The sequence below is a fragment of the Drosophila takahashii genome, chromosome X (assembly GCF_030179915.1).
Source record: "Drosophila takahashii strain IR98-3 E-12201 chromosome X, DtakHiC1v2, whole genome shotgun sequence".
NCBI lineage: Eukaryota > Metazoa > Arthropoda > Insecta > Diptera > Drosophilidae > Drosophila > Drosophila takahashii.
This window is the reverse complement of record NC_091683.1, coordinates 16,447,210-16,590,122: the sequence shown is the minus strand read 5'-3', so window position 1 is coordinate 16,590,122 and position 142,913 is coordinate 16,447,210. Positions and strand designations below refer to the sequence as shown.

Sequence of the window (142,913 nt, the reverse complement as noted above, 5' to 3'; positions counted from 1 at the left end):
ATTTTTATTCGTATTTTATTTTATGTTTTTAATTTGATGGTTTTGTGCTAATGGACTTTTTATTACTTATATCATTTAATTATCCCTTAATATTCATATTCATAAGAATAAGTGAATTAAATTTTTAAGAAATCGGAAATTAAAAGGAAAAAAGTATATCTATCTTTATTTTTATTAAATTATCTTCTCTCTTATTATTTCAGAATTTTGAATTATATTTAAAAATAAACAGACGACTATGTTATATAGCTACCATCGAAGGATAGAAAAATTAATGTCAAAATAATAAGAAATTGAACAAGTATATGCTTCGGCTTGCCAAAGCTAGCTTCCTTTAAAACAAAGTGCATTTAACTAAACGTCCAAAAATTCCCTTTCAGAGTCGCCTTTCGATTGCATTTTTCTGCGAGTGCAAAAGAGGAGTCCACGATGTCTTGGGTTGGCTGCATTTGTTGGAATAATTGTTGCCATTATTTGCTCAAGGAATGACACACACAACCAAGCGCAGATGCAGATGCAGGAGCAGCTGCTCCGATTACCCACAGATAAGATATCATAAAGCACCGATCCTCACCCCCTTTGAAGCCCCTCCCCCTTTGCCTCATTTTGGCCAGAATTTGCACTGATTATCTCAGAGGCGCACTTGAGCGCAATTTGCAAAGCAAACAAAGGCCAAAAGGAGTCAGAATCTCTTGGATAAAGTTCTTCTTTTTGTTTTTGTTTTTAGTTTTATTTTTATTCATTTTCTGCTGCATGCTGCCACAAATGAAATGCAATCAAAATGCCGCCGCATCTCCACTACCTCCCTCTCTTTCACTTTATCTTCTTCCGTCTCTCTCGCCCGGTGATCAGTGCTTTTGTTTTGCGGCTGCTCTTTAATTTATTTACACTGGCCAAAATGCCACACCCCATTAACATTAGCTGCGAACGTAAGTGCATCTGTGCACCCTGGAAATTGGGTTTCCAAATGGCGGGTATATTGGTTGATGCTTATAAATTTAAATAATGTCCATAAAAAGGTACTATACGCAAATCGTTTATAATTACCTATTTTCAAGTAAGTAAAATATTTACTTGCATTATGTTTAATTATTTATTAAGTATTTCTTTTTAGCAAAGCTCTATATATTTTATAGTTTATATAGATAGTTGGGAAATTTAATTAAAAGGATATCAAACCTGTCCATTTGCCTCATCCAAAGTGCAGCTGTTGCAGGCCCGCATTAGGGCAAAAGCCTTTATTAAATTTATGTTTGATCAACTTGCGGCGTAAAATCATTTTGTGAGATTTTTTTGGTGTTTTATATTCTTTTTTTTTTTTGCTTTTTGTTTGCCTTGTGTTTGTTATTTTCTGGCCAAATGGCATGAAAGCGAAAATTTGATTGCAGTCTTGAAAACAGATTGCGGGCACTAAAAGGCAGCTGGCCGAGATTGTGGGCATCCCGAGGGGTATTGGGTGTGGGGGTCTTCAGATTTCAGATTTCCGATGGGGAGCTTACAGTCTTCTATAGGCCATATAGACGACACTCCAACTAACGGTGCCGCGAAGCCAAAGCCAAACTATAAAATCATTTAAAATGCATAAAAACTAATTTCGCTGATTAATTGCCATCTTGTGTGCTGATGCTGCTGTCGCTCGTGGCTTTTGATGGAACTGGTGTGGTGTGGCATGATCGTTCATCCCCCCATCCAAAGTCATTGATTTTATTTCTCCTATTTAATATCCTCAGACTAGTGGCAGTCCATAAATTGCCCGGCCATCTTGGCTCTGCGGCTATGTTCAATATTTTATGAGCTTTGTAACAAAGCAGTTTTGGGGTTGGGCTGGGGAAATTGCTTTTAATAGTTAATCGGGCTCAGAATGAACTTTTGATTTGCCTTTAGCTTCCGTCGAAAACAATTCAAAATGCTTAATACTTGTGCATATTTTATTTTTATTTTCCATATATTTATTTTTGAAATTATTGGAATTATATTGTTTCATGTTTTTTCTATTAAAATTCTTAAAGCACAATTAATTATTTAAATTTGTTGTTGTATCATTTCGTCCCGCTCTGAATTTTCGTGAATATTTTCATAGAGCATCCCAAGCACCCTAATAAATTGTTACAGCTTTTTGCGCTATCTGAGGTTGCGGTATCATCGGCTTCTCCAGATCTGGTTGCCTCATATGTAATGCAAATCGAGTTGATTGAAAATTAATGTAAACACGTATGGGACACTCCACTTTGTTGTCGCTACTGGCGCAAACGTTTGATTTTCCATTAAAAAATATATATACCAAAGATGGGGGGCGGGAAGGGGAATTTTTCCAGTAGTCAACTTGATTTTTAAATATCAAACTTTGTCAAACGGCGATGAGACAAATACGCTTTTAAATACTTTCGATGTCTTGAATGTGTTGATAACACCTCCCGAAAATGTCGGCGCTTTGTCCATCCATATTAACCTATCATGAGAAACAAAGAAAAGCTACCAACTAACTAACGGCTATTCTTTTGTTCGCCTGTATTAATTTCCCATTTTCATTTTTCTCTTGCCCTAATGAGTTTGAAACGTTTTTGTATTTTTTGGGGAGCGGGACGTCTCGGGACAAGCGAAACGCGTTTAGATACTCGATTAATGGAATAAATTAATACTTATAAATACAGCTTCGATTAGGTTGGTGGAACCTTAAAGTTGTGGTAAAATAAATGGATATTATTGCAAATTTAAAGTATAGCTTTAAAAAGCTGTACAAATAAATGAAATCGATCTTTTAATGAAAAATATAAAATGTAACAAAATGTTAAGAAAAGGATTAAAATGGTACCTTTTTTGGGTTTCCAATTTCTAAGCAGACCATTTTAACATCCAAAGTATGAGTAAAGTTGAATGTATTATCTCGATTTGCATTAGCATAATACTATTTATCCCCCCTTTTTCTCTAGCATTTTAGTGTAATTAAAGTATCATTCACACCGTGTGTTCGCACAATCTAACGGTGTTTTGCTAAAATAATAATAACGAATAAAGTAAAAACAAACCAACCAAAAAAGGAAAAACCAAACAAAGAACAACAATAACAACAAAAAAAAAAGTTGTCGTTCTTCGTTTCCGCTGAGTTCGTCCAACTGGAGGAAAAAGAAACGATGGCTCCCCTTCAATGAGTCAACACTAGCCGAAAAAAAAAACAGAAAAACAACTTTAACCCTTTTCCGCTACTAGTTCTTCCCCTACAACACTGCGTTTTCAACTACTTCCACATCTCTACTTTGTCCAGAAGCACAAGACTATGTTATTTAAAGAGTCTTTAATGGATATTTTGTAAATCTACAAATTCGTATCCTCAAGCTAATATATCCAACAATTCAATTGTTTTTATGGTTTAAAGGTATTGATAGTTGATTGTAATGTAAGTTTTTGATATGATAAAAGCATGCTGTAATTATTATAACAATTATATTATTCTTTTTGATAATTTTTTTTTTTTTTTTTTTTTTTTACAGAATTTTGTATTTTAAATAATACTGTAAACTTTATATAAATTATATCTGAGCTCTTTTGTCTCTTTCTCCTTGCATCACTGTGTCTCTGCTCATTCGCTCCGTCGACCTGTCCACGGTTGACAATTCTTTTAGTCTTTGACCTTTCGGGGGCATAATAGTGTGCCCCCGTCCCTTTCTAACCCCGGCCAGCCCTCTCTTTTGCTCTTGCTGAGTTGAGTGCCTGGGACAATTAACATGAACTTTTAGCTTTGCTTAATTACTCGACGTTGACGTTGTCGTTGTTCTAAAAGTGACGCAAAAAAGGAGGAAAAAAATATACATAACCAAAGAGCCGAAAAAAATGCCAACAAAAAAAAACCTGAGGTTAATTACATTTTGAAGAGCACAACAAAAACAAATTGAAATGTTGCCTGGCCTTTTTTGTTAATGGCACAGACATAAGACGGCGAAAAAACAACAATGCAAGAAGTAAGAAATCAGTGTGACAATTATGTAAATGGAGGCACTTGGAGCTGTGTGAACTTCTTTTAGTGTTTGTATGGTTTTTTTCTTTGGGTTGCTAAAAGCTTTGGTTAGGTGAATTTGTTGTTGTTGCTGAAGGTCACACGAAAACACGTCGATGGAGAAGTTACCGTTAAGTGTTTCGGGTCGAATGCATCAAGTTTGTGTCGTAAGTCATTCGTTCGCCAGCAAGGCGATTAGCAATGGCTAACAAAAAACAGGGATTATTATTATTTATTTATAAAAAAAATTCAGAAAATATATACAAAGTTTTGGCACTATTAAATACATACTACATTTTTTTTTTAATATTTAATTGTATTTGATACATTTGTATTTAAAATTATCCTTTAGGCATGTACATTAATTTGGTTGACTGCCTCTTAGAAGCTTTTATTTAAGGCACAGCTCAGCCACTTCCCTCTGCCTTCAATGGCGCATTGAAATGACCCTCACCCAAATAGCAAACCACTCAGCCCTGGGGCACGCAAGCTATAATTATAAAATGTATATTATATAAAGCAAAAACCGAAAGAAATGAAACTTAACTTGAGAAGCAGTTGAGCGTAAGCCCAGATATAATATATTTCACATATATATTTATTAATATGCGGCCTGGGAAGCACGAGAATTTCGCATAAAATTATCCAGCTGCGGAGGGATAAGAAACAAGACGAACGATCCACCGACTTCAAAATAAAGTTAATGCGCTCATTGGAAGATCACACAAAAAGTATAGATATAAAGACCGACTTTGTGGGAATAACAGCAAACGTAGTAAGCTACAAGAACAGAAAGGCGGAAGAACGACGGAAGCAGGCGACAAAAAATGAATAAATATGTGTACACTAAAAGAAAAATTAATCAGCAACTTTACTTCATCAAAATCAACGACTTCTTTTATAAATGCAATACTCTATTAGACGTTAAATGCAAAAATTGGAACAGTCTTTTCCAAAATTCATATAAATTTTTAAATGGGTACGTTTTAATTAAATAACTGTAAAACTGTTTTTATATGGTATACCATATATTTTTCTGACAGGGCTCTAGAGAAAAAATAAAATTAATAAGTTCTATAAAATCGAGTGTTGTGTGAGAATTTTTTTCGAAGTGCATTAGGTAAGCCGCTGACAACAGTAGGTAGTCGCGTAATAAAGAAGAACAAACAAGCAGCTCAGGAATTATGAACTCCATCGACTTGGGCGGCCGGCCAATTTAGAAGCAATAAAAAACCTCTCGATCGAACTTCCGAACTTTCGACAAGTTGTGATCGTCTTTTTTGTCATATTTTTTCATTGACCAAAAACTACAAATTATGTGCATGCCAAGGAGGCTTAGAGTCCCATCTTTATCGAGGCAACAAATCAGCAACTAAACGATCGAACCGGATAAGAAAGAGATCGCATCGGGGAACCCACACACCTGAAAGTTCTCGTCGGATGCGTAGGATAAAAATCGAAATGGTTGGCGATGGAAATGCTTTTTTGTCAACGTTTTGTTGTCTTGGCATGAATGAAGGATTTTCGGAACCAGACCCGAGAACATTATTGGTCTTAAACAGATCAGCATAATTTGTTGTCGATCTGTTGTTTGTGCTTAGACGTGGGGGCAACTTCCTGTGGGCAGTGAAAAAATGTTAGACTTTTAAGAGGGTTCTGTAAGAGCTGGATTTCCCAGAGGTTCAATGAAAATCGATAACGACTTTTAATGTTTAGCTCCTCATATCATAGAATTTTCAAAGAGATAAGTAGTAAATATAATATATTAAATAAAAACAAGAAAGGTTTTTAGCTTTTATGGTTTTTAACTTAACTGTTATGTTGTTCATATACATTACAAGTAAATCACCAACAAATCAGGCTTGGATCTGTGGCCAATTCGAGCCCCAAAATGCATTGCAAACTAAATCGGCACCACCCAAAGGCCATAAAGCGATTCAACAGGAAAATAGTTCACATAATTCCATTTTATGGATCAAGAAACCAGACGTGCGGAGAGATCGTGTCTGGGGATTTCAGCAAAGGATGTTTAGCATTGGTAAATGTGCGTTTATAAATTTAAAAACCTATAATAAAGTCATTTGCTGTGGTCTTGGCCACTTGGCCAGCAGCATTGCGCTCGAAAAGTTGGCCAGGGGAGTGAGTCTCGGTCTTTTGGCCAAGATCGTTACGCATGCGTCGAAGGAGGGAGAAGGAAGCCAACGAAAAGTCCCCTGCAAACAGAACAGACAGCAAAGTGAGCAAAACAGACACGGACACAAAAACAGAAAACAGTCGACAGGCGACAAGTGCCTGGCAACAACAAATGGCCGAGGAAAATAGTACCAGAGGAAAAATCTGGCCAAAAGCTGGGAAACAAGTCGACTAGTTTGGTGTTCTTTCAAGTGAGAAGTTAATTTTTTAGAAAAATGTTATACAAATTATTAAAATGGTAAGATACTTTAATGTTAATATCCGAAGACGAAGCAAAAATGATCAAAATAAATATTAAACGTTAAATTTATTCATCTTATAAATAAAATTTATTACAAATAAATTAGTCAACGTAAAGAAGAATGGTACAAGTTATTATAAAACTTTAGAATTCTACTTGTACCAAAATGTGATGTTCAGGAGTGTAAATAGATTTAAGTTTGTATTAAAAAAATGTCCATTTTCTTAAGATATTGTTAGATATCTATGAAAATTCTCTGCTGTGTTTTAGGTATTTAATTTTTTTGATTTCCATAGGATAACTTTTAGAACTTCTACTTTTTGGGGCATCTCAATTGTCGGCTTTATCCATCTCCACTCCTTGAAATCTCTGGCTTACACTCCCTGCAGATATAGACAACGACTGCAACAACATGTCACACTGATTATTGTGTTCAATTTTAATTTGTGCAACATTTTGTGTTGTTTGCAGCACGATGCCATTGCCATTGCCAATGCGATGTGGCTGTTGTGTTGCACTCGTTTCATTTGATGGCCCCGAATGTTTTGTGCCCGCAGCTGACGATTGCCGGAGGAAATCGGATCGGCGGGGACCAGATCGGAGCTGAATCTATAGCCATGGCTTGGGGTTTTCGAGCGGGGCCGATGCAATCTGGGACCTGGCTGCTCCGCTCCTCCAGCCAGTTATCAACTTTCTTTTAACCGTTCGAACAATGTCAAGAACTTTGCCACTTGTTTTTTTTTTGTCTGTGTCTTTGTTTGCCTTTTGTTGTTTACCCGCTCAATTGCCGATTCGCAATTGATTATTTCAAGGTTTTAATCCCATGCGACACCCACCGATAAACCGGGTAAATCGAATCGATCAAAACGAATCGAAATGCAAATGACAAAAGACCCGTGTACTTAGACATTGTTTTCTGGTGTTTCTGCTTTTTGTTTGGTCTTGCCACGTTTTTTTTCCATTTGATTTCATTTGATCAGCCTTTGTTGCCCGGCTGCCGTTGATATATTTTCTCACAATTAAGCGGACAAACGAGCGCGCAGGCGAACCAGCCATCAGTAATCAGCATCAGTGAACAGTGGGACAAGTGGCCAATGGACAGTGGGAAGTAAAGAAAAATAAAATAAAAAATAAAATAAAAAATAAAATAATACAGACGTTGAGATGTACTTATTTATTTAGGTTTTTTTATTCACCAATAATGTGATGGAAAATAATTCCTGAACTGTAAAAACTATATTTCGATTTAATGGAACCAAACAATTAATTTTAAATATTATAAGAAATAACATATTTATACCTATAGTATCTTTATAGATCAAAGTTATATATATTTAAATCATTTTTTATAATAATCCCATTTTTGAGGGCACAATTATCCACTGAGTGTGCCGGGAAATTGTTGTACACACGGGCGTATCAAATATATACCGCATATGGCGCCTTAGATCGCCCATTGTTGGTGTTTTTAGTGCTTTTATTGCTGGTTGCGGTGCAGCTGCTGCCCAAGAAACTTGGAGAGCCACCAAAATGGCAATCGGCAGTCAAGTCAAGTCAAGTCGAGCCCCAAGTCAAGTTGGATCAAATTCGCGGTGAGGGGGGCAAAACGAGAAGAAAGACCAAAGTGATTTTTAATTGTCAGCCTCAAGTGCTGTTCGAATGTGTGAACTTAATAAATCTTCGTGGATACGAGTATTTCGCTTTGATTTCTCTTAATACACAGCGAAAAATACTTGTTTTAATACGATATTCGGTTTAGAGAAATGTTTTAAAGAAATAGTGGTGCTGTTTAAGATTCGTTGATAAATGGAAAATTGAAATATTAAACCATTGACCTGTTTTATTGTTTGATTTTTGACGATATAATTTTTTAAAATTAAAATTTATTTTTTCACGTGTAGCAATTGACAATTGCTGGAGTTATTTTCTTAATGCCTTAATTGAAACGCGACAACAAAACCGAATAATGATTATGCATATCAATTATGCTCACCGCGATGTGGGGGCGTTACTTGGATGATGGATGGCGGACTGTTGTGCGATGGTGGATCAGTGGATCGCCCTTGGCTATCAATCGGTTTAACAGGTGCTCGAGCTCCACTCAACTCCCGCTGAGATCTCAATTCAATTCAACTTGCGGCCCGATTGAAATGGTTCCTTCTCGTCCGGATTGGATTGCAAGTGGTTTTTAGTTTCGGACAACAGTTGATTGACGGACTGGCAATTAGCCGTGATAAGTTTATACATTGAGAGCGGTTTTAAAGGCGGAAGATCAAAACTAATTGCAAAGCAAAGTTTCCAGTTTTAAATAGTTGTTAATCCGCAGGCACTAAAATAATAATTTCAAGCTTTAATCTTTGCTTTCTCGACCTAAGGTTAAGCTAAGGTTAGGTTTTAAGCAGAGGTAATATATCTTTTTCTCTGATGCTAAGACTTCTACACCCAATACCAGATGCTCAATTCAGCTCAAAAATCTCCACTAGAGAACCACTAAATCTTTTCCAGAATTACCCGATACCAGTTAAAAATTTAATCGCGATTTATTCAATTGCTGTCTGCGGTAATTCCACTCCACATTCTGGCGACAAAGTTGCCGCTAAAAATGCGCAAACTTGGCAAATTATAATTTGTGCAGCGAACAGTTGGCCGTTAGCATCAGTTGGCCAATTGGAGCAGCAACGGGCCAACGAGCATATAAACAATGGTTAATTGTGGCAGACTATGGACTAGGGTTGTTAAAAAATCGATAGTGGACACCATCGATGTTTTTGGCTATCGATGGTGGTCACTATCGATACTATCGATAGTATCAACAATTAAAGAAAATAAAAAATAAATTGTTAAAATAAAGGGAAATTATGAAAAACAAATTATGGAAAATGTGTGGTTGACTCATATAAATTAGGGGGAAAGAAACGGTCTAACTTTTACAGCTATTAAAGCGAAACAAAATTCGATGTTGAGCCTTAACAAATAAAATACCGTCGTGTTCTTAAGTATGTACTTTAAAATACTTTTTTTCCTTAAAATATACCAAAAGTTGCATGTAAAATTCAATTATTTTTTTGGAGCGATAGTATTGATTGTGGGTTCAAACCATCGATGTTTCCTAAATATTAAAACCATCGATAGTATCGATAGTGCTATCGATTTTTTTAACAACCCTACTATGGACATAAGCTGCTGAATTATTGGGCAGTGGCCGAGCTTATCGATCGCCGCCTCTGCCCGTCAGTCGATATCAAGCCAATATGTTCGGGAATTTACTGCGTGCAAATGGAGTTTCTGTTTGAGTTGCAGCTTGAGTTTTCAACTCTACTGGTTCGTTCTCAACCTTCTTTATTTTTTCGGCTTCTTTTTTTCCGTTTTTTCGAAAATTTCGTCGGAGGTTCTGGCTGCTTGATTTCTTCAACTTTGTGCGTCTGGCTAATAGAATCATTTGGCAAAGTTGCCAGCCCGGTTGTGCAGCATTTTGACTAATTAACTGCAAAGTTTTATTGCAGCTAGCGAAGAGAAGATAGAAATGCTGCAGATGGAAGTTGCTCGGTTCGCCTGTGCATGTTGCACAGCAAAAAAATCATTTTTAACTGCAATCTAATATATATACAGTCGAGTTCTAAAATATATACTTCAAAATAAATGTTTTAAATCTATTAAAAATTACGTGTAAAATGAAAGTATTTTTCTGAGCGATGGGATACATATTGGTCTCAAATCCATGTTTTCTACATTTTAAAACCTATAGATTTTTTTTACCAATCCTAATAATTAAAAATGGTAACGATTTCTTTTTAATACATATATATATAAAGGTAGCTATATATTTATAATATATTTAAAATATTCTCCATAAATACTATTAATATTGCTACCATTTTCATTTCATCATCTTTCTGAGACTGCGAAAATCAACTTATGGAAATTTAATTGGATGAAATTCTTGTTTAGTGGCTGCATTTTTTCCGCGTGCTTTTGCTTCTGGCCCGGCTAGCATTTCCTGTCCATAATGTGGAGGCTCCTCTCGATGGGTTTTTCTCGCTTTTCACTCCCCGGAAAACTTTCTGAGCGGGGCGACGACAATCATAATCGGCATTGACAAACGCACATTGCGTATACGTAGGTATTCCTATCGAGTGTAGCGCGCATATGCATTTCTACGGGTATTTTCAACTGGTATTACATGGTCTTTCGGGACGAAGGTGGACTGGGCGACTGGGGAGATGGCTTTCAAAACATTCCCAAAGGTGTCAAGATTATGTGCATAAATAATGAGATTTTCAGACAGCAGCGAGTGGGCTAATTAATTGATTTGGCCAAAGGTTAACGCTGGACAAATACGACTAGGAAATAGGTGAATGCCTCTTGGGATTTACTCAGAACTTCAAATGTGGGTAAGTTACATATTCTGTTTGCTCATTAATTTCTTTCCAATATGTTATCCTCTTTAATTAAAGCCAAAAGATGAAGTGTCTTCGGTTCCTGTTTCCAGTTTGCAGTTTGCACTTTGCAGATTTCAGATCCACTTTTGGTGCTACTTTGAATTTACGTGTTCGTGTCCGTAATGGAAAATGGCAATTTTTCAGCTACTTCAAGGAGTTGCGAATGAGCTGGAATGAAATGTTTATCAATTAGCGTGCAAAAATGGTAAATATTTGGATCGATTAGTGGAGCTCCAGTTTGTTCGATCGTTTTGATCGTTACAAAGTAGCAATCAAACTAGTTCTGAAATCTTGGACAGAACAGTTCCTGCTTTAGAATTTCGTTTGGCTAAGGAAGCTCAGCTTTCTCACGAGTGTTCTCATTTTTTTTTTAATTTGGCTTGTTTCATGAACAATTTGAATTTTGACTTTATCTGGCAATAAAGGTATTTTTAATAAATTGCTGAAATTTCCTGTTGAATTTTCAAAAGTTCAACCGTTTCAGGAATAATTTGATCATTTCTTTTGTTAATTTGTTTACTATTTTTTTTCGATAATAATTTTATGGTATTATTTTTTTTGCCAAGTGCCCCATTTTTATACCATCTTTTATAATGCCAAATTTTTTCCAGTTGTCAATTTTGTAGTGCAAATTTTGACATAAAATTGATAGCACGAACATGAACAAGCGACAACGAAAATCAGCAGCATCCCGAGCAACAATAAGCTCAACAACAATTGCAATTGTCAGCGGCACGTTATCAGGCAGGGGAAAATCGGAAAAGCGGGGGGAAAGCTCTCGGGAGGAATGGTGAAAAATAGGGGGAAATACGGGGAGACTCCGCGACGATAAAGCCAAAGTGTTTACGAGCTGTTTAGTGTTTGATGATCGTCGGTTCGCGGAACGGCGTAAGAATGGAGAGTCCGGGAAGAAAAAATAAAGCTCTGTCCTGTCTTTCCGCCTTTCCCGCACCCCCCCCCCCCCCCCCTTTTCATTCTGCCCCCCCTATTTTTTCTCGATCTGGAAAAACTTGTAACCTTGCAGCCTTGTCATTGTCATCATGCAGACAGCAAAAGAGCTGGGAGCTGGAACTCTGGCCACTGCCAAAGCCAAGATCCCAAGCCAGAGGTTTGCTGGCAGGCGGATCGTGCAAATCTTGTTAGCATTTTTCAGCCATTTCCTTTTTACATACAAACCCCCCAGAAGAGTGGGGGCAAAATATATATAAGCTTAGAGGAGCAACAACAACAAATACAAGCCAGAACGTTAAATATTTAATATTTCGACTCGATGGATACCTTTTGTTAATTTTGTATTAGGTAATATTTTAAAATATATATATAAGTAAAATATTTTAATTATTTTACAAATACAACATAGTATGTTGAATATTTAATATTTCGACTCGATGGAAACCCTTTGTTCATTTTGAGTATAGATAGTGTAGATATATATCAAAAAATATATATATAAAATATTTTACTTCTTATCTTTAAACATCATTTAAATTAAAAAGTTTGTTGAAGTGTAAATTTATATTCAAGTACTTCCCAAAATAATTATATTTTCTATTGTTGATATACCCATGCTATTTTGGCCTTTGCGAGGTAGAAAAAATATGTTTAAAAGAAAAACAAAAAATTATGTTCGATATCAATTTCGCGTGGACACATGCCAAGAGACACGCAACGCCACCAAACACGCGGACCACATTTTTCCAAAACCCCTTTTTCCCCTTTCTCCGATCGGTGGTAATTGAAAATCCCCAAAGAGAGAGAGACCAAAAAAACCCGATGCTGTTTGCCTCTACTGCCCTCCATTGGAAAATGGAGATGCGATGCAGGATGGAGGATGGGGATTTGGGGATGGGTAGGAAGTAATTACGTCTGGCAGCGGATGGAATAGTTTGACGCACCGAAAAAAATACTACTAAAATTGCATAATATTTTTATTATCAATTGATTTCTGCTAAAATATATTTTATACTGTTTTTATAAGGGGTGCTAAATTTAAAGTAGGCTTTAAATCTGAGTACTAATTATAATTTAAAATAATATTTTAATTTCCTATAAATAAAAATATTAATTTCAAATAAAATAACTAAATATCTATGTAATTTAACTATAATTTAGGAAATAATTCTCTGTGCATGAAATGGGCGATTTAAGATCTTGAAAGTCGAGCAGGCAGCAGGAATTAGAATTAGCCCCCCGTCCGTGGGTAAATACATGCAAGATTTGTGCGTGTTATAGGCTGGAAAACAGTTCTACTCGCCCCCTTCCGAAGGAATAACAAGAATCGAAGTAGAAAACAAGAGAGAACGCTATAGTCGGTTTGTTGTCCCGACTATCTAATACCCGTCACTCAGCTAAAGGGAGTGCGAACGCTGTGTCGGGTTGGTGTCCCGACTAATAATCGTAACTCAGCTAAAGGGAGTGCGAGGGAGATAGATATATCATTTTTGATTGCGTATAACTTTTTAATGAATTGTCCGATTTGAAAAATGTCTTCTACATTTCGATAGGTATAAATATACACAACCAAATTGCATTTATACTTCTCGGAAATCTTTAAAGATGTGGGCGCAGGACCCATTTTAAAATCGTTAGTGGGCGATTGTGGGCGTTAGAGGGGGCGTGGCGCTCGGCTAAAATAAACTTGCGCTGCGTAGGAAGCCAAAGAATATGTGTGGGAAATCTCAACCTTCTAGCTTTTGTAGTTTCCGAGATCTCAGCGTTCATACAGACGGACAGACAGACAGACAGACAGACAGACAGACAGACAGACAGACAGACGGACAGACGGACATGGCTAGATCGACTCGGCTAGTGACCCTGATCAAGAATATATATACTTTATGGGGTCGGAAACGCATCCTTCTAGCTGTTACATACTTTTGCACGAATCTAGTATACCCTTTTACTCTACGAGTAACGGGTATAATTAAGCGCAAAGCTCAGCCCATCGTGGCTTTTATTTAGTTTTTAGCTGGCCCGAGGGTGTGGGCGTGGCGGATTGGATCGGTTGGGAAGTTCGAGTGCGAGTGGGCTGGACTCCGGCGATTGGCTGGCTTATATCTGTCCAGTCCAACAGTTGTTGCCTTCTTGTAAATGACCGTTTAATGGAATTGTCATAAAATTCGATTACTAAAACCGATGCGTAGTCTTTATTTTGCGGCCACGGAGTAGCAAAATGATTTGCTGTGTGGGCCGTTTGGGTTGGCTTTATCCAATCGCCGGCAGTTTGATGGCTTTGGATCACCTGGAGCAGGGAAAAAGAGATTTGCCATTAATAGATTTAGTGCATTTTTTTATGATCAGGGTGTTTAGTCTGCTTTTTATTTGCTTTTGCAATGGATATTTTTAAATGCATTTTATTTCCGGTTTGTTTTTGAGCTTACTAAATATTTTTGATTACTGTTTCTCGAGGGTTCTTCTTTTTAAGGAATTGTTCTTAAATTGTTCTATGTTTCTTTACCCATTTTACTGGGAATATTCCGTTAAAAGCTCGAGCTAATAATCCTCTCCAACATTTCACCCACTTTTGGGGCATTATGCCCCAGCTCCTCCCACTTCTCTTTACGTATAATCAGGCCTGGACATTATGACCAAAACGATTTTACATAATTCCAGCATGGCAATAAGTCTGCAAATGTGGACCACTGGGGCCACGCCCCTTTTAGAGAATGCAGGCGGCAACAAAGGAATAATCAAGAGCGTTCTAATTTCGCAAACACAAGGCTGGACGGTTGGCTGCAGGAAAAAATATACAAAACATACATATGAGGCGTTGTAAGCAGCTCGCCTAATAAAGTGCTCAAAAAAAAACAAGAAGAAAACTAAAGCGATGGGATGAGTACGAATTTGATGATGTCCAGGTTGAGCGTGCGTGCAGCACATGCATAAAACATCATTCCATAATGCCATGGATCTCGAGACCCAGACTTCAGAGTCCAGAACCCAGAATCCACAATACGGACGCCAGAATCGAGAATCAACCGATCCAAGATGAGAGTGCGGCAAGCCGGGCATTTTTGCTTTTATCTCGGGCTCTGATATCTGTGGCTAATGCATAAAATCTTATAATTTGCGCACGTGTTAATCAGACATTATGATGCACACACAACACACGGCGCTCAGCACAGCTGCAAGACTCAAACTGTTTGAAACTGTGGCTAGTCACACGGCGAGAAATCGGGAAAGGGCTAGGAATAATAAAGATAAAAAACGAAATTTAACTAGCATTTAATAAATACTTACCAAGTCATTTTATTATAATAAATTTAATCCATATAATGGATTTGAAAAACATGCTTGTAAGCTGTATAAATATATTTTTATCAGGTACCGAAATAACTGTTATTGTAAATTTTTGTTACAAAAAAAATCATGCACTTATAAGGGTTCTAAACAAATTTTTAAATGCTCTAAAACTTTATTTATAACAAAATAATGCAAAAATGTCTAATGACTTGAAAATTTATTTTCCGGTAGTTTGCTTTGTTTTTATCCATTGCATCTGCTTTTCTCAGTGCATGCCCAGCTTAGAAGAAAACCCGCGGGGCAAGGCGTCTGCTGGCCATGACCAAGTCGGCAAACTAACAATTTTAGGCTAATGATGTGCTCATATTTAAGTTAGTTGAAACGCTTTTAGTGCAAGGCATAACTCAAGTTGAGACGGGGAATCTGGGAGTCTCTGTCTCTTCAGCCAGGTGCCACTCCACGGAGACAGAGGCAGAGATTTGAAGAACAGGAGAGGTGGAGAAAAGGGGAACCATTGGAGACACAGAGACTGGGAGAATCCGGACCGCATGCTGTTGCATTTAATGATTGCACGCCTTGACTTTGGCAATAAAACAAATTTGTGGCCATAATTTTCGAAATTCAAATAACAAATGCTGAGGCAGCCGCTGCTGGATTTGGTTTGCTTTCGGCCAGAATGGCCGTCTTGGCCAAGACGCTTCTCTACCAACTTGTTTGCATTGAAAATTTATTGTTACGCAGCCACGAGCGGAACTTCTGGGGAAGTGGCGGGCTGCGAAGGGGCGAAGGGGTCTCGATCGCGGCTTCGAATGCTTGTCCAACGATTTATGGCATTGCTGCAATTGTTGCCAACTGTAAATGCTGCGGCAAACAAGTCAATTGAATTTATTTCGTTTATAAATTGCCAACAGCAGCTGGCCGCGGGGCGGGGCCACTCTCAAGTGTCAATTGGCCAGCGGGAAGGCAGGAGTTCTCCCAATCCAATCCGAATCCGAATCCGAATCCGAACCCCATGCGAATCCCAATGCCATCCCAACCAAGAGACTACCGATTGGAGACAAATCACTGCCCGATTTGACAACGCTGCAACGTTCACTCGAGATAAACAGCGATACTCTAGAGATGTGATCCTTCTGCCGGCATTATGCAAGAATAATAATCGCATCTGGGGAATCCATAAAGAGAGCTACGATTATTTGTGAATGCACTTTTGTCGATAGCAATTTAGTACATTGGCACGCGACTCTACTACATTCCATATAAAGCGCTTGTCTGCTTTGTCAACAGTTGTAAATATTTATTAAAATAATTTAAAATATTTAAATATTTTCAAATATATTTTTATAAGCTTAAACAGGTTATTATTCCCTTTTTAAAATATAAGAAATATAATTTATTCGCTCGAAATGTAAGTTACAATTTCGAATTTATCCTTATCCCTTTCACTTTTGTAACTTTAGAAGCTGTAGTGCCAGAAATTTACCATGCGCATATCGATTTGATACCGCCTGGTTTTTTTTTTTGTGTGCAAACGCCACAATTTAAAATTTATTCGCATTAATAGCACCGCACGCACTCGATTAAATCATCAGCTATTCTTTGCCAAAATGGAATAATTGCTTCATCACGGTTTGCCAAAGTTTCGTGTCACCGCAATCACGCTGCCATCGCCGGGAAGGCGGAAAAGCCAAAGATTGCCGGTGAATTCTATGCGCGGCATTTGAATGGTCGATGGGGTTGTGGCTCGGAAACTCGGACCGAAACTCGCAGGATGGCGATGATGTTGCCAGTGTGCTGCAGCTGCACTTCTGTGATTTACAATTTTTTCCGTTTGCCTATTTTCTTTCCCGCCAGCCAACTGTCTCTTTGGCCATTTGCTTTTCTATCTTATTTTTTCTGCTTTTCTGTTTATCTGTTGTTTTTTTTTTGGTAGAAGCAGCAAATTTGCATACGATCTACGGACTTCCTTTCACAACAAACGACCAACTCTTGGGCTAATATAAAGAGTTGAAAAATCTTTAAATACTTTCGAAATGCGAGCAGAGCCCAACGAAAATATCAATATAAATACAAAGTGATTTATTGGCAGAGAGGAAAGAAGAAGACGCAGAAGGAGGAGACGGAGATGAAGAAATGGCCGTTTCCTTGCTGGCCAAACAAAAGACTTAGGCAACGAACTTGCTTTCACAAGTTCGAAGCTAGCGCCTCTTAACAAATTATTGATTTATTGCCCTCAACACAGAAAACGCGCCAGCACACACATATGCAACGGCGTTTGACAAAGAATGGTAGATCATAAAATATATCTTTTTATATCGAGTTATAAATATAAGTATATTACCCGAGCTCGATTGATGGCTCAGTAAAATATTTTTAAGTGCCTCACAATTAGTCAGGTCTATTTGTCATAAAGTATGAAAACATCCCAAAGCCATAAGAAATCTCTCGTTTGTTTGTTTTTGCTTTGAACGAAAGAGTTAATAAAATTCTCAACACAACCTCGAATGATATGGGGTCGATTTTCGACACTAATCGCACAATGGGCCATAAAAAGTTACAGCTTTTGATTGGTTAGTCAAATTATTTTTATATTCGTCTGTGGTAGGTTGTCTCCTGCTTAACTTGTTGTTTATTTCCGAAGTACCTACGCTAACTGTTTTACCAGTATTACAAATGTATTATTAAATAGTTTATAGCAACCAACGGCTGACTCCATCCAAGCAAAGGTGACAAATAAATAATAGATAAAACGAGTCCGTTCGGGGCAGTTGGAGATCGCTCTGAGAATGTGGTGCTAGTTATGTAATGTGAACAGACCTTGCAGCCGGCAGACTGGGAGCTGCGAGCCGAAAGCACACTTTAAGCAGCTTTATGATGTGTTAAAACTGTTGCAACAACAACCGCCGCCATGACAAGCATCGGCAGCAAAAAGATAAAAAAGGATGACGATGACTGGCCAACGTCATCGTCGTCGTCATCGTCATTGTCGTTGTCATTGTCGTCATCGTGGAAATGTCGAACTGACGGACGGACGGTTTTGCTTTGGTTGGGATCAAGTGTTCAAGTTCTCGGCCAGTTGTGCACAGAAAAAAATGTTTATTAATATAAAATAGGTTGACCAAAATCATTTTAATCGATTTTTTGGAAATTAATTGACGAAATAAATATTTAAATTATAAAACTCAAGTGTTAATATACATATCCAATCCAATAATTAGTGCCATTTTTTTCTGTGCATTTTCAAATCAAGATCAGGCCAGAGCTGCAGCTTCTTCACTTTGGTCTTCATCTTTTGCCGATAATTGATCATCATCAGTCGGTTTTAATTGATCGCTTTTGCCCTGCCCCGCCGCGTCTTGCATTACATTGTATTACATTTAGCTGGATCTGCGATCGCTGCATCGATTGTAATCAATCACTTTCGTGGAATTGTGCCTGCTGAATGAAACGAACTATGCTGTATGCTATATGCTATATGCTACAGTCTGCAGCCGCCTTTCCGTCGGTGGCCCAATAATCCGGCCCATAAGTTGCAGCTCCAGTTCTCTTTGGTCTTTAGCACGAAGGCGTTGTCAACGGACTTTGACTTTGGCATTTTCCTTCCAATCATCAGCCACAATTGCGTACGTGAGCTGCACTCCAACTGGCGATCCCCATTCGATTCCATCCGCCATCCGCGATCCAAGATCCCAGTTTCAGTTGCAGGTTGCCTTGCCACATGCTGCGTCAATAAGTCACTCGTTGGCATTTGTGAAATGCATTAGATCAGCGCACATATCGAAAAAAGCGATCGATGAATAACCGATCGTGAGCAGGAGCACGGAGTAGCACAAATTCCTATGCAAATTGTCGTGGGCAGTTTTGTATTCTTTTTATTGATCTTCCCCGAATCGCTGCCAAGGATCTTTCAAGGCCAATATTTAGATTGGTCGAGGGTTTTGATTTCTTAAGAAATGTTCGTATTTATACCCCTTACTCGTAGAGTAAAATGGTATATTGAATTCTAAAGCCCTTAGTTTGAGGTTTTTTTTAGTGGACTTGGTGTAAAATAATTTCCCAACACGGAATGTTATTTTTCATAAAAAAGCATAAAAAACCCATTCAGGAAAAATGCATTATTTCCAACTGAAACATTTTTTAATGCGAATGGTTTGTTTTATCACTACAAATATCTATTTAATATACCCGTCAATAAATAAATAAATAAAAAACCGTTAAAATAAATAAATAAAAACCAAATAAAACTGTGTAAAGTATAAATAATATTAAAAAACTCTATTGCTCGATGAAGCTAAGAGTCTCCATTGGCTATTTTCTTATCTGTGTAATTAGCGGTGGTATTTTCCTGAGAATTTTTGACTTCGATTGGGATTTGGACTCGGATTGGATTCCTCCATTAGAGCGGCTGTCAATTAGAGCGAGATGTCTGCGATGTCAGCCAGATGTTTTGGCCCAAACGGAATGCACTCGATCTTTGGTTGGCCACCTCTCCTTTTCTCCGATTCCCCGAGATGTCTAATTAGCATTCGGTTTAGTGGCCCCCAAGGCCAGCGAATGGCCCCTCCCACTTTTCCGCCGACCGAAAACTGCAGGCCGAAATGAGAAAATAAAAGAAAACATCCCCCAACCTCCCATATGAGCATCGAACCAAATCGAACCGAATCGAACAGGAACCGGAGCAATAAACAAAGACATCAATGGCCCAGGGGCTATAGCTGCCCGATTCTTCAGCGATCGAGCCGAGCTTCTTCTCTGCGTCTTCTGAATTAGATGCAGTCCCATAAATAATAATTCGACGGCAAATGCAAAGTGGAAAAGCAAATACTTGCCATGGCGACAAATGCTCAGCACAACAGTGGGCGAGTGGGAAGGAGGGGAAAGGGGAGTCTACGGCGAAGAAAGAGAGGGGAGTCTGCGGCGAAGAAAGAGAGGGGGCTATGGAGAGCCACTGCTTGGCACACGTTTGCCCAGAGACCCAGAGCAATCAATAATCCAAGGCGTAGAATCGGGGGACGTACGCGGGGATCAAGCTTAGATCGCAATAATTTCGCACTGCGAAGAGATCAGAGAGAAGAACGGCGGCGAGGAAAGGGGAGAAGACTGGGAAGAGAGGTCCTAGGAATGGCGAGAAGAAGGGGCTCAGAACCTGTTCACCCAACGGGCCGCACATTAGGAGGTAGTTGAGAAGTAAGGCAGATTCTTCTCTGTCTTTTTTTTTCTGCTGGTATCCTTTGGGTTCGGAAGCTACAGATTATGCGCAAGAAAGCGGTTTGGACTCTAAGAATATCCTATAAAAGTAACAAGGATAACTGAAATGGTTAGTAAACTAACTGTGATTGATAGAATATTTATTTTATATTCTATGTTCTAAATTTGTCCAAGTGCCTTTTTTATAAAATACATCTCAGCAATCTCCCTCGAATGTCCGATCTGTCTATCTTTGGTAATTTCACACTATTGCGTTGTGCATACACTTAATCATAATTCGATCGATCCATGTGCAAAGTCCGTAATTTGGATAGAAAAAAAACAAAGTTGATGTACCATTAACTTATTGATGCCCATATAATTCCGCAAATGTTTTGTTAGCCAACCCCTCCTTGCCATAATCTCTTATCGTAGCACTCATCAATTCCCTGCTCGGCCCCCAATGAGTATACCCCATTATTGCCCAGTTATTTCGATCTTGCTGATTATAAAAATAGCAAACGAGTCACGGCCAGATCGACAAGCAGCGCCAGTTCAAGGAGACACCACAACAAACACACACTCACTGCGAAGAGAGTCGGGGAAGACAGTCGGGGAAGAACGGAGAATTGACCAATCGAGAATCGAGCAGTAGAACCATGAAGAACGTAGGTATATCGTATCGTATCGTCTTTCAATGCTCTTTCAGTCGCGGATTCCTGTTTGCTATGCCCATCTCTTTTGCACTTGCCTTTTTTCGGCATTAGAAGAGCCTCACATCCTCAGAAAAATCTGCTGCCAAGAAGGAGAAAAATTATTATAATAAAAATAATAGCAAACCGGAATTTCCTGATCCTGTTTGTCTGCCTATCAACCTACCAACCAACCTACCGACCAACAAACTAAACAAACTAAACAAACTACCAACTGTGATTCCTTTTTGCATGTAAAGTTCGCTAGCCGCAGATGTTTTTTTTCTTCCTTTATAGAGTTCGTCCCGCGATTTCCTATGTAAGGCATTCGGTTTGACTCGAGATGGGATTTATCAGGATTACCCTTTGCCATCGTTTCGCTTTCATTTCTTACTGTCCCGAACTTTTGTTGCAGAACTGATCATTTGTAATATTTTACTAAATGTTTTATTCTCCAATTCATCAGTTATAATAAACTTTTTAAACTTACTATTTGTTTGCCATTAAATTATAATTGATTCTCATCTCATTATCACATCGCTATATTTATGATAATGAATATTTTAGAGAACATTAGTTCTACCGCTATTTAATGCGATAGTAACAGCTGTTCATTTTGCATTTTGATTGCTTTTTGCAATATATTTCCAACTAGCTTTGCGCTTTGCAGCCGGCTATCACGGGTAGCATCCCATTTAGCTATTGCATCTGCCACCCGATCAGCCTTGGTGTTAGCTTTAGCTTTGGATTCCGATCCCCCTCCTTATAGAAAACTGGCCAGGAAGAAGTCAGACGGCTTTAAGCCTGGCAGCAATATTTATGAGTGGCTCCACGGCGCTGGCAATTAATACGATTATCGGGCAGATTAATTGGCAATGCGAGTGCAATTAATACCAGGTAGGATCTGCACTTGTCTGGCAGTCGGATAATACGTCTAGAAGACTATATTCTTGATGCCAAAAAACTCCATTGTATGTCATTAACTGAACGTATGACTATTTATCGTCTTGGGTGATTTAAAAAAATAAAGATTTTTATAAAATGATAATACAATCAGAAGGAACAAATTAAATCAGAATATAATCAATAACGAATATAATCATTATTTGCTCAAGGTATACAAAAATATGTAAAATCGTTAACAACAAAATGGTTTGTTGTTTATTTGCCTTACAAAAAGTAATGGCGTGGATAATGTGGATAAACATAATCAACATATGTATATATTTGTATAACTGTTCTTCATAACGAAAACGAAGGCTGGCCAAAAACAAAATAAATATAAAACGCTTGCGAAATAAAGTTAACATATATGAGAAGTAAATTTGTTATTGATTTTTTACCTTTTTTTCCTTGTTTCATTTGTTTGCATCCAGCCGTCAAGTGGAATATGTTGATAAGGCTGGAGAATCCCAATCCGAATTCGAATCGGAAGACTGGAGATCCAGACAGATTTTATGGCCAAAATAAATGACGAACAGCGAAAACGGCAAAAAGGTAAGCGGCAACAAAAGGAACAGGCTAATAAAAAGCCATTAAAGCCAAGTTCAGGCAGGTCATGCGAGTCAGTTGGTTTGTTTTGTTTCGGGGCCTTTTAAGAATTCTCAGATTGCCGATTTTTGGGTGGGACCCCAAAGTCTCTCTCTCTCTCTCTCCCGTTTCCATAAATCAGCGAATTTAGAAAAACGAAACAAAATTGGCAAAAGGGAAAAAATGGAAAAGCAATCCCAACGAAAGACAAATGAGGGAAAATATATTTCAAAAAGAGGGGGAAAGAGTGGGGTGGTGGCCCTTTTGAGGAAGGCCAACCTCCTTTGATTTTTTACCACCTTCCTACCTTCTTGCTTTTCGCTTTGTCCGACGTTCTTCCTTAGCCCCTTCTCATCGTATTTCTCTTCTTGGAAAGCAACTGTATTTGAAAAGGAAAAGGGAGAAACCAGTTTCGGTTTTGTTCTCTTTAGTTGCTAACTTCCATTTTCCTTTTGGGAATTTCGCATTTAGCTTCATACGAATTTGGTGTTGTAAGACAGGAAGAAAATAATGAGATTTGAATTTGGATGGTAAGATTATCTTTTTTTTTATTATTTTCTTTTAATACCTTTTAAATTTTAAGCACAATTTTCGGGGAATTTTTAGAAGTTCCTTTCAGAATATTTTTTTTTGTTCATGATGACATCATGGAATGCAAATTCCAGCAAACACAATGAGCAGATCAACAAAAAAGACAGTCGAAGAACAATGAAGAAACAATGAAACCCGCTGGACAAAAGTCTGGAAAATCGTATCTTTTTTACCATGGTGAAAAATTCCTTAGATCTCCCAAGTCCGAGAATAAAACTCATAATATTTGCATAACAAATTGGGTCAAATGAGCGAGCAACGCACACGTAATGCTAAACAAATCAAAACACAAATATATATATATGTTTTATTCGATATGTACAAAGATATAGATTTATATGCAGATGTGCGACTCCTCCCTCCATGTGTATGCTAATCAAATGAGCGTGTCCATATGGAAATGAATGAACGACGACAAAAACGAACTGTAAAAGTTGTACAATAATCCACTGTCGGTGGGGTCTTTGGGGGGTGCTACCTGGATATATATTTATATTTATTTTTATTTTTATATATACATATATATATATATATGTGCATATAAAGAGAGAGACAATGCACAATTGCCTATTAGCATAATGATGCCATAAAGTGCGATCGATTGGATGGCTTTTGGGCGGTAGTTGCCCAAAAGAATGCGGTGAATGCCAAACGGAATGTGAGCAGGCCAAAAGCAGTGCTTATCAACGGCCCCATAGACACCTCATCAAGGTGTAGTCCCCCTATATATATACGCATAAATATATATATATAATATAAATTCTTTCCTCTACATGCATGTATATGTTTATTCCTCTACGCATCGTTTCGTTTTATGACAATTAACACCGCTCAAGAAGGCAAACAAACAGCGACATCGTCTGGTTGTCTCCGCTTTATGGACAGGTTAGTTGCGGACAAGTTGCGGACAAGTTACGGACAAGGGGGCCTGGGCTTGCGTTTGGGTTTGGGTAATGTGTGTGCAAATATGGCGTAATAAAGCGCAGTGTATGCATCCAAGAAAATACTTCCTAGTAATAGCTAGACGGACATTAGGGTTCTCCTCACTCACGGTACTGTTAAATTGGTTGTATATATATGGTTCTCTGACTTCTTATCCATCCGCAATTATGTTTTATAGGAGTCTGGCATCAGAATGTCTAATTAAGTCGCAGCTGGTATTTCTGGTCATTTTGTTTTAGCACATTTAACTAAAATTATTGGTCTATTGGCAGTCTAAATTTTTATGTTTAAATATTTACATACATTCAAAATAATCTGAATATGTTATTATTTTATTTTAAATTTTTAAAATATATTTTTTGACACTTCTTTATTATCTTTTAAGTAAAAATCAGTAAGAAGGAATAGTTAACATGAAGAGTTCCACTGTTTCAGTGTTCTTTGTCACTGTTATCGATTATCAATTCTTCCACGGTTGCCATTACCCTGTTGTATCTTTCCATCGGCTGTCTGTCAATCAATTTCCCAGCTTCAATCTTCAATCTGTTAACATATCGCAGATATATCTGCGAGATGCTAATGCACCTGTGTGCGTGTCTGTTATCGCTGGCAACAAAGTGGCTGGCAACATGTTGCATGTGCCGGGTGTCATCTATGAGAAAGGAACGATCAGGAATAGAATATGGAGTATAGCGCGTGTCTTGGCCGGCCGGTTGGACTTGACTCAATTCGTCATTTAAATGATAGACCAACCCCCTCCCTATTCCGATCACCCTCCCCCCCTTTGCCACGCCCCTGGGGCAATGGCAGCACTTAGCGCAACATCAACTTAAATTGCAAGAGCTGGAAAAAAAAAGAAGAGAAGAAAAAAAAAACACAACTGGAAGCAGACGAAACCGGAGCTACGATCCACTCCACTACCGGGGAACGTGCCAGGCCAAATTAATTGCTTCGTTAGATCGAAGAGGATGGCTTATGGATGGGAAACCGGGGGGGTCGCTGGTGCCCCAGAAGAACCGCTTTGGCCAATTTTTTAGCTCTCCCACTTCCGCTGCAGCGGAAAAAGGGGGTAACACGAGCCACTGCCACTGCAACTGCCACTGCCCAACAACGATTGACAAATTTCCAAATGCCATTAAGCAGGCGTTGCATGCAACCAGCCACAGACTCCCAACTCCAAACTCCAGGCCCCAAACCCCCGAGACAAAGAGGCGAAAAAGAGGTCCGATGCAGAGGAAGATGGCTAATGGATGACAAAACAGGTGGCCAACAACAGCGGTAGCCACGAATCTGGACTGTTGAGGTTACCAAGGCACTTGGAATAATAACATGTGATTCCGTGTAAAAAACTTGCAGCAAAACAATTTAAATGTGAGCCAAAATGAAATGCCATTTATTTATTTAATATTTAACAAGATATTTTCATAATATTTTTTGAGCAACAAAATAATTTCACTATTTGCCTAATAAAATATTCAATTTCTTTTGATAACATATAACTAACAATTTATTTATTATATATAAAATGTAATATTAAGGACCTACTCTTAACTATTCAGTCTTTCATAAAAATATGTTCCTTAAAAATTCTGTAAACATATAACAAAAAAAATGTTTTTATATATAAAATTAAAAATTAAGGACCTACTCTAAACTATTTAGTCTTTCCTAAAATTATGTTCGTTAAAAATTCTTAAAATCCTATTTAAATTTTGTAAATAGATCCTCTTCGATTTTTCTCACTGTGCACACTGTATTGCTATTGCAAAACGCCCCGCTGGCGTTTGCAATTACCGCGTGGATGCCACCACACAGCCATTAAATCACATTGCTGAAATATTTCATCTGTTTGCAAATTTTCGACAATCAACTTAATCGGAAATGCTCCGTTTTTTATAACTTTATCATCGCCCTGGATTGCGGACTCCGCGGACAGGGTCCAGATTTTGCCACTGCGCGACGTTGATGTTGCAGGCCGCAGGTGGCAGGCCCCATCGCTGTTGCCGGTGATAAGAATCTTGTTGCGGCAATCTCTCCTGGGCATCTATGAATGTCTTTTTCCCGCCCGGATCCCCAGATCCCCGAGAATCGCGCTTTCCATCCATTGCTTTATTTTTGCCCCAACCACCTAGCTCGAGTCCATTTTGAGGCATGTTTGCTGCCATTTGTTGCTTAATTAATGCTGCAGGTGACGCTGCTAACGAGATGGAAGCCACGCCCAAATATAGATATACATATGTAAGCTCATATTCGAGGCAGGGAAATTCAAATAAATCATATTCAGGCAACAACTTCTGAATACGCCGTTAAAATGCGCCAAGAGAAAATAATGGCAGGATATTGAATTTCAACGAAGATGAGATTATCTATGAAATAAAAATATGAACTATTTCTTTTTTAGTGTTTTTCAAAAAGTCACCTTCAGAGAAAGGCTAACCATCAAAATGAGCCAATCCCAAAACAAAAGGGCCAAAAAACGAATGTTTATTGGTGGGGTGGTGGGGAGCCAAAAAAATCCCAGAGTCCAGTCACCTTCACGCACTTTGCATAAGACGAAAGCCGCGAACAAAGGGGGCCTAAAATAGATTGCAAAAAATAGGGAAACAAAAAACTATATCTTGAAATCGGCAAAGAAATGTTAAACCAATTTTCTATGAGATATATCAGGCTCAGAAGACAACAAAGCCGCGGCCCTTTCGGGATGATATAATGCAAAATAAATAATAATGAAAAAACCCACAAAACAAAGCGATATGGACAAAAATAAACAGCAATTGTGGAATCGAAATAGAAAAGGGGCGGTGCAATGCCGATTACGATGGGCTATAATACGACTGGCCGACAGGTTGTTAATCGTATCGAATCGATTTATTTGTTGTATTTTTCTAAATTCCCGACTGGCGATGGGCGATGGTGACAAATGTCAACGAACAGCGAAACGAACCGAACAAAAGGTTCGATCAAGATTTCAAATTGTCTATTGTTGCCACAAATCGCCGGGGTGACAATGGGCCAGAAGTAGCCCCCAAGTAGTAGCCAAAAATCGAACCGAGAAGCTGCTGCTGCTGAGGAAGATGCCTCCGAGGAACGGTACTTTCCAAACCCGTCCCCGTGCCGCCCCCCAAATATTTTTGGGGGCCGTTCTTTTACTCTCGCTCGTGTTCCATTAATAGTCAAAGTTCATGTGTCAGGGCGTCGGAAAACGAAATCGATTGGCGGTCAAAGATCTTCGTCGATCGACAGGGAAACCTGCTCTTAATCTACGAATTTTATTTTTAAAATTTTTAAAATTATTTTAATGGCTTTACTAAAAATAACCAAATATCTGTTATGTATCTAATATCTATTAAATGATTGGATTGATATAGAAATCGAGATGTTTTGAGGTTTTTTTCTAGTTAAATATTCCAAAATATTTATATTATTTATTATTTGATATGAACCGCATAGCGAGGCTAGACTGTAAATTTGTTTATCTCAATATAAGAGCTCTTAGGGCTCTTTGACAAACTTTATTTATGTTTTTCTTCACGCTCGACCGTTAAGTTAACTGCACATTCGCTTTGTTTGGCTTATTGGCCGCTTATTGTTTTAACGCCGTGATCTCTGATCTCCGATCTCTTGGCCCTATGTGACATGATTTGTTTTCCTTCGTCGCCATCAAAGAGAATGTTTTAATTATTTCCGAAGCCAAGGAACCCCGACTTATCAGCTGATTAATGGCCCTTTCAATGCCCTCTCTAAATTTAGACATCCTACCACCAGTCTTCTTCGCCGATTTGCCACGCCCATCGATCTCGATCTGTTCCCGCGGCAAGAAGTGGTAAAGGTGTCGGCGATAACGCCCGAATGAATAACTAATATTCCATTAAATAGCCGACTGCCTAATGGCTGTCACTAAGTAGGCGTGTCCTAATCGCCGAAGAATACCTCTGTGATTGCCGCCGGCAAGAAGATTCGGTGGCACGTGTGGGAAGACTCAAATATGTGCTTCAAAAAAGAATAAAGAATGATGAGAATTATTAAGAATCTAATTTTAAAAAGGTGCAAAATATTTCTATTATATTTTTTATTTACGAGATCGATAAAAAAAACTGGATATTTTAGGGTGGAAAAATGGATTTGAATTTTAGACATTTTTTTCGGTTTTTTAGCTGTAATTTGGACAAATCAAAGACGAGAGCTAAGCGACCGAATGTTTTGAAAAGCTAACAACCTAGGCTAACGATCCCCATCACTTTTTAGAAAATTAAATTTTTCAAAAATTTTAGCATTTTTTTTTAAGGGGTACCATCATAATTTTTTGCTAAAAATGGAAAAAAATTAAAATGTCGAGACTTGAACGCAAATCGATTCAGAATTAAGCTACGAGTTGAACAAGGTATGACATTCCATATTTGGTCTATTATTTCCTTTGTTTCGGCAAAAAAACTGATAATTTAACATCAATTTTGGGAAAATTTAATTTTCACCAATTTTCGCATTTTTGATAAGGGGTATCTGATAATATTAACTTGAATACTATTCAACTTATAATGACAGAATATCAGTTAAATGACTACATTAGTGTTGAAATTAATAAACATGGATTTAATACGCCATTAAAACTAAAAGGAAGTGAGGAGGGTAAATCTAAATATGGTATACAAATAAATTTCGCTCACGGAAAGCATTAGGGAAATCAATGGCTAAATAGAAGTAACGAGCAACAGCCACATTCCGAATCATTGGCCAACTCATTTGAGGGGAATCTCTGGCCAGGTAGCCAATGTCACAATGTTCCCAAAGCCCCCGGAGATGTCCGTCTTTGGTGACTTCTGTTTCTGCTGCCTGATTTGTTCTGAAAAACTCCGTCTATGGGAGAATTTCTCCATCATCTCCACCTGTCGCCCCTCACAGGTGTGCTGCTAAAATAGTTGACTAATTAATTTATAATGCAATTTCACTGCGATCGAAGCATGGAGGATGGTGGAGGAGGGGTCTGGGGCAGCCGGCAGGAGGATGATCGCTACCATTTGCAACATGAAAACCGTTTTAATACACACCACAACTAGCACCACTAGCACCACCAGAACCACCAGCAGCCGCCTAATCATTGTTTATGACGTGGTTAGCCACTGGCGAGCCATTTGGCTGCACAGAAAAATAAGAGGACACTTGTGTGCATTGGGATATTAAATAGCTGCCTTACAATAGGAATATTTACTAAATATTATTTAGAAATATTCGAATATTATTTAGAAATATTCGAATTAAATATTTGCACTAACCTTTTTCACTCTATGGTTCTTTTTCACATTTTTAATACAGTTTATTAATTATAACAAATATTATCCTAATACCCTTAATTCCAAGTTCTGGCAAGGAAGTGCAAACTCAGGAAATTTTTGATAGCCCAGAAGACATGTGTAAAAATTGTTTACCGTGTGGAGGATGAAGTCAGGTCTCAGTGGTCTTTCTCCGCAGAATCTCAGGTTGTGTGGTCCCCCCTTCTCCCCAGCAGCTTCCCCCTTTGCAAGGGAAATTTATGCAAATGGCTGGACAGATCTTTCCAAAGCTTTTGCGCAATTATCCCCGTAAAGCAGAAAAAGCGAGGAGCCGGGGAAAGACCTCACCTGCTGCAGCATTTGGCATTTGATTGAACTCAAGTGTGCCAGATGCGTAATGAGTGGAGAAAGGGCGGGAAAAAAAAGAACGAGGAAGGGGGGGCCAACACGTGACAACTGCGGTGCGGTCAATCGAAACTGAAAATCAATTGGAAATTCCTATGAATACCAGAAGAAAATTTAGAGAAACCAAATCCACGGCAAGTAGAAGAAAAACCACTTGCATGTGGGTGAAACAAATCGTTTTTTTTTTGTGGTACAGTGGGGTGCAGGTGAGGGGAATAAATACCTAATAGCTCATCATTCTAAAAACCATATCCAAAAAAACGGACTATAATTTAAAAATGTAAAATAAAAGATTTTATCTTATTTTTAATTATTATTTTTAAAGGGTGCCCTAAAATCAATAGGTCTCTCTATAAAGTTGCTTAAAATGCAGTATTATTTGGAGCGTCAAACAAATTAAAATAATTTTAAAAAAATATTTATTTTTTAATATTTTTTCCCTGATTTTTTTGCCAATTGTGACCACTGTGCGGACAACGGCATTTGTGCAACAAAACAACTGTTGCTGAAACCTCTGATTCTCCTTAACCCGGGCCAATGCCCAAAATGCAAATCGCCGCGGAGCGATCGAACTGGAGTACTCGATATATCTGATGCCGAGATGTTCTGCATTCTGCATTCAGATCGCCGCGTTGACAATTTGGTCGATGGTCGCGCCAAGGCTTTTCCTTGCAGTCGGGGCAAACCGCTATGCCCGAGACAACAAACGACCGGATGAATGGGGATTAGAATTAGAGAGCCGAGACTTGGAGATTTCGATGTGTATATCGCGGATCGGCAATCGCGAATTAGGTTTTGCAATGTGGATGGAAATTTGGCGACTACGCACGCCAGGCAGCCGCAGGTGACCGCTCTTTGGATCACGAGCTGCAACGTGATGTGGACAAATCGGCAGGGGAGATCACAGATCGAAGTTCTATATGCCCAGCAGGGTGCTAGCAAAGGAAATACTCTATTTTGAACTATTTTAAAAATTAATATTCCTTTATTTGCTCATAACTTTTTAGTGATTGATCCGAATGAAAAAATGTCTTCTACATTTCGATAGGTATTAATAAACACAACAAAACAGCATTTCTATTTTTCAGAAATTTTATACTTATTTACGAAAAATCTACGAAAAAATGTAGACGAATATCTACAGGTATTATGGGAAGTGAAATAAATAAATTAAAAACATGTACGGCTTAAACTATTTTCCTAAGATGTGCAGTTTATTTTCTGTTCAATATTATGGCCATTTCTTTTCCAAGAATCAATCTGTTGGGGCGAAAAGATGAAAACTAATCAACGATATAAAGACATGACAAGATCTTTTCCTCTAAAATGCCTGAGAAGCGGAAGAAGTTAAGGCTAGTATGGAGCTGTAGCTGGAGCATGGGAAGCCGAGCCCAGAAGCCTGCACTCCACCGACCAATGAAAACAAACAATGCGTTAATACAGTTTAATTTGTTTTGCCATAAAATAAATACTCAACAAGGGCCCCGCGGTTCGCAGGAGATGGCCAGGAGCAAGGCCAGCGATAAGGCTTCCAATCAATCCATACATGTATATATATATCCATTGACTTTAGTTCACTTTTTTGTTTTAAGCAATTTTTGTTTAATGCCATTTCCCCTTTGGCTTAACCGATCAATCTTTATGGCAGCTCGCATAAAAATTTACGACTCATCATCAACTCATTGGAGCAGGAGGAGCCGCAGGAGCTGTACGAGCTGGAGGAGAAGTGGCCAGAAATATCCAGAAATGAACCACCGGTGGCCCCGACTCTCGCCGAAGGTATAGTGGATGACGCCGCGTCGGGTGCGGAGGACATCGTCCAGGTGCCGCTTGCTCATCTTGTTCTCCGTGAGGCACTCCTGCATCAGGTCGTCCGGCAGCTGGATGTGAAACGGGAAGCAGTACATGTGGGCCACGTCCAGTTTGATCGTCTCATTGGCACTATCGTCCAGGCAGAAGAACGTGGTCACATCGGCCAGCTGCAGGCGGTCGCAGCTCTGCAGCGCCGAGTCCTTCATCAGCACCATCACATGGTCCAAAGTATTCGGCATATACAGGGCGAACGGCTCGCCGGTCTTCACGAAGGTATCGCGAAACTTGGTGAACGCCATCAGGGGATATGTCCCGCCGCACTTTCGCTCGAAGACATGGTCCGCCTCCAGCAAGTATTTGCATCTCACGGGCACCGTATTCTTGTACTGATCGCAGTCCTTGCAATGGCTGTGCCCGCCGAAGGCCAAGATGCCGCCGAAATAAAGCAGCAATAGCAATAGCCGATATATCTGAATCCCGGCCAGCTCCATCCACAATCCCAAGTTTTACCTGTGTCTCCGTTTCCGATTCAAATCCAAGTCTGTGCGTCAGTGTGTCTCGAAATCGATTCATTTCGAGCTGCGGCAAACGTACAAATAATTATAGACAGCTGGCAGGCCGTTTGCTGAGGTCAGAATGACTCACTTTATGGGTCGTGACTTCTAGACTGGGATTCTAATGCTGTGCCCTGAAAATGAGGGTTCCATAAGTTCCTCAACGTGTTTGGTGTTTAATCAAATTTAATAAACCTTTAAGAAGAGAATATTTTTTTGGAATTTCTGCAGCATTTTAAAATAATATTTTGGTTAATATCACTTATTTCCATGAAGGATTTTGTTTATAAAAACATAAGGGATATAAAAAAATTAAAGGTTGGTACTCAAAAAATAAAATCTAATTTGTAAATTCAAGCATTACATGTCTTACAAACGGAAGACTCTGCTCATAGATCACCTTCATTGGCATTATTCATTCCCCACTGGCGCTGATCTGCTGCCGATTTAATTGATTCAATTACGGGGCGGCATTATTTCAATTAGGCGAAATGAAGAGAGGCGATCGGAGATCGGAGATCGGGGGGTCTTGACATGACACGTTGGAGTCGAGTCGAGTCGAGCTATCATCGATAATTATGATGAGTGCGATCGGATCGATCGGTTCTGATTTGCCTGCATAGCTTTGGGTGATTAATGCAACGGCAGTCTGCAGACTGCCAACTGTTTGGCTTCCTTCAGTCGCCGATTGAGTGATTGACTGATTGACTTTGCCGGAAGAAAACACTCGGCAGATTGTGATTGCATAATCCGTTCGAATGCAGCAGCAATGGTTTTTATTTAATTGATTTTTAGATTAAAAAGATTAAAAAGTTGCTAATTAATTGGATATTAAGGAGTAGAAAAGATGAGAGCTTCATTTTAATAAATGTTAACCTTATTTAATCCCCGATTTCTATTCCCCATTCAAACCATAAATCGAAGATTAAAGGCTTCCACTTCTGAAATATTATATTTTGATCTTAAGTCTTTAATCTTACGATCTCTACCCCCGTCCAGTCCTTGCCTTATAATCGCTAGACAAAGTTGTTGAATTCTTTATCCAAGCTTTTGGTTCTGTTTGCCGGGGGACCTTCTTGTGTAAGATCACCTCTTGATTTATCTGGCAAATCAATTTTATTCTCGCCTCCCAGCCTTCTCCCCCGTTGAGTTTTGTGTGCTCTCCCGAAGAATCCATTTAATTATTTGATTTCTGTCCCTCTGTCGTGGAGAATTGGAGGGCTTTCAATTTAATATTGTATTTAAAACGCTGATTTAACGGCATTATGTCTGCCTGAATCGTTCGGTTCTGTAAATATCTCTGCGCATTTCGATTTGTTTATTTACTTGTGAAGTCTGCTTGTGATGGAAATATGAATTTATTGATTTTGTCATTAATGGGATTTCCTTTCAGCCCAGCAGGTGGCAATTGTCATGCTGCCAGTGTTGTCAACATGCGCTCTTGTGATTTATGGTTTGGTTTGGGTTCTTCTTCTCGCCGGCTCTTTCGATTTCTTATATAGACGCACATATGATCGGAAGTTGGCACACCATTTGCGGCAAGTGCTGTCGTTCTCCATATTAATCGATGGGCAGCGAAGTCTGATACTTCCGTCGCCCCGTCCATTATTTTGGAATTGTGTCACGAAGAATCGGATAATTGGAGAATCCAAAATGTAGAATCGGAAGCAGAAAGAGGCGTTCAATATGCGTACATTGTGCCAGATTTTTCGACTACAGAGTATCAAGGGTTAGGATCAGTAGTAGTAGTATTTATGACTTAAAGTATGACATCTAAATTGGAAATAAATACATCTAAATAAAAATAAATATGACCAATATCTTTCGTATCCTCACGAAAAAAGCTCAAGCTTATCTTAATCCGCCACGAAGATCGTGAAATGATCAGTACAAAAATAAACCAATGACAATAATGATCTCAGCCTTTAATATTTGATGCGGAAAGAACTGGAGTCTGCAAAAATATTTGAAATTATTAAAGTAAAATCCCAAATATAATAAATATAATATGATCATTTTTTAGAGCTAACAAAAAAATGTGTACAATAGTAACATTATTATTAATTAACTAAATTAAAGACGTTTCTGATTCCCAGGGTATTTTAAAAGTCGTGTCGTAAATCCTGTATTTTTGCGCAGTTTTCGCTTTCCGCCTGTCCACACATTTATTTTTTGCAGTTTTCTTCGCTAGTTGTATTCAATTTGGGATTCCATCAGTTTATGCTTTATTGCACTTGATATTGCTCATTGTTTTAGTTTTATTTTTGTGCCCAAATGAGTGTCGGTCGTATAGGATACAGAATATGGGTATATATTTTCATGACGAAGGCGACCTTCCGATCGCCAATGGATTGGAGTTCGTTGGCCACTTGGCTGCCGGCGATTTTCGTGTTAATTTTTTTGTAAGCTTTTTGGATTGTTTCGTTTTTCATTTGGTTGCTTTTTTGTTTGTTGGTTATTTCTTGCGTTGATTGGTGGCTCGGAGAACCGTTAAATTTTTTGCCCCCTGCCTTGACACCTGACACTTGACACATGACACCTGACACAGGCGACGACAGCGCTGCGGCTACACTAGAAAAAAAAACCACTGCCCTGGGCGCCTCGAAATTGGGCATTGGATATTGGGAATGGGGATTCTTGCTTCATTAATCGCTCGCAATTAAGCGCCACTTTATTTCCAACTTCACACTTTGTTGGAGGCTGCCTTTCTTGTGCCTTTTTATTATATACTTTCGCAGCTCCCCCCTTTCTTTATTTTCTTTGGGCTTTGGGTTTTGGGTTTTCGGTTTCGAATGCATTCAATCAGCGCAATTGATTGATGTCTCGATGGCTTGTGTTGTTCGCTTTGGCACGTGTCGAGCTTTTTTTTGTTTTTGTCAGGGTTTCACATTCCAAACTGCTAACGGATATGGAAAACCGATTCAGAGGCATCTCCGAGTTGGCTAAGATTAATTGGCCAAGGCGGCGAAGAAAAGGCCCAGAAAAATTGGTTCAAATGCCATGAATTAAAAATGGGATTAATCAAATGTGAAAAGGGATAACATTAGTCAATGATGTTTGAAAATTATTGAATTATTATTATTATGAATATATTTACATTCCGCCAAAATAAAGTTTATCAACCTTATTCCCTGAAAATTCCTCTCTCTACACCTTCTGATAATTTAATTCCGGGTGAAGTAGCAACAAAAGTAAAACCCACTCAACTAGGAATAATTTAATTGAAAGAATCATTTTCAATTGCCGGAAGACGGATCCGATCTTTCACCACAGCAACCACCTTTGGATGGTGCTATATGAAGCGATATGTGTATAAACGTATAAAGTTGATATATATGTTGGTATATGTTTATATCTGGCCGGGCAAGGCGCACTTTAATCTGGTTCTGCGCACTGAGCGCATTAATTATGCGTTCCAAAGCGATGTCTGGAATATATATACGACTGCCACTGACTCGACGTACAGAGATATGTGCTTTTTTGGTTTGCTGCTCATCTTCTTCGGTATGAAATTCTTGGCACGAGTTGGTTAATTAATTTAATTAATGTTTTACCAAAGAGACGCCGGCGTTGGCGAAGCGTCGACTTTGACGCCGCCCCCTTCACATTTTCCCTCCCCTTTCCACGAATTTTCCACACTACTCTTCGCTGTTGATTCTAACGGTAGCTCGAATATTAAAACCGAAAAAATCAACTTAAATACCACACACACTCAAAACGACAGAGGGGCCAATAAAAAGGCATGCACCGAGAGAAATACATTTGCATATATATATTTTTTTTGACCACAAGTGGTAAAAACGTTAAATAATACGATCAAATAAGTTATTATATTACTACTTAATTTAATTATCATTAAAAAATATTTCTAATTTTAATATCTTGTACTTGTTTTAAAACCTTAGTAATTGTCTTTTCAGGTCTTAGATTTGGTATTTCAGCGTTACCAATTATTACCAAAATTCTTAAGTTATTTATTAATTTGTGTCAGACATTTTTTTTTGTGTGCACAGTGAGCAAAATAGATGGATTAATTCAAGAGATGTAGATATAGACTTCTTTATGACCATTTTCTTTGTTTGTTTCTTTTTCCACGCCACTTTGATGCTCTACAAAAAAAAACAGAATTTTCATCAAAAATTATTTAAATTTCATTTCGTTTTCAATAATTCCAGCTCTTTTCGGTTTTTATTTTCAATTAGAGCCAGGTTTTATATCAACGACGGCCATAAAGTTCCTTATCATTTAGCTGCTGCCGCGTGCATTTCTAATGAAAATTTATGGAACCCACCTCCACCGACTTTTGTGTGTTATGTTCATTTTTGATTTTGGTTATTTGGAGTTTTCCTCGTGATCGTCGATGTCATTTCGAGCTTGTTCAAGTGATTCTTATCGGCAGCTGGGGGAAAGAAAGTTTCATCCGTCACGAGATTCCCACTCGTAAAAATCGCAATTTGTTGTTTCTGAAACCAAAACTGAATAACCATAATATACCATTAAGTTTTCGATGCTTCTGAAATGAGATGGGAAAGTTCTAACGCATGGGGGGAAATTTTAAAGCACAGATAAGAAAAAAAAATGGACATACGAATATATAAACTGAAATACATTTATTTGTTTATTATCCGTGGAAACCCAAGCTAAGTGCGGATGGACAAAAAGTTATGTTGCCTTCCGCCATCAAAAAATTTATTAAAGCTGATATCTATTTTATCTAGCCTCCACCGTATTATTCCTTATCTGTCAAGACAGGGAAATTTCGCTGGTACTCCTTGGCTTTTCGTGGTCCTCCTTCCTCTGATGCTGTTATTGTAGTTGTAAGTTTGGTTGCTTCTGCTCCTGCTTCTTGTTCTTCCTCCTCTTCAGTGGCTGCACTATTATTGATTTATGCGAATGCGGCGACCATCAAAGCAAAATTCCAGGCATGACTGCAACTACAACGGCGACCACAAGTACGATTACAACTTGGCCAGTGACCGTGGGTTGTGCATCTAAAATGTTCAAGTAAAAATACAGAACAGACATTTAATTTTTGAAAAATAATTAAATTCGACATTTTACTAAAGCTTAAACTTATATATGCTATAACAAAATCGATGCTGAATGTAATCATTTATAAATCTACCAATAATATAAGGTGGATGTAAACACAAAATAGAAGAAGATAAAATTAGCTATATATGAAAATTTTGTAACCTTAGGTTAACTTCACTTCACTTACTTATTATTAATAGAGCTACCATCTTGGCCACAACTGTATTTGCACATAGTGGCCTGCGTTCTGCGGCAATTGTAGATTATCAATTTTCTTCGTTTTTGAAATTATAGCATAAAAATGCCTTTTGGGCAAGCACACACACAGTTGTATAGTACAAGGCGAACATGGCGTATACGTAATATACTGATGAGTGGGGACGACGACGACGACTTTCAGCAATGGGATTACTTGAGTTTTCACAACAACAAAAAAAGAAGAAAAGAAGAGGCATTGGCAGTGGATAAAAATTAAGAAGCAGTATTAACGCAAATTCACCGCTACAGAGCATTGACACTGAGCACAACATCATTATCATTATCAGGAATGGAATACTTGGGGGCCTTTCAGGGGGATATTATCTTATATAGACGGATGACTGCCAGCAGTCATCGCACATGAGCCGAGCGACTATTGACAGCCGCAGTTAACAAGAGCTTTGCCAGAATTTATCTTTCAAGCATCATAAATCATACAGCACCAATGAAAATGATCCGAGCGAAGCAAATGGAAAAGCTAAAAAATGTGAGACTATAAAATACCCTAAAGGCGGCCAGATATTAGGTATTATTAGATATTGTATTAGATATTAAACCGATTTGCGCAAATGTTTATATTTATTAAAAAGTATTAAAGGTATTTTTCTTACATGAAATGAAAGCCAATATTGACTAAAACATTTTCAAGTTGCATTAAAGAATACAAATAAGCAAAGTGTTGTTAATCTTAAGATCACTACCCTAGAATAAATTCTTATACCCAACTCAGTATCGGTTAAACAGTTTTGAAGCAGTAAATTTCTAAGGTATTTAGGTTTATTAAAATAAGCAAACGTTTGTCCAATAAACCCATGCCTTTACAGGGCATAAACCCAGCTTAAATTATATAATATTCTTCTAACTAGCTATTACTGCAAGGGCAGAGCACTTGCCATGCTCATTGCTCCCCAACTTACTCGTATATATGTGTGTATATAATATTATATAGGAATAATTACTCCATAGAACGGTGTGCTCTTCATCTTCCTCTTCTTACTCATCATAATCATCATCAGCTGCTTCTTCTTCTTCTTCTTGATCATCTTTTGCGTTTTTTGACTGATTAAGAAAATGAAAATGCAGCCAAGCGTCGGAAAATGTGGCTGATAAAAACAAAAAGCACATACACAACAAAATCTTGTGTGCAGTCAATGAAAAGCAAGTGAATTTATTTAACAGCACCTACATCTTAATAATAATTTACCTTAAAATGCTTCTAAAAAATTAGCCATAAGAAAAATATATAGAATTCATCAAACCATTTCTGTCTCATAGTTTCTAGCAACTTTAGTATCAAATGGCGAATTTTGTCGCCGAACTCGCGGTCACATTTGTCCATTACTCATTCATTGTGTATTGTTTTATTGCCTCATAATTTGATGCAACAAAAGGCGGACAAAGTGAATACCCCACCCCACGAAGGCCCCATCGCATATATAGCATTTGTGTATATATATATACGACTGTCGTCTAATCATAATTCAGGGGCTTATCGCAGTGCTGGGCATCTCCAGTTTCGTTTCGTTTCGTTTCGTTTCGCTGGGATTGGGATTGGTATTGGTATTGGGATGACTATGATCACGAAGATGATGATGATGATGCTCCTGCTGCGGGGAGTCACCTCATCTTCTTCACGGCGTTCAAGATCTTTGGGGCCTTATAGTTGCATTTGTTGCCTGTCGTCGACCGTAAACTTGCGACAAAATGTCGCGTGCTCTAAACTGCAGTTATGTAACTTTACTATGCCTGACAACTTGCTGGCAACTCGCTCATAAAATCTTTAGCTTTATCGCAATAAAGGAGTAATCGCCCCACCCCAGAACGAGTACCTCCTTGGCCCCTCCGAATCCCCCGATTCTTCGCTGTTCGATCGTTAATTCTTGATTGACAAATTATTGGCCAAATTGTTTGCTCTTTGCTCTGCTTCCGCCTTTCGTGAGGCAGTTGTGAGGGAGATACACTATGGAAAAATAACTTTTAAAAATATTATATATTAAGCAAAAGGAGTTCATTAGTTTTCCTATAAAAGTAAGTTTATAAGACTCCTTAAAAATGTAATGCAATAAGGAAATATTAACCTTATGAGACTATAAAATACTTCTACTGAAATAAAAGAAACATTAAGTAATTCATAAATTTTTTCTGACAATTTTAAAAGAAATATAAATTAAACTATATAAACATTAAACTTGTAGAACACTAAAAGTATATTTTTCCTCCACAATAAACGATTTTTGAGTCAAGCTATTTATAAAAAAATGCCCCTGGATTTATTTTAAATGTTGGCTACATTTTCATCAGTGTTTAAAGGAGAGCCGAGGCAATTAAAAACAATTTTCCCCCAGTGAAGTGTGCAGCACACAACAAAATGATTGAAAAGCGACGACACCTGATAATAAACGTTGCCACATGCTAAATTCAAATTCAGGCCAGTGGCGTTGGGCAAGGAGATTGTGGGGGGGGGGGATCGGGGATCGGGCTGCCTGACAGGCTGGCGTGGGTGTTAAATTACAGGGGCCAGGGGCGAACTGCAGCAGCAATCTCCGCCTGACAGACGGGATTCAAATTCAGGTCCCAACTCCACGCTCCAATCTTCAGATGGATGGCTTCGCCTGGCGCGCGTCAATGTCATCCGCATTACGCCCGCGGTTGTTAAAAAAAAAAAGAAACACTAAAAACACCCATGTATCGTATCCTACGTGGAATAAACAACCACTCACGGCGAGGGTTTCTTAGGCTGCGCCATTCGTTTGGTGTAGGCCATTTGTTTAGATTGCTGTTCCATGTTGTTGGCGTCAATGTTCTCCATGTTGCTCAAGTTGATCCTGACCAAACAACAAACCGAATCGTAGAGTTGGCTGGGTCTGGAAATACCCTCTTAATTTCGTATTCAATTTTTTAGTGTACCCTGAATTTCGAAAGGTTATTTCGCAGCAAGGAACTTTGATGAAATATGTATTCTTTTAAAAATCTGAAATGTTTCATCATTAAAGAAGATTTGATTATATTTTATTTTAAAATGGAAATTTTTTAATGTAATATATTGTCTTTTTATATTTCTTTAATACTAACAATAGTTTAAAATAATATGTTGATTTACTCCAACCACTTATAAAGTGTATTTTTCTATTTAATTTAGTTTAATTAAATTCTATTTAATTTTGGTACTTTCTTGTTTAGTTTAACATAACATAACATAAGTATGAACTCATTTTAACACCAGTTGGCAACCAGTTCCCCAAACGATTATACCCCCATCCAGGGTATGCAGAAAAGTTAATAATTGTTATTTGCCGCACTTGTGGGCTGCAGTGGGCGTGGCAGTGGCAGCTATACCCGTTGCCTTGACTTTGACACTCTGCGGTTAATTGCATGGAGGAGCTCTCTTGGCCTTAGATTGCTTCAATTCAATTCCTCTCGTCTCACGTGGCGTATACGTAATGTGGGGAATTTGGTGACTTTGGCCAACTTGTGGCAATCGCATCTCCATAGAGACGATCATTAAGGCCCGTCCACATAATTTGACCAAATGCAGAGCCTCCGAGCCGCACTGAAAAACAAGTCGAACTGAAAACTCGAACTGAAAGACAAAGTCAAAGTCAATAAAAATTCTAGAGTCGGCAAAGATGAGACACTCGGCCAGTCGAGTCGGAGCGATCAGTGGGTAAAAAAGCGCAGCAAATAAATGCAGGCAAACTTCGATCGCAAAAGATCGAAAGAGCGACCAAGAAGCCGGCTAAATTAGTTGTCATGGGAATTTATTGTGCTCAAGTGTGAGACGAAGAGCCGGGGCCCCAAGAATCGGGAATCCGAGAGTCGAGGAGGTTGCTGTGCCGGTGGTAACCCTAATGTGCCCACATGCATCCATCCCAAAGATCATGCGCATGATTAGCTGGCAAAAAGAAAGAAAAGGCAACGAAATAAACCCCAAGCCAAATGAAAAACAAAAACAGAATTGCAGGTCTTTTGGTTCTCAGCGTAGAGATGGTAGGAATTTAACTCAGAGATCAATACTAGTTAAATACAGAAAAAGTATAGGACTGACTTTGTATTTAATGTTCCATTTCTTCCACCCAAAAAAGAACTTGATATAAAACGATGATCAATTTCATATTATGTGGTAAAAATTTTGACTTGATATGCGTCACATCAATTTGAAATGCTCGAAATGTAAACTTCATGTTCTAAGTTCGAATTTGGAATGTGTCTTTCCAAATACCACAAATTTACCATGCGCATATCGATTTGATCCCGGCGTTTTTTTTGTCTGTACCTTATTTTTAATACAAATATTCAATGACTAAATTTCGTTCCAAACTCCCATCCCTAATATCCGTATCCCCGTGTAAAAGTGTCCAAGTGAATGTGTGGCCGACCAAGCGTAAATTGTTTGAGTTGCCAATTTGTATTAAAGTTGAATTATGCAAATAATGCCGAGACTTTGCGATGAACTCGCAACTCCCAGTCAATTTCAGCCGCCGTCTCTTCCGCACGTCTCTTTCCCAGTCTCCCCGTGTGGCGAAGAGTGTCTTCTGCAGCTTCTTCTCCTAACTGTCAACTGTCACACAGACACTTAAAAAAAAGAAAGAAAGAAAAAAAAAATACCCAAGAGTCTGCGAAATTTGTTTAGTGGCAAACATCATTTGTCTCAGGGCATCTCTTTGGCAGCTCCGTCTTAATCTACTGTTGTCGTCGCCAGCGTCGTAATCTATTATTAAAATGCCATTAGAGCGGTGCACCTCTCACCTCCCAAACTCCTCTGCGGATCTTCGAATCTTCGGATCTTCGGCTCCAGGTGGCAGCTGTCGTCCGTCTCCGCGGCCAACGGCAAATGTAATTATTGATGAAAACATATTTCAATACATTTTCCAAATATCTGCCTTCACTGTCTCCAGAGTTTCGAACACTCTTTCCCGGTGGTCATCACGATTTGTCTAGAATTTTAGTAATTGAGCGGTTTTAGAAATTTTTCATTAAATGGCATTTTAAAATTTAAAATTTTAAAATTTTATGAACACGACGTTTGTTTTTTTTCGGAACCCTTTTATAAATTAAAATACTTTTTTTATAAGATTGTATAATCGCTTTCTCTGACTAGTTTATTTAATACTTAAAGTGTGAAATTATATTACATTGTGCGGTTAATTTCAGAGTACTCTAAACTTCGACTATCAAATAAACCCTATTTTTCGTGGGCCTTTCGTAAATGTTGTCAAATTTGGCGCGAGTAAATCGCACGCGTGTCCTCGGGGCGAAAGCCGGCGACTCAGATTGTTGGTTTTTGCGGTGTGGAAATTAATTAGGGGTAAGTTCGAGAGCCGAGACCTTTGCATAATCAAGTGTCAGAAATAGGTAAGAGCTTTGGCTTAGCCCATTAACTGCAATTAAGCCGCCAGTATTGGGGGTCTCTGGGCAATTAACAGTTCATTAGCTAAAGTTTTGGCAAATATTTTAACTTTGTCGCCGATCGGCGTGGAGTTTGGTGCCCCGGGACAAATTTGTGTATTTAAGCGGCAGAAAATCGTTTGAAAAGCTGCCAAAAAATAAAAGAGTGAACTATCGAAAGCCGTTATATAAAATTGAATGCCCCTTGCCCTTTTTCTCCATTTGCAATGCCTCTGGGTTTTCAGAGTGAACTTGTGTGAAAATGACCTCAGGTCAAGTGAGAATTCCAAAAATATTTAATGGGTTTCTGATCCAGTGGAATGTCATTTTGGCATATATTATAATTTTAAATTAAAGTTCAACTCGTTACTACAATTTATCAATCCTATTGCATTTCACTACTCTGCTGTTTTTATATCAGCTTTCCACATATCTGCTTCTAACTGGTGTGATCTTCAATTTATGAGCAACACCATAATTGATTGCTCATCGCTGTTCACTCATTAAAATCACATTAATTTGGCATGAAAATCGGGAACACATCTCGAGACTCACTCCTATGCGATTTTGGATTTCGGATCTCGGACTCTGGCCCCAATAGCCGTTGGTCGACAAAAGAGCCAAGAGACAAAGCTCAAATCGATGGGATCAGTTCGGGAGTCGTTAAAAATATAATAGCAATAGAAACGAAACCATTTCCATTGTCTTAAAAGACTTGCAAAGCGTTTCGAATTAATTTAATAATTTATTTGTTTCTTTCTTTCAAATATGGCAGTGAGATTAGAATATCGAGAGCTGCATACACATAGGAAAAATATGGATACATTTTTTGTGAATTGCTTATTTTATTAATACTAAGAATGCCATGATTGTTCTAAAATATCCTGGACAAATTTTTATTGGGTGTACTCCTTTAAAACATTTTTAAATATTTAAAATATGCGAATTAAATCGCTCTAATTTTTCTGTGTGTTTAGATGGGAATTAATGGGTGGGGGTTCTGGGCCTAACTCTCTTTTTTTTGCCTAATTGGCATGCGTAAGGCGGCCAGTTTGGAGTCGCCACCATCGGAGTTCGATACTGAATCCGAGTCCGAATCCAAATCGGAATCCAAATCCGAGTCCCAGTCGACGCCTGTCAGCCCAGGAATTTTGTGCGCCCAAATTGGCAGCTATTGTTGGTTTTATTTTTATTGTTTTTGCTGTGGCTGCCGAGTGACCCACTTTGGCGCCAAGGCAGAGGCGCTTTTTTCCTTTGCCTTTTGCTTTTGGCTAAAATCCAAAAACAGTCGGAGAACGAGACAGCCGAACAACGTTCAGCAAATTGCAGTTGAATGCAATGCCCCCACCGCCATTTCGGCCAGCTTCTTTTGTTTATTGTTTATTCTGCGGCGGGTTTTTGCCATGTTGCGTTGTTCCATCGATCCTGCGATGCCCAGACTGACAAATTATAATGCATATAATATGCAACTGACAGGGGCGTCGCAAAAGGATAAATAAATAAATCATGGGTTGCATTTTTAGCTCCGAACTTGGGTCCAAAATTAATTTCAAATTAAATTATAGATGGCTGGGAAAATTGAGACAAATTCTAAGGGGCTTTCCTGAAGTTATTGCAAAACCAAAAAAATATGTAAAGACGTTTAATGTTTAAGAAACTTATAAAATAAAAATGTAACAATTAATTGAACATCTAAATAAATCCCCCGCGGAATCGAAATACAAATAAATGGTACATGTCTCTGTACATATGTATATATGTGTATTCCCCGTCCATCTCAATCACCAAAGTCTACCGTTCGCCTGCCCAAAAATGGACACAACTTGTACGTATTAAAATGTTCGGTTTTTGCCTTTTCATTTCTTTTGTGCTGTTAAGCTTTATTTTCTTTTTGATTGCTGTTGTCGCAGAGTTTAACTTATAATTGATTGATTTATTGTTTTATTGTTTGCAAAATAAGTCATCTCGCAGCAAAAGGCAAAAGAATTTAGCGCTGTGGCGCTCCATAAAATCGGCATTAAATAAAGATCAACGCAAAAACCACCCAAAAAAAAGAAACGACGAAGGACAGAATCCCAAGCGAAGCAAAAAATAAAAAACGAGAACTGAAAGCCGACTGACAGGCAAAAATCAGAAGAAACCGAAACCTTGCTTATTAATTGACAAGAAACTCAATCTTTTTTCCCTTTTCAAAGATTGCCCTCTTGGTTTTTTTCAACTTTTTACTTACTAGTAAAAAGTACTGGAAAATTATCCTTTTTTTTAGAGCTCATTTCTTATAGGTAGGTTAAAAAATACATGGCTTCTAATATTTCCAGCATTACTCCTAACTAGATGGTGGCATATTTGTGACCGACAAGTTCCGTTTATAAGCCAATTGGTCGCAGCTTCAGCTGAGGAACAAACCATTTGACACATTTCCCTGCAGTTTTCCCTCGCAGGTGGAAATTTTCCGTTAATTGCTGGCAAACAACATGGATTTGTTCCACCCCATGCTTGTTTTTCCGATTGCGAAGCGGACGAGGGGCTTTAAGTAAGCTAAGTTGAGTGGAGTGGAGTGTCGCCCATGGGATTCGCACATTGGCCAGCGATTTAGCATGGTTCGATCAACAGTTAATGCATTTAGCTATTATATAAATAATTGCACAAAAATGCAAACAATTTTAATCGCCACTCCGCAATAGTTGAAAATCGATTTTGCACTTGGAAATCATGAGATCATGGAATCAAAGGCGAAGTCAGACTCCATGGAGGCCGGAACCGAGCTCATAATCATGCAAATGTGTCGCCAAATGAGATGCGGCGGATGTCGGCAGCTGGAGCGTCGTAATCTCGAAGCTATCCACTTTATTTATCGTATTCAATGCGATCCGATGTCGTCGATCAATGTCAATTTTATGTAATGCAGCGCTAAATGTTTCATTGATGCAGATAAAAAAAATTAATATCAAATAGTTGGTATCTTCGATATTACTAAATATTCTATAATATTAAATATTTTTTTGTGAATTTATTAAAAATTTAGTTAAATGTAATAATGGAAAGAATTTATTATTCATTTATTTTTAAACTAACTCAATTAACAAGAACAAAATTTTGTAATTTTAATATGATTTCAGAACATATTTTCTTAAAATAAATTATACACAATTTAAGTAATACAAAATTTTATTTTTGAATTTCGTAATTTAAGCTCAACTTCAACTTTATATTATTTTCCCGTGCAGATAATTGCTTATTACCCGGCTTTTTAATTTGCAGCTAATTTCAGGCTAATTCCTAGCTAATTTAAGGCCTCCGCCAAGACCTAAAGACCCCCCTCCCTCCAGCATCCAGCATCCTCTTTTATTATGCGGAAACGGAAGTGTGAGATAAAGAGAGACACAAAGTCACAGAGTTGTAAAATCAAATCTGAAAAACATTTGTAATTATCGACCGAGAGATGCAAATAAATGATAAACGCACCCGGTTCTCCCTCTTTTCGCCAATATTAGTTCATACATATTTTTGATGATTTCGGTTTATTATTTTTTCACTCCACCTTGTTGTTCGGCTTGTGTAAACAAGTATTTTAATAACTCAATCAAAATAAATTAGCCAGCGGAGGCAAAAAGAAACCTGCACGGGTAAAGGCGAAAGGGGCGGGGCTAACTGTTGAGCAGTTATGCTGGTAGAAGTTTGTGTTAGTCAGTTAGCTGGTTAGTCGGTCCAAGAAGACTGACTGTCAAACGCATGCCAACAACAGTTTAGTGGCAACAATTAGCCACACTATTTGCCAAAGCGCCACGAAACTTAAGGAGACACTGGAAGACATCTGGAGACGATTTCGGAGGCACTGGTATAAAGAATTCTTCAAGACATGGCACATTCAATTTTCCCGGTCAGCAGTCCAGCAGCTTTCTTGGTTCCCCACTGATCACCACACAAATATTTCAGAGGATTCTTACTAAGTTTCTGGTGAGCCATAAAATGCACTGGATTTAATACTAATTATATTAAACCATACAAACTGTTAGATATTTTAATAAAGTTATAGAACTCCTGTTTCAGATTGATTGTATTGTATTAACCAATTTTATATTTTTTTCAGATCAAGCTATTCATTTTAATATGAATAAAGATTATATTAATCTTATTTTAGATTATTTCTTTAAAAAAAAATTCATTTGGTATTTTATAAGATATGATATGAAACATATCCGCTATTTGTTGATTTCAAATAAGGAAGAATTGAACCTATATCATATCGGTTTTTTTTTTTCTGTGTATTAATATTTGTTTACACCATTATATATTTTTTCTCCGACTGCTGCGACAACATATCTGGGTAAAGTTCTTCTTAATCAAGCGTTAATTTGCCGGCCAACAACAGCAGCATGGAAAATCGAGAGACAAAGTGAATATATCTTGTAAACTGGGTATTGGATGGAACGGATCGGATCGCATTGGATGGGATTAGTTTGAATCGGATTAATTCAGATGCGATTAGATAGCAATCCTTTTATCAGTAGACCAAAGAATCGCACAAGACCCAACCGAATGGGCCTCTCTCTTTGCCCTGGCAGCAAAAAGGTTCAATAACCCAATCAATCGACTGATAGATTCACGTTCTTCAACAAAAAAAAGAAATATAAATAAAAACAGAACCTGATAACAATGAAATCAAATTTTGTATGCAATGACATATATTGTTGTTGCTGGTTCAGCTTCCTATTTGCAAAGCAGATCGACCAAAAACAAAATAAACAAACAGTCCGACCGACGGGCAGAAAGAGATGGATAGACGCCACTTTAAACTAAAGACAAAACTATCGGTAAAATATAATAAAAATTTATGGCAGGCCATTGTTCAATTTTATTGCTATTATTTCGCTGGCTATTTCGCTTTTTTATTCACATCTGTCTTATGTTCTTATGCCAGCGTTTAGACAATAAAAATTTCAGGACTATTGTCTGGCAATCTAAATCAATACACAAAAGACGTGAATTTTTTCGAAATATTTGTCGATATCTCCTAGAACTTGGGGGCTAACATCCAAGTTATTAATTAAAACCGTTAGCAAAATAGCAAAATATTTTCAAGTAAATGGAGGGTGGTGAAAATTGTCCAGGTATTTCAGCTGGAAAAGAGACAATTTCTACCACTCTTCTCAATGAAATTCATTCGTTTCTCGTAATCCGCATAAATCGTCAGGTGTCTTAATGTTCTGTCCCATTAACTTTGCATAATTCCGAAATGCCATCAAATGCTTTAATTTATTTAACATCTTCGGGACACAAGGGAACCCAACATCATCATCATTTTGTGGTTCGCGTTGACAATCTCTTTTTATTTATCACGTTTATTTATTTATTTTGTCTGTGCGTCGCTCATTTTTTGTTTTTTTGCTGCTGCTGCCTAAACGCGAAGCGTGAAGTTTTATCAATTCCGGCAGACACCTGGCTACCTGGTCGCAAAAAAAAAAGATAAATGAATTCAAAATCGATTGGAAATATTGATCAATAGAATGGCAGCAGCGAATCAAAACGAAAGGTTTAGCCAAGGCGATAACAATCGAAGAAAGAACCAATAAACATCATCATTAGCATCGACATCTACCATCCGTTGTCTATCCCTGATCGAGTGTGAATTATATTAGAGGAGTTGTGGCCAAAGAATGTTAACGAGATGGTTCCAGATCGGCTGAAAGAATGGATATAACCTTTGATTATAGATTATCCCAATCATTATGAAAATATAGTTTATATAGTTTAAATTAAAAATTGAAATTTAGCTTAATTACATTTTTCGACAAAGTTTCTCAGGGAACTGCAATCGATAAAGTATTTACGGAAACATAAAAAATATTCCCCAAAAACCGGAAAAGAACAGATAAACTTTTTTAAATTTCCTTTTCCCAAACGACAAGCGACTTTCCGTCATTAACCTTTCACTCTCCGAATATTATAACCCAAAATGATCAGTCATAAATATCAATGAGGCAAAAAGATGTGCACAATGTAAAAGTCGAGCAAAGATCGTGAGAAATCGCTGAGAATTACGAGAGCAAACAGCCCTGTAAATCTCAACATAAAGGTTACATAAATTGCTTGCTTTTCCTCAGAAAGAATATAGTATTTCGATCAACAAAAATTAACATACGCCGAGAAGACTTTGATTAAGTTGTTAGTTTCCCCACAGTATCGCTAGATGACCGAAATCGAAGCAAAGCAATCATCGGTGGACCATCTTCAAGATCCCATCTTCAAGTCCCCAAGTTCCTGGGGAAAGGTGTGAAATATTACAGCTTTTCTTCTTCTCCCTGGGCAGCGGGAAATGTTTTGATTTCGAACAAAACAAACGCCACGGGTGGAAGGTATATGGAAAAAAAGGGGGAAGGCCTTTCAAAAATATTCAAATCATTTTGAAATACGAGTCTGTATTTATTAGCGATTAGTTTTAAGATGGGCCGCGGAGTGGAGATGTGTCGATGTGGAGTCCAACTTTAAGATTATCGAAGTTCTGGAATTTACTGTGAACTTATGCAAATCGCCGCTAACAAATTTTCGAAAGTGTCAAAAAGCAGGCGATGCCCAAGAACTGGCCTTAGAACAGGTGCCTCTGCCAGCCGCCCATTGAAAACTGATATCTTTATCTATCATTCCGGGCCCCTCTTCTGATATTCTTGTTAGCAGAGTTCTTAAATTTATTTAGGCAGTGGAAGGTGTTAGAAAAAAGAGTCACAGAATCGGCGGGTAGGGGATCACAGGTGAGCTTGGCGCACGCTAAAGTTCAACACTCGTGTGGGTCACCTCCAAGTCAATTGAAATGCAAATGCCGCCGACAGTCGACAGCCTTAAGTTGAAATATTTAAATACAAAATGACAAATCGTTGAATTATGAATCGAAATCTCGAGTCGCGGGCCAAGAAGAGACTCCTCGAAATGGAAAACAAATGAAATTAAACATTTTCTTTACATTCAAGGCACACGGAAAACTAAATTGATTAAAATAATAGTTGAACATTAATCTAATAATTTTAAAGATTTGTAATCTTCATATATTTTGTTCCCTTGAATAGTAAGAATCTCCCAATATTTTTGTAGCCTTAAAAACCTGTACAGATTTTATAACAATTTTAATAAATATTTAATATTCCTCAAAAGCAAAATTTTAAATAAACGAATATACCCACCATAATTTTAGGTATCACGTTTGTATCTCATTTGATTTCAATATAGATTTCAAGAGGCCCCCCATTCTCCTTCTTTAATATGAATTAATATGTCTCGAATGCTTTTGGCCCTTGGTTGTTTTTGTTCTATTTAAGAACAATTTATTAAACCAGCCAGCCAGTCAGAATGGAGAAAGGAACGTGAGCATATATCTTATGCTGTGTTTATGAATAAAGATATGGTAAGTTTTAAATGGATGAAATATGAGAGCAGCTGCAAAAGATGAAACTAGCGTTTTGGATTATATTTGGGGCTCAAGAATTAAACATTTAGGCTTACAAAATATGATTTTCTTTACCGAACTTCCAGGTTTGAATGCCAATTTAATTGAGAGCCCAAGTTATAAATTATAAATAGTATATCAGTTAAATCAGTATATGTATCGATAGGCCAAGAAAACTCTCGCGAAAATACTTAAGATCAAGTTTATTTTCTTTGGTAAATAAAAATATCAAAAATAATTTTCCTGTGTGTTGTGGATGGCACGACAACTGCAGCAACTTTTGCCATGAAAGCCAAATGCGAACGAGGCACGTTGCCAGCTGAAATCGGAAAATGGGAAAATCGGGAAATCGGGAGGAGAAGTCAGGGCTTTGGAGTCACTCAGTCAGCAGCCGTGCGGCAAATGAAAATATTTATATACAGCCTCGCACATTGATTCCTCGGCGGTTAACGGTAAGTGCACTCTATGCAAACATCAACGATACCAAGTACGAGTACGAGTATGAGTACTCGCAATATGATGAGCCGTCTGTCTTCCAGACTCTCGAGCTTGCCCCTACTTAAGCTCATCGCCCCTCGTAATCCCCTTTGAAACCCCCATCGTAATCTTAATCCTTATTATTTTCCTGACTCCACACACGTGGCGTATGCGTAATCTGGCGCTAATTTTAATTAGGCCTTAAGGTGAAAGAAGCAAGAGTTGGGGTAAGATTTGGCGGGGAGAGGCAACAAGATGTCTGTTAATTAATTTATTACTACTGCTGCATGTTGTCATGTTTCTGCGTTGTTGCTGCTAAAGTACACCCAAAAAAAAACTTCAACTTGATATTATAGGGTATCAATTTTGACTTGATATGCGGCATATCAATTCGATATGCTTGAAGTCAGAGAATTTCCGAGAGAGAGAAATTGGCAAAATTATATTAATTAATATTAATTTTACCAGTATTGAAATTTAGGTGCTGAAAGATATTGCTCTTTTAGTAGATCAAGTTCGATTTTATAATGATTTGCTTTCTTTATGTTCTGTTATAAAAATCTATTCTTTATTTACTTGTCCATTTATGTTCGAATTTTTAAGAAATAGTACTTATTTATTTCTATATTTCTTTATGGTTAATTTGTGTATTGATCCTAGCCTGCTTGTTTCTGCCGCTTTTCGGCGATCTACCTCCACTTTTTTGATCACCTGTTTGATAACCCATTAAATGCTGGCCATAGAACAACCTTCACCAATCGAGATTCTCAGATGTTGCTGCTGCTGCAGCAGTTGCTGTTGCTGTTGGCAGCCTGTTGCTGATAATCTATCGTCGTCTATCAGCATGCATCATGTTGCAAGTGCAGCAACTGTTTGGGAAAATGTTGCAAATGTTGCAAGTTATAGTTCTCCGTCTGCAGCTGCATCTGCAGCACATGCTGCAGTCTGGCCAAAGCCGAGATTTCCCGGCAATCATTCACTTTTAGCCAAAGCATAATAACAATATTTCAACTAGTCGCAGTCGCCTGGCACGCGATCCATCTTTTCTAGACGGAGGGGATTATTTTTTACTTTTTTCTATTTTATTTTTCTGCCTTATTTTTTGTTTGACTCCAGTTGAGAAGAAGGAGGAGCGGTCAATGGCGCATAGAATTTCGATTTAATCGCGTTCGTTGCTGCTGCTGCCGCTGATGTTGCTGCTGTCCCCGCTGCTGTTGCTGCATCTGATCTGATCTAAGTTGCATTTAATAATCGTCGTCGTCGTAGTCGTCTTCGTCTGTAGCAGCAACAAAACAGGCAAAACAGGCTGCAAGTGCCGCAGATGCTGCATGTTGCTGCTGTGCTCTGGCTCTTATTGCTGCATGTTGCTATTGCTGCTGCTGCTGCTGCTGCCGCTGTCAACGTCAAAGTCAAGGCATTTGTTGCTGTTGCGCCTACATTCATATTTCAGCAATTAAAAATCTAATTGACAAATACTCGAGAGACAACGTGAAGGCAGCCGACTAGACGAGTTCGAGTTCACAGTTGTTGCAGCTGCTCCACATGCAACATTCATTGCACTGTCTCTTTAATAGAGATGTGTGCAAAGTTTCGTGCGTGTTGCGTGTCTCCTTGATACGTTTTCGTTTATAATTTATACACATGTCTATATTAAATGAAGGCTTCCCTCAAAGGAAAGGTGGACAAAATTTGCATTGCAACTCTAGTGCAACATAATAAACAGGGCAAATATTTATTTAAAAATTCTCTTATAACTTCTCAGTATTTTTATGATAGCTTACAAGGAATGATTAATTAATAACAAATTATTTAGAAGATTACCAATTACTTTAAACTCTATGTGTTCACAAAACTCTCCTCACGGAATCACCCCCAATCTTTAGTATATCCAACCATTTATTTTCATGATCTCCAACAAGTTTTAATAACTTTATCCATTTAAAGCAAATCCATGTATGATTTTTCGATTATTTCCCCCCGTAGCATTGGATTATTTGATGATTATGCAGAGTTGTCACTGTACCAAAAGTGGGTGTTCCTGAAAGTACAGTTGAGCCCGGCTTAACGGACGGCTGACTGTCTTGATTGACCATCAAGCGTGCTCTATGCATGATCTTTGAAAGAAAAACCACAAAGTACGCCCAGATGGGGTTAGGGGATGGGGCTGGACTTGTGGGTGGGGTTTTGGATGGGCACGCGACCAAGACGAACGCAGGTCAGCACGTGGCCCACATTTATCAAATGCTTCTTATGGCTTTCTAGACTGCGACTTTAATGCACTTTAATTATGCCGGACCCACAACAAGCTTGTCATTAGCCACCGAGTTAAGAAAGTGGGTCTCTCTCTCTCTCAGCCCGGCAAACCCTTTTACACAGGGGAAAATATATTTTTAATTTCCCTTAAAAAGTATGTTTATAAGATATTTAATCTAAATAATTCTAAATATAAAATATCAAAAATATTTCCAAGTTTAAAAGTAAAATAATTTATATTCTTTTAAGTTTAAAATAATTTACTCTTGAACTCTGTAAACTCATTTCTGCCAGTGCCACCTTTTGTTTCGAGTTCGAGGAAAATCAACCGCTTAATTAAGGAATAAAGCCATGAAAATGCTTTCAACACTTGAACTTCTTGCAGTCAGCAGCTGCTCGGAAATTGCTCGGCCATGTAATGGCTCTCCAAAACAAAAATTACCATAATTTAATTTCAGTCTACGAGAGGGTGCAAGCAATTTTGTTCTACTCACTGAGCTCATTAAGATAATCTTATCTGTCCAGGGAAATGCCAAAAGCAAAAGTGAAAGTGGGCCAAGGATAAAAGAAAAGGAAAACCAGGACCTTGATTCAAATGCCATTTTTAGCAGGGACCAGAGAAAAGTGTCCTATCTGTGAGGTTGAATCTCGTTGTACTACCTGCTGAATGTTTGAGTTCTACCTGAAAGGAGGCGTGAATGGGAAATCAAGGAGAGAAGAGATCCTTTTCGGGACTGCTCCTTTTTTTGTTTTTTTTTTGTTTGGTTCCCTGTTATCGTGAGAAACTCCATTGCTGACAGGATGTTTTCGCTAAGCGAGGAGAGCTCAAATGCAATATTCCTACCATTTCCCCCCAGCCGAAAAAAAAGAAAAAACGCTGATATATCACACACCTGCACATGCGGCTGGTTTTCCGCTTTTCTTTGGGCCATTTGCATATACTTATGAGTAAGTATATCTGCATGCAGTCGAGCCACGGACGCATGTAACCGTGAAAACCCATTTTTCTTGTTCATTGACCAAAAAGCAACAACGAAAAACATTTTGCCAATGAGTTGTGGCCACAAAGTGCGACTCAGACTTGGTCTTTTGGACTTGCTCTTAGACTTTTGGCTCTTTCACTTGGCCACTTGACTCGTACACTAAAAAAAATTTAAAGCAAGCCGATTTTTGAGTTGATTAAAATGTAGATTTAGAATATTTTCTAAATCAAAATATAAGAACTGGAGATTTCTCAACTTAAACATATTCTGAAATATTGCCTTAGACTACTACTTTATATACAATTTTTTTTCATTTTAATTAGAAATTGCTTTAAATATTTTTTTATATTTTTGAGTTCAAAAAAATTTAGAATTTGCCAAATTAAAATATAAGAATTATAGATTTCTCAGCTCAACAATTTTCTAAAATATTACGAAAACATTTCCCCAGATTACCACTAAATTGAATATTTTTTTCCTTTTAATTTGCAAATGCTTTAAATATTCTTTTAAAATCGATGCTGTTTTCTCCTGTTTAAGCCTCCTGGCTCGAAGTCCCTTCTCCTCCGACGCCGCTCACTTGGGTTTGTTTTGTCTGTGATTAACGTTGACTTTGGTCTTTGGTCTACCCATCTACAACCACATCCACATCCAATTCCCTCCACCTCGTCTTGGCCGTCTGTGTAGTCAGTCACGAGTTATGACCAACTTGTTGATATTGCTGCTATTGTCAGTATGGTTGTTGTTACTGGGGGTACGCGTGCTGTCGGCTCAATGACAGACAAGAAAGCAATCCCAGTTCTTTAAGACTTCCATCGGAGTTGGGAATACACTATTTCACGAGCGAATTATGTTAATAAAAAGTGTTACGACAGAAGTTTTTGGGATTTGTATAGAATTCTGTAAAAAAAATGCAAGCACAGAAACATAAACAACTGGTTATATAAAGAATGTTTATACATTTTTGAATAATTTTGATTCGAAATTTAAGAACATAAAATAATATTCATAAAACAATTTTTTCACTCTCTCTTAGCATTACTAAAATTTACAAAGTTACCAGTTAATTGTATCATTACATTATTCAATACTTAATTGTTTTGCCTATTCAGCGAAATAGTTAATCTTTTGTAGTATGACTGCCCATTTAAGTTAGGGTATGGCAAACGGTAATCATAGTTTAGTTGGCAAACAAACAGGTGCCCTAATGTCAATAATGTTGCTGCTGTTGCAGATGTTGCTGTTGTTCATGTTGCTGCTGTTCGTTGTCGTTTGTTGGGCTTAGCTCGGTTCGGTTGTCATATGATGTTGACAAATTGCTTACACATTTTGGCCACATTTCGATTTGGATGGGACTTGTTGAACAAGGTTTTTTTTCAGCATGCGCCATGATCAAATGTTGACAAAATTCATCCGTTTTTAATAGGGTAACCATTTCTAAATTTAAAAATAAATGCTATTGTTTAAGATAGTTTCAATTAAAAAGTAAAGCATCGCTTTTTTATAAGATATATTTCTTTTCTTAAATATAAATTAATTTTAAATATCGATTTTTGTTTTACAAAAATAATAAACAATTTATAAAATATATTTTGTAATAAAATGGTAATTTATAATGTTTTTACAAGATTTATCCTTTTCCTTAAACATATATAAATATTAAATTAATTTTAAACATAGATTTTTATCTTACAAAAGGGTATCAAAGATGTCTATCCATATTGACAATGTTTTCATAGAAAGATTAGTCGTTTAAGCCTGTAGGGATAAAGAGATTGGATATTACTATTAGCGATTTCTTGTTGCCGAGGGGCTCGCAAACTTCTGACTGTCGCTTCTGTTCATTGTTGCTGTTGTTTCCTACATTGTCTGCTTTTCAGCTTCTGTTTCAGCTGATCTTGCTTTTTCCATTTCTTTTCCGATGGTCTTGATCTTTTGGGACAAGAAATCGTGATTTTTGTGTGATCGTGATTTGTTGATTTGTGCGACTGTCATTATTGCGGTTGTCATTCTGTCCAGCTTCTGTTTTATCAAATCATTTTCGTTAATTGCCGGGTCTTTTTCAATGTTTTGTAAATCCCCTTGACCACACAAGAACAAATGAAATGAAGAACAGAACAAAAGCCACTAAAATCGCATTTGGAAAAATTATCCAATGCACACGCCCTCGAAGGAAAATTCTCACAAAACAAATCGGATTAAGCAAATATTTGCAACAATGTTTGAGGGAAATGTGAGCAAAAGTATTGAATTTCATATCAGACATTTGGAAACAGCACCTGTGAGCGTTTCCCACGCGAATGGAAAATGGGAAATGGATGTGGAAAATCGGGCGAGGGTGCGATCGAAATGCGAATCAAATTGTGTTGATCGATATGTGAGAACTGAACTTGAGCATCTTTTTTTTGCATCCGCATTCGAAAGCAGGTAGCACTAGTCAAATGTTCAACCCTCCACTTTTTCTATTTACCTGTGACAGATCTTCAGCCAGAGAACAGATGATGATCAAGGGTGCGCAGAAGGGTTGATGGATCTGAATGTGGATCTGTGGGAATGAATGGATGCTGCTCCCCCTATAAAACCTATCCTATATGGTTTTCTATAATTTTATTCAGCGAGTAACGGACATGGGAATTTCCGACGAAAGGTGGAGCAGGGGCGGGAACTCAGTTTTGGGTTAGAAAATGGCCCAAGTTGTTGGTCTTTTCATGGGTTAACTTCCGCAAAGGGGAATAAACGATGGGATCGCGATCCATGAGAAGCGGAAATCAAAGAATGGTATATCAAAGAAATATGACAATGAAAACAATAAATTGAGATCTGAAAAAGATCTCCACCTGTGCATATTTACAAAATATACAAAGTATTACGTATTACTTATTTTGCAGAGAAATTAATCAAAGAATGGGCTTTCTCCTAATAACGATTCATTAAGCCCTAATATCGTTCGAAGTAAAGAACAAACACAACATAAAATGCGTAGAATTAGGGCCTATTTCCTCTATTCTTATGCAAAATAAAATAGTTGCCAAAATGAAATGCTTAACAGTGAGCGATGATCAGAAGTGGCGTTCTCATTTTAATGGAAACGAAATCGAGTCGAAGGGCCGCCCATAAAAAACTGGGCAAACACGAAATGTTTGCTTTATTCTTGGTTTTGTTTTACCATTTTTAGGGCGACCTTGCTTACCTTTCCTCACCTTCGCTTCGAATCACTCGATTGCAACTCCGGTTGACATTTCCCCGCCGCCGGTCCCCCAATTAGAAACCCATAAAAATCAACGCCCAACAATGGCCGGTGCGTGGATTCGGAATTGCATTCATTAAAAGCCAATAAAACGAAATAAACCCATTGGCTTTCTATAGAAAATCCTAATTGGGCAACAAAACCAAAGGGGGACAATTAAAAAATGAAAAGAAACAAAGCCAGGCGAAATGAAAAGAATAATGAAACGAGTCTCGTCGAAGAAAGGAAAATAAACCAAAATAAATAAATAAATATACGCATATATTTTGGAATTCTTTAATGCAACCGACCGTGGAGCCCATGGACAGTGCGCGACGGCAATGTAAGGCACTAAGGCATGGCTATAAAACTTCTATTCGGGAACTGATCGAAACCCATAAAGTAGATGAATCTGCATTATCAATTTACATTTTTCGTTTTCTTCTGGTTCTTTCAACAAGGAAATACTTTTAGTTCTCGAGCTGCGTTTATTCAAATGGAAATCTGGGGAAAACGGCGGGAAAACCAAGAGGAATAAGCATGAAAAAAAGAATAAATTCCAGCCTATTAAGGTTATTTTAATTAAATTAGTTGAACGGAGCGCAGCACTCGGCTTTTGAGATATCTTTTGCAAAACATAAATCCAAACCAAATTAGGCAAATATAATTTAAATGAAATTTATTTTACTAATTGATAATTAATACAAAAAACTAGACTTGAAATGGAAATTGCGGGAAAAACCAATTTAAACTCTCAACCAAATCGAAACCATTCACTTTAATTTCAATTAAATGAGGTGAACTCAAATGAGATGAGTGCTTAGATGATTTATTTGGCGAAAGAAAAGCCGCAGCTGGGGTAAAATGGCACAGGAAAATGGAAAATGAATGGGCCAGCGTTGAAGGCAATGAATGGAAATTCGCTTCGGACTGTGGCTCAAATGCTGGCTAATTGAGCCTGAGAACAATCCCAAGTGGGCCAACGCTAAACGGTAAACGATGGTTGGGTTGCATTTCGGACTTTGGCAGTGAATATAAGTATATGATAAATCAATTGATGCCGGACCCTCGGGCCTCGGTCTTTTGCATTAGCTTTGCCATTTTTTCTATTTTTCCTTTTTTTTTAGCTTTGAATATCAGGTGTATGCTTAGGTCTAAAACGACTGTCGACTGCGAAATCCTCTAGGATTTGAAATAAATACTATACACTAATTACTAGTTTTAAGTCTTGGTTCGTTTTAGGAGTTTGTTTTAATATAATGCCATATTTTATATTTTTTGATACTTTTTCTTAGGAGAAAATATTATTTCAATTTTTATTATTTTTTAAATTTATATAAAGCAATATCTAGGCATTTGTTCAGACCCTTAGTCCGTTAGAGTATGAGACGAAACGAAACGACTTTTACATGGATCGCACAACGATCTTTCCTCGGCTCTTTCAGTTCGGATCGCAGATCGCCAGATCACAATGATGGGGGGAGGGCCAAAGAGATGCACATATTTAAGCGCAAATACGACAGTTATTATTGTTAGCCAAGCAATTGCGGAGAATGCAATCAATTAATTGACAAACTGCGATGATCAGTGAAGAAGTAAGTGAGATGGGGAGAAAAAGCAGAAAAAAACGAGATGTGGCTAAGCAGCGACGATCAACTTTTTATTGGCTTTGGTTCGAACCACGATCGTTCTTCGATACATGCACAGTGAGAAAAAAATAGACAAAAATATATACATATATTAAAAAAATAAAACATAAAAAAATGTTACATTACTTTAAAGCCAAAATCTAAATATTTCGTTTATTATTTCAGAAAATTACTTTATTGAAAACATATTTTTCTTTTCAAAATTTTTTTGTTGTGCACACTTTAGATAACTTTGTGGGTATCCGTGTTTGTTGGCTTTGTCTCACTTCGACCACGTCGTAATTGAAAAATAAAAGAAAATGCGCGAAAATCCCAAACGCATTAACTAGAAGACCCTCTCTTGGATGTATTTTTTGTATTTCTTGTATTTTTTTACCTGGGAGCGAAGCGTGCGAACAATTTGCTGGCCATTCGATCCGCCTTTTCCTTGGGGCTTCCACAAGGGGCCAAAGACGGGGAATCCCAAAAGGGGTAAGGCGGGACTGAAAGACTTGGGTCTGCGATTTCGCATTTGCATTCGTAATTTGTATGCGTGCAACGGCTGCGGGCACGAAATGAAAAACGTTGCGAGCTTTTGGCGCCTTTCGACTGAGACATGGACATGGACATGGACACATTGCCACCTGAGTCTGGCCAAAAACCCCCAATCCTCCCCTTTTGCCTGATAAAATTTCCTTATTAAATAACGGTCACAATCGATCGGTTGCCAAAATGCGAATTCTCCCATGGCCAACTGAGGGATTGGACAGTAGGTAAAACTTCGACGAAATTACAGAGCCAAAGAATCAAAGGCTGTACCTCATGATTTATTGCAAAAAATTTAAAAAATAAAATTGTCCAGGTTTAAATGCCAATCGATTCGAAATTTAATAACGAGTTCAGAAACGTATGACAATCCATACTTTGAATAAGTATTTGCTTTGTTTTAGCGAAAAAACTGCTTTGGAAATTCGGAATTTCAGTTTTTGACAAAAATTTGCTGTAACTTGGCCAAAAATGGTCGTACACCAAAAATACATACTGTTTTGAACAGATAACAAAATTATCAATAAATCCATAACACTTTCCGTGTGATTTTGGAAAAATAAAATTTTCGACAATTTTTAATTTTTTTATAAGGGGGTACATCGGGGGTAAATTTAATAACGACTTCAGAAAAGTATAACAATCCATATTAGGATCGATATTTCAACCGAAATGTAATTAATGTTACACTAATATTTAGATCCTGTATAAATACTACTTCAAACTTGTTCAAGGAATCGAAATCCTTATCTATATGGTATTTTATTACGTCCATTCGTTGATTGAGCACTTTACAAATGGCAAAGCTTTGAAGTTGCTGCTTAAGTCGGCGGTAGATGGACAACTTCATCATGAGATGTGGGGGGATATTTGCATGGGAAATCTGCGGCAGAAAAGCGAGGAAAATCCAGTAAAAATTGGAGGGTTGAGGCGAGTGAGAGGGGCTGGCAATCAAGCTAGTCAGGGGCATCAAAAGACCGCATCGATCACGAAACCACTTTTTGGTCCAGTGCCAATGGCACTCGTCACTAGTCACTCGTCACCAAAGTGAATTTGCGGCGCCTCTTTTTCCACCGATTTTCACCGACCCCACCGCCCGTCCTCCCCGATTGGATTTTCCACCCGCCCATGTGGACATGTCTGGGTAACAGTAATTTGGTGTCTTACTTGTTCTTGCGCGCCAGCAATCACACCTATGGGAATGTTTCTTACACATGTCCAAGCGACTATCCTATGAACATTAGCAGCCATCTACCGGCGACTGGCAATGATCATGATCATCACCATCGCGGTGGGATTCCAGCATGCACTTTGGACAACATATTAGAGATCCCCATACCCATACCCATACCCATCTGGCCTCTGTCGCATCATTAAAAATTTATCAGTTGATTGGAAAATTATAATTCTTTGCCTTTACGCTTTAGCAGCGCTATGATTTTTACAAGTCCACCTCTCTTTCCCTCTTTTTGCACACACACACAACATTCCCATTCGCGATTGTGCCCGCTGTTATGTAATAACTCCCTGAAACCCCCCGTTTTCATCCGTCTTTGTCTGGTGTTGTTTCTATTTCTTATGGCCACATTTAATAACTGACTAACTGACCAACTGACTGAATGGGTGACTGACTGACTCACGGCGCTACTCTGATGGATGCACTGCACCAATCCGATCCAATCTGATCCTGAACCCCACTGGTTCCCCACTCCCCCAAGCGAACTGAACGTCGGAAAATCGCTTTCTTTGCCTCGCTTTTGATCGGCAGTTTACCCCTCGTCTGGCGTTTTGAAGGGTATATTTGTTCTGTTCGGAAAACCTCACATTTAGATAGTAAAGATGTGAAAAATGTGTATTAAAGGAATAATATTTCCAGGTATTTTTAAAACTCCTGCGTTTTTACTTAATATAATCCCTACAGGATATCACCACGTCGACCAATCAGCAGTGCAGCATTATTTTTTATGCGCTCGCTTCTCCACTTAGTTCCAGATGCGGAAATAAATGCACTTGAATTCCTCGACTTGTTACATAAATCGTAATTTTCTATTGACTTGTTCTATATCTAATGTATATTGCATTATTCGCTACTCGTTTTCTTTCGGTTGTTTTCTGTGTCTGTATATTTTTTTTTTATTATTATTATTTTATGATCACTTATCTTAGTCGGAGTCTTCTGCTGGCGCTGCTGATTTTTGCTACCGAAGCCACGAAGATTTGACCGGGCCAAGTCGAGTCAAGTCAACTTGGGCCAACTCAAGTCGGAATATATGAATGTCTGAATGTATGGATCGTATTCTTCTTACTCGTATTCTCGAGCACTTGAACTTCCTGCATGACCAAGGCCTCCGGGAGATCGGGAGATCGGGAGATCAGAAGATCAGCGGATCATGTGAACTTTTATGGCCATCATCGGTCATCACTCGTCTTGGATGTAATTAGGCATCTTAGCGGTACAGTTCGCGGCTCTCCCAGACTCTTCTTCACACTCCCTTCTAACTCGCTTTTTCACCCATGAAATGCATATAAAATAAAACACATTATTGTATAGATAATGGGAAAAAAGCCCTTATTTTACCTTTGAATATTTCAAGATCTATCGTTTAATATTCCAATCTTAAGTTTATATATTTATGTTACGTTTATGTTTTTGCTATGCCTTCCAGGCTTCACTTGGTATTTGTATAACCTGACCCCATTCTTGGGCTTTCGTATCCTATCGCAGCTCACATGCTTAAACGTTTTCTTAGAGACCTGCGAAATTCCGCATGTGACAATTCAGCATTCAACAGATGCCTCAATAGCGAGATGGCTCCAAATGGAATAGCAAAGTTGGCTAAAAGCCTGTCAATCGCCGATGTTACGTGAAAAACACTGAACATAACTTGCACATATATTTTATATATATAATTATAATGTTTTCATGATTTTAATTTCAGAAATTGTCTTAAAAACTTTAAAATATTCTTCAGAAAAACATTAAATTTTTAGATATATATACATTTTATAGATGAAGTAAAAATATGGGTGCTATGATTTTGTTTTCTGCCTCGAATGGGTTTGGGATGATGTCCTAAGTAGAGGCCCGAATCTCTGGCAAGCAATTAGCAAGGCAAAAAGCCCAGAAGAAAGATCACCGCAAGACCGCAGTTGGGGGCACCAATTGCAATTGGAGAAAGGAGAAGAAAATGGGGAAGAAAGGGGAAGAGTAGCGTAGAGATGCAGAAGAAAGGGGCGAAGAGCAGTGGCAGGGAGCCGAAGACAGACAGAAGCGGGATTTATCAGAGACAGAAGACTTAGCTGGCGAGATGGAGATGGAGAAAAGCAATTCTGCGGCTGACGGTTTTCGCAAGAAAATTACAACTTGCGGGTAAACAAAGTCAACTGCCGGCAATACTGGAGGGCCAACATGGCGGGGGATGCGGGGGAAGAAAGGGGGAGTACTGACTAGAAGAATTGGCGATGAAGCCACACGCCAAAAGCCAGCCCACAAGACTCTTCTCCACCGCCCCCCCTTTTTTTCTTCTCGTCTCTTTTGTTTTTGCTGCTCGTTTTCTGCTGCCGGACTTCATGTGGAGTGGATGTTTGTGGGGATTTCTGGGGATTTCGATGTGGGGCTCTGAATGTGGGTGCGCAATTATGCCGCCAGAGCAACTGGGCAACCATAAATTTTCTTATCAGCGCAAAGTCAAAAAGACAGGAGCGGATCGGAGTTGAGCCAAACGTAGAAACTAAGTATAACTAAGGTTTGAAGTCACCATAAAAATTTAGGGACCGCAACGGTTACATTTCTTAAAATAATAATCAACAATTTAACAGTTATTCTCTGAATTTTATTTATAAAAACAATGAATAAAAAATCATTATCATTAAAAAACGAAAAGGCACTTCTGATCTTCGGATAAATACTTTTCATACACCCTTACATCAGTATTTTTTATAAATATTTCGTTATAATAATAGTGTAATACATGAAAAGTATTGGTCTTTAGTTCAAGACTTCTTTTCCATTTTATTTTATACCGCATTTCTCAAAAGATATTGGGTTAGGATTTTTAATAAATAACTTTTAATAAAAACCGTTCAAAAAGGGTTCTTACAAATAAAAATCAGAGGGTAACTGTTATGTTTTAATTTTTATATAAAATAAAATAAAAGATTTTTAAATATGATTCGTGATTTCTATTTCCTTTTACATAACTTTTTCATTACAGTAGGCGTCCTTGGCAATCAAACTTACTTTATTTATATCTTCTAAGCTTGCACACACATTTTGTACCCCATAAATTCAGCCCCAAGTCCAGAGAGATTTTCGAGAGATCCGCGCAGAGATCGACGGCAGGATGGAGAAGCTAACGCTGATGGATCCGAGTGCGGGGGATCAGCAGGACTATTTGCTCAACGAGGAGCTGGATCTGCTGGGCGAACTGGGCGATTGTCACAAGACCAACTTGGCGGACATTGATGTGATAGCGCGAACGACCACCAGATGTCACTTGACGAGTCCGCGGCTGATTTCGATGGTCAGCCAGAGGACCACGTGGGAGCAACCGACCACCGCCGTGGCCGAGGAGACGGATTCCCAGGAGGAGGAGACGGAGCTGCTGCCCTTTGGACTTCGGGTCGAGGAGGAAGGGCTGACCTCGGACGAGGAGTCGAAAACGCTGAATGCCATTCATGGTCTAGATCAGATACTCAAACGAATCGATATAATGCAGAGCCAGATCCGAAGGCATCAGCAGCTGGAGAAGAGCACCGATCGGACGGAGGAGGAGGAAACGGAGGAGGAGCAGGTCTCCTGTGGTGGACTAACCACGAAGCACTCGGAGATTCGGTGCATTCAGCGGGCCCAGCACCACATTCAGTGTCAGATCACCGAGCTGCTGTGCCGCTACAATGGATTCCGGGACATGTTGCGCACTTTGAGCCAAGAGTGGGCCTGTCTGGAGCAGAAGATCGCCGACATTCGCCGCCACAACCTGGTGCATTTGGACTGGACTCAGGAGTCGGCCAATGATTTGAGCAACTGCCAGCATCGCCATCGATCCCTGGCCGCCGTCAAGCTGACCAAGAAGATGGCCCTGCTCGTGACCAAGACGAACATGTCCAGCGGCTTCCGCTACAGCCGTCGATATCTGCGACAGGCCCTCCTCAGTCGGCACATCAACGACTTTCGCTACGAGGTCGCCGAGCTGAAGCTCCTCAGCGAACAGATCTGCGCCGGAATCGATGGGCGACTCGACGAGATCAAGATGAAGGCCCGCAAAATGGGTGTCCAAATGGGGCCCACGCCGCGCGAATCCCAATTGGTCACCGAGGTGGCCGAGGTCTTTACCGTCGCCAGGAATCCTGGTTCAAAAGTTAAGGGGAAATAATATGAAGAAGTTGCGATAGCTATGATACAATGAGAGGAACGATTAGAAATCAATATACAATTATCAGATTCACCGGGAAAACGGTGACGTATCTTTCTGATACGAGGAAAATTACGATAAATATTATAGGAAATTCATTAAGTATTGATCCGTACAACAAATGAAAAAGCAGTGATTATTCTACCTATTTTGAATCTTTTTTTAACCAAAATTATTAAAAATAAAACAAAAAATGTTAATTTGAAATGCTTGAAATTGTGTTTCTTTTTTATATTCGAACAAAAGGATGTTCCCGTAAAATCAATATGGCCATGTAAATTTCAGGTCATTCGAAACCCATGTCGTTTTTACATGAAATACTCTTTTAGTATTTCTTAAGGCATATTGAGCTGAACTGTACAATTTATGGCAAAAGTTTATGCTCAATAGTGGTAGATAGAAAGACACATTCGAAACTAGCCTACTAAGTTCGAATTGATATGCCGCATATCAAGTCAAAATTGATACCACATAATATCAAATTGATCATCGTTTCATATCAGGTTTCTTTTTGAACTTGACTTTTGACCTCCATCGCAAAGTGCGCTCCTGTGCTGGAACCGACAGAAAGAAAATGTAAAACAGAAAACAGAAGAAAAGAAAACCAAAATGAGCCACCAGCACATGGGTAGTACATCATTTCGGACTTTATCAGCAAAACAGGCAGCCGAGCAGCGCGCGCGTGGGCAGCTCCAGAGTGGAATTCCGATGCCGCCAACGCTTCCCCGGCAGCAACATCAGTCGCAGCAGCAGCAGCAACTGCAGCAACAACAGCAGCAACATGAGCAACTTTAGCAGCAACAACTGCAATTGCAACTTAATTGAGGCTTGTCTATGCAGACTTGGCCAAAAGTAACTGCGGTTGCTCTTTTGCTTTTGTGTGTGTGTTGGCCATCTCATGTCGCCCATTGCGAACTTGATGCCTCGCTGCCCCAGTGCCTTGATGCTCCACAGACGACCAGACAGCAGCAACAGCAACAGCAACAGCAATGGTAACACACACATATAGCACATATTATGCATATATAATAACGTACTGAGGGCGTTGAGGCAGCAACATGCCATCCAGGGGGGCCCAGGGGGAGGTGGAGAGTGGCAAGGGGGGCGATGGGCTGATGGGTTGCAGAATCAGCCAGCGAAGCCATCATCATGGCCACCACCAAAACCGAACGAAAATCAACTGCCTCTAGCGATTGCACAGTGGGCAAATATATTTAATTATTACTCAAAAGTGATACAATTTTGGATACACACAAAGGAATCACGCCGGGACAAATCGATATGCGCATGGTAAATTTCTAGTAATTATACGCATATTGTTTATATACTATGCAATGCTGCTAAAATTGATAATAAATAATATCATTTTTTGAGATGCACTGACTGTATTTAAATTAAGATAGTGGGAGCGAGAAGAACAAATTCTCTCAATTCAAAATAGAGCGAAAAATAGGAAGAAAGAAATACACATTCGAAATTCAAACTGGCCTGCTTAGAACATGTTGTTTACATTTCGATCATATCAAATTGATACGCCGCATTATCATCGTTTCAGATCAATTTTTTTTGGGGTCGTTGGTTAAAAAATTTTAAAATATCTTTCAGACGTATTAGATGCGATTTTAGAAACAATTTCTTCAAAGCAGTGGCGAACATTTCATTTTTCAGGCAGCAAGTTTAAAAGAAGCAATGATAGAATTTTCTCCAGTAAATCAACGTTCCTGCCCACAGTGCCTTGGACAATTTAAGCTCATTCACTTGCCGCTGATTGCTGCTGGCAGTTGTTGCTGCCGATGGTGGCTGCTTCTCCTGGTTTTTGGCTTGTTGTCTAGCAAATTCACAAGTTCAAGACCAAGAGCAAGGCAAAGTTGCAGGGTTTGCTGTTGCCCGCTGCCAGTTGCATGTTGCTGCTGTTGCTGCTGTGCCGGCAATACATGCAACCAAATTGCATGCAATGCACAATGCACTTATCTAAGATGTGGCAAATGCAGTGGGTGATGTCTGAGCTATGAAGCGTGGCAATTGCCAGTGCAATTTGCATTTTGCATTTCGCACCGGGCGTTGTCAAATGGCCATCCTCGGCAAATGGGGAATGGCTTTTTAATGGCCACAATGTGGGTTAAGTCCAGCTCTGGAATAGCTCTAATAGATCGGCTGGCAAAGAACCAAGGAGCCGAAGAACCAAAGAACCGAAGAACCGAGGGTAGACAATAATCCATTGGATTGAACACATCAGCCGTAGTTGGGGAACCGAATAACCAAGGAACCGAGGCCAGAACAACACGAAACAACTTCTCAAAGGCCGCCAGGCTTTGAGGGTGGGCAGCAAAACCTCATTTGCCAGCCAGAACTTTATGGCCCGGCCAAAACTGCCAACTTGCATGTCAATAGAACATCACTCTTTGGTATGGGAACTGAAAAATGATCAAGACGGAATGGCTACAGACCCAAAGTCCATGTTTTTGTGTTGCACTAGCTCTTACATATTATATTCACATGCTTCGAACTTGATTAGCTTTAAATAGGGATAAGTAGAATAAAATCCCACGTGAATTTAATTTAACAAGTGATAAATCGTTTGGCAAGATTATCAAAAGGAAATCGGATTAAAGAACTTTAAGGATGAGAATATTTATAACGACCAATTTGATATTTACCTGTTTCGATTTTCAATTAAAATATTTAAAATATTAAATGTACTTCCTGTAGAGGCTCCACTGTATTTTTTTTTCTACCTAAGGACCCAAGTTGGCAACCTGGAAATTCCCTTTCGATGCGGCTGCATTCCTGGCTGAATTTGATTTTGGCTCTCCTATGATTTATTATGGTTACATCTAATTAAAACGGTTCTGCAGTGCGATGATGGCCAAGGCAGCAAACATGGCCCGACGTAATGAAGCTAAATGTTCCGCACTACGGTCAATTGGTATTGACCATAAGACAAGGCGAAGCGATGAGAAGCCGAGAGATGATGAGACCAAAACTCCGCCACAGACTTTTAGCTAAGGCTTCAGGAAAAGTTGCTACACAGAAAACAAATCATATTTATTTAGCTATTTAGAATATTTCTCTTCTTCTTATAGAACATTACAAAATAAAGAAAGTCCTAATTCGGAATATTAAAGATTAAGAAAGATATTGGAGACCAATTTTACACACCTTTATAATTCATTTCGTTAGAAACCAGCTAAGATTAAAACTAAATATTAGATAACATATTAAAATCTATAGATCTATAAAGTAAAATCTTATAAAATGACCAAAAAAATTCAATTTTTCTCCATGTTCTTTCCTTGGTACGTTTTTGGTTTTTCGCTGCAGCTATTGCTACGATGATGGAGAAGAAGTCAATTAAGCCAAACGCTAAAAGGCCACGAAAGATAAATGACAAATGACGTGTCTTAAACTGTGCTCAGTACCCATCTTTAACCAAAGAGAACACAGATATCCCGGCTGCAGCTCTTTCGTATTCCATCCACTGTGGCCGTGTGTAATTTCCAGCAAAGAAATATCGCACAACAAGTGCAAATGCAATTAGTCGCGAGCTTTATTTGTTTAAACGAATGCCGACTCGCACTGACATACACGATCAGCGTCATCATATAGTGATCATGATGATCTGGCTCTCCCGATCCGATCCGATCCTCGTCTTCCTCTTCCTGGAACTTGTTGCACTCGGATCAAAAGCAAACAGCAGCCAGCAACCAGCAGTTTGCAACTGCAACTCCTCGTCGTCATTGGACCAACATTTAGATGCCTTATAATTGCTCCGATGATTTTCGCTGTATTTGGCCTGCTCAGACCATTAAGATGGTTTAAATGCCCGCCTGTCTGTCTCTGCTGCTCTTGTAATGGTGCTGGGAAATTTCGAAATCCCATCGAAATCGGATCACAATTAAAAGAATATTTTATTTATTTACTAGACGACTTGTTAAGGAGAAAGCTCGTTTGCGGTCAAAACGCATTTGAAATTTGTAATGAAAAACTATACCTTTTTCTCTATGGTTTCCATACGTTCTAGGTATTTATTGATTGGTATTATTCTTTTTAATTAGGCCCCAAAAAAACTGAAGCTGATAACCCAAGCAACTTAAAGAAGATTTTAAAGTGGGATTCTAGATACTAAATAAGTCTACTTTTAGGCTGATCTTTCCACAAACTCTTGCCAAATTAAATTTAAGCAACAAAAATTATGCAGTATGTAGAAGAGTTTTTTAAAAAAATTAAAAATATTTTTTTAATTTAAAAATTGTAATGAAAAAAAAGTAAATACTTCCCAGAATGGCCAACATATTCCAACCTTCTATCAGTAAATTTTTGTACACACCTTTTTCGTTTGTTCATGTTTTCAATATAAATTTATTGATCTTGTGTAGATGCACATTTAAAAAAATAAAATAATTAAATACAATAAAATAAATGCTTATAACTTTAACTGCACAATGTTACAATTGCTATTGCTGCTTTGGCCGGATACAATGGAATCTCGTATTTGTTTCAAGACATGGATGGCCCCAAAGCAAATGGAAGGTTTGCATGCAGTTAGAGCCAACATTTCGCTGACTAATAATGGACTAAAGTCTATCGATAAAACATAACTAAACTATATAATAATAATAAAAATAATACACAATCGTTAAGAGTAATAGTAATATTAATAATAGTAATAGTAAGCATAGTCATAATATCGATCGACGCGCACACTAAATGGAAACAAATGTACAAATCTATACACAACACGACAGAACAAAAGGTAATAGATAATAGGTACAGGAATAGATACAAAATTAGGTAATAGATTATTACACCTGAAGCTTAAGTTTACGCTCTTGTTGGTTTGGTCTAATTTGGCGGCATTACATTAAATAAGCGGGCTAGCTAGCTTAGCTCTATGGCAAACAGGCGGTACGACGTACACGCATAAATGGCACAGGCCAAAACGCGGGGCCTTCATCCCACCATCATCTCCACCAGTCGACAGATGATTTGGCTGGCAGTTGCGGCGGGATGAGGGCCACAAACTCAACTCATTTGACAGCAACTCCGAGTGCCATTTCGTAGACAAATCACATCCAGCACATCACAGGCAGATTTTACGTACAGTATATGTAAAAAAAATAACTATAGGTACTATATATCATGTGTAGATATTCCCGCAGCAAGCATCCTCAGATTCCCGTCTCAGCAATGCCCTCGTCATCTGGAAAAGTGCGAAAATGATTTACAAAAATGCTCAAAAATCGAATCGAATGCAATCGAACATAACACATTAACTAAGACAGGCTAATGGGTTTTGAATTTTTCTCTCTTTTTGATTTTGGTTGAATATCTAATGTGTTGTTCTTAACCCGTAACCGTGTAACCCGTTCATGTGTCAATGTTAGTTACTTTGCCAGTGCGGTTAGAATTTCGTGTTTGTTTTTAGTCGGGGGTAAAAGCGAGTTAAAGCAAGTCATTTGGATATGGAACATAAAATTTGGGTCTGTGTTGTTGTGTTGTTTTGTGGGTACAAACCTAGAAAAAAGTCGACTTTTCTATCAATACCACCAGCCATCCTCATCGGTGACAGCCCCATCCTTGGTCACCGGCCCCTCCTCATCCTCATCCTCTGAGTCACTTTCGGTGTCTGAATGGGATTTTGTGCCGCTGCAGATTTTCCTGCTCTCCTTCTCTTGCTTGGGGTGTTCTTTGGCCTGGAGATCCTTGAGATCCACATGCACATCCTGACTGCTGCTGCTGCAGCTGGCCGATGACAAGGTGGCAGTCGTTTCATTGTTCAACGGCTGCTGGTCATCATCCTCCTCGTCCTCATCCTCTTCATCATTCTCATCCTTGGCCTCCGCCTGCTGCTGCTGCTGCTCCAGATCCTTGTCGGCCATTAAATCCGCATCCAGTTCCTCGGCCCTGGCCAAAGAAGCTCGAATGGGCAAGGTTCCCATTTTCGTTTGCGGCTGGCGCTCTAAGTAAATTTTAGTCACTTTTTTGTGGGTTTTTTTCGGGGTTTTTGATTGGATTTTGGTTTTGGTTTTCGTTTTTTTTTTCAATTTGGTTTTGCAGAAATAGAAGCATATGAAAATGTGTAGGTTAGGCGTTTTTTGTTTGATATACAATTGTGTTTTAATTGTGTGATGGGTGTTTATGTATAATTGTGAAAAGAAAGAAGAAAATAAATTATTCAAAAAATATATGGTTAGTTACAATCTCAATGAAATTAATAGAAAAACCTAGGGGAACCGCAGCCAAAGGAAATCAATATGAACAAACACCAAAATAAAAATTATAGATCAGCCCTCATCCAGGTTGTGTGTTTTTCAAAAAGATTAGTTAATCGGCAAGAGATTGTAATTAAAATAAACTTAATCCGAAAAGTGAGTGAAAAAAAGGGAAAAATCAGAAAGAATAGGTGTGCGGGGGGACAAGGGAGAGTTGGGATGATTCTGACTGGAGCAAAAGTATCCCTTCAACTCACCTTCGTAGCCATCATTGGCATGCAGCTCCAGCGAATCGGCCAGCAGATGCTCCTTGCCCTCGAGCACTGCCAGCAAACACTGATGGATGCACACGTACTGCTGTTCCGTCTGCACCATGAAGACGCGCTCTGCAAATAGGGACAATTAGTAGGGCTCAACAAATAAATAATATAGCACCTTTTCGCATGGCAAACACGATGCCAAAGATGTCCACATAGTCCGACTTGTGAATGTGCTGCAGGATGCGATCCAGGGCTATGAATGTGCCCGATCTGCCCACTCCGGCGCTGCAATGGACGATAATGGGCCGCATATCCGTGCCGATGACATCGCGGAAGGCGCGCACGAAGCGCACCAGCGATTGCGGCGGCTCGGGAACTCCAAAGTCCGGCCATGTGGTGAAGTGGAAGTGCCGCATTATTCGCGACTCGCAGTTCTGAAAAAAAGACGAGTGAATAAAAAAAGAGCTACAAATTTAACAATCTTAATTAACTCACCCTTGAGACCATAAACTCCGATATGCTCCAGTCGTGGAAATGCGTGTCGATAATCAACTGCACCTTAATGTCCCCGTAGAACATGGCCACCCGATCCACGGGCCAGTACTGATCGCACTTCTCGCGACCCTTCTCGAAGCACCGCGTCAGCATAACGATGGCCCGCGAGTTGCTCTCCCAGCACATCCGCCAGAACTCCTCGCGCGTCGAATGCAACGGGCCCTGGGTGACGATGAACTCGCGCGGCGAATTGTGTCCCGGCATATAGTTGGCGTTAATATAATCCGAACCATCGTCATCGTCCACGGGCTGCAGCTTGAAGCGCGAGTGATCGTAGGGCAGGATGTTGGTGAATCGATTCTTCGGCCGATTGCAGGGCAGATTGGCGAAGCTGCAGGCCTGATCGCGGCCCACATGCTTCAGCTCCTCGAACTCCTCGCTGAAACGGAAGTCCGAATCGGCCGACATGAGTCTGTAGTGCTCGGCGAAATCCTTCACATGCACCGGCCGATTGGGCGTGACATAGCCCTCGGGCAGGGCGGCCAGCTCGTCCTGCATGCGGGCCAACTTGGAGGCGCGGCGGATCAGTTGGCAGCGGTGCTGGCAGTAGACCACCAGCAGCACCATGGCCACCAGCAACACAGCCGCCATGGTGGCGGCCACAATCACGGTATCACTGCGTTCGGTGGTTATCGGTGAACTGTAGGCCGTGTCCGTGAACTTATCCTCGTCCGTAAAGGCACGCACCTTGATCCTGTAGGTGGTCCCAGCCCTTAGCGGACCATTGCAATAGCCCGTCTGATGTTTCTCGCAACTGGACGATCCTATCGTAAAGTGCTCCGCCTCCAGCGCGTTCCGCCGACTGCCATTGCTGGTGAAGAAGGGATTATATGGCTCGATGGCCTGGTAGGGCAACCACACGGTATATGCCTGCACATCCTGCCAGCTGGGCATCTCCAGGCCCGACGCATTCTTGCCCACATCCTCGGCTATGATTATCGTGTAGGATCTGACCATGCCGTGGGCATTGGAGAAGTAGCCCTGCCTGAAGCTAATCTCGATGGTGCTGCTCGTTCTGCTGACCTCCAGCGGCGTGACACTGGGTTCCGGAACAGGCGGCGCTAGTATGGGCATTACTTGTATGTGCTCCCTTTCGGCACCAAAGCCCAAGGCAGACTTGGCTTGTATGCGGAATGTGTACTGATTGCCGGGCACTAGGCCACTAATCCTGCCCTGCGTCGCATTCGCCGGGAATTCGAAGCTTGCCACATCCGCTGCATCGTCGGCATTCTGACAGGTGATGCGAAAGTTATCAATGGGTCCGTGCTGTTCGCCCGCCTCCAGAATCCACTCGAAGGTCACCTCGCCGGGCTGCACGTCGCTCGGCTGGAAGTAGTCCACTTTTCCAGGTGGAGCAGCCAACGTTTGATAGCTGGCCGAGATGGGAGCACTGCTGCGCATTAGGGTGCTGCCGGAGACATCGGAATCGGTACTTGGAGTGGAACCAGCTCGCACCACCACGGTGAATGTGTAATTGTGATACGGACGCAGGTTCTGCAGCGAAATCTCCGTCTTCTTGGTCACATTCTGGAGCAGTTGCGGTGCCTCCTCGTCGGCACTAAGGTACTGCAGTTCAAAATCGGTGTATTCCCCAGCTGGAGCCTCCCAATGCAAGGTTATCTCACGAGCAGCCACCTGGAGAGCCCGCAAATCATTGATGGGCAGTGGATGCAGACGATACAGCCGTTGGACCGGCAAACTGGCCACTCCTCCGCTCACCGTCCAAACGGTAACGTTGTACAGCTTGCCGGGCGTCAGGCCCGAGAAGCTCAGCTTGCGTTCCGTATCGTTGGCCAGCTTCTCCTTGTCCTTGATCTTGGGATCGCCCATCGAGAAGCGGTAGATATCGAACCGAGTGCTGTCCGCCGGCGTGGGTGTGTAGCTTAGGGTTATTGTTTCATCCTGACCCTGTTCGTGTCCCGCATTGGCGATAAACACATCGGATTGAATGAGTGGCATGGTGCGAGTGGAGAGATGAGTGGTCCCGGAACGGATGCCATTCGAGCTGGCCTGCACCTCAAAGCGATACTGACGACCCGGCGACAGCTCTTCAATGGGAATCCGAACGCTGGGGGAGCTCACTAAATGGAGTGAAGATAAAATTCGTTTAGATACACAACCAGGCAAGGAATCGGCTAAATACTCACGATCCTCCAGCTGACTGACATTCTTGAATTCCACTCGCTCCGCTTCGTCGGTGGGCCACCACTTGAGTGTGTAGAAGTCCACATGACCATCGGGTCTCGGCCATTCGAGGGTGAGATTGCGCGAGTCCACCAACGGCACCACATTCGAAACCGGCTGCGGCGGCATGGTCACATTCAGCTCCAGGGGATGGGGACTCTCGATGCCGAAGCTCACGGTGTTCACCTGCACCAGGTAGCGTTCGCCGTAGTGCATGTCCTCGATCCGGGCCTCGTTCTCGTGCAGCCCGGAGATCCGCTGCCAGGGAGAGGCGTCCGTGCGATAGCGCACCACGTACTCGCTGAAGTCGCTGCCCTCCGGCGGCTGCCAACGGAGCACCACCAGGTTCGTGTGCACCGTCTGCAGCGTGAGATTCTGCGGCGGTTTGGGAACTGTGAAAAAGAAATGTATAACATTTAGTACATTTCAAAAAATATATAGCCAACGAAGCAATCATTTAGTTACTATTATTTTTCCATTAATTTTAATTTCAAAAAATATATAGCCAACGAAGCAATCATTTAGTTACTATTATTTTTCCATTAATTTTAAGATCGTTGCTAAAAAAAATGTTATTTTATGATATTTTGCGAAAAATGACAAAAAAAATAAAAAGTCCAGGTTTAAATGCTAATCCATTAGAAATGTAATAACGGGTTCAGAAAGGTTTGAGAATCCATACTTTGAATCAGTATTTCCTTTGTTTTAGGGAAAAACTGCTTTGTCTCAGGGAAAGACCCATTTGGTTTTTTTTTTTTTTGAAACTCGAGACTTCAGTTTTTGGAAAAAATTTGCATTTTTTCTGTTGGTTTTTTTTCTGTAACTTGGTCAAAAATGGTCCTACACCAAAAATGTTTACTGTTTTGAACAGATAACAAAATTATAAATACATCCATAACACTTTCCGTGTGATTTTGGAAAAATAAAATTTTCGCCAAATTTAAATTTTTTTGTAAGGGGATACCCCACGATTTTTTGCGAAAAATTAAAAATAAATAAAATGTCAAGGTTTAAATGCCAATCGTTAGGAAATTTAATAACGAGTTCAGAAAGGTATGACAATCCATATTTTAATCAATATTTCCATTATTAAGGTCAAAAAATTAATTATTTTTTGTGAAAAATTGGGATCTGCGCTTTTGGTATAAGTTTGACTCAAGACCAAACGTGGAAAATTAAAAAGCTAGCATTAAGATAAAAACTAAAATATGACAAATGAATAGCACACCACAACCTGTTCAGCCTGTTTACTCATTAGGAGCTTAAGAGCCCCATAAAATAATTGAATTCATATTTAACAGGATTGTGGCATATTTTATCAATCGTTGCCATGCGAAATCACATTCTAGGTATTTGCTTGCTGACGTAAATTCAGCTTGGGGTTTTCAATAGTTATTAAAAGATATTTAATGCACTTACAAACTGCCTGAAAGTAGGAGTGCGGTTCGCTCCGGACGCCGTGGCTAATGGCGTGCACCTTCACCTCGTAACCGGAACCGGGATGCAGGTAGTGGATCGTCAGGCTCGTCTCATTGGTGGCCATTGTGCGCTCCTCGCGCGTTCCATTTCGCTGGTAGTGCACCTCGTAGCGATCCTGGCGAGAGTTCACATCACTGCGCCAGCTGAGCATTAGTCCGTGATCGATGCTCTTGAGTTCCTGGATAAGTGGCGCCGCCGGACGTGTGTATCGCGTGATGTCGCTGGCATTGGAGGCCACTCCTTTGGACAGGGCTTGCACGGCAATTAGGTAACGGCGTCCCGCCAGCAGGGAATCCAGTGTGTATTCCGTGAGATTCGTGGTAATTTGCGATTCACTGGCAACCGGAAAGAGAGCCGGCACTTCACTTGCGTTCGTCTGCTCGTGGTAGCTAAGAAAGTAAACGAAAAGTACCCATTTTAGTATGCATTTAAATTAAATAAAATCAAATAAGTCACCTTATTCGGTAGGCATCCTGTTTCCCCGTTTCCGCCGGCTCCCAGGAAATGTGCAGAGCATTGCTGCGATCGTCGAGGAATCCACCCAGACTGCGAACGGGTCGTGGACGCAACGTAACCTCTCCGCTGGCTGGCCAGGAGTTCACGTTATCCGCTATTGTTTTGACCACCACCTCGTAGCTGCGACCAGGTTCCAAGACATCGGGATAGTCAAAGTGAACCGATTCGCCTTCCGCAGCGCGGGGAACGTTGAATATCCTTCTCGACGTCGAGAGCATCACCTGGTAGGCATCGAATTCGCTATACGTTCGCGGTGGTTCCCATCTCACGCGAAAGGAACTCGATGTTGTGTAGGTCTCGTCGAAGGTGACATTGAGGACACGTTCCGGTACGGTCAGATATCGGGCTGTGGTCGGAACCGATGACGTCTCATCCTCGGAAACCGTTTGCACCGATATATTGTACTCCCTGCCGGGAACGAGACCCTTGAAGGCTGCCTGCGCCGGTCCAGGTGGCTCACCCTCGCGTTCCACGTACAAAACACTCTGGATGGCATCGTCCGGCGTTATGGAGACCCTGTAGTGCGTGTAGATTCCGGCCGGAAAGGGGGGTTGCCACAACACCAGCAGCGTGGTCTCGTTCCGGAACCAAACGATGAACTTGCCCGGAGTGTTGGGTTCTAGGCGCAAAATGAAGATGCAGCGAGCAGAGAGGGATTCGAAGATGCAATGAGAGTTGGATAAATGCAAATCTAAATCTAACAACTAAGGTGAGTCGATTGGGGTTAGTAAATTAATATGCATTAGAATTAAGAACACAAGGTTGATGAGTTAGTTAATTCAATACAGGGTCTAGGGATAAATTAAAATAGTGATTTAAAAACATTTCAAAAACTAGTTTTGTACAATCTAATCTTAAAAAAAAAATTACATATAAAAATAAATAAAAGTAAAATCCAAATATTATAAAATATAATATTTTGTGTATTATTAAAACAAAAACAAGAGAGTACGCTATAGTCGAGTGTCCCGACTATTAGATTTTCAACTAACCAAATTTAGATCAAGAATTAACTCTATTGATCAATTGTAAAATTGGCCATGGCGCCACCTACCGGAAGGCAGTGGTACCACTTGCCATTCAAGGCCTAAATTTATAAATATAAACAAATAACTAGAAAACATAAATTTAGATATAAAGTCATAGCAAAAAAAAAGTTAATAAGGGCATAAAATAAATAGCGAACGATTTTTTTCAGAAATATGTACAGTTTTCAATTATAAATGAATTTTTTACTACTATTATTTACATTATTTTGACTTTCAGGGATAAGAAACGTAAAAGCTTTAACGCAAAGAAAGACACGCCCCACACAGTGGTCCCCAAGTCTTGAACCAATGGCGGAGAATAGTCTACTATTATCATCTATTTACCTAGTCTGATTAATTTTTAATTCGAGTTGGGCGCCACTGCATGAAAGAGCAACCAAATTAGATACTAATCAACTGTCATGTCAACCGTTTATTAACAAAATAACTAATAAAAAAGCAACAATTAGGGAACAGCTTGTGTTTCTAGGTATTTAGTAGAGGTGTGTAAAGAAGGTTACCTTCTGGTTGCTCAGATTTTCACATTCCCGACGACTTGAGAGCATTATATATATATAAAGTGAGAGACACGAGAGACAAATAGAGTTAAAAATGTTAGTCATGGCCCATCACCACCGGATTACGGATTACGGGTTGCAGTTAGCGGATATTCTGATTCTTCCAGATTAGAAGTTGCACCTGCGGTGCGGACCGCGCGTTCCAATCCTCTGTCCCGACTTACTTGTGGTGAAATTGCGACTCGTATAGGCCACCGATTCCTTGCCCTGATAGACGGAGTAGGCCTGAACCTGATAGCTGCCCCCGGGAGTGAGTTCCTTGGCCGACAGCTGCAGCGTTTCGTTGCCATCCAGCGAGTAGCTTCGCTCGAAGGGCAGATCCGTGAGGCCCAGCACCCGGATCCGGAATCCCGAATAGCGACCAGTTCCCGGCGGTCGCCACGTTATGAAGGCACTCTTGCTGGAGCGCAGCTGAACGCTCAGGTTCGCCGGCGGATCGGGAGCTGTTTTTCAGAGGGGTTAAATAAATCAAGTAAATAAATATTCTTTTTATTTTAGGTAGAAAACTCACCTGTCGTTATGTTCACCGTCCAGGTGAGCAGCTCCTGATGCGTGGAATTGGTGTAGTACAACCAAAAGTTGTACTCCGTGCCCGGCAGAGCTCTCGAGAACTTGATGTCCTTGCCAATCTCGCTGGCCGGGATCGTGGTGTTCGGCTCCGGGAAGCCGAAGGGCGGACTGTAGTCTATCCTGTAGAAGGCGTTGTCGTTGCTGCTCGCATTTGGAACATTAATCACCAGATCGGCTGCTTGTGCATGCTAAAAAATTATAAAAAAATATATAAAATTAGGCATTTTTAAATAGTAAACTCCAAAAGTGTTTTACACCTAATTACAACTTCTAACTTAGTTGAACCACTTACAGAAGCTACAATAAAAACATATACCTGCATGTATAAAACAAACAAAAAACCAAGAGTTAAAGGCTTTACAAAAAAAAAGCAAACCCAAACCCAACGAAAACTTCTCAAGCTGTGGTTAATAGCGTCTATAAATAATCTTAAAAACAGTTTAATTAGAACTGAACAAATAAATCAAGTCCTAACCGCAAAAATTACGTAAGCCACGGTTTTTTTCTTCATACAAAGTCCCCGTAAATCTATATAATGCTTAAAAACATCACCAGGTGAATTATTGTAAGTCCGAATCGTATAAGTCACAGAGAGTACGAGAAAGAAATTAGCAATTAACGAAAACAGTTCTAGTCTAAGCTTTACTTTTTGTGATTTAGGGTCAGTACTCTCAAGCTAACAAAGTGTGTACCGTAACTAAGAAAAATTGCTTATAAAAAGTGTCAATATTTTGTCATTAAATCTTAGGCAAAATTTAATAAACATATTTTCATAGCCCATGGGCATTATAATTTTAGTCATCAGTAAAGCAGTATTTATAAAAGTATTTAAATTCTTTATATAAACATCAACAAAATACTAATCTCTTAGTTTTTAACCTAAATTATTGCAGACAGCATATGCTTAAGATCGAACGACTATATCAAATTAAATTAAATAAATAAAATAGGTAAATCGACAATTGTCTGTGTAAATATATATCTATAACTCGAAATATAGTTCTTTTTACGTTTTACTTTTATAATTAAATAAAAGTGTTATTTTTCTTAGTCATTCGCATTAGATTGTTTTAATTCATTTGCGATTTTTATAAGTAAAAACATAGAACTCACCCACCCTTCAATAATACACTTACTATCACATCTAGACAAAAAAAAAGCATTCATGTAAACAGTTCTGCCCGTGAATCCACAAGGGTATATCAATCGGAATTACACTCTAGTGTGGGTAGTCCTCCTTCCTATAGATCCGCAGTGCTTACCTCATAACTGACCTACATTTGTGCAATCATTCTTGCCTGACGATCCCCCATTAATCACAGAGATTACGGTCACAACATACCAAAAATCCAGCGATAAGAGCGTGGATCTCTCGATGATCATGACTGTGTGCAGCGTACATTTTACATTTTGCTGGCGACGAACGAAAGTGACTCACGAGGGTTCCGTTTGGGTGCAAGTGATTGCATCTCGTGCTGTGTGCAGTTATTAAAATGGGAATTATATAAGCCAAACCCACAACAGCACATGGATCACACATGACCGGCCTCGACATCAGTTATCTTTAATGAACGGCCTTTGGAATGACCATCAATATAATGGGCGCACAACAATGGGTTTTTCCACAACCCCGACCTCGTTGTTATTTTAGCAAAAACAGGGAATATCACGTCGGATCTTCGCATTTCTTCACCCTTCCTGTTTGGGTTTCACCTTTGGGTATGCGAAAAGCAAACTCTGGTGTCATTTCTCTATATACAAAATCTGTTTACGATACCCGCAGATAGGCGGCTCTTAGGGAATCGGAGCACTTCGATCGTATTTCCTGTCTGCCTCATCAAGAGTAAATAAAGTCTTTAGAAATGCGAATTGTTACTTGATTGATTTCTGAGGATTTTCAGGAATGTGCAGTTTTGGATTAACGATTGTTAGACGATCCTCTTTCTAGGAATCCAGACACGAATGTTTAATTATTTTTCACTTGGGAATATCGTCTATCAATGATGCATGCCTTGGTATCTAATAAATCGAACAATATTATTCATTTTGCAATTTAAGTGATCCATTCAATACACGTCTTATCTGAAAAAATCTATAGCTATATTATTCCTATCCTGAGCTATAAGTGCGCATTAATTCTTTGGTACCTGATAATTAGCCAAATAAAATGCTATTTCGCAATAAAAAATATAATGCAAAAATTAAATTAGCAGATGCCGATCTATTTGTTTTATTGTTTTTGCTCGCAACTTGTTAATTTCCTATGGTCCGATCGTCGGATGGGAGATATTATAGTATAGTTTATATATATACATAAATGATAATGACGCTAATCACGTTTGGGACGTTATTCGGACATTAGGCAAATGCTGACGTCAGCATAGCAACGGATATAAGATATCAAATTCGGGAGCTACTCGAAAAAAATTTAAATATAACAGAAAGATGGAATTTCCGACCATGTTAGAAATCATATCCGGAAAATTGCAATTGAAAACTGTGAATGGAAAATGGCTGAATGGTAGGAAAAACACAAATTTTCCTACGCTTGAAGCGAATATGCAATTTGAATATGATTTCCTAATTCGATTTAGCAGTTGTTGTTTTTATTGCATGTCACATGCAAACTGACAATGAGTAATAATAAAACTGGCAAATTGCATGCGAAAACGGAAGTTAAAGTGGTTTTTAGGCAAATCAAGCCAAAAACAATCAGCCGCCCATTTTTCACAGTAATTCCCCCCTTTTATCATCGACACCTCTGCTCACGATCACGCCCCCTATCTTTTTTCTCTCCTCGGCTTTTTCAGCTTTTGTCCTTCAATTTGCTAAATGAATATGACCTTTAAGCCTAAATGATCAAACTAATGGTCATAATTAGGATGATGGGCATGATTATGACAGTGATGAGGCGGAAACCAAAGAGTAATCGTTATCATATGAACTGAAACGGTTAAACTAAAGTGGTATTTAAAAAAAAAAGTAAAAAGCTATAAAATTAACAAACAAAACAACTGACAAAAGAATTTTGTTTAATTTACGAGTTTATTTGTTATACAAATTAGCCAACAATAATAATGAATTTTGAATCTTGAAACACACTATAAAATATCGAGAAATATATCGGAAGTTAACAAAAATAGGCTTCAACAATAGGCAGCAATTTAATCGATATGCAATCAACTTAAGTTGCCACAGTTAATAACATGGTTTTAATAAATTGATACCAAACCAACTAAACACTTCCTTCGAACATCGATTAGTCTCTAAGTGGTGCAATCGATTATTTCGATTTATTTGCACACACTATCATTTTTTTAATCGGCAGTTACTTACATTTGGGTTAAGCCATTTTGATTGACAATTTGAGTTGGATTTTGTTTTTATTGTGTTTTTTTCGATTTGCCTTTCACTTTTTTTTGCCAACCCATGGGGGTTTTTTGGGAAAGTTTGGGACTCAAATAAATATCATTTAGGTTGTGTTAGGGATTAAATAATTGGTTTTGGCGAAAAGATCGAGTTAAATATCGATTAGAATAAATTGTAATCATGCTAACTGGAATTTTTCCATTGAACTTTAAATACACAATATAACTATTCGTTAAATCTTCATAATTAGAAAAATAAAGTAAGCTCGATTGTAATAGTTATTCACTAAGTGATTAGAAAATATAGAGTCCGTGCGAAAATATCGCGTATATCAAAACGAAACCGGGCGGTAAAAAAAATAAATAAACGCAACGCAAATTGAATTCGCAAACGTGGAATGCGTGAGATCGAATTTAAGGCTTGTATTTCTTGTGAATGTGTGATTTTATTTATTTTTGCTTATTTTTTTTAAGTATAAAACGCTGTAGGTTGCTTGCTAATTATTTTTACGTGCGTGCAAAAGAGATGGAGAGCTCGAAAAAAATACAAATAAAATACAAATCCAATTCAAAATCAAAAACCAAAACCAGTTAGGTGAGCTAAAAGCTTCTTTTGAATTTTGCTTTAATTTTTGTCGTGCGTAGTTTTTTTTCGCTATAACCATATTTTTGTGTGTTCAATAAACAAATTGTCGTTTTGAGTCTCTCCTCTTCCACCTGCAATTTTAACTGATTTTGTCCAAGCAAATCTTTTTTTTTCGCTAGCTGGTTATTCATTTTTGTTTTTGTTGTTGGCGTTTCTGTTCAGGTCGAGTTGGCCCAGTTTTTTGTGTTGGCCCCGCAATTAATATCAATTAATTAGTGGTTGCTTTGTCAGAACAGAAAGAGAAAGAGAGAGCAAGAATTTGGTACAACGATTAACGAACGAAAATAATTGGAGATCAGCACAAAAATTAGCCAGAAGTCATGAGAGTTGAATATGGCATGTAAACGCAATTCTATAAAAAATGCTTAACAAAATAATATTGTGTCGATAAATGGACATTTAACAACAGCCAACGATACAAATATTTGATGGGTTTAAATAAGTCAGTAAACTCAGCACCAAAAAATATGAAAAAAATGTCATATAAATTAAAGGCTTTTCAAAACCTGAATTTTAACGATATGCCCTGCATTTAAGCTACACAAAAAGTAAATAAATAAAGTCAATTAAATACAAAATCCTTCTTTAATAGCAAAACAAGCAAGAGTTCCGACCCTCCAGTGAATCAATTATACTGTAGGACCCCAAGATTGTGTTATATCTATTCTTAGAACACTTCAGTTGATGGGGTCTATAGTCAAGTGCAAATAGAGATTAATAAGCCATAAATGGATATATACACATATGTACATATATTTATAAGTATTCTCCGATTCTCTGTTTGAGTTGTCACTTTGCATATGGAATTCGCTTCCTGTCTTATTTATTTGCTGATTTATTTTTGTTTGCTGAGAGAAAGCCACAGATTCTTCCAAAGTTCACTGGTCTTTTTTCTTGGACATTCTTTGAAATGTAGGTGGAACATAAAATAATGTGAAATTCTAGCATTCCAATGGGTGTGTGCTCCATTTAACCCAACTCCACCCGCATGCCAATTAGTAGTAAATATCTCTCTTTAACCCCTCGTTGCCCCACTCCAAACTAATTCTTCTGCTTCTTCAGCTGCCATATAAACAATGGTAATACGTACAAAAAAAAAAAGACAAGAGAAAACGGAGAAGAAGGTGCCAACAACCCATAAAGCAGGCAAAACAGGCACTACAAGAAAAATACGTAATAAAAAAGAAGCACCCACAAGAAAGTAGAAGAAACAGAAGCATCTGAAGAATCCGAAAAAAAAAATGAAGAAGCCCAATACAGAAAAAGAAAACAAAACTTCAATTAATTGAGTTAAAGTTAATTTTACATCGATCCTACAAATTATAAACAAAAAGAAAAGAGGGGAGAATCCCCAAATGCAATTGAGTAGTTTTTCGACTTCAATTTGGTTATTTCTAGGGTGGATTGGTTAATTTCTCTCAACACATCTCCAAACACTTGACACAGTTCCAATATTATCCCAAAAAAAACTGGGTGCAGTTCAGGGATCAGCTTAATTGCCGGCACTGTGTTTGATCTCCTCAATTCTAATTGAATTTTCGGATGGCTCTCTTAAAATGACAATAGAAAGAATACGAGTTTTTACATTTATTTGAAAATCAATGATTTTATGATCTATACTATACCCTTAGTATCCAAAGAGCGGAACCAAAAGCTAAGATTATTGTTTACTTGATAACAAAAGTGGGTGATTGATTAAAGTTAAATATGCCCTGCAAGAGAGATTTTTAACGGAAACCAAGTTATATCGAGATTAGCCCGTTTAATGATACCATCGCTGGGTTTTTCGAACCATCCAAAATCACTCACACTTACACTCTGTGGTTACGCTGTCACCGTTCCGCCCCACTCTCTCTTCACCCGGAAAAAAGCTCGGCTGATGTCATCGCCACTCTTCTTCACTGCCATTTTTTATAAGCATTTTTTTGGGACGCTTAGTAATACGAATACTTTCGGCCAAGTTCGGGCGATAAGCCGGCACGTAATGACCCGCGATCCGCAATCGCGCCAATGCCCAGATAAAATGAAAGCCAAAGTCAAGGCGGCAGATACACGTGAGTTATAAAACATATAGCCAAACTGAAACAACATTTTATCCAAGAATTCAGAAAAAAGAAAAGAATTCAGCCTGACTTTGTTGTACACTGCAATAATGGCGATAATAAACTATACATTGTAATATTAAAATTTAAGATTCGAGAACTATATCAATCAACTATATCAACTATTATTAGAAAGCTTATTTTACTGGATGATTTTTTATTAAAAAAAATAGTAATTTAAAACCTTTCTGGTTTAAAAATTTTTATTGTTTTTAAAAAAAACTTTCTGGTTTACAATTACTATTGTTTTTTGAACAAATCAGGATTTCTTTGATATTATGTTTAAAGTACCGAATCACTTGAAATGAATTTTTTCTGAGTGAGGAAGTTCCGATGACAGCGACATCAGAACCAACCTTGAGTTTTACTTGCGTTCGCTTTTTACTCTTTTTTTATTTTTATTTTGTTTTTTTACTTTTTACTTGTTGCTCTGGGGTTTTGTTTTTATAGTCTTTAGCTTGTGCTCAACAATGCGACAACAATGCAAAACGAAACGAAACGAGTTTTGTAAGCGAAACAACAGCGGCTAAAATAACAAAAATCAGTCAATAAAACAAGGAGTAATGGCTGCAATAGGCCCACAAATCACACATAAAAATCACACACACTTGGGGTTATAATTCCCGGATTCAGATTCATCACCTGTCAGAAATTGACTGCCATTAATTTTAAATTGACTCGAGTCCCAAATACAGTACACCATTTAACATATGCCTTAGGTCTATAAAGCTTTTCAGCTTTTAAAGTTTAAGAATTATAATTATAAAGATTTATATACCTACTATAGTATAAATATTAATCATTATTGTTCAAATAACAAGGAAACCAGGCTTAAAACTTGAATCATTTTTGAGCAAAGTCCAAAATTGAATATTTATATAATTCGGATAAGTTTTACTTAAAATCTGGATCTAGTGTGATTTTAGTTTAATTTTAGTGAGCGGTTAAACGGGCTGATATTGAAATAATATAACGCACAGCCGAACCCAACTAGAACCGGCGAAACGGGTTCCTAAAACGCACGCAACAGAGCAAAAACTGAAAAAAAATACATTTTCTGACAATACAATTTGAAAATAGTTAAGGTGCAATTTTGGAAAAACCCCAAACGAGATAGATTAAGTTATAAAATAGCCTGTGTTACAACAACGCAACAAATGTAATTGCATTTTAGAAGATCTAGAAATATAATATAATTTCTTGGCCTCTTTATCAACATTTGTTTAATTATTTACAATAATAATACAAACAATTGATTAGGATATTTTTAATAATGTTATATTAAACGTTGTATTCTAATTGAAGAGATAGAACTAATTATTTTATGCTTTATTTTTGCAAATTGGTATTAAAAAGTTCAATTAAAATCCTGAATATTTTTTCCAAAATGGTAAACTTTTCGGGTTTACCAGTAGGTTTTGTCTTTATCTTTAGGTTGCTTTTTCTCACTCACCTGAGTCAAAAAAATTGTCAAAATCCCAACAACAAGCCACACGTGTTGTTGGTGGTGGTAGTAGTGGCTTTGCTGTTGTTGTTGTAATCGCCGCCGCTTTCGTCCATGTGTTTGCCTTTGTATTTGTTGCTGCTGATGATGTGCCCGTAATTGTTGTTGTTTTCGCGTGGCACAGTCCATTTTTCAAGTACAGTAAAACTCAATGATTGTCGAAGGTTTCGCAGATTTTTGTTTTCTTTTATTTTTTTGTTGGGGAGGGGGGAGGAGGGAGGTGTTTTATGGTTTTTGTTTTATATTTTGTATGGCTATAACATGGTCATTCGTTTGTATTGCACACGCATACATATGCACTCGGTATACATTTATGTAGGTTTTTATTATTACTTAATTAATATTGCACTTGTATTGCACTCTCTGTAAAACGGGAAGTGGGAGATTGGAATGGTGAGTGGAAGAAAGAGATGTGGATGTGGGTACATTGTAGTAGTAAATCTGATTTTCATTTACAAACACCGGCGAATGCAAGGAAAATGTTTTATGGGCAAACAAATTTATAACGGCACTGTTGCTCACAAACACACATACAGTGTGGAAAGAGAAGAAGCAGAAGCGAAAGCTGCAGGTGAAAAGCAACAAAAAGAGAGTAAGAGAGCGCGGCGACACTATCTTTGTTGTAAACGGGAGCAAGGGAGAAGGGAGATAAAAATATGAACCACGCACAAGACAAGTGCGTTGCATACGTACATATGTGTATGTATAAAAGTGTGTGATTTGGAGTGAACAAAAAAAAAACAGTCGCTCGATGCACATATGTACATACACACATTTGTGACTGTAACGGCGCTTTACTACAAGTACAGTGGGCTACCCGTTGATGGGAATTAAATAATTAATTAATTAAATAATTGCGAAAAACCCGCTAGTATTGATATGGCGAGAATGATAATTTAGTTTATGAAATATGTTACAAACTGAAAATCCTATCATCTTTACATTGGTCCACCCCAGCGAGTGCCCACTGTGGCATTAATGTTTGCTGTTGTTATTGCTGCTGCATTACGAAATATCCAGCAATTAACAGACAATTGTTGTTGCCGCCGCCTTTTTGCACTTAGTTTTTGCACTATGCGTTTGTGTGAGTTTGTTGTGCGAAGTAAGGTGAAATAAACAACAATAGCGGGCTGTAAATGGTGATTGCAATAAATGCTAATTGCACGCATATACTTTTACTCCGCCCTTTCTCTCTTTCTCTCCCACACTCACACCGATGCACTGGGCCCACACACAAGCACACAGCAACCTAATGCGGCGGCGCAACGGCGGCAGCGACGTCATCCACCAAAAAAAAATATTCACTTGACTGTTGCTCTTTTTCTCCTGTTGCTTCTTCGCCTTTTCCTTTTCTCGTTTCTGCTGCACACGAATTAAAAACAAACTAGTCACGTTTCATTTTAAATGGAAAACATAAAAAAGAACTTTAACTTCTGGCGCGTCGGCGCACTAGACAAAAAAAAAAGAAAAATCACAGAAGAAAATTCAGCTGGCAGCCAAAAAATTGTGGCCCATGTTTATTCACCGAAAACTTGTTACTGGCATTTGTTAAACAAAACAGGCTGCCAAAAGGAGACAAACATACGAACGGAGCGCCGAAAACGGACACGAAAACAAGACCGAAGCGCACTGCAAAAAAAAAACAACGAATGTGTGATAGCGGTGGCAAAACGTCGATGGGGCCATCAATGTTTCGATAACTCTTGGAATCGATGTTCAACGGCGACTATCGGAGTTTACACATCACCTAAATGTTAGCAGTTAGTTGTTAGGCCCCGTTTCCACTATGGATGCGTCGTTGATTGTTGATATTGAAGCATGTACTGAATTTGATTGAAAACTATGTCGTATTAGTTTGATCTTCCCAATGTTTTTGCTTAACAACACTTTATAACTGCTTCTAGCTCAGTAAGAACAGATAATAATTACTCTTGCCAATATTTAAAAATTTCTGTCCTAAAGAAATTTGAGGGAATGGAGTTCCATTTTAGAGTTCGCATTTTAGAAAGAGTTTTAGTAGGATAATCGAAGTTTTAATTACAGATAAATAGTTAATATTGCACTACTAATAGCCTCTTTCAACAGAATCAATCGGTGTGAAACAGCTGGAATTTTGGACACCCACCCGACATAGCGAAGACACCAACCACAATCGATAACAACACTTCTAAGACAGCTGGATCTATCGATATCGAATTTCAAAAATGGTAGTTAGCGAATACACACTCCTGGAACAGCAAATACACATTCCGATGTCAGCGAATACAACCACCTATCCGTTCGATATCATGTTATCAATTTCTGACATCGCGGTTTTACCATCCCTATCTCGAAAAATCAAAAAGGAAGCGACGAAAGTTTAAGCCGATAAAGTAGAGTTTATAGTGAAAACAAAGGTGACAAATACGAGGAGTGATAAAAGAGCCATCGAGGTAAACGTTAAAAGTGGTTAAAAGTTTTTAAGAACAAAGAAAATTTTAACTGGAGAAAATACAGATGACAACAAGTTAAGGCGGTGAATGTATCTGTGTGTGGCTGAGTTGGTGTGCGTGCTGGTCGGTTTTCGTTTCGCTGTTGACCTTCGCTGATCGAAAATGAGTAAAAACCAAAATCCAAGAAACAAAAGCCGCTTGAACTCTTCCAATGTCAAAAACTCCTGAACTCGAAGAAACTCCATTAATTGTGCGGAAATTCAAAAAGCGTCAAAATAAGTGGCACAATACAAACAAAGGTGTTATTTTTTTTGTACCTTTTGCGCGCGCTTTCTCTGCAAATCTATTACTTAACAACCGTTCTCTCTCGCTCTCTTAAAAAATATAAACTAAATTTTTTGTCTTTTTACTTTCTTTTTCCGGCTTTTTGTTTTTGCTTTTGCTATTACGCCTCATCGGCCAATGCGTGTGTGTGTATACCGTTATGTGCCCGCAACCTGTTTCACATTCTTATGAGAATTCCAATCAGAGTCTTTCACTTTCCGTTGTTTGTAGGCGCAAAATAACAAAAACAAGGTCAGCAGCTGCTTAATACATATGTTTAAATACTATATCTATCTTTCGGAGAGAGAGCCTTAATTTGTTCTGTTTTTACGCTCAATTTCGCACAAGTACAGTTTGTTATTTTGCAAGACCGCCGAAGAAGAAGAAGCAGGCAAAGCAGGCGTCGCTCACACACACACACTCTCTCATTTACATTTGCGGCTTGCAATTTGTTTTGATTGCAGCAACAACAACAGCGAAACGCAAAGCGACCTAGTTTAATTTGGGTTTTTTTGTATGTTGCCTTAATTCGGCACGTAGACCGCTTACGCACACAGTTGTGCATGTGTAAATGTAAAACATGTTGGGGCCATTTTTCGGCCACTTTCGCCGGACGAAAAGGTAGAAGAGGAAGACGAAGAGGAATGCAAGCAAAACAACAACAAGGCGAGCAGAACATTACAGTGTTGTAAAGCAGCGGCCGGGCAGAGTTGTCACCTCGTCTGTTATGTGTGCCTGGTCACGTATTACAGAAATACAAAAAAAATGGAAAGGGGGGTAAAGACATCCACATACAAAAGCGTGTGGGCGCTGCAATAAAACCGCTATAAATAGCCACATTTAATAAGACACAACAGCTGCGCTGCACGTTTTCAGCCTTATCTTTATCAGTCCGCGAGCAAACAAAGAATATCAACAAAAGACGTGTTATAATGTTGCGTTGAATATTTGCATTTCTCGATTTGCATTCTTTTGTTGGTTGTGTTGTCAGGTGGCAACTCTGCCGGCAACAGTCCTGCTAGGTCCAGTGGTGTATGTAAAATTTGTTTTCAAGGGGGTTAAAAATTGTATTTAATATTTAAGTCTTGCACTGATCAATACTCCTACTTAAATATTGTTTTCGTTAAGAAATCGGTATTTTTAACAGGAATCCCCCTTCAGTTCCACCCCTGGTTGTAACGAACGTTTCTTCTGTTTTTTTCACAACCGGAATTTTTCGCTGTTGCTTTTGCTGCGCGCATTCTCACGTACACACACGCACCGAGAGCGCGTGCGAGCGAGACGGCGATGCTCAGCTGCTCGCGTTATCACTGCATTCGCTTTGTACACAATTTCGTACATGCGTCGATTTTCGTCAGTTTCTTCAATTCGCCTTTGTGTTCCTCGCGTGCAGACGCGTTTTCGTTTTTCTCCGCCGCTTTCCTTTAAATTTAAAACAAAAAATAGTGCTTTGGTTTTTGTGAAGAAATACGAGCAAGTGTGTGTTTATTAAAGGTAAATCTTAATGAATTCGTGGCAAAACGGGCTAATAATAGAAAAGTTGGACAATTTAGCCGCATTTTCACCACATCTCCAAAAAAAATGAAGTGAATTGCGAGACCACTACACACATGCATACACAGCCGGTGCATAAAATACACACATACACACAATTAAAAGTGGTTTTTGAGCTGAAAAAATCAGTGTCCCCAAAAAAATAACAACAGCAACGCACCTGGAAGAAGAAGCAGAAACAGCGGCTCTCTTTTTATTCTGCCAGCTTTATTGTTGTTGCGAGTGAGAGGAGCAGTTGTAATACAAATACAAATGCAACGGCAGAGCGCGTATGCGTGCGTATCGTATTTAAGTGCTCCTTTTTCGCGCTTTGTTTATCAAGTCCCCCCAAAGAAAAAACAACAATAAAGTTGCACTCGATATATACATATACAAAAGTATTGCCAGGCAACACAAAAAAAGTTGCGTTTGTACTTGTGAGGCGCGCGCGTGGCTTAGCATAGTGCTATCTCGCTCGCATACCCCCCATTGATCCCCCGGTTTGAGTATTGTTTTTGTTGCTGTTATACGGTTGCTGTATTTAAAACATGTTTGCTAAATTTAATTAACACTGCCCTGGAAATAAACCACTTGCTACGCTCCGCTGATAAGATATTTAAGCATTTCGTTTTGTTGTTTTCCCTGCTGGTTTAAAAGTGGCGAAAATTCAAAATGTCGCGCGGACTGGTTTTTTTCTTCTTCCTTTTTTTTTTGGTTTTGTGGTTTTTTGATAGCAAGTTTTATCAAGTATTCAAAGGCAATTACATTTTGTCAGGCTGTCAAAAAATTTAAATGTCAAACATTTTTAAAAATTAGAATGTCGTTTATCAACACTAGAGACACTCAGTTCCTAACACTATTTTCTATTCCCTTTTTTCAGCACAAATGCAGCCAACTACAGTGAAGCCTGGGCAATGGATGTTGGCAATGCAAGCGCTCAAAACAACGACAGCAAACGGAATGATTACGCACAAATAACACTGGCACAACTTCAGTGAAAACCGCAACCGTAACACACACCAAACACTCGCAAAAGCACTCAAAAAAACCTTTTTAAACAGTTCAAAGAAAAAAAACTCTAAAAAATCCATCATTTAAAGCACAAAAAGCAAAAAACCAGCGACAAAAAATTTAAAGCACAAATAGACACAGTAAAACCTGTGTTATTTCCATCCAAAAACATACGAAAAAGCCATGTTTAATTTCCACAAGCCTCGCGTCTACCGCTCCGCGGATGGATGCTGCATTTGCCGGGCCAAATCGAGTAGCTCCCGTTTCACCGCCTCCCGGAAGTACGAAAAGGAGTCGATGCAGTGCTTCAATCTCCACGAGCCCCGCAACGGCGAGATCTGCAACGCCTGCGTTCTCCTGGTCAAGCGATACAAGCGTCTGCCTGTCGGGAGCAAGCGCCACTGGGGTCATGTGAGTAGCATAGGATAATGCCCAGGATTTAGTTTGTAATAGAAATTAATTTTAAATTTATTCCGCTTTGTATAATTTATGTGAATTTTTTTTAACTATTTATTTGTAACTATCTCCATTCTAAGTTCTGTTGACTCGTAAATTAGATTATTTAAGAAGGATTTTCATGTGTTCTTTGTAATCTAAATGAATTTTAAATTTATTTCGCTTGTTTGTATAATTTTTGTGAATTTTTTGAAACCATTTATTTGTAACTATCTCCATTCAAAATTATTTTGAATTATAAAATGATGATTTTTTTTATGTAATTATATTTTTTTTGTGAATTATTCATTGTGAAAGTGTAAATTTCGTTTGGTTTTGAAATACGACATGTGTTAATCACTCAAAATAAAGTAAATTAAAATAAAAATAAATTAAAGTAAAGTTTAAAAAGCACATATAAACAGGTATTTCCTAAATTTAAAATGTGGAAAATTTGAATTTAATTTTGTTATGAAATAAAAACTAGCATTTAAAAGCGGACCTTCTCCAACTAATCCCTTTTTTCTCTTCACAGGTGGTGGATGCCCGTGCCGGACCCGGAACCAAGTCGCTGGCCAAGCAGAAGAAGCGCGACAACGCCGAGGCGGCGGAGGGCAAGGGCGCCAATGGTAGCGGCAATTCATTTCTGCCCGAAAAGTTCGCCAAGATCTTTAAGAAGAATCGCAAGGGCAAAGTAACCGCAGCAGCAGAAACCGCTATATCTGTTTCCAGTGTCATCAATCGCCCCAGCAGCACTTCGCCTACCTCCGAGCATCAGCCGAGCGATTCGAACGAGAGCTACGACGATGAGCAGATGCCAGGATTGATGGGACCCGGATCCTCTGGACCCGGACCCTCTGGGGCGCCCTATCAAACTCGCAAGCGGACGGCGGCCGCTGCTCTGGCCACTTCCGGATGCTCGGAGAGCAGCAAGCGTCCCAAGCTGACCGGCAGCAAGCGACGCCGTCAATTGCCGCCGCAAAAGAATCGACGGGCCGTCGACAATGTGCCCTTCTTCGAGGAAAGTGATCTCGTCCGTCTGGAAGTCTGTTGCGGAGTGGTCTTCCAGAGTCTGGCTCTCGGCAGCTGTTGCTACATCATTGATCCGGATGTGTACCAGCCGTGCGAGAAGCACCAGCATCTGCGCCACCAGCAACTGCTACTCAAGCAGCAGCATTTGGAGCAGCAGGTGGAGGCCGCCGTCGCCGCCGCTGCCGCCGCCAATCCCATTCCCATCGCTCAGCCCACCGCCACTCAAGTTTTAGGCCAGGGACCAAAGATGGGGCCACTCAAGAAGCACCATTTGTTCTTCATGCGACAATCAGAGACATTTCCGGAGGGCGATGTCCATAGTATAAGTCCAATTCCACTGAGCAAGACTGAAACGAACGGCCAACCACATTCCAAGCCGCAGACCCCCCAAACGGTTCCCGTGGGCGCTGCCTCGCCCTCGTCGCTGTCTTCCTCCTCCAACTGCTCCACCTCGTCCTCGGTGGCCACCAAGTTCAACGACAACTCCTCGGACTCGGGATTCGATGAGCATGTGCTGGAGCGCAAGTCTGTGAGTCCACCAACGGTAGGTGTTCCTTGTAAATATTTAAATAGTGACTGTGACTAACTATCCCCCCCTTTTGCTTTTACAGCAGGATGAGTGGAAGCTGCGTGGAGCCACGGGTGGCATGCAGCTGATCCTGGCCAGCGGCCTGCCTCTGTCTGGACAGCCGCAGAATCTGGTGCTGGCTGGCAATGAGTTTACGGCACGCATTGTGCAGCAGAGAGAATCGGGAGCTGCAGCGGCACCTCTCAAAATCAACGTACTAGGCGGATCTCAGGGCAACGGCAATAAGATGCGTGCAATATTCAATAGCGCCAGCAGCATTCAGCATGAGAACGGGGTGACCACCATACTGCCGGCCTCCTCGCTGGCGGCCACCAATCAGACGGCCGCCATGAACGCCATTGCGCCCAGCACGGTGACCATAACGCCGTCGTCGGTGGGCAAGAAGGTGGCGGCGGTGCCCAATTCCAAGTTCATACTGCTAAAGCCCGCCAAATTTGTGGGCCAAACGGCAGCGGCGGCGGCGGAGCCACCCGCTCCTCCTCCTCCTCCTCCAGAAGCCAAAATCGTCTAAGCGAACGAGGACGAGAACGAAAGAGAGAGAGATAGATAGATAGGAGATGCCTAGCGTCTCGCAGGGAGTTTCCCGCCCCCTGTTACATTTGTTATAACTCGACCTACCTATTTAATGGCCACAGAATGCCAACCACCACCTCCCTCCCATCAATTTATAATTTTTTTTTTGTATTTTCATTTTTTATCTCAACGTTTATGGACGAGTTTCCCCATACAATATTTATTTTAAGATGTGCCCCCAAAGCAGTGCATAATGTACATACACAACGCAGTTTACTTGTATCCATCTCCTCCCCCCTACAATGTCTTTTGTAGAATACTCAGCCGAAGCAGCAGCTCCCCATATCATTTTAGGGTAGTATTTAACGATTCAAGAACACCTTAACTTAGACGTTAGTTTATGTACATACGATTTAAGCCAGCCCTAATGACTTGTTTTCGTCTAGTTGCCCAACTTAGTCATCGTCTGCAGTTCGTACGTTACCATGTTGAGCGAGGATAGAACGGATCGCAGATCGGAGAGCATTTTTAAAAGCGATTTATCGTAGTAGTTGGACGTGTAGTAGTTCAGTGCCCTAGTAGTTTGTAATCGAACACAAAGTTTGCCCCTTTCCGCCGAGGCTTCAAGATCGCAGCTGGGAAAGAGAGAGCGAATTAAACCACCCAAAATACACAGAAACATACAAATTGTAGCCTTAGGAATGATGCCTAAACAAACAAACAAAACGGAAAAAAACGAATGTGTGTTAAAAGAAAATGTTTTTTTAATTTAAATACAAATAAAATATTTGAAACATAATTATTTGGAATTTTATTCATAGTTTATAGTTTATTTATATTGATATTTGATTTTAATTTGCGTTCCTACAACGAAAATTCGGATTATGTTACAAATACTTTGTGCTTTCTCCGTAAAAATCAATCTATGTACAAAACGCTAATTTATTTGGCAATTGAATTGTGCATATAGGGAATTACAGGCTGTAATAGAACTCCTGGGCGTCCAGGTACAGGGCGATGCCCACCCAGACGAGGGTGTTCCAGGTGGCCTCCAGCAGGAGCATGAAGTGCGTGTTCATCTCGCCGATTCGCCAATGCCAGGGCAGCATTTTGTGCAGCACCGAGTGGCCCACGTACATGACAATGGCATTCATGCCGCATTCGGTGAACGGATAGCCCGACCAGCTCCACGTTTCCCGCACATCGATGAAGTAGTAGAGCAGCGACAGGATCACCAGGGCCAGGCTAACGGTCACGCAGACGAAGGACAGCGACCAGAGGTTCTTGTTGACGGGAATGGCGCCGCCTTCACGGGAAAAGCCACTCAGGGCGCCGCCAATGAGGCCCAGGAAAATGGCGAGGATCATCCAGCGACGGATCCGCGACTGCCAGGTGGGATGCACCAGCAGGGTAACGCCTGCAAAGGCGCCCAGGAGCACCTGCACCACGCTCAGGATGCAGCCTGTAAAGGTTTAGAAAAATATAGATTATTCAGGGAGTTTTTCAGGATTAAATTGTACACGTTGCAGCGGCAACGAAATTGTTTTAACCAGGGATCGTAATTCTTATGATTTTTAAAATAAAAATTATAAAATAATAATTATTTTTCAATTTAAATAATAAAAGTTGGAGAATAAGACTTAAAAAAAAAAGGTTTATCACATTTTTCCATTTGACGAGCCCAACTAAGTATGTGGTATTTTTCCCATATTTTTTGGACGCTGTTTGGGCCTTCAATTTTTTTTAAAGACATAACACTTATTTGCAGTCCCTGGTTTTAACAAGAATTTTTTTAAATAGCAAATAAAAATAGGTTTAATTTAATTTAATAAATCAAACGAAACTTCCTTTTTTCTTACAGTTTTTGGCTTTATGACTTTATTGTTGGACTTTTTTAAGGCCGCCGCTGCATCGTTTGATCCCAACTCACCGAAAACACCCTCCGGATCGAAGGCTGTGGAGTCGTAGACATATTTGGCCGTGGGATGTTGGTAGATGTGCGCATTGCCCAGCACTTGGAGGTCAGCATAGCCCGCCGCTCCGCCAATGCAATTGGGATGGGCATTATGATCATGCTTGCCACCGGGTCCCAGATAGCCACGCGGACATCCCGGCACGCGTAGGCCAAAGGTCAGGCCCAAATAGGTGGCCACCAGTGCCAAAAGCACCGCCAATTCTCCGCTAAAGAGACACACATCGTGCACGGCTCGTTGCCACGATCTTTGCGGACTTATGGGCTCCCGGCGGCTGCACAACGTATGCAGCACACCGACAACCAGAAAGGCCACTCCGAATCGCTGCAGGACACCCATGAGACGCAGTTGCTCCAGATTCGGGCCACTCATCGAGTTCAGGCACAAGCCGATGACAAAGAGTTTGATCGATCGCCACAGGATGCGCAGACAAATCCCCGCCTTGCTGTTGCCTCGTGCGAGTTGCGATTTGACGGAGAGCGGAATGCACACGCCCATTATCCAGAGGAACGAGGGAAAGACCACGTCGGCCAGGTGCAGGCCGTTCCAGGCCGCGTGCTCGATCCAGGTGTAGCCGCCGCCGCCACTGTTCACGAAGATCATCAGAACGATCGAAAGTCTGTGGGGGAAGAGATCCGAATAAGTTTGGGAAAAGCACAATAACTAAAGTTTGTAAACCTTGATATAAATAAAAAAAAAAAGAAAACTATCTCGCGAATTCTTCAGCATAAAAAGTTTAGCACTGAAATTGTTTTCAAATCATTTCATTAGGATACTTGGAAAATCTCCGATTTAAGCTATTAGAAATTGCAGTTACTAGAATTTTTTGTGCTTTCTTTTGAGAACAAAAAGTCGAAAATTTTTGAAAAATCTATGTTACATAGTTGCATAGTGTATAAAATTCAGGCAGATTGAACCACAAAATGATGTCCCTTTCTTCATCAAATGAGAATGTCGTTTGACTTATTTCGGAATTCATGCTATTCATTCATTCGATTAAACTCAAAAATCAAATTCATTTAATTCTATTAAAGTTAAAATTCTAATTAATTCATTCTCATAAAACAAAAATATTCAAAATGATTCGAAAAAATTAAAAATAATAATTTGAATTATTTTGGAATTCACGTCATTCATTCATTCGATTAAACTCAAAATTCAATTACATTTAATTCTGTTAAACTCAAAATTCTCATTAATTTCGGAATTCATTCAATTCTATTAAACTCAAAATTCTAATTAATTCATTCAGATAGAACAAAGAACTTTAAAATAATTCACTGAATCAGTTCATGCAGGACCCATGCCTGTTCCCTGTGGAATCCCCGGTTACCCGCGGAAGGTGTCCAGGCTGCGGAGCCGCTTCCTCTGGGTGGCCTTGGTGGCCGCCTCTCCGATGCTGTCGGCGGCAGCGGTGGCCTCGTCATAGCGATAGCAACGCCAGGCGCAGCTCACAAGTTTCAGGGCGATTAGCAGGGCGGCAACCAGCACGAAAACGGCGAGGAAAGCTGCGGGAAATAGGGTAATGCCGATAAGTAATATGTTCGTATATCTGGAGTGGCACGGTCAAGTGTATGGGGCACTTGCGGATTATGGATTAGGGAATGCGGATTACGGATTACCAAAGCACTCACCGTAATTAATGGGTACGCCCGGCTTGTCCACCGCAAAGGCACAGGTCCCATTCGCTTGGAGGGTCAGGTTATAGACGCCGAATTCCTGCAGATCGGTGCGACGCAGCCAGCAGAGCGACGAGCTGCGGGGAGGGGAGGGGAAATCGAATAGAGCTTAATAATTAAACTTGAAAAGAACAGGTGTAATTGCAATTGGTATGCATTGCTAAGCAGTTTCGCTTAAACTAGTTAACACACATACGCAAATCATAAGCGAAGACAGTGGTGAATGGCTACAGATGACTTGCCAAGGGATTAGCATTAGAGTTGAATAAAATTAAACAATATTTTTGTATAGAACAAAATTAATGACATATTTTTAGGAATATTCTTAATTTTCAATTTAGAGTTGAATAATATTAAACAATATTTTTGAATAAAACAAAATTATTGACATTTTTGTAGGAATTTTCTTAATTTTCAATGTATAGTTGAAAAAAATTAAACAATATTTTTGTATAGAAAAAAATTATTTTTTTGTAGGAATATTCTTTAATTTCAATTTTAAGTTGAATAAAATTTAACAATATCTTTGTATAGAACAAAATAATTGACATTTTTGTAGGAATATTCTTAATTGTCAAAGCATCAGACAATTATGAATTTTAGAGATATTAATATTATCATAAAATTTTGGGATAAATTTTAGTTTTTTAAAAAAGCTAAATTTAATAATAACGATATACTAGAGAACTTTAAATGTTAAAACACTTTGATTAAATTGGGATACATTGAAAACATATTAAAGAATGTTTATCTTTTTAAAAAAGTCCCGTTTTTTGCCGTTTTTTTCCCCTATTTGCCCGTAGCCAGTGGCCACTGTACCATGTGACCCTGGGTTGCTTTGTAATCATTATTCGATGGCACAGCGAGTGACCACTGTACAGTGATACCTACACATTGTCGTAGGCATAGTGACCCTGATCGTGTTCGTATATTTTGAAATTCAGCCCAAATGCCGAACTCAAACGTAACGGTTCATCGACGCCGGCAGCGACGTCGGCAGCGGGCAGAGCTTTCACTTTGGTGTACGGACACTGCGAATTAAAGTCAAAAATCCAAATAAAATGGCATCAATAAATCGAAAGTGAAACCGATTGCGCGACTATTATTACATATAGTATTTATTACCGTGTAACATTCGTCGGACAGCGAGTACAGGTAGCTCTCGGTGGTGAACTGCGATCGCAGGTACAGGTAGAACTGGTCGACGGACAACGCGCGCATATCCAAGTCCCGCCATTTGGGATCCGTGTACTCCACAAAAAGCGACATATTGAACTTAGATTTTAATTGCTGTCCTTTTATTGCGCTCGATTTTCATTCACATTTGCAGATTGCAACTGCAATTGCCAAATTGCATTTAACAGCTGCGATTAAACACACACACACACACACGCACGACGAGCGACTAACTTAAACTAAACCTAAATGCGCTCGATTTTGCACCATCTCAAGCGCTTTTTGTATCGTATCGCCACTAAATAACAAAACAATTTCGAGTGCGCAATAAAAACAAAATCGCAAGTGGCAGCAGCAACAACAATAAGCAGAAGCAGCGCCAACAACAACAATGCGACAATAAACAGTAACATCAGTTCAGTGATGCCACATTTCAGTTGGGCGCGAGTTGCCAGATGTTGCGGTCCAGTACATATTCAAAATTAAGTATTGTATGCTTAAATAAATAAAAATATTTTAAACAGGGTATATTAATTTAACAAATTAATAAATGTTGTCTTGCTTTACTGTAATCAAATTGGAGTCTACATATAAAGGGTCAGGGGTCCTGGAATTAAATTGTTTAATTGATATTAATTAATTTTAAATAATCGTTACTGATATGTCAGTTAAAAACAATTCGGGGTAGCTGAATTTATTCAATTCAATTGAATTTACAGAGGGAGCGTATTAAAGTCTGGCAACGCTATCATATTGAATGTTTTTAACTGTTGCTCAGTTTATAAAAAGCAACTTAAATTATAGGTTTTAGCTGTAAGATAAATATTACTTAAGTAATGGCGATAAAAACTTCAGGTGTCTACTTTTCATACATTTTTAGGAACAGCCAAAAATGGGGGGCGTTGCACTCGGTCGGCACGGTCTGGCAACGCCATCAGCTGTTTTTGCCACAAAACAAAATTAAATTGTTGCTGATGATTTGGATTGTGGATTCTGGAAAATTGCACTGACTCGCATTGATTGGGAAATCGGTGATCAACCGGCGAGGCGATGGGCAGCACGCGGGAGCGGGAAAGGGAGAGTCGCCTGTGCGCCGTCACCTTCTTCGCGAAGTTGCATCCCGGCGACGTCTGCGGCAGCAACGGACTGCCCCTCACGCCCAACTCGATTGCGATCCTCGGGAGGGCCCAGAAACTGAAGGAGCTGCAGGACGAGCACCTGTGCCAGTACCTGGACGTCATCCGCGGCAAGCACGGTGGGTTGAGGGGGTTTAAGGGGTTGAGGGAAGATCCAGTTCCGGTCTAGATAAGTCTTAAGCCCAAGCAGCATCCCAAAACACCCATTAATTTGAGTAGTATGGGATATGTACATACATAATTTTAACAGATTAGAAACTAATTTCTTAATTAATTAATTCTTTAATAATTATTAAACCCACATACCAAATATTATTTAAAACACCCTCTAATTCTACGAATAGTTATAGATCTCCAAGAAACTGTCTTATCCCAAGTAACTACTAATAATTATGATCATAATCATCTAAACACGCATTCCAAATATCATTTAAAACACCCACTAATTCTACAAATAGTTATAGTTCCCCTGGAAAGTGTCTTATCCCATGTAACTATTAGTTACCTTCAAAAAATTATGATCATAATCATCTAAACATACTATTCCTATGTCAGTTATAATTATTATAAAGCTAGTCCTAACAAACTGTTTTATACCAAATATGCACATAAATAGTTATGAAAGCATAGAAACTAATATTTCAAGCGTTCTTTAATAATCATCAAACTCGCATATAAAATATAATTTAAAACACCCACTAATTCTTCGATTAGTTATATTTCTATTAACTATTAATAACCTTCAAAAAATTATGATCATAATCATCTAAACACTCTATTCCTATGACAGTTATTATTATTAAAAAAATGGAACCTAACAAATATATAGCAAATATTATCCAATTGTCTTAAGGCTATCAGGTTCTAAAAATATATTACATAAAAAAAGTGTTTTTAATTCCGACCTAACTGTTGAAACTAAAATATTCAATAATATTACAACTAAATATTTAATCAAGAATGAAGTTAATATTTTTTTGACGTAATAAATAAATTTTAATTAATTAATTTCAAAACCCAATCTTTCTAGAGCGCACCATTGTGGTTTCCGAGTACCTGGGACTGTCTTTAGAAGACTATGCCAAGCGCCACCCTCCGCTGGCCATTGCCCAGATCCTGAGGATCTTCTACCAGGTGGCCTGCGGCATTAACGTGTTGAGCCAACACCATTTGGTGGCCCACAACCTGGAGCCCAAGCACGTGCTCATCTCCACCGACGGCCAGCGGGTGAAGCTCTTCAACTACGGGCTGCACCACATGACCAAGGGCGGTGCCTACGTGCCCTTTCCCATCGGCAACATTCGCTACATGGCTCCCGAGCGACTGCTCGGTCTGAATGGCAATGTGAAGAGCGATATTTGGGCCCTGGCCCTCATGATCGTTGAGCTACTGTTCCAAATCGAACTCTGGCCCAAGCTGAAGCTCTCGAATGTGGTGCGGAAGATCCTGGCCTTCGGCAGGAGCAACGGGGTGCTGGAGAAGATTGCGCGGGAGCATCAGTGCCACGAGCGGTATGCGGAAATGGACAGCAGTCTGCGACAGCTGCTGGAAAGCTGCCTGAGTGTGCTGCCGAAAAGGAGGCCTCTGCCGGAGGAGCTCTTGAGTCATCCCGTTTTCGAGGGCCTCCTCTTGCAACTTCCGAAGCAGAGGAGTCAACCCGAGGCAGTCGAGCACTTGCCGCTGCTCCTGCGCTGTCCTTTATCCCAGATCTACCATCTTTGGCAGCTGGCCGGCGGCGATGTGCAGGCGGAGCTCAAGAAGGAGGGTCTCATCCGCAGCGAGGCGCCCATTTTGGGCCTCCCTCAGATCGTTCGCCTGAGCGGCGCCAGCGTTTGTCCGGGTCGCAGCCAGGCGCAGCTGATGGACGATCGTGTGGTGCCGCTGCGCCTGAAGGCGCTGCTCCAGCGACTGAGTCGCCTGCCCGCCGGCGTCTACTTTCCGCTGCTCCACTCGCCGCGCTTTCCCGCCCACTTTGCCCGCGAACTGCAGGAGCTGCCGCTGGTGATCCGCGAGAAGGACATCGAGTATCAGTTCCAGCGGGTGCGCCTGTTCACGCGCCTCCTGCAGGGCTATCCGCACACCTCGGAGCAGCTGCGAAGCGAGGCGGCGGTGGATGTGCCGCCGCTGTTGAGGGGTCCCATTTGGGCTGCCCTCCTGGAGGTGGTGCCCAATGGCAGCTATGCGAAGATAGACAAGTTCACGGCGACCAGCACCGATCGGCAAATCGAGGTGGACATACCGCGGTGCCATCAGTACGATGAGCTGCTCTCCTCGCCGGACGGCCATCGCAAGCTGAGGCGGCTGCTCAAGGCCTGGGTCACTGCCCATCCGCAGTATGTCTACTGGCAGGGATTGGACTCGCTGACGGCGCCCTTTCTCTATCTCAACTTTAACAATGAAGGTGGGTTCGGTTGGGATTTTCCCAGGCACCGAAAATAACTGTTATTGTCACTTGGAAAGGTTCAAAATAATATTTAAATACACCACTATTTTTATTAGCCATTGTAGTTTACAAATCCGTAATGATTTTTATACCCGTTACTCGTAGAGTAAAAGGGTATATTAGATTCGTGCAAAAGTATGTAACAGGTAGAAGGAAGCGTTTCCGACCCCATAAAGTATATATATTCTTGATCAGGGGCACTAGCCGAGTCGATCTAGCCATGTCCGTCTGTCCGTCTGTCTGTCCGTCTGTCTGTCTGTCTGTCTGTCTGTCCGTATGAACGCTGAGATCTCAGAAACTACAAAAGCTAGAAGGTTGAGATTTTCCACACATATTCTTGGTCTTCCTACGCAGCGCAAGTTTATTTCAGACGAGCGCCACGCCCTCTCTAACGCCCACAATCGCCCACTAACGATTTTAAAATGTGTCTGGCGGCCACACCTTTAAAAATTTCCGAGAAGTATAAATGGAATTTTGTTGTGTATATTTATACCTATCAAAATGTAGAAGACATTTTTCAAATCGGACCATTCATTAAAAAGTTATACGCAATCCAAAAATATATATCCATCTCCCTCGCACTCCTTTTAGCCGAGTGACGGGTATTAGATAGTCGGGACACGAACCCGACTATAGCGTTCTCTCTTGTTATTTTTTGATTTTTATAATAAAACTCAATAACAGTTATTCCCTTGACATGTTTGAAAAAATTAAATAATTAAAAAGAAACATGCTAACCGTGTTTTATATAATTTACGAAAAATTTGTTAAAAAAGGCAACCGCGCATATTTTATAACTATATTTTTTTAAAATTTATTTTACCCACAAAATCGCCATAAATCAAGTTTGAGTTTTATTTTTGATCATGACGAATAACTGTTATTTGTCAACTTTTATTATTAAACTCAAAAAATAACAGTTTAGTTTGAGTTTTACTTTACAAATCAGAAAATAACTGTTAAAGTGTGATTTTTAAAATAAAACTTATAAAAGTTTTCCTTAGTTTCCCAAAAATAATCCTTGTTATCTTTCACAGAACTCGCCTTCCTCAGCCTGTTCAAGTTCATTCCAAAGTATCTGCAGTGGTTCTTTCTCAAGGACAATTCGGCGGTGATCAAGGAGTATTTGAGCAAGTTCTCCCAGCTGACTGCCTTCCACGAGCCGCTGCTCGCCCAGCATTTGGCCAGCATTAGCTTTATCCCAGAGCTATTTGCCATACCCTGGTTCCTCACCATGTTCTCGCGTGGGTTTTAGTTCAAATTATCTGTTTTTAACCTAAATAACTTGTGTAATTCCCATGCCAGATGTTTTCCCGCTGCACAAGATCCTGCATTTGTGGGACAAACTCATGCTGGGCGACAGTTCCTATCCGCTGTTCATCGGCATTGCCATCTTGCGCCAGCTGCGGAGCACGCTGCTCACCTCCGGTTTCAACGAGTGCATCCTGCTCTTCTCGGATCTGCCGGACATCGTGATGGATGGCTGTGTGCTGGAGTCGCAGAAGATGTACGAGGCCACGCCGAAGAGTATTACCCATCGCCAGCACGCGCTGCGCCTCCAGCCGCCACAGGCTTTGGTGAGTGGAAAGCTATGATATTAGATGGCTTCTAATTTTCTAACCCTTTTTAGGACATTGGCGTGGCGGACGTGGAGCTGAAGCATTTGCAGCAGGAGCAGTGCCCGCGGATCAGCGCCAAGGACGTGCACTTCCTGCTCGTTCATTCACCGGCCGAACTAATCCTCGTCGATCTGCGCAGCGTGGTGGAGTTCGGACGCGTCCATGTGCCGCACAGCATCAACATTCCCTTCGCCACCGTCCAGCTGGGCGAGCAGCGACTGGAGGCGCTGCAAGTGCCCCAATTGGAGGCGCTTCTCCGTGGCAAGATCGTCGTCTGCGTGAGCAACATCCATCAGCACTCCGTGGAGGTGGGAATTCTATACCTATAGTAACCAAAACTAATCTTTTGTTTGCCTTTCGCTACAGTTTTCTCACTTTTTGGTGGCCTGCGGCGTCCAGCGCACCTGCATCCTTCACAAGGGATTCAACGTCCTGCACTCCATCGAGCCAAACATACTCATCTCGAATTGAGCCCGCTGATCGTTTCTCGTTAGCCTCATCGCTTCTGCTCGTCTAGCCTAAGCTCAATGTAAATTTATTATCTTTTTTAAATGGAATGTATTTGCAAATAAATTATATATGTATTATATATAACTAATGCATTTTATAAGCCAAGCGCCTTTAGAAAAACAACTCTCGTTATAACTTGCTTCCCTTCTTTAGGTTCCTTTTTTTTTGTAATGATTTATTAAAAAAAAATAAAAACACTTAAGCTAATGCCTAACATAAATACATACCAAATTTAATCGAATTATTTTTGTTGCCTTTCTCTATGCGTAATTTTAATCGTAGTTAATTTGTATTTGCTTTCGGATTTTTTTCAACATTTTATTTTCTGTTTCGCTGTGCCTTTGCATTACATTAAAATTTTAATTCGATTTAAGTTGCAGATTTCTCAACCTGATCTCATGTATATATAATATATATGTATATAAAGATGTGTGTGTTTATGTGCATAATTTTAAGTCCGTTTGTGTTTTTGTCTGTCCATCTGGTGCTGCGTTTTTCTTTCTAGATGTTATACATAGCGGTTTGGTTTACTTTCAATTTATTCCGGGGGCATTTGGTTTGTCTATTGCTTTGGCTGGTAAATTTAGAACCGGAAAATGGAGACAGACACCAAACTGAACCAGCAGCTTGCCGCCGACTCTAAATTCGGGATGCTTCAGAAATCTCCACGCTGATCTCAAAACTGATTTTGCTGTGTCGTTTGAATAATTCAATACAAAAGTAATATTGCGTTTCAAATTTTCAAGTCATGTTATTTTTCAAAGTGTTTGTAAAAGGGAAACTGAAAAAACTGTACTGAAAAAGTCAATAAAAAATTAAAACAACCTATTCAAAATCATACTTTTTTTTCTTTTTGAATGACTTGCATTTATAAACACTTTTAATGGGGAAAAATAATTGTTGGCCTTGAAAAACCTTCGGTACATATGAAATTTCATCTTTACAAACAGTTGGAAAAACAACACAACCTAGAAATTCGCAAGTAAAATAAAACTAATTTACAATTTTCCATTTCAGAGATCTCTAGGCATTTCAGAAGCATCCGCAATATCATATTTCATGGTATTTTGTGTGTGCGAGTGTGTGTTTGTTTCTTGGATGTGATGCTACTTTTTGGCTATGGCTATGCTAATCAGGGGACTTTAGCAGCTGATCGTTGGGGGCTTAAGCTAAGAGAGACCTTTCCATCCTTAACTAACCTACTTAGTGGGTATGAAGCGCGCCTTGACCGCCTGTCCCATCGGCAGGTGCAGCAGTTGCTGTTGCGCCGCCTGCTGCTGCTGTTGCTGTTGCGCCTGTTGCTGCTGCTGCTGCTGTTGCGCCTGCTGCTGGGCCGCCTGCTGCTGCATGTGCTGGTTGATCTGCTGCTGGATGGACAGGCCACTGACACTGCTGATATGCTGGCTGTGGAGCGGTTCGTTGATCTCGATCTTGATGGCCGTGGCGGCCAGCGCTGTCGCCTTGTTCTTGTTCTTCGGCGGACGCCCACCTGTTGGAGTAAACACAATTTTAATTAGATATTTTCGAGTATTCTATGCAGTAGCTAGTAGCTTCTACTCACGCTGCCCCGTCGTGTGTTGCAGGGACAACGGCTGGCCGATCATCGCCAGCGGCTGCGACGTCTGCAGAGTGCCCGTCTTCTTGGAGCGCTTCGGCGGCGGCAACTCGTGGTGGGCATGGTTGGTGAGCAGGTGCTTGGACAGGTGCTGGCGCACCGCAAAGGACTCGGCGCAGTTGGCCACCGGACAGGAGAGGTAGCGGCCCTCGACGTGCCGCTGCACGTGCTTCTTCAGCAGCGACTCCTGGTTAAAGCTGCTCGGGCAGATGTCGCACTTGAACTTGAACTCGTCGTGCATCTTGAGGTGCTGGTCGAGGTGTGCCTGCTGCAGGAACTTCTCGTCGCACTTGTCGCACTCGTACGGAAAGGCCAGGCCGTGGGTCTTCATGTGCGTGTGCAGCTGCGACTGCAGCTTGAAGTTCTTCTCCGGACACCGCGGACAGTAGTAGCCGGTGACCCCGGCGTGCGCCTGCAGGTGCTGGTTCAGCGAGGTCACCTGCGTGAACTTCTTGTTGCACACGTTGCAGCAGTACTGCTGCACCTTGTGGTGCGACTTCATGTGGTTGTTCAGGTTCGTCACCTGCAATGGAAAAGAGTTTTTTATTTATTTTTTTATTTTAATAAATATTTTATTTACACTTCTAATAGATATTCAATATTTTATTTAAAAAAATATTTTAATAAATAAAAAAAGTACTATTGTCTGAATGCAATTTTAGTCTAAGGTATGAAAATAAGTTTCTAGCTATATTAAACATTTTTAATATTGACAATTAAAAGTTATTTGATTTTAATTTTTGATAAGATTTCCAATATATAACAGATAAGGTTCAAATATAATATTGATTATTTGTTTCTAGGCCCTATAAAAGTATATTTTAAGATAATGTTCTAACTTTGAGTTTAATGTTCCTTATATTAGAAGAAAATGGTTAGAAGAGTTTAAATTAAATTTAAATGGTGTATATTAAATAACTTCTTGATAAATGTACACTACTGAGTGCACTAATCGATTAGTTGTTGAGATAAATATTGTAAATTCCGCAAATTCGGCTTGATTTAAGCACATTAAAAACATTTTCAACTTTTAAAATATGGCTCTTTTTTTAAAAACATTTAAGAACATGGATAAGAATGTCAGAATTCTCTCTGTGTAGGATTTTCTAAATGGTTTGAAAAGCTAAGAGGTAATCTGGGGCGTTATAAATGTCTAGTATATTCCCTAGATCAACTGACCTGGGCGAAACTGCGACCGCACTCGGGCTCATTGCAGACGAAGGGCCGTTCTCCAGTGTGGAGCCTGCGGTGATTGTTCAGATTGGTGATTTGCGTGAAGGTCTTTCCGCAGTCCACGCACTGATATGGCCGATCGTTCGTGTGGATGCGTTCGTGGTTCCGCAAGTTGGCCGCCTGCGTGAAGCCTGCAAGTCGAAGAAAATCCACAGATTATCAAGGGAATAGAACAAATAGAGTTGTGTTTATATATATTTAGGGTGCAGGGAGAAACCCACCTTTGTGGCAGTAGGTGCACACAAACTTACGCTCCGCCGAGTGATTTCGTATGTGCGTCATGAGCGAGGATTTGCGCGAGAAAGTTTTGTTGCATAGTGGGCAGGAGCCCTCCTCGTTGAATATCAGATCCACCTTGAAGAAATAAATGGAGCATCAGTTTCAGTTGAGAAATGGTTGTTTTTTGAATGGGGGTCAACTGTAGCTATCGCTTACAGGGTTGTCAAGTCTTGAAAGCAAGATAAAGACACTTTAAGGGGTATAAATATTTTCTTAAAAATATTCCCCATTATTTTTTTTTCAAATAATTAAAATAAAATTGAATAAATACAGAATTTTTAAAAAATCATCTTTGCGAAAATATTATATTTAAAAAAATAAATAATATAAAATTTATAGGCTTAGAAACTTTTTCTGGTAATTCTATAAAACGTTTTTTAAGTTTTGTATATATAAAACTAGCGGTAAAATAGCTAAATTGACAACACCCTGGAACTATCTCCCTCCCACTCCCACTCACGCTCAACAAGCTGGCGGCCAAAAGAACGGATTGCAAATTCCCGTGCGAATTCAGTTTGTTTATTGCGGAATCACTCAAATTATATTTAATATTTTTTCACTATTTATATTTATTGTTATTTTGTTCTTTTGCGTGCTACGCACACCCACACACCAAAAGCGTCAACTGAAAATGAATTTTTTCCGCTTTACACAGCGCACAAAAACGCCGAGATACGCCGACTTCTACGTCGACGTCGACGTCGCCAGAGCAGATATTAATGGAAAAAGAAGCACAAAATATATGTGTATATATACATACATATATATAAATATAAAGGAAAACAAGAAAATGAGCAGTGCGAAAAGTAGCAGGTGGAATAGCGAATACTCTGCCAATTTTTCTAGACTTTGCAAAATAAAATTGTTTACTAAATCAAATTTTAGGATTTTGAAAACTTTTGCAGCCAAAGATATTAATGTAAATTCTTAAACTTTTAAACTAAATAAATTGATTTTTATTTGATTTGTGAGAACTTAAATTTGGAAACAAATGAGTGCAAACTTTTCTTCCAAGATCCCCAGTAATCACAATTTAAAAAAGAGAGTATTCGTCAAAGTCGACATGACCCATTCTTAATTTTATTTATACTTTTTTTTTCTTTTTTTTTTGCAATTCTCTGTTGCATGATGGAAAAAGAAAGGCAACAAGAACATGCAAAGAAACGGCGAAATAAGAAGCGAAGAAGAAAAAAAGCAGCTATGAATGTGCAGTATGTACGTATGTAAGTATATATATGTATTTATGTATTCTTTTTGTGAGTGGGGGAGTAGTAAAAAAAAAAGAGAAAATAGCACAACAATAATAAACAAGTGCAGTAGAAGGAGCAGGAGTCGGATTCCCAGGGGAGTGCCCCCCGAAGAAAGTGGGGGTCCCTAAACCTACATAATTCCAATCGGAATAAATCGAAGGGGGCTTACAATGCACGTAGTAATTAGTTTTAAATTGACCATTTTTGGCATCATTCATATTTAAAAAGGTAATTTCATAAATTGGTTTTCTAGAATCGAGAATATGGGTTTTCTCTGCTTCAGTTTATAATTCAAATTGTATTCACTTATAATATGGAAACCAATTTTAGAAATTTAGCTCGGAAAATTAATTAGTAAAATTGCTCTATTGAACCTAATATTTTTCTAATATTTAATAAAAAGATTTGCTTTATATAGACCACGGCTGAAACTATACAGATGTACATATAAAGCCTAGTCAGTAAATAAATCCCTTTCTTCGAGTAACAGGTTACATTAATATTTTAAATCTTGAACTTTAAGAAAAACTTTAAAAAGAGTATTGTAGCTCTATACTTTTTTTAAATTTATTTGTTAACCCTTACTTTACTGCAACTTCTGTACAATGACTTTTACAGCACTGCGCTTGCTGTAGCTGCCTAACTTAGAATTGCTCAACACTGGATTAACTTGATCTCCCAGCTATAATTTTTCAACACTTTTTTATGACTACTGTTCAAAACTTTAACCTTTTGATGTACGACTTTTTCAACACAATATTTATTCTTTCTTCCTTACTACGACTTTACAGCACTGAACTTGGGATTGCTGGATTTACTAGAACTTTGATAGCACTTTTTCAAAATAACTAACCCCTCTGGAACATTTTGAGGTACGACTTGCTCAACTCTTAATTCACTGCACATTTCTTGCATCCTCTCCTCGAAAGGACTTACGTCTTCGGAGTCGTCCTGCGACTGTAGGTTCTCGGAAGAACTGGATGATTGCATTTGCTGTTGCTGCTGCTGCTGTTGCGAGTTTGGATGCTGCTGCTGCGGGTTCTGGTGCTGCTGCGCGATGGCGTCGCTGTCGCTGGAGGAGGCCGTCGATGAGGAGGTGGCCGCGGCTGCTGCGGAGGCGGCGACTGCGGCAGAGGCCGAGGCAGCGACGGCGGCAGCGGCTGCCGCCGACTGATGGAAGTTGGAATTATTTGTCAACTGCTCCGAGCAGCGGACGCACGTGGGTATGCTATAGCCGGGCACTTGGAATAACTGTAAAACAGGACGACGGGAAGAAGAATGGAATCGGTATTAGAGAGCCTTTCCAATTGGAGTTTTTGATCGAGAAAAAGAAAATACTCTTTATTTATTGTGGCAACTCAACCTCATTTCGTTCCACCACCCCCTCTCCCTTTCTCTTTCCCACCAACTAGAAATAACAGACAAGAAGATAAACACACACACACATGGGGAATGGAAAAGAAAGAAAAGAAACTACAATAACAATAACAGCAACAACAAAACTTTTGTTGTTTTCATTTCATGTTTTTTTTTCTTCGGTACAACGTTTTGTTATTCTTTCGCTTTTTGTTTTGTTTTGCCGCCGCTCTGCCAGCAATCGAGGCAGAGGCGTCCCCACAAAAAGGGGTATAGTTTTAGTAACGTAATTTATGAGAATTATAGAAAAGTAAATTGAAATTTAAGTAAACGTTTTACTTATTTTGAATTTTTTGACAACCAATTTAATTGCAAATTTTTAATAACAACGCAAAGCAAGATTATTAGTTTTCACAGATAAAAGCAAAATAAATAATAATAGATATTTAAATAAATGTATCGGATCCCCCCTGTAACTATCCCCCCTCAGCCCCTGTCTTTTGGCTGCCTTGGCGCAATTTCTGTCATTTTGTTTTATTATGTATTTCTTTTTGTGTGGCTCATGGGAGGCGGGGGGCGGAGGGGCCGCGAGGGGACACCAAAGGGGGGAGGAAAGGTTGAAAAGGAGTCAAAGTGAAAAGCGAGCGGCAAAGCGTAAGCAAAATGTAAAAATAATATTTTTTCAAGTTGTCGGCTTGAACAACTTTTCGGGCTGAGTTGGCTAAAAATAAAAATTGTTCAGCAATAGTTTGGGGTCGAATGTGTGTGTGTGTATTTGTTATTTCCCTGTGTGCGTATGGGTGTGTGGGAAAGGGGGGCAATGCGCGCGCTTTTCAACCCCCACCACTCCGCCCCCCGCGCACAATAACAGTAGCGCAAATTCAATTGTTTAAACTCCCCAAAAAAAAAAGAGGAAAAAAATCAATAGAAACAACAAAGTGTATATACCTAATCATATGTGTATATATCATCTTTTTTTTTGTTAACATACCGTTGCCGTTTGGAAGCACAATCTACAGATGGTGTCCATTATAGCAGTAAATCGGGAAGAAGATGATGGAGAGGAGGTGGGGGAGAAGGAAGAATATATGCACTTTGTTGTTGCTCCTCGCCCCCTCCGCAGTCGTTGTTGTTGTTCTTGTCCTTCTCCCTCGCAATTTACCGCTATCTTTACCGGTTAGCATTCAGCTCCTTCTTTTTTTTTTTGCCTTCTTGCCTCTTATTTTGTTCGTTTTTTTTTTGTTTTTTTTTAATTTGTAAAAACTATGCAAGTGTTGCGGTTTTTTTACAATTCAAGTTCTTTTTGTGTTTGCCTCTTGATTGAAGGGATCACTATATGGCATACATGATGGCAAAACAACAAAAAAAATAAATTATATATAAATTTGATTTATACAATATTTTAATTTTTCGTTGTACACACACACACTCGCGTTGTTTATGTTTGCCTTGCACTTGCACACACGCACATATATGCGGCTCTCTGCTCTTGTTGTTGTTGCTGCGCCGATTTTCTTCTTTTTTTTGCTGCTTAATTCCTTTGCCCTTTTTTTTGGCGTAGTTACACGTGAAAAAAAACAAACTAGTGCGTTTTTTTTTGTATTTTACAATTCACGACGAAGTTGTGTCCGTCGTCTTTTTTTTTTTTTGTTATTGTTGCGCTGTGTGCGTGTGTCGTGTGTGTGTATGTGTGGGGGAAAAACGAATACGAATAGCTGGTGAGTATAGCGGTGCTGCTCTGACGCACAGGTTAGCATATGGCTGGTGCCCCCAGCTGTTTCATCGATACTTCTATCGATACTTGTACTCGCGTTGGAGGCGCGAAAGGGAATCGTTTTTGAATAATACAAAATTTAAAGCTCATTGCATTTTTAAAATGGAAATTTCTACAAAAAGTAGTATACGTTGAACTGTTTTTTAAGAAGAAAAATTATAATAGAGGTACAAATTTTAAAATCGCAATATTAAAATAATCCTGCATAACTTAAGTATGGAATTTCGATAAAATAAAATACGGTTAATATAATAATTACATACTTTTACAGAATTTTTCAAATGTTCAAATACATAATCCCACACAACTTAAATATGGAATTTTGATAAAATACAATTGAATACGGTTAATTTGTATTAAAATTTGTTTTTTATTTCAATAATATTTATGTAGTTATCTTTGTTTTACAGAATAATAAAAACAACATACTTTTATAGAGATCTCCAATTTACAAACTCATAATAATTAACCATAATGCAGTAAAGGGTGAATAAAAAGCAACAAAAACATAAATTAAATATTTTTTAAAATTTCTCATATTTAAATACAGTAGACAAATGTCCAGAAGAACAGGTTGAAGACGAGAAAGGCGAGGGGAAAAACGAATCTAGCCCGGCTGTCGATCCACATGGCGATTTCCTGCGGCGTGAGGGTGGTCCAGCCACTCAGGTCGATCTCCTCCTGGTGATCCACTCCGCCACCGCCTTCGTTGCGATTATTGTTGGTCAAAGTCTGGGTGCTGCTGGCCGCACTAATGCCTCCCGTCGACTGAGCCGCTCCCCTTGGCATCCCAAAGGCGCTCTCCACGAAGTTCACGTCCAGTTTCTGCAGGTTCCTGGTCCTCTGCTCGTCCAGAACCTGACCCTCTTTGATCGTGGTGATGGGCAGATTGACGGTCAGGTAGTTATTGAACCCAGCACCGCCCAGGGAGCTCGTATCGGCGGCCTTCTGAAGGGCTGTGCCCGAAAACGATCTCGATCTGGCGTGACTGCGACGCCTGAGAAGATTCGGCGATAGCGTGGACTTTAAAATATGCTTGCTGTTCAGTTTCTTCACCGGCACACTCTTCTTGCGACGCCAAATAGTATTGACAAAGGCAAACTCCACCATGCTGCCGAATATGAAGATGGTGCAGCCCAGGAACCACACCTCCGACACCTTGATGTAGCTCACCTTCGGCAGGGTTTTTCCCTGCGCCGAGGCCAAGGTGATAAAAGTCAAAAGCGTGCTGGTGCCCAGCGTAATGCGCGGCGGAGCCTGGTCGGCCTGCAGCCAGAAGGATACCCAAGATATGGCCACAATCAGCATGGAGGGCAGGAAGTAGTCCATCAGGTAGAAGCCCACCACGCGAGTCAGGTGAACGGTGAAGCTGAGGGAGCTGTAGTTGCCCGCAAAGGCGCCGTGCCGCAAATCACTCAAATCGGCATTGATCACCGTCTCATTCGACCACGATCGCTGCAGCACAAACTCGGTGAGATGCAGTGCACCGTCGTAGGTGATCGGACGCTTCTGCTCCCAGTGGAGCACCAGCTCCGAGGTGTTGTACATCCAGCTCTCCAGAATCGTCGAGCAGTGCTGCTCGTCGAAGGGGAATTTCTTCAGGTTGAGCCAGCAGTACAAGGTGGCCTTGATCCGGTTCGAGACGATCACGGTGCCGTCGGGGGAGATCGAGGTGAGGATGTCCTTCTCCGTGAGGCCTGCAAGAGAAATGGAGATTTAAATTAATCGGAGTCACTGTTTTTAGGGTGATGGGATAGATACCTGTGGAATTTTTGGTACTTATCATATCATTATGATGGTAATATGATTAAAATAGGAAGAAAACTAGTAGTATATTTTCCAAGACAATATTAAAAAATATATATTTATACAAAACTAGTAGTATTTTCCTTTATAACTATTAAAACTCGGGGACATTGTACTATATTTAAGGTTTAATAATCTTTAAATATGATACATATATGATAATTAAATAGAAATGGTAGTATATCCGAAGATATCTTATTAAAACTTGGGGACATTGTAATATATACTTAAGGTTTAATAATCCTCAGATATGATAAATAAATATATAAATAATTAAATCATCATTATTTGTAGTAGTACTTCCCAATATAAGTTATTAAAAATTGGGGACATTTTAATGTATTTAAGGTTTATAACTTATTATCTTTAGATATTATAAATACTGTAATATGATAGAAATAGGATAATTAAATGGAAGCCTAGAGAAAACTAGAATTATTTGTAGTAGTGGGGGATATTGTAATATATTTAAGGTTTAATAATATACAGATATGATAAAATATTTAAGATTTAATAATCTTTAGATATGATAAATATGCTTATATGATAAAAATAGGATAATTAATTAGAAGCCTAGGGAAAATTAGTATTGTTTGTAGCAGTATTTTTCAAGATATAACTTATTGGGGACATTGTAATATATGTAAGGTTTATAAACCTTCAGTTCTCACCCAAAATACTGGAGTCCCGCTCGTTGGCCAGGAATATGTGTGGCATCCAGAGGGAGTCGCGCAGCTGCTGTTCCCCCAAAATCGGTTGTCTGCGCTTGGGACTCACGTTGCGGAAATTGAGACGCGGATCCAGGTAGCGCATCTGGAGGAGGGCGTAGATCTTGAACTGCAGATCGTGGGCCTCGAGATTCTGCATGAAGTAGATGTAGGCGCGCATATAGACGTCCACCGGCAATCGCTGGCCGGATTCCGAATAGGTGATGGGTCGTTCCAGTCGGTCGTACCGGCAGCCATGGGTTAAGCGGTCCAGCAATTGGGTCTGCGACAAACTGTCCCCATCGGCCAGCGTGGGACAATCGTCGTCCAGCGCCGAGGCATATAGACAATTGATCAGGATCGATATGATGAGCGACCAGTCCATTATCTCTCATACGATTTATAAACAATTTATAAACAATGAACAAAACTTGACATAAACTTAAAAATAAAGACACGCCAATAAAATCCTAACGGTTGATTCAAGATGGCGGAGCAGTGTTATAAAAGCTGTAAAAGTTAGTGTTATTGCACTCAAAAAAAGATACATCTAAAAAAAATTTCAAAAATAAATAAATAAATTAGCAACTTTTAAAATAAACATTTCAACTAAATCATAAAAGCCTTAAATAATAAAATATTTATTTATTTAACCAACACTGCACCTTTGCGTCTTACAGCCCAATGTAAAAGTTAACAGCACAAAAATGTCTGCAAGTAACAGCCCGCTGTTATACTTAACAGCTTATGCTAAAGGCGCGCCAAATTTGAATTACTCCCCTAGTCAAATACGAACGCTATTAACATCTTTACTCATTTAAGTTTTTATTGATTTTATTTCACTGCTTCACTTGTCATAAATATACAATTGGGTATATTTCAACATTTACAAAGTTACGCAAGTTTCGTTTGTGTTTTTTTTTTGTTTTTCTTTTCGTTTCGTAGTTTTCTTTTGTAGTTTCAAACATTTATTTAAATTTATGAATTCGAATTCATTGATAATATGTATGCATAGTTTATTTTTCCTCTCCTCCAATTTATGCTTATTACAATTACAAAAAAAAAAACAATTACCTAGATGTAGTTTTACATATATATATGTGTATATATATATATTTATGTGTAGCATATTTATATCGTATTAAGTACATATTTTGTAATTTTTCTAAGCTTGATTTACGTATAAAATGTGTCTTGATTAGGTATGGGTATTGCGGATTATGTAGTTGCGTTCTGGGGCTCCCTGCTTACACACATAAAAAGGGGGAATTTTTCTATTTATTCGTACATTAAGAAAGTGTAGTTTCGAATAAATCGAAGGGTGAGAAAAGGGCGAGTTGAGATGATCACATTTATTGCCCAGCATTTGCTTGGAAACAATCAATCAACTCTTAAAAATAAATACAAGAATAACAATAAAAAATAAAAATTATAAAAACGGTTTTCAACTATTTTTATAAAATGTTAAAACTAATATTTAATATAAATAGAAATTTTATTTAAAATCCCTTGAAAAGTGAGTTAAAGTATTATAATAATAAATGTATAATTTTTTACAATATTCTTTCAGAATAAATTGCAATACCTATGATCACCTCAGCTCCCCCAAACAGTTGTTATTCTTTCTTTCAGCTTTTCCATTCCCTTGGAATGCGAGAGCTTTCTGTATTTTGGGTTTATTACGAGTTCGAATCATTCCGCTACATTGACTAAGCTATCTTTCTTGGGGGCCTCTGTTTACAATCGGTTGATCTGCTTAGGAGCTACGGAAATGTATCTTCGCCTCGGCTACAATATATAGTATGTACAGTGATAGTTCGACTTATGCTACGATCTTTTTGCTGGTCCAACGGGACGCGGCTTGTTTTTCTTTTCATTTTCATTTTTTTTCTTTAGGGAAAGTCCCTTTACATACACACACACGCACACACTTACATATTTTTCTTACGGGCAGGAGAAAAAAAAACAAAAAAAATCTCCAGTACACTTTACAAACTATTCCGATTCGATCTAGGGTTTTAGGACTATGTCTAAGGCTAATCGCTAACTATAATACTGATCCGTCGAGTAAATACTGTCATCGTTCTCAGCTTCCTTAGATGCGCTCCCTGTCCACCTGCGTCTCCTGGAGCTCGAGTTCCGTTTCCTCGGCGAGGGTGTAGACCCCGGAGGCGTTGGCCCCGGTGGGCGTGGTCAGGACATCGAGGAGCGGACTGCTCAGCGAGGAGTAGCCCAATCCGGGATCGCTGCCGTGGGCAATGCAGCTATTGCCGGGTGTGGTGACCTCACCCGATTCGGGTATCATCGCAGAGGGGGCGGCGGGTGTGTAGGCGGGGGCAGGGGCGGGGGCCAGGCGGGCGCCATTCGGATCCATGGTCAGGATGGGCACCAGCTCGTGGTTTACATAGTCCTTCAGCACCAGCGATGTGGGTGTGTCTGCGAAAGGGGAGAAAACATTATTAACTATTCCTATTATTTGTAAAATAAAGTTGATTTGGTCCTTCGAGCCGGATATCTTATATTTCTGTAACCAAATTAATAAAGGTATTTAAAAGTTAATGTCGATTCAGTTACGCAACGGTCAATATAATATTTTTGAAGGATTATAACTATCTGATTTTATATTATTTGTTTAAAAAATACTACATTTGGTATTTAAAAGTATTGTATGTTTATAATTTTCATGAAATAACTGGTATGCTATTAAATTGATAATTTTAAAACGTTTTATATATGTTTTTTATTGATATGAAATTAGGTAGAATTTACCCCTATCATATGTCAACTTATTTTCTGTGCGTTATCGGTTTTACTCCTTATTAATTGTAGAAAAATTAAAACGAATCTGGCACGAAGGACCATATGGTATTAAAACAAGCCGAAAATAGTAAATAGAAATGCAAGGTCTCACCTGTCACCAGGGTCTCTTCGGTGGGGTTGCGCTGGTAGAGATGCCCTCGCTTCTCGTAGTGTCAAGAGGCCGGCACATAGTACTGGCCGCCCTCCTCGTGCGCCACGTCCATCATCGAGCCACCGGGACCGCCGCCAGCACCACCAGCGGACAGGCTGCCCGAATTGGCGGCACTCGTCTTCTTGAACTCCACCACTATGCGCAGCCGATGGACAATCTCCTCGTGGATGACATTGAAGCACATGGCCGTGAGGGTCATGCCCGACATGATGTAGACCGAGCAGAACCAGGTGGTGGCATTCGATTCGCGGCGCAATCCTGGCAGCATATCCCCGAAGCCGATGGTGGAGAGGCTCATGAAGCAGAAGTAGATGCCGTCCAGGATGGGCCAGTTCTCCAGGCGATACAGGACGGCGGCCCCAAAGACAATGTAGATGATCATCATCGAGAAGCAGAGGAGGATGGGGGCCAGGATGCTCAGGCCGTGCATGGAGCCCCTGGACTCGCTGGCACTGAGCGAATCGATGTCGCCCAGTCCGCCGGAGGAGCCTCCTCCTCCTCCTCCTCCCCCCGGACCACCGGCATTCGGGGGCGGAGCTCCGCCTCCGGCGGCCGCCGCATCCTTTTCGGGCGTGGCATGAAAGACATCGCGCACGTAGTACGGCTCCTGCATGACCGCCTGCTGCTTGCGCAGCTCCTCCTGCTGCCGCTTCCGGCGCATCCGGCGCTCCTTCTCGGCCATCCGCTTCTCGTCGTAGCAGCAGTAGCCGCAGTTCGAGCACAGGCAGCAGCACAGCGCCTTCGAGAAGACCTCGCGGGCCACGCGGGCCAGGATGCTGCCCGTGCTGCTCAGGTAGACCAGGGTCAGCGGGATGCCGAAGAAGGCGTACGCCAGGGTCACGATCCTCCCCAGAGTCGTGCGCGGTGCCACGTTTCCATAGCCTGAAGGGGGAGAAAGAAGAGTAGAGTTACTTCGTTGTAAGTAGTCGAAGTTACATAAAAAAAAATCCATATTTTTGTCAAAAACCCAGATCCCAATTTTCCACCAAAAAATATTTGTTTTTGATCGTAACAGTGGAAATACTGATTTAAAGTATGGATTGTCATACCTTTCTGAACTTGTTATTAAATTTCCAATCGATTGGCATTAAAACCGGAACAATTTATTTTTTGACCATTTTTTGCAAAAAATTATGATGTACCCCCTTATAAAAAAATTGAAAATTGGCAAAAATTTTATTTTTCCAAAATTACACGGAAAGTGTCGTGGATTTATTTATTAGTTTGTTATCAGTTCAAAACGGAAAGTATTTTTGGTGTAAGACCATTTTTGGCCAAGTTACAGAAAAAAAAACAAAAAAATAAATTCTGTTCAAAACAGTATGCATTTTTGGTGTCACATCATTTTTAGTCAAGTTACAGCAAAAAAAAAAATTTAAAATTCATATTTTTGTCAAAAACCGAAATAAAATACTGTTAAGTATTATTTTTATTCAAATTTTTCAGTTTCCGCATTTATATATAAGCCTCTACTCTAACCATATAATGGTTATTAAAAGATTTTTCTCCGGCGCAGAAAATGTCCATTAACAATTTCCTTTTTTGTTTTTTTGGATTTTCCCACATTAATTTGCCAGAAGTCAATTTGTGCTACTCCCCCGAGAGATCCGACTTATTGACATTACCCAAATGAGCCGTAACTTCACATATAAGCCCGGTAAACCCCTCCCCAACTCTGTAAATTTTCCCCACACTCTGCCTTTTTTTATACCATTTTTCGCCATGTTGTAAAGGGCACCAAAAATAATTAAGCTGGCAGAGGCAATAAAAATGCTTAACAAGCTTAAGGCCGGAAATTCCCTAAGGAAGGTTGGAAAAAAAGGAACAGGGGGTGGGGAACAATTGAGTAGGTGGGCGTGGCACACACACACACACACGCAATCGTCGTCAGGTGTGTCATGAATAAATTTGAAAATTTCTTAATTTTATTGTTTTTTTTCTTTTATTTCTCAGTCGGCGGTTTTGCGATATATATTTTTTTATTTACACGTGGGAGTGGTTTATTGGCTGCCGCGTCTTCTATTTTTTTTATTGAACAAATGTTGCCTGCGAGGGAAGTGAGTCATTTGAGATTGGAAGGAAGCTGTGGGAGCAAATGAATCGAATCAATATGGGGGTATCACATGTGGCAGGGCTCAAGTGCCCGCGGCCTGTGTCTTCTTGAAAAGGAGACATTTTTGGGGGAGATGAGTGCAGAGAAAAAAATTATATTATATTAGGTCTAAAGGAAAAATGATTGCTATTATTTATTTAATTTTTACAACACATTTTAAAAAATTTAATGATTTTATAAAATTAAATCTAAGCTTTTTTGGCATCTTTAGAGATTAATTAGAGTTTTTAAAAAGTATTTTAAAATGCATTTTAAAATCTGATTATTTATTTAAATTTATATTATATACTCTAAAGGAAAAATTATGGCTATTATTATTTTAATTTTTAAAAAATATTTATAAAAATTTTTTGAATTAAATGCAAGATTTTTAGGCAGCTTGAGAAATTAATTTGAGTTTATAAAACCTGATTTTAGCATAAATCGTTAAATAAAAAAATCCAATCATTTTTTTTTATCAGTGTATGGGGGTTATGTATGTTCACTTAAATAAGCAACAGTGAGTGAAACAGGAAGCGGATTTCCAAGACCTTGGTAACCATGTAATTGCGTTGACAGCAAATTTAAATGAAATACCCCCTCGCCCCTTCCGCATGGCCAAAATGTCAATGTGTCACAAAGCAGACGACAGCTCAGCATCCCCTGAAAGTACCCCCCACCGATATATCGATATATCCATATCCCTTTTCCCATCCCCGCACAGTGGGCCATTGTTGTGCTCTAGGGGAGAGGCATAAATCAATCTTTGGCAAGATTTTCGGCAACATTTTGCTGATTTATTTGCACCACTGTGCTCGGGGGGTGGCGCAAAAGCCAAAATCTAGCAAAACCCCCCTTAACACCCAGAAAACCCCCCGCCACCACCCATGGCTAATAATATTGCCATTGACCCGACTCGAGGGGGCTGTAAAACTCAGCTGCCGCGCTGTCAATTTGCTGGGATATCAGGGAACTCAAGGATAACGAGGGCATCTACATATTTTATTGAAAGATATTGAAAGATTTCAATATTGAGGAGGCACGAGGAGAGACTCAAACTCGGTGAAGGAAATCTATTAAATCTATATCTATGTATATCCGGTTGAAAGTTAACTATCATAGAAATTAGTAATAATATTGGTTATATTAAAGCCCTTTTACACTTTATGTGGTAACCTCGATTACTCCATAACCTCAATCTATGGATGAGCGTTCCTTAACCTCAAAACTTATACCAGAAAACAGTGATCGAATTAATCAAAAGGGTATCCCCCACATATTTTTTTCCTATTACAATGCTGCTCACAAAGTTAATTTTCTTTCCATTACAACTCAACTTACAAAGTTCAATTTGCCCACAATGTTCGCCATTCATTTCCCTTCCGATAGGTATTTATCGATTATGCAAATAAATCGCTGTAAGCGTTTATGGGTTGTGATTACTGATTAGGGATGGGGCACTAAGCCGATAGGCGAGTGAATTATTTATCGAATATGCGTGTGCGGGCAAGTAAATACAATTACCCGGTCGCAGCTTAAACACACACTCTCGCCATAAACAACTAGACCTAATCTGCCTTCGACTTGGACTCGGGTTTATCCAAGTTCCCCTACCCCCTCCCCATGCCCCTTCCCATGCCCATGCTCATTGAGGCCCATTTATATATCGATGGTCCTTCGGTTATGCCCACACATAATACAATATGGCGGAGCATAAAACGGAATCGCAGGGCCCCAAAGATGCGCAATTGATGATAGTGAATGTGGAAATGGAGCTTCAGTTTCCTCAGTTTCAGTTTCATTCTCATCCCCTCACTGTGTGTGTGTGTATGTGTGTGCTTGTGAAAATGGAAAATGAAATTTAAAATTATTTTGCAACTAAATTACTTGTCTTATTGCTGTCCAGGGGATTGGCCGATCCCGATCCGGGGTCCTATTTATTGTGCCAGCGACAGCAGAAGGAATCTCGAGGAGCGGAAGGAGCAGGCTGCCTATAAATTCGCATTTATGCCCAAGACAATCATAGAACTCACGCCAAGAACGAGGATGTGCTGGCTAAATAGTGCTCAACCTGGAGATACCCTCGAATTCTTATAGATGTAGCTAGATATTTTTTTTTTTGATTTCTCATTGATTAATTTAACGTATTGATCTAAGACTGTATTTATTTATATGTTTTGGTTTTTGTTTATACTTTGAAGCCCCTGTCGAAAAAAGTGTAATTTTAAGATTGTATAATAATTTGATAATTAAATGCAAATAGTTTTTTTTAAGGCTTTTACAAATGCCACCTTACTACACCTGAACTATTTTAGTCATATATCCTAAAATAAGGTTACGTTTTTACATTAAATAAACAGAAAAAATAGAAAAATATCATATTGATATGAGCAGGTCAAATTTATATTTTTTAAAGATCATTTTGATATGATTCTTCAAAAAATTTTACATTATTAGTATTTTTATAATTTTTGTCTTATCTTAAGTTTAAATTATAAATTTGACATTAATCATATCTTCTTTTTATTGATATGAAATAAGGTGGAATTGAACCTATTTAATTTAGATTTTTTTCCTGTGCTTTAAAATAGTTTCCTTTCTAGTAAAATTTTAGGAAGCTCCAAAAACCTATAAAACTTTAAAGCCAAGTTAATTATAGAGTATCGGAGCATGGAACATTCCGCTGCATTCGAGTACTCGACTGGCTTAGTCCTTTGGCCAGAAGCACGGACCAATAATCATAATCATATTGTTCGGGCTGCCCGTCCAAGAACAATGAAGACCTGCTGCCCCCGCTTTTTCCAGGCCGAAAAAAACGAGCACAACCCACAAAAACAATAATAATAATAATAATAAGCAAGGACAAGGACAAGGAGTGGGTGTGTGTTTTTTTGTTTTTTATTTTGGGTGCGAGGATGCCAGGATGCCAGGATGTCATGTTAATACAAATGTCCCGGCAGTCTCCTGACTAACGCAATTGCAAACTGCCCCGCCTCCTGCTCCCATTTTTATGCACATTTGCAAGGGCGTGGAGTGGAGTAATGATGGGCGGGGATGGGGTGGTCGTTTCTCTGGTCCTATATTTGCTTTCTGGCCTTTTGGCATTGGCATAAACTGCCAAGATCAGCAGAAAATTTTTGCAAATTTTATTTTATAGCATTTTCACAAGTGGAAAGTCGTGTCGATGTATCCTTGCATATATATACGGATATATACGTTGCTATAAAACCCTAGAATGCCTGTGTGTGTGTCTCGGCCATTCGGGCTAAGCAAATAGCTTCGTTTGTTGTTTTGCTCTATCAATATTTGACTTTCGGCTTGGTTTTTTGTCTCCCTTTTTTTGGCTTCTTGGGCCTACGAAATTACCTTCCAAGTGAGAGAGAAAAACGCACACGGCACTTTTGCTGGGAAATCCAACAACTGGCTAGCAGGAGAGGAAAAATCCAGGGAAAAGGTGCGGGAAAATCCCCTGAACATAGATGGATGTTAGGGGCTTAAAAGTTTTGGCCCTCCACAAACCAATATTTAAAATTGGCCAGGACCTTTTCCCAGGAGCTGAAGATTTTCCGGGGGTCCTTGCTGCTGACAAATGCCAATTGAGAAATCCTCACAGAGTCAGCAATCGAAGTCTTATCGAATTAGTTTCGGTAATTGAAAGGACAGAGCTGGAAATCTATCACACAGTCGATATGGAATACAAATTGAAAAATTTATGTTTAAGAGAAAGGTAAAAAAAATCGTAAAAGCAATGAATATATATTTTTAATATTTGGAAAAAAAGCAATATTAAAAAATATATTTAAAATAAGATTAAGTACAATACTTTTAATTTTCTAACGAATCAAATGTTTATTTAAATATTTGCAATTGTTCCGGGAATAAAATTAATATTCGACTGCATTTAACTTCAACCTTGAAAAAATCGCTGAATTTTAAGCAAAAAACTTGCTTTCCATTAATTTGGCTATCTTTGTTTTTTCGATAGACACCTGTAATCCCCTCGATAAATAATCGTTGTCTGGAAACGATAACACTTTAAGCCCGCGTCCGGTACGCACATCAATCAATTACCACTGCAGTTCTTATGCCACGAATTACTCCGGCTTCGTTGTGCAACCTGCATCATGGATGTGACCATGGGATCGCATCATCATCAAGGCCCCCTCTTCCCGTTTTCACCCCCACCCCTTTTGGCAGCCACATTTATAGCCCCCTTTTAGTCCCCTTTTTTGACCACTCCGCTATTCTCTTTAGTTGCCATCAACAACAGCAGTTGGTTGGGCCCCAAATGCACTCATGCGATGGTGTCAAAAGGTGTACGAGTCATGCCCATAGCCCTCCCGTCGCCCCAGTCCCGTACCCCCTTTTTATACACTGACAAAATATAATTTTGACCCTTACATCACTTTTACTACGATAAAAATATCGATCGAATACACATTTTGCATTGTGAAAAAATCGATAGTGGACACCACCGATAGTTTTGGCTATTGATAACGACCACTTTCGATATAATCGATACTTCCGGAATTTGATAATAAAAATAAATAAAAAGTTTCAAAGCCAAGGACAACTATAAATAAATGTAAATTGTAATCGCGACTAAAAACATCACCTGTAAAACTAAATTATTAAGCTGAGCGATACCATCGATATTAAGACCAAACTATCGATATTAAATAAATTTTACAACCATGAATAGTACTAGAGATCATTTTTATAGCTTCGTTTGTCATTTTGCATTGCGGATTATATAAAAAAATATTAACTGACTTTTTGCAGTGTATTTCCCTCTTTTGGCCGCTATTGCCTTTGGTATCCTGCAAACAAGAGCGTACTCGCCATTCAAGTAAAACAAATTTCCGTTGGTGGAACATCAAATTTATGGCCCACAGCCAGAATGGGGAAAAATGAAGAGAGCTTGGCTGGGGACCATTGTTTCTATCTCCCTCTTTTGGGGACGGGGGTGGGGGTGCTTGTACCTCAAAAGCCCCCCCTCCCTCCAAAGGCAGAAGGCCACTGGCACTTACCAATTGTGGTCAAAACGGTCAGCGAATACAAAAACGCTTTGGCAAAATTCCACTCATGCGGCGGTCCCCCGCCCACTGCCACGCCCCCGACGCCTCCGGCGCGATGATGGTGATAGTGTGTGTGAAGGAGCACGGCTTCCGTGGCCGGATTGTTGCTCCCCGGAACACCAGAGGCGCCCGACGACGAGGATGAGGAGGGGGCGTTGGCCACATCGTCGTGTGATAATTGCAGCATAACATCCTCGTTCAGTCTCTTGATTAATTGGTCTTGAAACTTGGCTATTTCAAGTGCGGCTAATCTGTAAGGGAGACAGAGAGAGAGACACAGAGAAAGAGAAGGAGAGAGTGAGAAAGTCAAAGGAATCACACTGGGAAATCAATATGGAAAAATAAAGTATACGCCCAGGTTGCTTACATCAAGTATACGCACAGAGGAGCATTTTATTTATTTTATTTTAATATTAAACAATTATTTTTAGTAAAATGTTCTTTAAAAAATTAAAAAAAAACGTATAGCTAAACTAAAATTTATGAATTTGATAAATGTCATCTTTTCAACTGTTGAACATAGAAAAACAAATGGATTTGTAATAAACAAATATTTGCATATTAAATTTAAAGATTCAAATTACATATTTAAATTAAATGAAATAATGTAATATTAAATACAAAACAAATGTAAATAAATTATCTAATTTTAAAATATTTGAACCAGGATAAAAAATGTTACAATAAATATTTGAAGTCATTACTATTTATTTTTTCCGCATTTAAAATTAATAATGACTGTAATGAATACATACTACAAAATATTTATTATTAAAATATAAAATATTTTGATTTACTATTTTTTTTCACAGAATTATATTTTAAAAAATCTTTTTTTAAATTTAAAGTAAATGCCGTCTAACTTTTTGAACTTAATTTTGTAAATTGTAAAAAAATATTTGTACATATTTTGGTCACTCACTTTGTCCAGTTCTCCTTATAGAGAATGTTGAGCGAGACGGTGATGTCCCAGATATTCTCGATGGTCCGCTGCCGTACATCGTAGGTGTCCGGCGAGAGGGCGAACTGGGGCATTCCGGCCGCCTCCAAATCGGACGCATCCATGCCGTCCAGGCCGTAAACAAAATCGCCACTGGATGCGGGCCCAAATGGATTGGGGCCGCCGGCATTGGCATTTCCGGCCAACGTTCCCTGGGCGGCAATGGCGGCGGCAGCGGCCACCGTGTCATTGTCCGCATGACGTCCCTGTACCGCCTGATGCGGCTGCTGCTGCTGCTGCTGCTGCGGTGTCCTTTGCTGATACTGATAGATACTGTTACCGATCCCGAGGCCAGCCATATTGCGCTTGGTGCTGGCCAGAGTGTGCTGCTGATGCAGCAGAGCCGAGTCCTCGTTCTCGATGGTCAGGAAGATGAAGGAGCCTGCAACGAGTCGGCGAACAAAAGCCAAACATCAGAAAAGCGACACTGCGAGAACTTGGCATATAGCACTTTTTATTTCGATTTTAAAACTTCAAATTAAGTAATAAGTAAGTTGGGGGATATTATCGATATTTTCGATATTTTATCAGTATCGTATGGATTATATCCATTTTTTCATAAAATCAAATTCAATTAAAATTAAATAAAATTAAAACACTTGTTACTCCCTAATAAAACGTCAAAAAACTTAAATGATTTCGATAAACATTGATATTTAAAAAATATTGAAAGCACTAGCATCAACAATTTTCAAGCTATTATATGTACCTAAAAGTATAACCTATAAATTCGAATTTAAAAATATAGTTGCATACTTTTAGACACAATTATAAGTGATTTCAGAAATCTGGTGATGTCTGTGGATCCTTGGATTGTAAAAAATAACTAACAAACTTTTTTAATAGAATGATGAAATACATTTTTCCCAGTGCACATCATGTGACACATCTCAAATCTCAGTAACTCATTTGTTTGCCAAAGGCAAAAGGTAAAAAGGATGCAGATGCAAGTGGAGGAAGGAGATGGCTCTCAGGTCATAAAGCATCTTGAAGGTGTTGCAATCGCTCTGAGCCAGCTTAAGGGCTTCCTGTTTCTACCACACTGTTGGCAGGACGGCATTCTCCATCGTGTTCCAGCTGAATTTATGAGGGGATTTTAAAGGAAAATGCTCTGGGGGGCACTAAAAGCATTAAATCGAATTGAAAACATAACATAACACAAAACCTTGTAAAATATTCAAATCTTATAGGTTATTCAGAACTATCATCCTAACTACCACAAGTTGACCAATCGGAATCCCAATTCATTAACACTTTGAATATTATATTATATATTTTAATAACTTAAATAATAACAATCTTCGAAATACCTATATGATTGTACGAATTGGATTCTGCCTTACTAATAGAACTTGAAAATTATCGATATTTCCGATATTTTGACTGTATCGATTCCCTAATATCGATGTTTTGAAGGGAAAACAGCAAACTGTCGATATTTTTTCAAGCTCTACTTACTAATCTCCTCGAATTTGTTTAGGACACCGTCCTTATTCAAGTTCAACCCCTCTGCCTCATTTTTCGTACCCAATCGATACCCCATTTCCTCATTCTCGTTTTGGGGCCTTTGGGGCCATCCGTGTTGATTCCTGTCACTCATTTAATGTTAATGCTCGCCAACTAATACACACACGCTCACATGTGACACATTTTGTCAAGTTTTTGAAAAGTTTTCGCCTGCCTTCGACAAAGTTTCCATTTTCGTCTTTTTTTTTTTTGTTCTGCCTGAGAATGATGAGTTGATGTCCTCGCCAAAAGCCAACACATGTCAAAGTTAAAAATAATACACGGTGAATGGCGGAAAATCGGATCGGAATGCCAAGATGATGGGCCGGACATAAAGCTGAAGTACCACTGACATTTGTTTTTATTCCCATTTTCCTGCAAGAACCTGACATGAGATTTATTGAGCGGGAAATGTATTGGTAATTATGTAGTTGTCAAAGCAATTTTTTTATAGTTGCCTCTTTTGTTTTATGACATCGTTTAACTTGTCCGTCAGCAGCAATCGGTTCCTGTGTTTTAAATGGGGTAATGATGTCGTTTCTTTAACTCATAAGCTTTTATATTTAATTGGTACGCTTCTGTCTTTGCTTATAAGTCCATAATTGCAAATTTCAATGTTTCAATTAATTCTTAGTCAAATTATTAAGCAGCATTTATTTTTTAGTTTTTTTTTCCGAATTTTAATACCCTTAACTTACAAAGGTTGATAGATAATTTAGGTATATATTTTAGCTATAATATAAATTTATTTTTAAGTTAAAATTAATTATGAATTAATTAATATAAATAAATAGCCCACTATATTAGAAATTCCCAAAATTTTAATAAATTAAATTAGTAGGTTACCCACCGAAAAGGCTTTAATGTAAATAGACCTATTTGTCCAACTTGTAACTTTCGCTGAAGCATGAAAATGGGTTGGGGGGAAATTCATTTGTCATGTGTGTGTGTGTCGTGTGACGTCACCGGTCTCACGCACGGCCTAGCGAAAGTTAAATAATTGTTTGTGTCATTTTGATGATTTCCTCCTAACAAGGGACAACTTTTTTGCCCATCTGTCGCACGCACACACAAGTGCGAATTTTTCGATTTGTTTAAAGTATTTCCACAGTCACAGGCACAGGCACACGCATACGTGAGTGTGTGTGTGTGTGTGTGTGTGCTGCGTGTTTTTCCATGTTGCTGCTGTTGCGATGTTGCTGCTGTTGCGTCTGCTGCGACGTTGCTGTTGTGTCTCTTACCATCGCTTGTCAAAGCAGCCGTCACCATCAGGGAATCCTGAATCCAGAGAAAGGACCAGAGATTCGGAGGCAGAGGCAGAGAAATGGAGATAGAGACGGATTTCCGGATGCGGATGCGGATGCGGAGAATGTGACGGAGTCCGCGTCAAGTGTCGCCTTTTGGTTTTCTAATACTCGCTCATAAACATGACAGCGCCTAAAAGTATGCCAATCTCTGCCTAAGCAAAATCTACAGTGGTTAACCTCCATGTTGTTTGATTGAAATCTCTTATAACCCTTAAAAAAAAAAAACAAATTTAGCTCCTTTTACCTTGAAACGTATTTTTGTACCAAAAGTTAATAAAAACTAATAAGAAAATAACATAATATTGAAGGATATTAAAACTAAAGCAGTTTTTTTTTGTATTCTTTAAAAGGGATTCCCAAAAGAACTTTAAGTGATACGAATACCCCAATTTCATTCATTTTTTACCCGCATGTTTTGCAATTAAATAATTTAATTTAATTTTGTGACTAGTGCATTAATTTATAAGGAATTCCTTGTAGCACTAGGAAGTAAAAAAGAAATAAATAAACACAATACAAAAAAAATGCTTTTTTTAAGATGTAACTAAGCATTATGTTAAAGGCTGTTTAAATTGTCCTTTAGTTCTTAAGAAAACTTAAATTTAGGGCTTTTAGCTTAAAAGAAAATATTTATTTATTTTCTTTTTTACGGACTTAAAGCTGAAATATATATATTGTAGCCTACTTTTAGACACCTGTACAAGGGAATATATCACTATTTTCTATATTTAATGATCACTGTAACGCAAATACAGCCAAGTGGGTGAAACATAAGTTTTGGCGCTGCGGCCGCCATTTTGACGTTTGTTTTTGGCATCAAAAGGGGGTGGAAAGGGAAAGGGGGAGGGGAATGAATATAGGGCGGAGGTGGCGGCGAATGATTAATTAAATTTATCACGTTGTCGTGCGGCGGCTTTGGTGGCGTTCCACCCAGTTCCTGTTGTTGGTTAATTTAAACGTCGAACTCTGTGACAAGATACATTAAGCATCCTTGTATCGTCCTTGTTCCGGGTAACAGTAACGGTATCCACTAGTGTAAACCCATCTGTATCCGACTTTGTATTTGTATTCGTATCTGTAAATGTATCCATATCTGTAGCTGGAAATGTATCTGTATCTGTATATGACACACGCGCCGCAAAAAGAGCAAATGAGATGAACGCGTGGCCGAAAGAAGATGCCGCGTTAATTAGGGCGGCCGCAACAATGAAATGGCAACTGGCAACAACAGACAGCGGATACAAATGATATGTGAGTGCCTGTCACGCACAGTGCCGTCAATTTGGCTATTTAGCTGCAGGCTCGGACATACATATATGTATATGGTCTTTAAAGCCACTAAATTATGGCAATTTTGATAGTTTTTAAGTGATTGAGAAGTCTTCAAGGAGGGGTGCTCAAAACTGCTCAAATACAATTAAAAGAAAATCACATGCACGCCAGAAAAGCCACATACACTCATTAAAAACGGAAAGAAAACTAGGTAATAAAAATATCTCATAGAATGATATGTTTCTAGAAAAATTCTGATTTATCTTTTTCTTAAAAATTAAATCTTTATCTATTAAAAGCTTATTAGTTTTAATTCTTAATATACTTCTCTTAAATATAATTTTTTCAAATATATATTTCTAAATAATTATAAGTACAGAAAGTTATAATTCGTAATAAACCTGGCTGAAATATTATTTTTCCAAATAATTATTTCTAAATAATTATAAGTAAAGCCAATCAAAATAAGCTGCACAGAAATGTTTTTTTATTTATTGTATAGTACTTGAAATATTATTTATTTATATCCTTAAATAATTATTATATATTTTTATATTATAAAAATCCACAAGTTATGTTACTTCTACCTCTAAAATTCCGACTCATTTTTCTTCAATATTTCATTTACTGCATAAAAAGCGAGCAAACTTCACCCAATGCCACTTTAAAATTGAAAAATAAATCAAATTAAGTTCTCGTCGCAGGCAACAACTATTTGAATTAAATTCGTTTGTTAATTTATTGAATTAATTAGGCTAACTTAATTTGGATTTGATTTGCTTACCCAGCAGTGTGTAGGCGAGCAGAAGCATGCAGATGCCCAGGTTTGTGAGCAGGGCGGACCACACTGTTTGGGAGGTGGCCTTGCGGCTCTTCTTCTTCTCCTTGCTTCCGTATCCGGGTGGCGTCTTTCCGGTTTCCCCCGGGCCACCAGTGCCGCCGCCCCCCGTGGCGCCACCATCCCCCGAGCCGAAGCATGAACACCATCCTTGCCGCTTGCGTTGCCGCTGTTGCTGATGTTGCTGTTGCTGCTGCTGCTGCTGTTGGTGCTGCTGCTGCAATTGGTGTTGCACCTGAGCCTGGGCCTGAATCGAAGCCGCCTGCGGATGGGCGGGCGTCAGCGGCTCCTTGCGGCTGGGGGGCGTGGCCATCAGCTGGAGCGGCAACAGCTTCGCATTGCTCTTCAGCGTACCGCAATTGCTGCTGTTGTTGCTGTTGCTCATGTTGCTGCTGCTAATGTTGCTGTTGTTGCTGCCGGCGGTACTGCTGGCCATCGAGGTCAGCGGCGGCGGGGGGTGGGGCAGCTGCAGGGGTAGGGGGAGCGACAGGTTGGGCGGCGGTGCCATCAAGTCGCTCACATAGCCCGCCGTGGGGTACTTTAAAATGCCCTGTGGCGCCATTGAAGTTTGAGCCATGGATACGACCACCTGGAAAAGTAAGAAACAAATTATAAAAACATCGATATGGTGTAAATATCGAAAATATCGATAATTTTCAAGTTCTAGACACCACTGTCTGTGTAGATGAGCTTGCTTTTTCTCGATATTTCATTTGTGTTTTCCCTATAAAACATGAATATTGTCAAAATATCGAAAATATCGATAATTTTCAAGCTCTACTGTGTAGGAGAGCTTTGAAAAATATCAACAGTTTCCTTTTTCTCCGTATTTAATTTGGTATTTTTCCTATAAAACATTTATATTGTGAAAATATCGAAAATATCGATAATTTTCAAGCTCAACTGTTTTGCTATAGCCTTTAATGCTATGTATTTCCCAAAGACAACTTACCTGACCGCTCTGGCCACCCGTCTGGTTGGCCACCTCAATATCCTCGAGCGTGGGCATGGGCAGAAGGGGCGTGGTCTTGAAGGTCGTCGTCGCGGGGGGCGGAGCGGACAGAAGGAGCGGGGGCAGCTGGGCGGGCGACATGCTGGGCAGGATGCCGATGGACACATAGTTGCCGGCCGTACCGCCGCCGGACGATGTGGGCGGAATGCCCATTCCGCCGCCATAATGGGCGGCCATGGAGCAGGTGGGCGGGGCAGCGGTGACGGCGGACACGGCGATTGTGTGGGCGGTCAGCTGCGAGGGGGGCGGAGGCGGCGCCCCGGTTTGAATTGGCATCGGTTGATCCGGATTCATCTTGCATTTGGTCGCTGTTTTGCCCGGTCCTTGCCTCGCAGGTCAATCAATCAATCAAGCTGCGGATTTAAGAAGAAAATTTATATTAATTTTCTATTTTTTTATATTTTATAATTATGTTTATTGAACGAGGGGTTAAACTAACCAACTTTTTGGGGATTTTCATACATTACTTTTCCTTTTTTTCATTGTCAAATCGATATGCGCATGGTAAATTAGTGGTATGCAATATCGTTTTTACCGAAATCTCTCTTATGAAAATTTTCTGACTTCGAAAAAGAGAAGAAGGGCAAGAAGTACAAGCTCTCTCAATTCGAAATAGAGCGAGATAGCGCTCAAATTTACATGAGTGCTTACATTTCGAGCATATCGAATTGAGGTGTCCGCATATCAAGTCAAAATCGATACCACTTAACCTCAAATCGATCATCGTCTCATATCAATTTATTTTTGGATAAGAAAAATCAACGAATAAACAAATAATTGTCTTAATTTAACGTACATAAACATTTCTCAACTTTGGGTTCATTGCACCATAAACATTTCGGCATTCAATTGGCTTGATGCAATTTTTGTTTGAGCTTCACAAATGCTAAACCTTAAGCCATTTGGCTGTACATTCCGAATTCCTTGACATAATTTTCTGCCAAAATAGGCAAATAGATACATTTACGATAAACCGATTTGGTATTCCGCCTCGATGGCCATGGCAATCGCTTACAATTCCGGGCAAAATCCGCAAGTGCCGCAGATGAAAATCGGTTTGGTTCGGTTCGGTTTGGTTTGGCAATTGGGAATCCCGGGACTTTGGGCCTTTTGCAGGTGGAAATAGAAACAGTTGAGTGCGGTTCATCAAAGCATTAATTAACAGGCACTAAAATACACACGGATGTCTGGGAATCAGAATGCTGAAGACATTCCCATTAATTTGCACAATTGAATGCTTTTCATTAAGTTGCAATTACTCGAAATTAATCGCTTTTGCCAAAATGCCAAAAACTGATGGGTGAGAGGGCGTTGGTTGGGGTTGGTTTATGTGTCTGTTTTGCGGCCAAGTGGGTGGTTCAATTGGTGGGTGGTCCGATGGGTGTTTCCATGGGCAAAAGCCTAAGCGGCTTAGGCCCCATCATCAGCAACTCTGTCATCGTCGATTGAAGTTCGCTTTGATTGAAAAGCACGAGAGCGTGGAATTTGTTTAGTTTTCACTTCGATTCGCCGAGGTTGCCCAACAATTAACGTGAAAAACTGAAGCCGATCATTAGCCGTTTCTCTCGAAAGGCAAACATAGTAAAAAAAAAAAGGTTGTATACCGGTCTAATTGCCCAAAAGAAAAGAGACATTCAGGCTTTCGAGGCACTAAATTGTAGAAATAAATAAAAGTAAAGAACGCTTCTGACTTTATAATTGGTACTACTGATTTGTTATAGTTTTATTAGCTTTGAAAATATTGATTTTATTTCAAACATTTGTTTTTTATTATTTATCATTTTTAATAACATTTAATTTCTGCAATAAACTTTGGCACTTCACGATTTATCACACAACTTCCTCTTCACTTTCACAAATTTATAGCTTTAAAATAATATCTCGTAAAAGTAAATAAAATCGTTTAAAAATAATTAAGAAATCCAGAAGGCTTTTGCAACATGGATACCATTTTAAGTGAATGCGAAAGAAAACGCCGGAGGGCGGGTAAAAAAAACAAAGTTGCGGCAATTAAGAATGCTGCCAAGGACACAAGGACATCATATTTGAAGGCGCCTCACTTTTGTTTTTTATTCAGCAGCTCAAACCCACTCGCATCCCCGCTTTTCCGGCAATTTTCCTCACAGTTTTCTCTTCCGAAAAGGAAGGCGGTCAAAAGGCCGTCAAGTGGCTTAGACAAGGGCCGGGAAAACAAAGGGCGGAAAAACAACAAGAAGCGCTGGGAATTCAGTTCAAGTGCAGCCAATGTGTTGCGCATTTCGTATGCAAGTGGGCGGCTGAGTGAGTCAGGGGGCGTGGCCCAGGTGCGAAAATGGGCGTGGCCCCTTTAGACACCTCCTTTTGGACAGGTGGAATCTCGGCCAAGGGGCGAACTTTGGCATGGCACAAAAAACAAAGGGAATGAATCAAAAATCGCAGTTGGCCAAGGTGAGAATATGCTGAGAGCACATACGCAAGTTGAATGGCAATCAAGGTGAATCGATTGGGTATTCATGAATCTTGTTTGTTGTTTTGTTTATTGAGAAACAAGGGAGAACGCTATAGTCGAATACCTCGACTATCAGATACTCAGCGAAAAGGGAGAGCGAAGGAGATGGAGATATACAAGCAGCAGAATGACTGCTTGCACTGCTTGCTCGCTCGCAAACTTTAATGCTCATAACTTTTTAATGAATGGTCCGATTTAAAACAATTTTTCACTTATTTATAGTTATAAACAGATTAAAAGAGTCCCCATTTTCCGTTTACCTTATGACTCAATAAAAAATATTATGAAAGACATTCTGAAAGTATTTTTAGTCAGCAGAAATTTGTGTTTCTTATTCTCATTTTAAATACCTATCGTTTTTTTTAATCACCTAAATAAATATTTGTCCACCTTGTTATCGTAATTACCCAATATCCTGTAAAGGTGTAAACTATTTAATGCCTTTTATTTTCCGCGTATTGTTTGTATCGAATTTAATCTGTCGCAAACAGTGGCCAACAATTTTTTGCGACTTCAATTCCATTACGCATGATTTGCGATGCAGCAACAAAACCGTTTTGCGGAAAATCCACTCACACACACTCACTGCCCCGCCCCCTTCCCCTTCCCCCAACGGCATTTCCGCGATCGTAGAAGGTTTTTGGGTGGAAAATCGAGGGGATTAAGAATCATTTCCTGGTGCAGTTTTCCAGCCCGCGAAGGCTGAACATTAAATGCTCGCTCAAATGAGATGAAAACTGGTTTTTGGTGAGCGAGCGAGAGAAAGCTTTTCGAAGGACCGGACCGGCAGCAAAATCACTGGCCAGGCAAGTTGACCGCAAAAAAGGGGAGGAGTGAAAAACCAAGGAAAAGCCTGCAGGGGAAAATCCAGGGGAGAAGACTTTTGGGCCCAATATTTCAAACACGCGTCGAACGCATTTCCTGTGCGGAAAACGGTTACAGCGGAAATGCAACTTTGCCCGTTGTTCGAGCGTAACTGTTGTTTATGTTTGCCCACACACACACACACACATACGCACACCCCTTTTACACACCCTAACGCACACGCACACAAGTGTAACACTGTGGCCTCAGCTATCAACAAGAGAAAGCGAGAAAGGAAGTGAGCGAAAGCGGGAGAAAGCGGCAGAGACCCGCATAAATTGTTTTTTTGGGCAACACTTTTTTTTACCGTGTCCGTTTCGTTGGGCTTCTACTTCTCCTACACTGGAGACAAAAATCAGAAGTATATAAAATATATACCTATTATATATAGAAAAGTACAAGTATTCAAAAGGATAACGGTTCTTGTATTAAATTATAGGTTTCAAACTGTCTTTATTTATAATAATTATAATTATAATTGTAATAATATACTGTAATGTTTTGTAATCTATATAATATTTATATACAAATGGTTTTAAAATACTTGTAAATGGAATTTCCATCTATATTTAAGATGTATTTATTTCTATAATTTTAAATATATTTAAAGATTTATTTAAAACTTTTAATAAAGTCGCTTTAATATTTAAAAAGCCTAAACAAATATGTTTATTAAGTGTTTGCTAACACTTCTTCTATACCTTTTTCGCTTACACATTTGAAGGTCCGCCTAATGTCTGTTACCAGTTCGTTGGTCCTTCGAACCACCCATTCCCACCCCACTACGCCCGTTTTCTCCATTTTCCGCTGTCATTCTTTTTTTCCGTTTGGGCTCTGCAATTCCTGGCATTCATTTTCTCGCCGTGCGTTGACAAAAGTCTCACGCAGTAAATTGAGATGGATGGATGGAGGAATGGACAGCCGTTGGAGTCTAGAGTGTATAAGGAGTGGGCGGAACTGGGGGGGGTTCTAGGGAAATGCCGGCATACTTCCTCCAACTGAGCCAATAAGCTGGGCAGAGCGACATCTTGGACCGAATGGGGAAACTGATTCGCTCAGTCGTCATTCCATTTTGCCCCGCTCTCCCATTGCCTCGTTCTTATTTCATACCCCTGCCATTTCCTCTTTTGTGTCCTTTGCCTTAATTGGTTTGTCGTCTTGAGAGCTTTCTTCCTTGGCCTCCAAGAATACAACCTTTTGTTGGATAAACTTAAAGATATTTTAGAGAATTTTTGAAAACTTTAATTGTTAACTTATCTCTTAAATTTTGGTTTATTAATTTTTGAGTATTTTTTAATTATTGGAATTTAATTTCGAAATGTTCTCAAACCGACTGTCATTGCCTTTAGCACATAAATAATTCAATTCAAGGGATTCCCCCTCGTAATCCATTGAGCAACATTTACCGGTTCACCTCGCTTCTGTTTGGCTCATTATCGGTTTGAACCGCTTCGCGTTTTAATCGCAATGGCAATCACAATTCGCCTGTCAATCGCTGTTGGAAAATCCCTGGCATTTGACTCCCGGAATGTTTTATATTTAATGTTCCTTCATCTGGCTCTTTGCCATCGCTCTCTGCGGGATATTTCAATTAATTTTATATTCAGCATTTTTGCTCATTTTTATGCTGATTATTTGAGGCTCGAAAATTTGCAGGCGTCATTAAATGGCATTTTTATTGGCCTTGCAAATGTTTCGCTTTTGCTTCCTCATCCTCGTCCTCCTTTTTAATGCATTAATTGTGCTGTCTTTTTTTTTTTTGCTTTTGTGGGCTGGAGTAGCAATGGGCGTGGCCGGGACTATCATTTGTTATGTGCCCCGTTTTATGAGCGCCCCATTTGAGTGGGTGGTGGATGGCTCGAGCGCAAGGATTCAGTTTCTTTTGGACCGCTCGCGGCATTAAAATCGTATAAATACTGCGCATCGTTAACTAAAAAAAGAAAAAAAAAACGCACAGAAAAGACAAAAAGTTGAAAGAAAAGTTCAAGCTGAGTAAACAGCGATTTTGGTACTTTTCAAACGAGGTCTTCTTGGAAGGATACACAATCAAAAAAAAATGAATAGTTAAATATTCCACTGAGGAGTTATTTTTAGGGTTGATAAAACCATGAATAGCACTATAAATCATTGATAGTTATAAAATTTAGGAAGTATCGATAGTATTGCTCAGCTAAATAATTTAATTGTAACATTAAAAAGGGTATTTTAGGGCTAGACATTAAACTTTGTTTCACTTTAATAAAAGTAAAGTTTAAATAGATTTTTTCCACTTAAATAGACCGTTTTAGTTTTCTTTAGTTATTGTTGTTATTTTTTGTTTATAGCTACATTAAATTAGTTTTTATTTTATCCTGTACATAAAATTAATCTCTTATTTTTAATTTTAATTTGGTTTTCCCTTTTTTTTAGATAAATACTCCTCCGAGAGCCACCCACGAAATTCTTGAACACACCAAGTTCAACATTCGCCTGCTGACTTGGGTTTGTTTTCGTGTGTTGTGCTTTGTGTTGTTTTTATCCCGAAGGCGGCAAAAGGGGGATGTGTGGGCGGTGGCTGGCGGAGGGTGAGGGGGCGTGGCAGAAGAGGTAACGCTGGCGGGCGACGAAAATATTTGCTTAATGAAATTGTATGCGCGCGAGAATTTTTGTGTGAATAAAATTAATTTCAAACATGGAATACGGCCGTGGGCGGAAAAGCGAGTTGGGGGGTTCTTTTTTTTCCGGAGGTAGGGTAAGGGTAGGGGATTTTTCCAGGGGTGAGGAAAACGGGTGTCAACGAGTTTATCCGTGGAGATTAAGATGCCTGGCTTATGAAATAAAATGTGTGTGTGCTCCTCGCTTGTCTTTCGCTTTTGCTTTTGCCTTTGCTTTTATGGCCGCATTGTCGGTTTTATGTGCTCTATATATTTGCCATTTCGGAGCGTTTGCTTTGGCATTAGATCTGTTATTAGCCCCGGCTGGAGTATCAGTGTTTATCGTTTGAATTATTGAATCCGTCCGAAATGTTTACGCGGTATTATGACAAATCTTGATGTCTCTTATTGTTATTTATGAATTGCCATTATTGCCCTCTCACTGGATTTATGGAGCTTTCTTTTCACGATATCGTTTTCGAGTGACTGAGGATGAAAGCGTTCTCCTCAAGTTGAGTAGAAGCTACAATTTAAATGTATTAAAATAAAATTATTAGAAATGTTTGTAATTTATACTCTAAAAAACTACTGAAATGTACATATTTTTAATGAATTGTCATTTTAAGCATTTTTACGATTTCTAAATTGTTTCGTAAAATCACAATATAAACTTAGAAAATTCCATTACTTTCTAAACTATTCGGTTCAGTGTCATAAAGGCATATCCGCAGGCCACTCCATTCATCATTTGTTTTTGGCATTGGCATCGACTTTGATTTTAAATTGGTTTACGTGCAAATCGCAAATAGTTTTAGCAAATTAATTGCTTTGGCAAAAAAGAGCAGTGAACCTGAAGCTTCCGTTGGAGAGTTTTCGGGACTTTTGTTGTTTGCCACCCACGGGTTGCCACTCCCAATTTTCCACCCCCCCTTTCACTGCCCTTTTTCCACCCACTTTTCACCTGCGGCCTTTAGCCACAACAATCGAAACACATCGAACACAGATTGCCAGCACTAAATAAGCAATTGTTGTTGCAGGTAATGTTGTTGCAGCTGTCGATGTTGCGGTTGCTGGAGGGTTAAAAGGATGGGAATTGGGCGAAAGGGGGGGTGGCGTGTGGCGGTGTGGGTGGAAGAGGGCCCGATTTAGCGGAATGGGCAAAGTGTTGCCATGGGGCTAGTTTATTATTATTTACTCTGATTTGGCTTTGTTGAGAAAGTAAACCTGCAGACCATTGTGTTTATTTTTAGCTGGAAATCGAGGAAGTCTGTTCAAGAGCCAATTGCAGGATGGGAACAAGTAATTACCTAAACTGTATTTTTTTAAACCAATCAAATTCAATTGAAAAATGTATTTAATATGAAGAGAGAATGCTATAGTCGAGTAACTCAGCTAAAAGAGATTTGCAAGCAGGCACCCTCTAGCGGAAAATTCATTTTTTGCTTATAACTTTTTAATGTGTGGTCCGAATTCAAAATTTTTTCTTTAGCACCCTGAAACCTACATATTTTCGGCTCAAAACTTATTTACCTTAATATTTATAGCTAAAATTTTGCAAATCTTTTGTGCATTTTCCAAAAAAACTTTTGCACACTGTAAACCTTTCGTACTATTTTTATTTATTTTTTACTAAATGCAGCTGTGTAAATGCCGGAAGTAAAAATGACTTTATAAATTAGTTACACACTCACATGTGTGGGTGGTTAAGCTACGCCTTCTCTCTCAGCCTAACCCATTTCGACCCTCTCTTTCTAACGCTATATACTCGTCTCTTTCGCCGAGTGTGCTGGTGCTCAAGTGTTGCAAAGCGGCAAAAGTTTGCCACTAGCTGAGTCTGTCTGCATTTTCCCACTTTTCCTTTTATTTCTTCTACACAATTTGCGATGTGCATGTAGCTCTGTCCTTGTCTCCGCCATTCGCCCCTTCTCTTTCGCTGCCTCTTGAGTTTTTTGTCCTTTTCTATTGTTGCAACAACACTCACGTGTGCTGCACTTACACGAAGGCCAAATTGAAAGTGAGCATGCCACTAAAGTTGCCAAAGGGCCAAAAAAAAAAAAAGAAAAGTGCAAAAATGGTTAGACAAATGTGTTTATAATTGTATTTGGGCGAATTAACGTTCTTAAAAGTTTTCCATTCCGTGTTAGCCATTTGTTTGGTCTAACTGTCTAGTCGTTTTAATTTATATTTAAGGCACTTGCTAAGCATCTTTTATTTGGAATTTTAAATATCTTTATTGTACATGGGAATGAACTTTATTTTGCGGTGTTTGGTATTTGATGAGTTTAACCACTTTTTTTAAATACAAAAACTTCGGAGAAGATTATTTGTAATTGTTAAATTAAAAGTAGGATTTAATCCTGTAAAATGTATGGAAATTTAGAGAAATAAAATAAAAATATAAAGCAAAAAATTCGATAGTGACGTTTATCTCTAAATACTTCCGTTAAAATGAAAATTCATTGAAATGATTTTAAATGGTTGTTTACTTAAATAACAAGCATTTATTTTTATAAGCTTCAAGTGCTTGGCTTGACTAATTCGAGTTTAAGATCTTGAAAGTCTTTGAAGCACTTAATTATTTTCAAATCAAACTGAATGGGCTTAAATGGAACTTTAAAGTCCTTGAATGTCTTTGGGAAAAATCTCTTTTCGCCCACTTAAGCCGATGTGGTCAATTTCTGAAATCTCTTTGGCTCCTACCATCGATTTCAATTGTTAATCATCGTTGGTGGCGAAGTTAATTCCGCCATAAGCATTTGTGTAACTATGATTAGCTGCGGATGGCTAACATCCTCTTTTGGCCTTCCAGTCTCACAAGTTTTACCCCCTTTCACCGCCCCTGTTTTCTCCCTGTTTTTCCCCTCTGGCTGTCTGTCTGTCTGTCTGCCATTTGGCTACTTAATTACAAACCAAAAGTGTTGCAAATGTCGCTGCCCCTGGAAAGGCTCACCTACCGAATGGCCACCCCCTTTCTCCGCCCAACATCCTGGCCCCGCCCCTGGATCTGTCCATATCCGGTCCGCCAGTCTCCGGCCAGACCACAATTATTTCCGTTTTAATGTTCGCTCTTTTCTCTCTCTCTCTATGTAGACCCCTTGGCCATTTGCCTTGGACCCCACCTCTTTTTGGTACACTGAAAGGAAATATTGTTGCCAGTTTTCAATAGATGATGTTTTTTTAAAGCATAAAAACACTGAATTAAATAAAAGTAACGCGTAAAACTTTCAAAATTCATTGTTTTATGAATACAAAACCACTTTCATGTGATCGACATTTTTTTTAATATTTTATTTAAGAGATCATATTTTATCCATCAGATTTTTTACGTGTTTCAACTAATTCTTGTTGTGTGTAGTTTGCAAATTGAACTAAAAACTAAATTAAAATAATTTAAACCCAAATGCTTTCGGGTCCATAAATTGTTTTCTCTGCACTCATTTTTTGCTTCTTTTTTTTGGCTTGCTACTTTTTTTCGCTTTTCATTAGTGGGCGTGGGTGGATGCTTTTAGCGTTTTAATTAAATTTGATGTTGATTGAACTTATGACTGCCGCGAAAGAGTTTCCACAAGTTTCGGGGAATCTGCTGCTGAATCCGCGGCTGCTTCATTAAACCGAAAAGCATACTTTGCGGTAGCAGCAAGGCGATACTATTAGTGGTCTGCCACGCCTCCTTAAACGCCCCTCAAATCCTTTTTTCGTTTTGTTTTTTTTTTTTGGTTGAAGTCTCGGGCGTTTATCTTGAGTTTAATAAACGCCGCAAAGTGTGCAGCGAATTTGAATTTCATTTGCAATGCCATTCAAAGTTGTCTCTAGAAAAGACGCTTCAAATGGCAGCCAAAGTTGGGATTTATGCGCTTTGGGGACCACAGGTAAGCAAGTCAGGCAGGACTTATGCGGTGTGTGCAGCCAACAGGCAAATATCAATAGAGAGGCAAACATGCCATGGAAATGAGGAGGGAAAAATCGCAACCAAAATGGCAAAACGAGTAAGTGATGGAAAGATTGAGACGTGCGATTTATAGACCTAGAAATGTCCTGTAAGAAATAAAGGAAGTTGGGTAAAATCAAGCTTACAAATATTTCATAAAGGTGCCTAAAAGTATGCAGTGAATTCATTAATAGGCTTCCGATAATATGCTGTTGTCTACTTTTAGACACAATTATAAGTGATTTTAAAAACACCCTCGATTAATGGAATTGTTATGTTTTATGTCGTTTATTTCACTAGATCAATATGTGCAACCTAAGGTTGCACATTTCCTTCGACTTCTTCTGGTTCGCTGCTGTTCTTTTTAATTTCGAAATGCTGCTGCCGCTGGGAGAAAGTGGGTGGAAACGGGAGAAAGGAATGATGAAAATCCCCTGACGCTGCACTTTCGCTCGGCGCTGACACGACGCCTCTGTGTCTGAGGTTCAGAGGTTCCCTAGCCCCATTTCTGATGCTTCTGCTCGTGTGTTTTTTTTCCGGTGTCAAGCCATTGGAATTAGTAGAGCAGCTGGCCCCCAACTGAACCGAATCCAACAGCTCTCGAGATCTCAGCACTCAGTCGGCAGACTCGTCCTGGTCGGCGGCTGCTCTAATGAATTTGCATTTTTTATAAATCCCCATTGATGTGCTCCAGTTTGGGTCCAGGCGTGGCCAGGCGATTGCACTTTTCATACCCTGGCCTTAAACTATTTTCCAGGGTAGATTGCGTTTGGCATGAGCAGCTCGTTTTTAAAAATAGGGTGTCAATAGGGTGTTAATAGGGTGTTCTGTGCCACAGACTAAACAAAGCCTTATAATTTTATGTGAGCTTATTTTAAGATCACAATTGCTTGCCATAAAAACTCCAAATAATGAAATTATAATCGCTGGAATAAAATAATTTAAAATAATATTTTTTCAATTCCAAAAATCGATACTAAAAACCAAAAATAATGGATATTTTAAAAGTCCATCAGTAGCGAAAAATGCCTTCCAGGTGGCTTAGTTTTTGGCGCTGTCCTGGTTTGCCAGCTTGTTGCATTTGCCAAAGGGGCGTGGCATGTGAACATGCCTAGTCAGGGTATTACGGAGTGTCCGAGCCCCTTCCCCCCTCGGAAAACCCCCTTCGAGGACCGGAAAACCACTCCAAAAACCGGAACACCCTCGATGTTACGCAGCAGACACTGAGTGCAGTTGATTGTTTGGACATGCTGGGAAATGTTGGATTTTGTGCTCAATCAAATCAAAGTCAGCCACACCTCAGAAAGAGAATCAGATCACTGGGAAAATAAGGCTTTGAAAAGGAATTTCACCTAAATTTTCCCACTTAAAATTGTCTAAAAATAAGGTTAGTCTTGTAATGCCCGGAATATTTATTTATAAATGATAGTCGCTTTCCTGTATGAATTCGTATCACTTTTGGATTAAAAATATATTGTAGCATACTTTTAGACACCTATTATGAAATTTAAAACAAATTACTTGTAATTAATTCAAATAATGTCTATATTTTTTCCCTGTGCACCATCAAGGCGCCAAACACTGCATGCGTTATAAATTACGGCTCCCTAAAAAGGCAACCGATTGAATGACTCATGAATTCTCGGGCTTTCGCATTGATTTGTCTGTTGGCCCCAATGGCAGCTCTTGATTATGAAAGAGCGGTCTTATGTTCACAGTTAATTGGATGCAGTGGTAGACTTGGTTCGTTTTGGCCCTCAACCTTGGAC

At 39.4% G+C, this 142,913-nt stretch overlaps 9 protein-coding genes and 1 long non-coding RNA gene across 19 annotated transcripts; 3 read left to right on the top strand and 7 right to left on the bottom strand.

The window, feature by feature from the left end:
* Nucleotides 1-31,150: 31,150 nt before the first annotated feature.
* On the bottom strand, nucleotides 31,151-32,121 carry LOC108059165 (uncharacterized). The gene has a single exon (XM_017144259.3). It carries the CDS (start codon nucleotides 32,021-32,023, stop codon nucleotides 31,400-31,402), a length of 624 nt encoding a protein of 207 aa, XP_016999748.2. The 5' UTR covers nucleotides 32,024-32,121; the 3' UTR covers nucleotides 31,151-31,399.
* A 4,711-nt stretch (nucleotides 32,122-36,832) lies between these two features.
* On the bottom strand, nucleotides 36,833-62,305 carry LOC138913845 (uncharacterized). 3 transcript variants are annotated; one of them, XR_011419713.1, is made up of 3 exons: nucleotides 43,319-43,423; nucleotides 42,125-42,312; nucleotides 36,833-37,077 (listed from the first exon to the last, which is right to left on the bottom strand). It is a non-coding gene; the product is annotated as an uncharacterized lncRNA (long non-coding RNA). The 3 variants fall into 3 exon arrangements; XR_011419711.1 differs by lacking the exon at nucleotides 36,833-37,077 and adding an exon at nucleotides 40,484-40,928; XR_011419710.1 differs by lacking the exons at nucleotides 36,833-37,077; nucleotides 43,319-43,423 and adding exons at nucleotides 61,621-61,817; nucleotides 61,893-62,305 and having other exon boundaries at nucleotides 41,387-42,312.
* A 1,242-nt stretch (nucleotides 62,306-63,547) lies between these two features.
* Nucleotides 63,548-64,896, top strand: LOC108059159 (uncharacterized). Its single transcript, XM_017144253.3, has one exon. The coding sequence runs from the start codon at nucleotides 63,658-63,660 to the stop codon at nucleotides 64,687-64,689; it is 1,032 nt and encodes a 343-aa protein (XP_016999742.2). The 5' UTR covers nucleotides 63,548-63,657; the 3' UTR covers nucleotides 64,690-64,896.
* A 4,169-nt stretch (nucleotides 64,897-69,065) lies between these two features.
* On the bottom strand, nucleotides 69,066-87,410 carry Ptp4E (Protein tyrosine phosphatase 4E). Of its 4 annotated transcripts, none has more exons than XM_070218449.1 (12): nucleotides 87,316-87,410; nucleotides 85,680-86,093; nucleotides 78,052-78,298; nucleotides 77,705-77,983; nucleotides 75,875-76,553; nucleotides 75,359-75,807; nucleotides 73,903-74,331; nucleotides 71,696-73,836; nucleotides 71,376-71,634; nucleotides 71,198-71,326; nucleotides 70,243-70,705; nucleotides 69,066-69,928 (listed from the first exon to the last, which is right to left on the bottom strand). In XM_070218449.1, exons 2-11 carry the CDS (start codon nucleotides 85,857-85,859, stop codon nucleotides 70,266-70,268), a joined length of 5,232 nt encoding a protein of 1,743 aa, XP_070074550.1. In that variant the 5' UTR covers nucleotides 85,860-86,093; nucleotides 87,316-87,410; the 3' UTR covers nucleotides 69,066-69,928; nucleotides 70,243-70,265. The 4 variants fall into 4 exon arrangements, with proteins under 4 accessions (XP_070074550.1, XP_070074549.1, XP_044252027.1 ...); XM_070218448.1 differs by having other exon boundaries at nucleotides 87,256-87,385; XM_044396092.2 differs by having other exon boundaries at nucleotides 70,243-70,687; nucleotides 87,256-87,385.
* A 617-nt stretch (nucleotides 87,411-88,027) lies between these two features.
* Nucleotides 88,028-94,393, top strand: LOC108068623 (uncharacterized). 2 transcript variants are annotated; one of them, XM_017158300.3, is made up of 4 exons: nucleotides 88,028-88,162; nucleotides 90,900-91,441; nucleotides 92,001-93,041; nucleotides 93,109-94,393. In XM_017158300.3, exons 2-4 carry the CDS (start codon nucleotides 91,214-91,216, stop codon nucleotides 93,595-93,597), a joined length of 1,758 nt encoding a protein of 585 aa, XP_017013789.2. In that variant the 5' UTR covers nucleotides 88,028-88,162; nucleotides 90,900-91,213; the 3' UTR covers nucleotides 93,598-94,393. The 2 variants fall into 2 exon arrangements, with proteins under 2 accessions (XP_017013789.2, XP_017013790.2); XM_017158301.3 differs by lacking the exon at nucleotides 88,028-88,162 and adding an exon at nucleotides 89,831-89,980.
* A 19-nt stretch (nucleotides 94,394-94,412) lies between these two features.
* Nucleotides 94,413-98,812, bottom strand: Hgsnat (Heparan-alpha-glucosaminide N-acetyltransferase). The gene is made up of 6 exons (XM_017158303.3): nucleotides 98,377-98,812; nucleotides 98,143-98,282; nucleotides 97,207-97,328; nucleotides 96,906-97,080; nucleotides 95,530-96,191; nucleotides 94,413-95,061 (listed from the first exon to the last, which is right to left on the bottom strand). Exons 1-6 carry the CDS (start codon nucleotides 98,518-98,520, stop codon nucleotides 94,574-94,576), a joined length of 1,731 nt encoding a protein of 576 aa, XP_017013792.2. The 5' UTR covers nucleotides 98,521-98,812; the 3' UTR covers nucleotides 94,413-94,573.
* Nucleotides 98,813-99,335: 523 nt separating this feature from the next.
* On the top strand, nucleotides 99,336-104,218 carry LOC108068622 (TBC domain-containing protein kinase-like protein). Its single transcript, XM_044392978.2, has 6 exons — nucleotides 99,336-99,682; nucleotides 100,594-101,964; nucleotides 103,044-103,250; nucleotides 103,312-103,583; nucleotides 103,637-103,933; nucleotides 103,992-104,218. The coding sequence occupies exons 1-6, from the start codon at nucleotides 99,478-99,480 to the stop codon at nucleotides 104,094-104,096; spliced, it is 2,457 nt and encodes an 818-aa protein (XP_044248913.1). The 5' UTR covers nucleotides 99,336-99,477; the 3' UTR covers nucleotides 104,097-104,218.
* A 46-nt stretch (nucleotides 104,219-104,264) lies between these two features.
* Nucleotides 104,265-111,537, bottom strand: LOC108068625 (zinc finger protein 391). 4 transcript variants are annotated; one of them, XM_070218943.1, is made up of 7 exons: nucleotides 111,292-111,537; nucleotides 110,860-111,200; nucleotides 109,449-109,763; nucleotides 107,205-107,337; nucleotides 106,930-107,114; nucleotides 105,697-106,273; nucleotides 104,265-105,624 (listed from the first exon to the last, which is right to left on the bottom strand). In XM_070218943.1, exons 2-7 carry the CDS (start codon nucleotides 110,896-110,898, stop codon nucleotides 105,335-105,337), a joined length of 1,539 nt encoding a protein of 512 aa, XP_070075044.1. In that variant the 5' UTR covers nucleotides 110,899-111,200; nucleotides 111,292-111,537; the 3' UTR covers nucleotides 104,265-105,334. The 4 variants fall into 4 exon arrangements, with proteins under 4 accessions (XP_070075044.1, XP_070075045.1, XP_044248957.1 ...); XM_070218944.1 differs by having other exon boundaries at nucleotides 111,338-111,537; XM_044393022.2 differs by having other exon boundaries at nucleotides 110,860-111,537.
* Nucleotides 111,538-112,062: 525 nt separating this feature from the next.
* On the bottom strand, nucleotides 112,063-114,656 carry LOC108068603 (pH-sensitive chloride channel 2). Its single transcript, XM_017158269.3, has 2 exons — nucleotides 114,120-114,656; nucleotides 112,063-113,339 (listed from the first exon to the last, which is right to left on the bottom strand). The coding sequence occupies exons 1-2, from the start codon at nucleotides 114,538-114,540 to the stop codon at nucleotides 112,183-112,185; spliced, it is 1,578 nt and encodes a 525-aa protein (XP_017013758.2). The 5' UTR covers nucleotides 114,541-114,656; the 3' UTR covers nucleotides 112,063-112,182.
* Nucleotides 114,657-116,474: 1,818 nt separating this feature from the next.
* On the bottom strand, nucleotides 116,475-131,567 carry LOC108068649 (uncharacterized). Its single transcript, XM_044395046.2, has 6 exons — nucleotides 131,172-131,567; nucleotides 130,166-130,808; nucleotides 125,219-125,678; nucleotides 124,249-124,547; nucleotides 117,067-118,008; nucleotides 116,475-116,591 (listed from the first exon to the last, which is right to left on the bottom strand). The coding sequence occupies exons 1-5, from the start codon at nucleotides 131,523-131,525 to the stop codon at nucleotides 117,128-117,130; spliced, it is 2,637 nt and encodes an 878-aa protein (XP_044250981.1). The 5' UTR covers nucleotides 131,526-131,567; the 3' UTR covers nucleotides 116,475-116,591; nucleotides 117,067-117,127.
* Between the last annotated feature and the right edge of the window lie 11,346 nt (nucleotides 131,568-142,913).

Coding starts and splice junctions, on each gene's coding strand:
- LOC108059165 (XM_017144259.3), bottom strand. CDS start 32,023: ATGGAGCTGGCCGGGATTCAGATATATCGGCTATTGCTATTGCTGCTT.
- LOC108059159 (XM_017144253.3), top strand. CDS start 63,658: ATGGAGAAGCTAACGCTGATGGATCCGAGTGCGGGGGATCAGCAGGAC.
- Ptp4E (XM_070218449.1), bottom strand. CDS start 85,859: ATGGACTGTGCCACGCGAAAACAACAACAATTACGGGCACATCATCAG. Junction 74,332..75,358: donor CTCCTACTTTCAGGCAGTTT/GTAAGTGCATTA, acceptor TCTTTTTCACAG/TTCCCAAACCGCCGCAGAAT. Junction 71,635..71,695: donor CGGAGTTTATGGTCTCAAGG/GTGAGTTAATTA, acceptor TCTTTTTTTCAG/AACTGCGAGTCGCGAATAAT.
- LOC108068623 (XM_017158300.3), top strand. CDS start 91,214: ATGTTTAATTTCCACAAGCCTCGCGTCTACCGCTCCGCGGATGGATGC. Junction 91,442..92,000: donor GCAAGCGCCACTGGGGTCAT/GTGAGTAGCATA, acceptor TTCTCTTCACAG/GTGGTGGATGCCCGTGCCGG. Junction 93,042..93,108: donor AGTCTGTGAGTCCACCAACG/GTAGGTGTTCCT, acceptor TTGCTTTTACAG/CAGGATGAGTGGAAGCTGCG.
- Hgsnat (XM_017158303.3), bottom strand. CDS start 98,520: ATGTCGCTTTTTGTGGAGTACACGGATCCCAAATGGCGGGACTTGGAT. Junction 98,283..98,376: donor TGTCCGACGAATGTTACACG/GTAATAAATACT, acceptor TTTAATTCGCAG/TGTCCGTACACCAAAGTGAA. Junction 97,081..97,206: donor GGGCGTACCCATTAATTACG/GTGAGTGCTTTG, acceptor TATTTCCCGCAG/CTTTCCTCGCCGTTTTCGTG.
- LOC108068622 (XM_044392978.2), top strand. CDS start 99,478: ATGGGCAGCACGCGGGAGCGGGAAAGGGAGAGTCGCCTGTGCGCCGTC. Junction 103,251..103,311: donor GTTCCTCACCATGTTCTCGC/GTGGGTTTTAGT, acceptor TTCCCATGCCAG/ATGTTTTCCCGCTGCACAAG. Junction 103,934..103,991: donor TCCATCAGCACTCCGTGGAG/GTGGGAATTCTA, acceptor CTTTCGCTACAG/TTTTCTCACTTTTTGGTGGC.
- LOC108068625 (XM_044393022.2), bottom strand. CDS start 110,898: ATGGACACCATCTGTAGATTGTGCTTCCAAACGGCAACG. Junction 109,764..110,859: donor TGTGCTTCCAAACGGCAACG/GTATGTTAACAA, acceptor CCTGTTTTACAG/TTATTCCAAGTGCCCGGCTA. Junction 105,625..105,696: donor GCAACACACGACGGGGCAGC/GTGAGTAGAAGC, acceptor TTACTCCAACAG/GTGGGCGTCCGCCGAAGAAC.
- LOC108068603 (XM_017158269.3), bottom strand. CDS start 114,540: ATGGACTGGTCGCTCATCATATCGATCCTGATCAATTGTCTATATGCC. Junction 113,340..114,119: donor GCGGGACTCCAGTATTTTGG/GTGAGAACTGAA, acceptor TTTCTCTTGCAG/GCCTCACGGAGAAGGACATC.
- LOC108068649 (XM_044395046.2), bottom strand. CDS start 131,525: ATGAATCCGGATCAACCGATGCCAATTCAAACCGGGGCGCCGCCTCCG. Junction 130,809..131,171: donor CGGGTGGCCAGAGCGGTCAG/GTAAGTTGTCTT, acceptor TTACTTTTCCAG/GTGGTCGTATCCATGGCTCA. Junction 125,679..130,165: donor GCTCGCCTACACACTGCTGG/GTAAGCAAATCA, acceptor GACTCGTTGCAG/GCTCCTTCATCTTCCTGACC.